This window comes from Apus apus, chromosome 23, assembly GCF_020740795.1.
Source record: "Apus apus isolate bApuApu2 chromosome 23, bApuApu2.pri.cur, whole genome shotgun sequence".
Taxonomy (NCBI): Eukaryota; Metazoa; Chordata; class Aves; order Apodiformes; family Apodidae; genus Apus; species Apus apus.
This window is the reverse complement of record NC_067304.1, coordinates 1,353,642-1,491,108: the sequence shown is the minus strand read 5'-3', so window position 1 is coordinate 1,491,108 and position 137,467 is coordinate 1,353,642. Positions and strand designations below refer to the sequence as shown.

At 56.1% G+C, this 137,467-nt stretch overlaps 6 protein-coding genes across 15 annotated transcripts in view; 3 read left to right on the top strand and 3 right to left on the bottom strand.

Moving 5' to 3' along the window:
- Nucleotides 1–11,898, bottom strand: part of ADORA1 (adenosine A1 receptor) — a 25,470-nt gene extending 13,572 nt beyond the window's left edge. Inside the window, exons 1-2 of one of the 2 annotated variants that reach the window (XM_051639275.1) lie at nt 11,809–11,898; nt 11,006–11,391 (exon numbers count right to left, since the gene is read on the bottom strand). In XM_051639275.1, coding sequence (XP_051495235.1) covers nt 11,006–11,346 — 341 coding nt within the window. In that variant the 5' untranslated portion in view covers nt 11,347–11,391; nt 11,809–11,898. Of the gene's footprint in view, nt 1–11,005; nt 11,392–11,586; nt 11,607–11,808 lie in introns of those variants that run through there. The other variant, XM_051639274.1, reaches the window with a different exon arrangement.
- A 14,725-nt stretch (nt 11,899–26,623) lies between these two features.
- Nucleotides 26,624–31,989, top strand: MYOG (myogenin). Its single transcript, XM_051639289.1, has 3 exons — nt 26,624–27,619; nt 30,584–30,665; nt 31,404–31,989. Exons 1-3 carry the CDS (start codon nt 27,047–27,049, stop codon nt 31,517–31,519), a joined length of 771 nt encoding a protein of 256 aa, XP_051495249.1. The 5' UTR covers nt 26,624–27,046; the 3' UTR covers nt 31,520–31,989.
- A 646-nt stretch (nt 31,990–32,635) lies between these two features.
- Nucleotides 32,636–94,095, bottom strand: PPFIA4 (PTPRF interacting protein alpha 4). 3 transcript variants are annotated; one of them, XM_051639149.1, is made up of 31 exons: nt 94,057–94,095; nt 67,350–68,154; nt 58,314–58,415; nt 58,034–58,198; nt 57,378–57,452; nt 55,634–55,726; nt 54,974–55,195; nt 54,383–54,529; nt 54,135–54,269; nt 53,426–53,509; nt 52,416–52,547; nt 50,905–50,967; nt 48,770–48,861; nt 46,485–46,626; nt 46,034–46,239; nt 45,376–45,616; nt 45,117–45,152; nt 44,401–44,534; nt 44,069–44,232; nt 43,384–43,477; nt 43,085–43,166; nt 42,408–42,608; nt 41,374–41,436; nt 39,874–39,900; nt 38,680–38,855; nt 37,728–37,825; nt 36,893–37,068; nt 36,600–36,668; nt 35,218–35,395; nt 34,301–34,392; nt 32,636–33,826 (listed from the first exon to the last, which is right to left on the bottom strand). In XM_051639149.1, exons 2-30 carry the CDS (start codon nt 67,584–67,586, stop codon nt 34,334–34,336), a joined length of 3,693 nt encoding a protein of 1,230 aa, XP_051495109.1. In that variant the 5' UTR covers nt 67,587–68,154; nt 94,057–94,095; the 3' UTR covers nt 32,636–33,826; nt 34,301–34,333. The 3 variants fall into 3 exon arrangements, with proteins under 3 accessions (XP_051495109.1, XP_051495108.1, XP_051495110.1); XM_051639148.1 differs by having other exon boundaries at nt 32,636–34,392; XM_051639150.1 differs by having other exon boundaries at nt 32,636–34,392; nt 46,034–46,227.
- An 8,884-nt stretch (nt 94,096–102,979) lies between these two features.
- TMEM183A (transmembrane protein 183A) lies at nt 102,980–118,080 on the top strand. The gene is made up of 8 exons (XM_051639259.1): nt 102,980–103,129; nt 103,910–103,999; nt 107,947–108,102; nt 110,596–110,755; nt 112,042–112,222; nt 115,525–115,605; nt 116,260–116,415; nt 117,777–118,080. Exons 1-8 carry the CDS (start codon nt 103,036–103,038, stop codon nt 117,960–117,962), a joined length of 1,104 nt encoding a protein of 367 aa, XP_051495219.1. The 5' UTR covers nt 102,980–103,035; the 3' UTR covers nt 117,963–118,080.
- A 246-nt stretch (nt 118,081–118,326) lies between these two features.
- LOC127393780 (alpha-1,6-mannosyl-glycoprotein 4-beta-N-acetylglucosaminyltransferase-like) lies at nt 118,327–129,941 on the top strand. 5 transcript variants are annotated; one of them, XM_051639226.1, is made up of 5 exons: nt 118,327–119,213; nt 122,218–122,271; nt 126,061–126,183; nt 126,444–126,591; nt 127,907–129,941. In XM_051639226.1, the coding sequence occupies exons 3-5, from the start codon at nt 126,076–126,078 to the stop codon at nt 129,049–129,051; spliced, it is 1,401 nt and encodes a 466-aa protein (XP_051495186.1). In that variant the 5' UTR covers nt 118,327–119,213; nt 122,218–122,271; nt 126,061–126,075; the 3' UTR covers nt 129,052–129,941. The 5 variants fall into 5 exon arrangements, with proteins under 5 accessions (XP_051495186.1, XP_051495185.1, XP_051495187.1 ...); XM_051639225.1 differs by having other exon boundaries at nt 122,218–122,367; XM_051639227.1 differs by lacking the exons at nt 118,327–119,213; nt 122,218–122,271 and adding an exon at nt 123,213–123,260.
- A 375-nt stretch (nt 129,942–130,316) lies between these two features.
- On the bottom strand, nt 130,317–136,972 carry TMEM9 (transmembrane protein 9). Of its 3 annotated transcripts, none has more exons than XM_051639287.1 (6): nt 136,941–136,972; nt 133,976–134,077; nt 133,379–133,470; nt 132,806–132,914; nt 132,189–132,320; nt 130,317–131,509 (listed from the first exon to the last, which is right to left on the bottom strand). In XM_051639287.1, exons 1-6 carry the CDS (start codon nt 136,962–136,964, stop codon nt 131,372–131,374), a joined length of 597 nt encoding a protein of 198 aa, XP_051495247.1. In that variant the 5' UTR covers nt 136,965–136,972; the 3' UTR covers nt 130,317–131,371. The 3 variants fall into 3 exon arrangements, with proteins under 3 accessions (XP_051495247.1, XP_051495248.1, XP_051495246.1); XM_051639288.1 differs by lacking the exon at nt 136,941–136,972 and adding an exon at nt 136,547–136,580; XM_051639286.1 differs by lacking the exon at nt 136,941–136,972 and having other exon boundaries at nt 133,976–134,816.
- Between the last annotated feature and the right edge of the window lie 495 nt (nt 136,973–137,467).

Genomic DNA, 137,467 nt, shown 5'->3' with positions numbered 1-137,467 from the left:
TCCAACCTGCCCTTCAACACTGCCAGGGATGGGGCAGCCACAGCTTCCCTGGGCAACCTGGGCCAGGCTCTCACCACCCTCACCTGACTGTCCAGCTGCCCTCTGGTTGGGAAGGGATGTCTGTGCCCAGCAGCAGGCTGGGTGCTGGTGGAGCAGGGGGTGCTCAGCTCATTGCTATTCTGCAGGACACCCCGCTGGCTGTGGGGCTTTTTTGTGGCCTCCTTGGAGAGCATCAATTGCTCCTTCTTGTGCCTGGGGATCCCACACAAGAGCCAAGCACCTGGCAGCTGGGCAGCCATCCTGCCAGAGGAGACAGGGCCCTGCCAGGAGTCTGGGCAGCCTCTGGGACAGCTGGGTTCCCATTTCATGGGCTTGAAAAGCTCAGGGGATGAGATATGTCCAAAAAGCAACAGCTTCTCCCAGACTCTCAGCAACCTGCATGCTGGGCTCTCAGCTCCTGGGTCCATCCATAGGCTCCCAGAATCCCACACTGGTTTGAGTTCGAAGGGACCTTAAAGATGATCCAGTCCCAACCCCCTGCCTGGGCAGGGACACCTCCCACCAGCCCAGGCTGCTCCAAGCCCCATCCAACCTGCCCTTGATCCCTGCTGATCCAATGGGACCGCTTTGAAAAATCATTCATTTATCTCCAGGATAAACCCACATTGTTTGTATCAGCTCAGCTGTCCTGGCTTCATGTCCCCGGGCTCTGAGATGCTGCTGTTCTCCCCGGGGGGACAAACCTCTCAATGTGCCCCCATCCCTGCGTTGTCTCCTCCATTCTCCATGTCCCACCTTCTGCAGGGACCACAACCCTCTGGATTCACAGGGACCACAACCCTCACACCTGGGCTTCCCTCACCCCCTGTGGGCAGGATCCCGCAGGGTTTTCCCTGCTCCTTCCTCCAGCCAGAGCTTTTCTTCCAGCCCGTTGGTTTCCTTCCCTGCCTCAGTGACTCCCGTGTGTGTCACAAAGAGCCTCATCTCCGGGTCGTTTCCCCAGGCGCCTCCTCCCTGTGGTTTCAACCTTTTCTTCCATCCTTCTCTGTGTCTCAAAGACCTTCAGCCCCCGCTGCCTCCGAGCCGGAACACGGACCTGCTGATCCACTGGTTTTCTGAGTTTCACTCCCCTCTTGACTCCTTCTGTCTCACCAAACCTGGTCTCCAGGCCAAGGCTGGAGCTGCAATCCTTTGGGATGAGTCACTCTTCCCGCTGTCAGGCTGATTTCCACCACAGCCACTTGAATTGAGCGTCTCCCCGTGTCCCTGAGCCCCTGCCCAGCCCTGTCTGGTCTGCCTGAAGGGCCAGGGACCAGCAGGACCGGGTGGCTGCTGTGTCCCCTCAGAGCATGTCCCCTTGGCCAAGAGTCCCTCCTGTTTGGGTACAAGGTGCTTAGAGATTTCAGGAGATCTTGTTGGGTCTGGTCTCACTGACTGCAACCTGCAGCTGTATGTTTGGGGGCCCCTCCAGATCAGAGGTTGTCCCAGCTGTCTCCATCCATGCTCACTGACAAATCACAGGATCTGAGGGGTTGGAAGGGGCCTGGAAAGACCACCCAGTCCAACCCCCCTGCCAGAGCAGGGTCACCCAGAGCACTCACACAGGAACGTGTCCAGGGGGGTTTGAATGTCTCCAGAGAAGGGGACTCCACAGCCTCTCTGGGCAGCCTGTCCCAGGGCTCTGTCACTCTCACAGTGAAGTTTTTTCTGATGTTTACGTGGAACCTCCTGTGTTCCAGTTTGCACCCACTGCCCCTTGTCCTGTCACTGGACATCACTGAACAAAGCCTGGCTCTGTCCTCCTGACACTGCCCTTAATGTATTTGCAGACATTGATGAGGTCCCCTTTCTGGTCAACAAAGTCAAGCTGGCACTTTTAAGACACAGTTAAGCTCATCCTACTACCACGAATGGACTTGGAAAACCCTGCTGTGATGCACCCTGGAGTGTAACCACATGGCCCTTACCTGACCAGAGCAAGACAGGACACCACGTGCATGTGCCAAGGGCTGGGCAGCGACGTGGAGCCCAGCCTGCAGCTCCAGAGCTGGCTGCATGGCACAGCAGTGCCCAAGCCCACCCCCAAACCCAGCCCTGACCCTGTGAGTCACCTGTGTCTGCTTTATCACCTGCTGTGCCTGGCATGGAGCTGAGGTGGGAACTGTTCCTGTGAAACCCGGGTGACGACAACCCCTCCCAGTGATGGAGTCAGTGAGATGGCAGAGCTGCTGGGAGCGGGTCCTGACTCGTTCCTGACACGCTGCCTGCAGGGCTGGGCTGGGCTGGTGGGAGCAGGCAGGGCTGGAGAGGACAAGGTAGGGCTGGTGGGAGCAGGCAGGGCTGGAGAAGACATGGCAGGGCTGGAGAGGACAAGGTAGGGCTGGTGGGAGCAGGCAGGGCTGGGGAAGACATGGCAGGGCTGGAGAGGACAAGGTAGGGCTGGTGGGAGCAGGCAGGGTTGGAGAAGACATGGCAGGGCTGGAGAGGACAAGGTAGGGCTGGTGGGAGCAGGCAGAGCAGCACCTTGCTGGAGTCCATCCACCCATCTCCACCTGGTTTGATAGCTGTTTTCCCTGCAGGGTGAACTCATGGGCAGGAGGGCACCATCACCACAGATGTGTCTCAGCCCCTTTGGGTCTCTCAGTGGATGGAGATGCTGTCACTGTTAATCAGGACTAGTTGCTGCCAAGAGGGACTTTTGGCACTCTTGAATCCCAGAGTCTGCAGATCAGGGACTTACAGCCCAGGAGGACCATTTCACCTCCAGTTTGATGGAGTTACTCTTGCATGGATCACCATGGCATGGGCTGGGGTCATGAGGAGCCCAGCCAGGAGTCCTGGGCACAGCCCTGACATGAGACCAGCTGATGACTACACAGAAGGGTCACATTGTCCCAGTGTATCTCAGCCTCTGTCCCTGACTGGTGGGGTCACCCTGAGCGAGCCAGGGTGATGCTCTGTGCCTCAGTTTCCTTGTCTGCAAACCTACTATTGCCCTTACTGGGAACGTGCCTTCAAATTTACTGGTCAAGGGTGGTTGCTTTAACCTGAAATGGGGCAAAAAAAAAATCCCAAGGAAAATATTCAGGAGTGTGACTTTGGGGTGTATGGGGTGAACAGCAGCAGGAAGGTGCTGGGTTTGGCCCGTGACCCTGCAGTGCACTGCAGGCAGATGTCACCTCTGCCAGGGGACAGGTGTGGGCTGGCAGCTAATGGGGTGATGGTGAAATGAGGCCCTGGGCAGATCACCAACACGGGGACCATGTCCTGCCCACTCAGGGACACAGGAGAAGGGCTGGGATGAGACGGGTGCTGCTGCCCAGAGATCCCACCCAGGGTCTCTGCAGACTGTGCATCTCCCCTTGTCCTTTTCATCCAGAAAACTTGGGAATAACTCCAAACATCAGCAGGTCTGGAACATCCCTGCACAGGAGTCACCTCTTTGCCCCCATCCCTCTGTTCTACCAGAGCCCCCCACGGGCAGCCCCAGCTGCGCCCCGAGGAGGGGAACACCCGCCAACCACAGCTTTCCCTGAGCTCCTGGCAGCTGGGGACACTGAGAGATGGATGTGATGATCTTAGAGGTCTTTTCCAACCTGAATAATTCCACCACCCTGCTTACGTAGCAGCGCCTGTAGCTTTTCTGAGTGACCTGATTCTGCATCTGCCGGCGAAGGTCTCGTGGCACCGCGGCAGGACCCGCGCCCGGAGCAGCCCTCCTGCCTGCCAGTCACCTCTGCAGCTCTCACAGCCACGCTGAAAACCAGCTCACCTGGGTGTTTAACCAGCACCTCAAAACTACTACAACCCGCTGGTAAATCCCTTCCTTCTTTCCAAGGAGCTGAGTGTTTTGGGGATGCTGGAATGAGGTTCCCGGTGCTGGCACAGCCCGTCCGAGCGCCCGGGTCTGGTCGGGAGGGAATTTCCTGCAAGGTGCTGGAACTGCAGCTTGGAGCAGCCCAAAGTCTCCAGCAAACCTCCCTGGACTGTGAGTTCTGCCTTTTATTCTCCATCCTTGGTTCAGATTTGCCTGTTCCTGAGGAATGAAGGGCTCCATAGGTCACTCTTGTTTGCTAAAAACACCCCGGCGAGGGGCAGCAGGGGGAGGAACAAAAGAGGTGGCTGCAAAGACCTGCCAGGCCCCAAAACCCTGCCAGTTGGGGAAAAATGGGAGCAGTTTCCTTAGAAACACACTCTGCTTTTTCAGGGGCAGGCTCTGTAAGGACAGATGGCACCTTTTCATCAACTAATGGAAGCTGAAGGAAACCTGGAGGACCTCCTGGGTGTGAGAGCCCCTGCAGCTCCCCGGGCTCCTGCTCTCAGTGCTGAGTCACCTGGATGATTTTGAAAGGTTTTCTCCCAATTTAAAAATCAGCCTTTGGAGAACCAGCCTTTGGTTTGTCCTCTCACCCTGCTGGGCAGGATGGCTCACCACTGCCCTTGTTTATCTTCTGCTGTTTTGGCCAGGCTGGCATGAGACATCTCCAGTCACCTTTGCCTCCCCGGGGACACATGGAAACCATCACCTGGCCACAGGTTGCCCTCAGATGGGGCCTGAATTGCCTTTTCTCAATTTCATTCCCTTGTTCTGGGTTAAAACTCTCGTGCCACCCTGAAAAACTGCTTCTGAGGTTTGATGCCTCTGCAGGGGAACAGCTGCCAAAGGTAGTGGGGCCACCATCCAACCCAGGCTGGTCCTAAACCTCTCCATCTCCATCCTGGACGTCTCTGCTGGGTCTCAGAGATCAAGGGTCTGTGAAGGTTTCCTGGCACTTTTTGTTGGAAGCTCTTGGGAGATTTCCCATGGGCCCTTAGGTGCTTTGGTGCCTGGAAGTTTGGGCCAAAGCAGGATCTCATCCCCAGGTTCTCCTCATGCCCTGTCCTATGGCAGTGGGGTGCCCATCACTCTCCTGCCAAGACTCTCCATGAAGCCTTGGTGGAGGAAGGCCTGCAAAACCATCTCGGCCGTGTTCCCTGCTCCACAACCCAGCTGGCCAAGGATGATGAGACTTACTCAGCTTCCCTGTAACCCAGACCCAGCTGGCCCCACGCCTGGGGCTCTTGGCAGGCCTGGGGAGAAGGGGAAAGAGCACTGCAATCCTGGCAAGAGCCTGAAAAACTGTGGAGTCAAGGGGAGAAAGCTTCTCCTTGCCACCACTGGGTCCATCCAAGAGCTTGCAGGCTACCTCCAAGCCCTCCTCACCTCCTGGCTTGCAGGGTTTGCAGTCCAGGGCTGAGGGATGATCCTTCCTTCCCTGTGAGGGTGGTGAGAGCCTGGCCCAGGTTGCCCAGGGAAGCTGTGGCTGCCCCATCCCTGGCAGTGTTGAAGGGCAGGTTGGATGGGGCTTGGAGCAGCCTGGGCTGGTGGGAGGTGTCCCTGCCCATGCAGGGGGTTGGAACTGGATGAGCTTTGAGGTCTCTTCCAACCCAAACCATCCCATGATTCTGATTCAAGCCATCTTTGAACTGTTTTATCTCCTAAGGCTCAGGACAGGTTCACTTCTGGGCCATCAGAGAACACCAGTGCTGTCCCAGAGCCACCCACAGACCCTGCTTTACCCTGGGCTCTGCCCCTGCTGCACCCCAGTCTCCTGCCTACCCCATTTTCTAGAAATTCCCAGCTGGTTTGGTCTCATTTCCATGGCTCTGCAGCCTCACTTGTGTGTTCAAAACCTTCAGCAACACGAAATGCATCTCATCCTGGCGGGATGTTCCTCGAGGTGCCACAGGGTGGGAAGGGCAGGGCTGGGGAGGGACACGCCAGTGTTGGGGCCCAGGGGTGGAGATTCCTACCCTGGGCTGAGTGACCCTGTGTCTAAGGGCTTCTTCTACCAGCAGATTTCTCCAGTTGTTTTGAAGGAAAGAGCTGGTGGTCCAAGGGAACAGACAAGGTGAGGACCCCTGAGGACACAGGCAGACAGGGCTGGGCTGCAGCCACGTGTCCGGGGGGGCCCTGGCTCTGCATGTCCCAGGGACACCGGATCCTTCTGCCACGGCCCTCTCCAAAAAAGCCCAACACAGCATCTCAGAGCAGAGCTGGGGACCCTCAGACTCCTCCTGGGATCAGAGGCTGGTGCCAAAAATCCCTCCCCCCAAACATCCCTCCCCTCAAACATCCCTCCCCCCCAAACATCCCTCCTCCCAAACATCCCTCCTCCCCAAACATCCCTCCCCCCAAACATCCCTCCCCCCAAACATCCCTCCCCCCCCCAACATCCCTCCTCCCCAAACATCCCTCCCCCCAAACATCCCTCCCCCCAAACATCCCTCCTCCCCAAACATCCCTCCCCCCCCAAACATCCCTCCCCCCAAAACATCCCTCCCCCCAACCATCCCTCCAGCATCCTGTGCCACAGGGACCCCGAGGGGCCGGTTCCTGCCGGACGCCCCCCCCGGCTGCTCCCTCTGCTTCCCCTTCCCTTCTCCCTTTGAACTCCTTTCATCTTCCCCGAGCACGACAGCCCGGGGGAAGTTTGGGCTGGGCTGGGGGACCCCGCTGGGCCCAGCTGGGGTGGGGGGTGACAGGACAGGGGTCCTGCCTTGCCCCCCGGCTGGGGAGGAAGGATGCGAGAGGGGAGATGGGGGCTCTTCCACCAGCATGAAGGCAGCCAGACCTATTTGTGGTGGTTTCCAGCTGTTCTGAGCAGTTCCTGTTGAAGCTGGGGAGTGTGGTGTCCTCTGCTCCAGCCTGCTCAACCTCTTGTATCCCTCCACGGGCAAGAATAGGCCCCTGGGAGGAGGCACATCCCAGCAGCCAGGAGGGATGCTCCCCAGTGCTTTGGAGCAGAGGGTCTGGGTTTGGTGGGATATCTGTGGTCGGGTCCCCCAACCATGCTGGGTGTGCACTGGGTTTACCCCCAAGAGCAGGAGGAAGGAGGTACCAGCTCAGAGACATGCAGGACCCTTCTCCATCCCCCAAATCCATCTCTCCCTCACTTGAGTGACCCATGGTCCTCCATGTTTCTGTGTCCATGGGAAACACAGCCAAGGGAGCAAGGAGGAGACCTGAGATGGAGAACCAGATGCCACTTGGGCATCTCCCACTGCCATCCCCAGACACATCACAAATGTCTCAGGGCACCATTTGCTCAAGACATGCTGCCAGCAAACACCCACCCCCAGGACAGCAAAGCCCCTAATCCCCCCCCAGGGCTCTCTCTCCAGCTGGTGCTTGGGCAGTGGATGGATCCACATGTTTGCTGGAAGAAGGAGCAAACGTGGAGGTTTTTTCCCCCACTGGGTTTCTTCCCCAGGGGTGCCTTTGCTTCTCCTTCAGACAACTCTTTCCAGCCAACAGTTCTGTTGTCCACTCCCCACACTTGGCCAGTATGTGACAGGGATGTGGAAATGTCTTATGGAAACAGGCTGAGAGAGCTGAGGTTGAGAGCCAAGAGAAAAGAAGGCTCCAGGGAGACCTTGGAGCACCTTCCAGTGCCTGAAGGGGCTCCAGGAAAGCTGGGGAGGGACTTGGGACAAGGGCAGGGAGGGGTGGGATGAGGGGGATGGATGAAAAGTGGGAGAAGGAGCTTGAGGTTGGAGATGAGGAGGAAATTCTTTGGTGTGAGGGGGGTGAGACCCTGGCCCAGGTTGCCCAGGGAAGCTGTGGCTGCCCCATCCCTGGCAGTGTTGAAGGGCAGGTTGGATGGGGCTTGGAGCAGCCTGGGCTGGTGGGAGGTGTCCCTGCCCGTGCAGGGGGTTGGGACTGGATGATCGTCCAACCCAAATCATTCCTTGATTCTATGAAACCCTTGCACACCCCTCCATGGAGCCCCACACACAACTGGAGACCTACTGGGGACTCCCCGAGCAGAGACAGACTCTGTGGGTGGGTGGCACAAGGACAGAGCAGGGATGCAGGGAGCCTGTCTCCTTGCTGCTCCCAGTCCCTCTCAGCTGCTTCTATGGAATGCAGTTCCCTTCCCCACTCTCCCCTCTCCCAGGGATGCCTGAGAGAGGATGGGGGGGGTGGGATGTGGGGATCCCTGTGCGTGACAGCCCCCAGGACCCCCTCAGTCACAGGGGGCCACGTGTGGGTCACGCTGCTGAGCAGCCACCCCGTGCCAGGCTTATCTGGGACTTGCTCTGGCACAGGAGCAGGCTGTGCAGGCACAGTGCCTGCTGACCCTGCCCCTCTGTGCCTGCTGCCAGAGGGAATGTCCCTGCTCCATGTCTTGTCTGCTGCAGGGACATGGCCAGGGAATCACATAGAATCCCAGACCAGTTTGTGTTGGGAAGTACCTTAAAGATCATCCAGTCCCACCCCCCTGCATGGGCAGGGACACCTCCCACCAGCCCAGGTTGCTCCAAGCCCCATCCAACCTGCCCTTCAACACTGCCAGGGATGGGGCAGCCACAGCTTCCCTGGGCAACCTGGGCCAGGCTCTCACCACCCTCACACCAAAGAATTCCCTCCTCATGTCCAACCTCAATCACCCTCTCCCAGTTTTCATCCATCCCCCTCATCCCATCCCTCCCTGCCCTTGTCCCAAGCCCCTCCCCAGCTTTCCTGGAGCCCCTTCAGGCCCTGGAAGGTGCTCTAAGGTCTCCCTGGAGCCTTCTCTTCTCCAGGCTCAACACCCCAACTCTCCCAGCCTGTCTGATCCCCACGTCCCATTGCTCCCCATCTGCCTGCAGATCTCTGTGGCATTGTCAGCACTGCCCAGGACCAGTTGTCATTGTTGCCTGTGGATCTCTGGGGACACGAGCAGCTCTCCCTGAGGTCTGCCAGGCAGGAGTGGCCACATGTGTCTTGCTGGGGACCCAAGTCCTGCCGAAGCGTTGATGACTCTCTGCACCCAGCCCCAACTTGCTCAGTGGTTGGGTCAGTGTCACAGTGAAGAACAACACCACAAAGCCACAATTTGAGCTTTCAGTGCTGTAAACATGTTCTTAGTATAAATATTTAGCATCTAGCAATTAGTCGGGAGCAACTTGAGGCATTTCAGACTCAAAGAACACTCCTTAGTGGCGTTTTCTGTCCTATTTGCAAACTCCAATGTGCTTTGGCCACTGCTGTGTTTAAGGCACCAAAAAACCACATCAAATCTTATTTAACAACTGCTGGGAATTGCTGGGGAAAGAAGGAAAAATCCAGGGATAAGTGAATGGGAGAGCTGGCAAAGCTGAACCCTTCTTGTTGAGGCTGAGAAGCTTCTCAGTGTGAATGTAGGCTACAAAAAGTCAGAGGAAAATCTCATGACACTGAATGATGAGGCAAGAAACAGGCTGACAAGATTTCGGGTGGATATTGAGTGAGAAAAACCCACCCAGGATGGGAGGCTCTAACTTAATACTGCTCCTAGGAGAGGTCCTGGGCTCAGAGAAGAAATGACTCTGAAAGGCTCTATTTGATGTTCAGAAGAAGCAAGGGAAGGTAAAAAATAAGACTGAAGTTGTTAGGAGAATGACAGCCACGAGCTCGGCAGCGTTGCTATGTATATCTGCAGTCCTCCCACACCTGAAGCCATCCCCACGGAGCCAGGGATGCAGGAGGACCAAAAAAAATAACAACCCCACGAGCAACAACAGGGTGAAAATCCCTTCAGTTACACTGAGGGGCTGGGAGAGCAGGATTTTTCAGGCTGGGAAAATCGCCTTTCGGGAGGAAGTTGGGAACAGTCTGTGAAATTCTGGGTGGTGGGTGGTGTGGGAAGGGATGGTGGGTTTATCCTGTGCTTCCCCTCTGCCTGATGCTCCTTCACTGAGCAGCTTGGGCTGGACACAGCTGGGGGAAATTCCCCAAAGCAACAAATCTCTGGCCTGATCCAGGGGGTTTGGGGACACAGGTCACTCTGGAGCAGTCAGTTGATCCTGACACAGGTGCCTCCTGTCCCTGTCTCTGTGTCCAGGAAGAGGATTCCTTTCCCAGGAAGGGTCCTACACCCACTGGGGTCTGGACAGCAGCTAACACAAGGGGGTGGGGTCCCTTTTGGGGGAGAACTTTGTGCTGACGAAGGGTCGTGGATCTCTCCAGCAAAGGGGCTGGAGCCAGTGTCTGAACTACAAAGGGATCAATGGGGTGACACGAGCTGTGTGGGTGCTCAGCTGTCCTGGGCTGGGCTGAGCAGTAGGATCCTTCCTGGAGCAGATGTGCCCAGCAAGGTTGTCTCTTAAGCCTGGGTATGTCCTTGAACAGAGCCAGGGGGACTGGTGAGAGCAACTGTGCAGTGAGGGGCTGATCCTGGACACACAGGCTGCACTCGAGTGACACTCACAGTGGGTGTCACATCCCCTCCAGCTCCACTGACACCCCCAAGTCCCACTGAGGCTGCCTCCCCCCAGCCCCAGGGGTTGCAGCACCACAACAGCAGGGCAGGAACCAGCCACGAGGTGGTTAAGCATCTCCTCCTGGAGCAGCAGAGTTCACACAAAGTGCATCCCCCCATTTATGCCCCACGGTATTTGCTGTGGGCTTGGCTCTGAGAGCAGACACAGAGGATGAAAAGAGGAAAGACAGAGAGAGGACTCATCTGTGTGGCAGCCTCATGGCCAGATCCTGGCGGAGCCTGCCCCACGAGACATGCTGGGCTGTCACCTCTGGTCTCTCAAAACCCCACATGTGTCCATGAGCAAGCAGGTTAGAATCCCCGGGCTCCTGGGCTCCCCATGGCAAGGGAAATCTGGGCTGAAGACAAATCCGGCCCCTTCCCAGTCCCTGGAGCACGCTGACGGGGACGGGGGTGTGTGGAGGGGTGGTTTCTCCCATGTGTGGTGGGACACGCTTTGTCCCAGCCACAGGGACCCCCAGGAGGGGTGTGCTGACCTGCTTGCCAGCTGCCACAATGCAAACTCTGCCTGCACAGCCAGCACTCCCCTGAACCCCTAAATAAAGCTGCCAGAGGCTCAGGGAACCCGTCAGCCCAGCCTGCCCTGATCGCTGCCACGGTCGGATATGTCGGAGCTGGCAGCCTGGAGGAAGACCTTGCTCCCAGTGCTTCTCCAAGAGTTTGGAGCACCCTCACTCCCTTCTGACCCCCCCAGCAGCCACCACGGAGCCCTCTCCTACCTGACAGGGATCTTCACCCGCAGATACCGGTCCACAGCGATGGCCAGGAGTGCCAGGATGGAGCTCTCGGTGAGGATGAGGACGGGACAGGCCACCATGAGGCAGCTGTAAAACTCGGTTTGGGGTCCAATGTTGATGATGATGGCCAGGGGGATGACCAGGGCCCCCACGGCCACATCGGCCACGGCCAGCGAGACGATGAAGCAGAAAGTGGCGTCTCGCAGCGCCTGGTTCATCTTCACAGCCCAGATGACCAGGATATTCCCTGGCACAGACACCAAGGCGATGAGGACCTCGATGGAGATGTAGGCAGCCTGGAAGGCTGACACGGGGTGTGCCATGATGCTCAGGTCCCCTCCCGGCTCACGCTGGGGTCCCTCGGTCACCTGCACAGGCAGAGGGAGATGATCAGCAACTGGCATCGTTATCTGCGCTGCCAGCCGGGATGGAGCCTGTGCGGGGGGGTGGGAAAAAACCCCACAATCCCTCTCCTGGCTGCGCCGTCCCCTGGGGCTCCGGCCCCCCCCCCCCTCTCCCTCCCAGCGGACCTCATCCCTCACCCACCTCCATCCCGCACCCACCTCCATCCCGCCCCCGGAGCTGCGGGACCAGCGGGAGCCGCGGGCCAGCCCCGGGGAGAGCGGCGGAGCCCCCTCGGTCCTCGGGGCCGCCCCGGGGCCGTCTGCGGGAGCCCCGCGGGGCCGGTGCAGCCGGAGCCGGTTCCCCCCCCCCGCTCCCTCCCCCGGTTTCCTGCCGCCGACCTCGCCCCGCGCCCCGGGACCAACCTCCCGTCCCCGCCGCACCTTGTCCTGCAAGCCGAGGGCTTGGTTTTGGGGTGTCCTCACCCCAAAATAAGCAAACCTCTTCACCGGCAGGGTAAGGCGGGGGGCATCCTTTTTTTTGGGGGGGTGGGGGGGGGGGCCGGGCTGGCCGCGGCCAGCGGGACTGGGCTCGGGGCTGCTCCGGGCTCGGTTCCCGGTGCCCGGCACCGTTGGGTTCCCGCAGGCTCTGGCAGTTCCCGAGCGGAGCTGGAGCATCACATGGTGCAGCCCTGCAGCCGTTTAAAGAGCGACTGACCCCGTTTGGGGCTCGTCGGGCCCGGGAGAAACCGGGGAGGGAAATGTAGGGTGGGGGGTGACAGGGTCGGGAGAGCCAGCAGAGCCCGTGCCAGCCCCGAAGCTCCCGACACGGGTCAGGTCCCGGTTTTAGCAGCAAAGCCGGGTTTTGGAGGCGGAGGGTGAGCGGAGGGTGCGGGGAGGGGAGGCAGAGGCCGGGGGGGGCGAGGACCCAGCGCATCCCCCGGGCACGGAGCTGCCACGGCTCCGGGATCAGCCCCACGGCTCCAGGTTCAGCCCCACGGCTCCGGGATCAGCCCCACGGCTCCGGGATCAGCCCCACGGCTCCGGGTTCGGCCCCACGGCTCCGGGATCAGCCCCACGGCTCCGGGATCAGCCCCACGGCTCCAGGTTCAGCCCCACGGCTCCGGGATCAGCCCCACGGCTCCGGGATCAGCCCCACGGCTCCGGGTTCGGCCCCACGGCTCCGGGTTCGGCCCCAGGACCGAGCCGGGACCCTAAGACAGACCCTAATCACCCCAAAGACCGGGGGGGGGCGGCTCTCCCGGGCATGGGCTGACAAGGTGTCCCCCCCCAATCACTTCTGGGGGGCAACCTCGAAGAACCCTTTGTCCTCTGAGTGGCACCCTTGGGTGCTGGGGAGGGGCTGCAGCCCGTGCTGGGGAGGGGGAGGCACAGGGCTGGCAGTGTCCCCTGCGCAGGGGACAGAGCTGCGGGGACAGGCAGGGGGGTCGGGGTCTTTCCTCCCCCCAGAGAGGGCAGGTGGGGAAACGGTGGCTCCAGAGCGGTGGGGCTGGACCAGATGCTATTTAAGGACCTGGGAGAAGTTTGGGGGGAAATGGACACCCCAAAATTTCCCCCCTGGGTTGGGTAGCACAGAGGCAGTAATGGGTCTGGGGGCTTGGTATGACTGGTGGAGCTGACCCAGACAAGCCCTCCAGGGCCCCCCAGGTACCCACAAGTCTCACCCTGCATAAGTCGCCCCCCAGGAGTGGGGCTGGCTTATCCAAGTGCTCCAGGGACCTTGAGCAGCACAACCTCAGATCTGGTGTAAGGGGACTCTCCCAAACCCCGTCTACACCTCTCTCCATCCTTTCTTTCTCTCTCCTCTGGTGAGACTTGGAGCTGGTGTTGTCCTCTCCTGCTCTGCCCTGCCTCTTAGAGAGCTGTCCCAGCACCTGGATCTGCCCTTGGGGCTGACCCTCAACCTTCTCCTCCATTGAAGCCTGCACATCCCAAGATAGGGATGGAAAAACCCAAGATGGGGATGAAAACAGCTGTGGGACCATCACAAACCCAGTGCTGGACTCCTCCATCAGCTGGTGGCCCATGGGCTTCCTTCCAAATCTGCAACCTGCAGGCCAGTTGGGAACTGTGGCAAGGTGCCACCCCCGGGCACTGGGCTGTGCCAGCAACAGGGCCAGGAGAGCTGATTTGGGTTTGGATGATGTTTGATCTCTACAGTGAGAAAAATCCAGCGAGGAGAGCAGGCTCATGTAAACACCAGGCTATTTATGGGAGGCTTGGCTGGAGCATCTCACACACCCTCTACCTCGGGAAGGAAGCTGGTACCCCACTACGAGGCTGAAGCCCTGGAGCCAGCAGCAACGTGTGGAGTGGGGAAGCTCAAGACAGGACCCTGGGAGCAGAAGGGCCATCCCCAGGTAGCCCCCAAACCCCTCACCCACCCTCTTCCCAGGGCAAGTGTCTTTGCAATCAACCTCTGGCTGGGAGCAGAGCAGGAAAAGAGGCAGGTTCCTCACAGGAGAGCAATGCGGAAGCAAAGGCAGACAGGTCCTGGCTTAATTGTATGCAAATCTCCCAACGACAGCAATTAACAAACCATTCCCTTTCCTTAATGGATTTGCAGTTTGTTCCCCACTCCTTGGACTTAATTTTAGCAGCACCCCTGAAAAAAAACAAGCCCCAAGTGATGCCAAAACCGAGCTGTCCAGCTGGGAGTCTGCCAAAGGGGGGGGGAACTTCTCAACCAGCCCAAGGAAATTGTCCCAGGGCTTTGGCAAAGGCTGCAAAGGTGGTTGTTGGTCGTTATAGGTGGTTGGCCAGAGGCTCTTCCTGATGGATTTGGCATCATCTTCTCGCCCTCCTGGACACCAGGCTAGGCTTGTGCTGGGTGAGTGTTGGGGATTCCTTAAAAACCCATGACAGGGGCTTTTCTGGTGAACATCAGACACCCAGCAGCTCATTTGGGTCTTCCAGGCTGGTGCTTGGAAGGAGAAAATGGCCTGAGTGGTGCCATGGGTCCTGGTGATCCCAAAGGAGTGTTGGATGATGCTGCTACTGACAATTCCCCACTGCCACCTCTGATGCACTGGGAGGGATGGGATGAAGAAGGACAAAGAGGGTCACAGTGTGGCTTCAATATTCCAGCAGCAGCTTTTCCACCCTGCCAGCTCCCGTGGGATGGGGACAGGAGCAGATCTTGGCCACGGCAGGAGGGAGTGGTTGGTGCCAGCGTGAGGCACCGCAGGGCTCGGCGTGTCAGGGCTGGCTGAGCTGTTGGGACCAAACCCCAACTGAATCCCTCCAAGGCTTGGAGCAGCCAAGGAATTCTTTCCAAGGAGACAAGTCAGGGCCTGGGCAACTCATTTCCACCCATCTTGCTTACTCCTTTCTTTGGGGGGTTGAGCTTTCTCCCTTCTGCCTCAGTTTACCTACATGAAGAGCAGCTCCCTGCTGCCCTCCTGGGTGCTCGGGGCAGAAGCTGAGGGTTTCTTCACCTCTTTGTGGGGACCATCTGGTCATGGAAAGGGGCCTTTTAATTAGGAAAGTTAATTAGGAGTGTGGCTGCTGCCAGCAGCCCAGGGCTGTGTGCTTGGAGGGCTGATGTCTCTGCAAGATATTAATTAGGATGAATGACCTCCCCAGTGCCATGGTCCCGTGGGTCTGGAAAAGGTGACACGAGGTGAAAAAAGAAGGAGCAAACAAAGGGGAAAGCACCTCCAAAAAAACCCCTCAAACAAAACAGGAGCTCTTCCAAGGGTGTCTCCACTGTGCTGAGCTGTGCTGGAGTGTTGCTCACCCCACAGCACCAGCCCTGGGGTCACCACCCCATGTGTGCCAGGTGACACCGAGCCCTGGGTGGACTTCACTCGGGATACAGGGCAGCTCCAAGGCTTGTCAGAGGGTCACAGAGTGGTGGGGTGACCTCTGGAGGTCATGTAGTCTAACCCCCCTGCTAGAGCAGGTTCACCTACAGCAGATCCCACAGGAACACATCCAGGTGGGTTTGGGATGTTTCCAAAGGAGACTCCAGTACCTCCCTGGGCAGCCTGTCCCAGGGCTCTGCCACCCTCACAGTCAACAAGTTCCTCCTCATGTTCAGCTGGAACCTCCTGTGCTCCAGTTTGTGCCCATTGCCCCTTGTCCTGTCACTGGGCACTGCTGGGAAGAGTCTGGCCCCATCCTGCTGACACCCCTGGAGATATCGGTGAGGGTTGATGAGATCCCCCCTCAGTCTCCTCCTCTCCAGCTGAACAGCCCCAGCTCTCCCAGCCTTTCCTCACAGGCAGGTGCTCCAGTCCCCTCAGCACTTGGTGGCCCTGCCCTGGACCCTCTCCAGTAGCTCCTTGTCCTTCAGGGACTGGGGAGCCCAGAAACACTTGTGCCCAGTTTCTCTCCCATTTAATGGGATACACAGCCCTTGGGAAACCTGCTCTTTGCAGGATGGTGCTTCCCCCTCTGGGCTTCGCAGCAGCAAATGACACAGCACAGAATAAAAATTGCCCGGGAGAGAACTGAAACCAGCCAACCCTGGAGGGTGGATGGAGGAACAGCTGCTTCCCTGTGGACTGAGCCTCTCCACCCAGCACGTCTCAGCCTCACAGCCCAGAGCAGGTTTTCACACGGGTCGGCAGCCCTGCCCGTGCCCCAAGAGGGAAGCTGAGGCTGGTTGTTGTGGCCACTCAGTGAGGAGGAGGAGGACACACCCCAGCTCCCCTCCACCCTGGGTAGGTGCCACCTTCATGGCCCCGTGGGCTCCCCTACGCCCAGCAAAGGGGTCGAGCCCAGCTGGGTGCCCTGCCAGATGCCAGCCAGATGTTGCTGCAGGCAGCTGGGTGGAAGCCAAGCTGGATGCCTTGGCACAGCAGGATGCTAATGGGCTTTTGCTCTTCCCTGGCGAGGAGGAACTGCTGAGACATCACTTGGTGGAAGAGCAAACCCATCCCAAGCCCTGCGAGCTGCTGGCCCTTGGCGTGGCAGCGGGGTTGAGCAGAGGCCTTGGGGACCCCAGCGGGGGGGGGGCGAGCTCTGCCCCAACCCAGCCCCTTTTTCTCCTCACTCCTGCCTCTTCCTCCCCATGCTCTGGGTTTATTTTTTAATCCCTAGGGAGCCCCAGGAGTGTTACGGAGCCAGGCTGCTGGCCAAGAGCTGCTCCTGCCCACTGCTCCCAGCAGGCTCGGCAGCACGGGAGGGGGGGAAACCTCCCCACTGCTGGGAGCCACTTCAGAGGAGGGTTCAAACCCTTTGTCCCCCCAGACCTGTGGCCACCCCTTAAGCAAACCCAGCACTTGTTTAGGTGCTTTTGATTGGAGGCAGCCCGTGGAAAGGCAGGATGGTGCTTGCTCCTTCCAGCAGGCCCTGAGCCCTGTCCGTGGGGAGGGAGGCTGGCGGGGTGGGTGCTCTGCAGCTTGCAGCAGTGATGACAGATCTTTCTGGGGCAAAGACTCGTGTGAAACAGCAACTTCCAGGAAAGGGGAGGGGTTGGGGGAGGGAAAGGAAGGGGGAGAGGAAAATATAAAAGGGAAAAATGCAGCTGCTGCAAGTCTTGGTTTGCTACGAGAGATAAAAGAGGGGAATCTCCTCTCTTGATGGAGCTCCAAGATGGTATAATGAGTTGCTCATTAATTTTTGGGGAGAGGATGAAGAGTTGAACAGGTGCTGAGCCTGGAGGACCCCAAGGTGAGCCCCAGCCCTAGGGTTGTGGTGGCCTCAGGGCATGGGCTCCCCTGTGTACCCCAAAGGGATGTGGGAAGAGAGGATTTGGGGTGAAGGAGAAGATGGGGTGAAGGAGAAGATGGGGTGAAGGAGTGACAGCAACAGAGGGAAGTGGCTGCGGATGGGCTGGGCTGGCTCGGTGCCTCCTGGGAAAGGATGGAGAGGTGCCCCACCACCTGGGGAGTGAAGGAAAGCCGCGTCCCCACAGCTGCTGCTCCAGCAGTTTGAATTTCTTGCTTTTGCAACATGTACTGTGCTTCTACTTTAAAATTCTCCCCTGTTAGCTTCCAGCTGTCACTGCATCCCTCTCGGCTGGCTGGGCAGCTCGAGGTGTTGGGAACAGGATTTATTTCCCTCCTCAGACACAGGCTGAAACCACATTACCACTCTCCAACACAAAAGCTTTTCCTTCATCTGCCTCCTGCCCCCTCCAAGCCCTGTGCTCTCCTGCTGTCCAGATTATTTTCTTCCATCGGATCTAAGCTGAAAAGTTTTATTTCCAGAAATTAAGTCAGGACAGAAATTCACCAGGCAGGTCCTCTCTGTTGTAGGAAAAGCTGGTTAAACCTTTCCTACGTACCTGAACCTACAGATTCCTATCGAAGACATGAACAATTCCTGATCAGCAGAGGTGATCCATCTCCTGCCCTGTTCCCCTTCTCCTCTCCCAGCTGGGATCCTTTCCCCTTGGCCCCCAGAGCAGCACAAACATGACCCGAACCGTCGGAGCGCCGGCAAAAACAACCTCGGAGCCCCGGTCCCTGGGGGATGGTTTCTGCAGGATAGTGACTCTGCCGTGGAGACATGTGACATTTTACATTGCACAGAGCAAGGTTCCCACAGCTGGCTGCCTTCCTCGGGGACACACAGCCAGAAGTCCTCTGCCACCAGCTCAGAGCATGTCGGCGTCGAAGGACACGGAGGCTGCTCCTCCTGCTGCTCCTCCCTCCTTCCCCCCATCTTGCTCCCATGGGTGGGGAGGATTTGGGGTGCAAGGGCCATCTTGGTGGGTTGAATTTGTGCCCTGGAGGGGGGAGATGATTTACCACAGTGATGCCCTGTGGACCTGCTGGCACTGGGAGGTGCCACGTGGCTTGGAGGTGATGGAGAAGGGGGGACTGACCAGCAGAGGTTCAGTGTTGCAGAAGGCAGCAGGATGGCTGCAGATTTTGGGGTGCTGAGAGCCCCTAGATGCTCACTGACCTCTAGGAGGAAGAAGGTGGGACAGATGGGGGGGAGAAGGGGCAAGTGGGGAATACAGACCTTGCCTTGGTTGGAAAGGGTGTGAGGAGGGATGATCTGGGAGAGCAGCAGGCTGAGGACAGAGGCCTCAGGCGGGCATGGGGAAGGCAGCTGGGTGAGTAACCCCCAAATTCCACCCCTTTCCTATGGGAGCAGCCCTTTCCCAGAAAAATCCCTGGCTGGAGCAGTGTTTGCCTTCTGTGTCTGTGTCCTCCAGAGTGGGGTTGGGAGAGGGGAAGGAAGGTCCTCCTGTGTCCAAATCTCTTGCGTTTTCCTGCAGGAATGAAAGAAGGTGAAACCCTGGCTCATGCCTGCTCAGCCTTCCCAAAATATCCCAGGGTCCAGGAGCTGGGATGCTGCCCCTCCACATATCCCCTGGGTCTGAAGGGGGGGCCAGGACCACTGAAGAGGCACCAGGAAAGAGAAAACCAGGCACAACCCTGGGTGCACCCGAGGGTCCTCTCCTGGGGACAAGGGACCTGCCCAGCCCCAGGGGCAACTGAGACTCCCAGTTTCAACTCCCCAGGTAACTGCTCTTGGAAAGGCAGAGCCCAAGGTGGGTGCTGGTGGCTGAGGGGTTTGTCTCCCCCCAGCCATTTCACACCCCCAGAAGTGTATTAATCTGTGGGGCCAAAGGGACCAGATGTGACACTGACACGGGGCAGGAGCAGCCCGTGAGGGGCACAGGACCCTGCTCTTGCAGGAGGAAGGGGCGGGGGGGGTGGGGGGGATGGATCTCAAAGCACGTTCCTGATGGGATGGCAGCGGCGCTGCTCTCCAGGAGAGACTTCAGGGCAAGCGTGGCTACTAGAGCTGAGAGCAAATATCCCTTCCCCAGGACGAGTTCACCTCCAGCCAAGAACAAAAACGCAAAGGAAAAGGTTTCCGGGAAGTCCCCCCACTTCCCCGGGGCCTCCTCTCCTTGGATTGGGATATTTTGGGCCAAAAGATGAACGAGGAGACTGGGAGGGGGCAGGAACTGGAGGAAGCCAAACCCTGGGAGCTATTTTCATCCCGCGGGCAGGAAAAACACCTGCTGCGGTCATTACGCCGCGGGAAAAAACAAACCTCGAGGTTTTCCCCCCGGGGAGGGGGTGGGAGATGAATAGCTGGGCTCATCCCTGACCGGGATCGGTGCTGGATACCAGGGGTCACCCCGAGGGTTTCCAGGTCCCGATCCCCCCCTCTCAGTCCCCAGGGAAAGGGCTGGGTCTGCGGCGTGGATCCTGCCCAGGGAGGCGGGGGGGGGGGGGTTCTTCCTACCACCCACCTCCCCCCCAAAAAAAAAAATTAAAACGGGGGTTCAGAGGGGTCTGAGCTGCTCTAGGCTCTGATTTGGGGTGTGCAGCCCTAAACCTGGGCTGGGCATGTGGATAAGCGGGGTGCTGGTGCCCTCTCCTGTCGGCAGCAGCGACTGGAGGGACCGCTGGTCCCTGCGGCCCGTCTGGCCCCCGAGCCCCGGGGGGCCCTGGGGTGACCCTGCCAAGGAGTTAGGGGGGGGTCTATCCTCGGTCACAAGCTCAGAGCTCCGAAAATGTGCATTTCAAGGCATTTTTCCCCAGAGGCAGCCGGGGTTGCAGTTGCTCACTGCTTGAGAGAGGCTGGAAGGAGCTCGACCCTCTGCCAGGGGGAGGAGCCCCCTCAAAACTGCATCTAACCCGTTTCTGTTCCCCAAACCAAACCCCACCGAGCCTTTTTCACCCCTCCAACTCCTCCTCATCCTTCCCGCTCTCACCTCCCCGCGCTGCGGAGCAGCTCCGTGGGGTGGGAGCATCCCCCTCGGGGGGTGATCTGGGACCATCCCGGGGTTCAGCTCCGCCTGCCCGGCCCCGGGTCTGGCTGCTGAGGGGTCGCGATTGCCCCCCAGCCGCTGGGCCGGTCCCCCCAGCACTTGCCGGAGCGAGCGACAGCTGAGCAGGCCGGGGGGGCTGGAGACACGGCCCCCCCAGCGGGGCTGGACACCCTGGTCGGGGCAAAACCAGCCCGGGGGGAGGCGGGGAAGGGGGCACCGGGTCTGGAACTTCATGGGGTGGGCTGAGCTGGCAGCCTCCCCCCGCATCCCGGCCATGGGAATTTGCAGGGTGAGTCCCCTCCGGAAGGGCTGGGTGCCCCTCCCTGGGGACCGGCTTGCCCGGCATCGCTGCGGGCATGTCCCGGGGAGGGGCTGGTGTCCCGTCTCCCCTTGAGCATCCCACCCCAAAACCCACGAAATCCCCCCACGCCCTCTCCCCGGGTTACCGCGGGGTGCCCTACGTGTGGGGGCGGGAGGGGTCACCCCTCCTGGCTGTCCCATGGGGTGGGGAGGGACAGAAAAATGCCAGAATCACCAGTTGATGTCCTGAAAGCCCCACAGCAGCCTTCCCGAATCCTTTTCCCCCCTATTCACTGGACCCTGGTCCGGGTTGGGCCATGGAGGCTGGATGAATCCTAGCGGGAATGTCCCCGCCATGGGGACAAGAGGGTGGTCATCCCCCCCAGAAGATCTGGATTGCAACCACCCAGGTCTCTCCCGGCTCCTCCCACGGTCCCGCCTGGCTCCCGGCCTCCCATCCCAGGGCTGTCCCCTGGACAGGGACACTGCTGTCCCCAGGTCCCGTCCCCGGGCCTGGTGCCATCCCCCTGGCCCAGACAGCTGTCCCCCTCGGGGGGGTCAAATAGCCACCATATGTCGCTGCTGAATCCCTTGCATTCATGGATCTCCCTCCAAACACCCACCTGTCCTCCAGCTCCCCCCCCCGAGCCAGACTCCCCCACCCTGGGGAAAACAACCCCTTGTTGACAACCAAAGTCTCCCCCCGGGTCCCCTCGTGACACGTGTGGGGTTAGCCTGGCCAGTGCCACCATTCAGGGGATGGAGGAGCCACCTCTCATGTGCTGGGGATGTCCCTGGCACAGGGGGACTCTGGGTGGGAGAAGCCACAGCGGGGTTTGTTAGGAGGGGTCCTGCTGGGTGAATCCCTCCTCCAGCTGCAGTGTGGGGCTGGGAAGGGTCATGGAGCAGGGGAGTCCATGGCAGGGCAGGACTTGAGGAGGTTTCCTGCTGGCAGTGGGGCAGAACACGGCTCGTGGGCAAGCAGGGGGGTCAGAGCACCTGATATGGTCCCTGAACTGGAAGCCAGCAAACTGGTGTGTTGGGGCACTGGTTTGGCTTCCAGACTGGGATCCTGGCAACTGGTGGGTCAGGGCACACAGAATGGTTCCTGGAATGGGATCCAACAGGCTGTGGATCAGGGCACCCACTAATATTTCCAGGCTGGAATCCAGTGAATGAGTGGGTTGGGTCACCCAATATTGTCCCCAGCCTGGGATTCCGTGGACTGGGGGCTGCTTGCTCACCAGCCCCTCTCTGTTTATATCCATCCCCACCCATCCCAGATCAAAACCTGAACAATAATAAACAAAAAAACCTATTCTTCAGACAGACTTCAGGCTGCTCCAAGGAGCGCGGGGGCAAACCCTCCTCTAGACATGCAGACCAAGCCCCCCATGCCAGGCTGTGTCCTCAGCAGGGACTGGGGATGGATGAATCATAGAACCACAGAATCATTCAGGTTGGAAGGGACCTTCAAGATCATCAAGTTCCAACCCCCCTGCCACGAGCAGGGAACCCAACCACTGGACCACGTTGCACAAAACCTCACCCAACCTGGCCTTAAAAACCTCCAGGGATGGGGCATCAACAACCTCCCTGGGCAACCCATCCCAGTTCCTCACCACCCTTAGAGTGAAGAATTTCTTCCTAATATCTCACCTCAATCTCCCCTCTCTCAGTTTAAAACCATCACCCCTTGTCCTATCACTGTCTTCTCTGATGAAATGATGGGTGAGGAAGGGGCTGTGGCTGGACCCTCCCGTCACTGCTCCCACTCCAGCTGGGGACAGGCATCAGGACACTGTCCCCTGTCACTCCCCATGAGCTGGACCTGAAGCTAACCCCAGGGGAGGTGGCTGCGTGAGGGACTGGCTGCAGGGAGGGGGGTGAAGGGACAGGCTCTGCCCTGGCCCCATGGTGGCCCAGCAGCTGTCGCCGTCCCAAATCTCCGGCGAGGAGGAACGTCGGAAATCCCGGGTGTCGGAGGAGAGCTCTGCTCTGCATTCCTGGGCCGGGAGTGGGGAGAGGGCCAAGCATCTCCCCGCCGCCTGCAGCTGCTCCCAAATATGTTACAACTTGTCACAGGGGCAGGAAGGGACGTCGGCAAGCCTGGAAAGTGAGAGGGGACACGGGGCTGGGGAGAGGACGGGTGGTGGGTCCCATTGGAAGTGGTGTTTTGGGGGGGGGATCCCTTTGTTGTGCTGAAATCCCAGAGGGATGATCTCCTGGGCAGGTTCTGGCCACCTCTGGCACCTCCTTCCCCATCTGCAGGACGGTGCCTGCACTCCAGGGGTGGAAGATGCTGCCCCCCCCCCCCCATCTCACTTTGCCAGCCCCTAAAATCTGCTCCTTTTTTTTGTCTTTTTTGATGGAACGAGCCAGCTGGCACCTTCCCACCATCACGGCTCCACTGTGGGACCAGGCAGCTCTGTGTACCCAGCAGGGACATGCCCTGGGGTGCAACCTGCACCGAGCTGCAACATCCTTACGTGCTTCCCAGTGTCAGAATGAGGAGCAGCAGGTACAAGTTGGAACATGGGAAGTTCCATTTTAATACGAGGAAAAACTTCTTTACAGTCGGGGTGGCAGAGCCCTGGGACAGGCTGCCCAGGGAGGTTGTGGAGTCTCCTCCTCTGGAGATATTCATACCCCCCCTGGTTGCAGCCCTGAGTAAAGTGCTCCGGGTGACCCTACTTCAGGAGGAAAGTTGGACCAGCTGATCTTGAGTTTCCTTCCAAACTCCAGCGATTCTGTGATTCTCAAACCCAGCAAACCAAGACCACCAACCACGGAGGTAAAGATCCGGGGCAGCCCCGGGGGTCTCTCCGTGCTCCCGTGCCCGGGGTCTGGCCACCGCCTGGGGAAGCAGGAGCAAGGCCAGACCCTCCTGGCTGGGATTTTCTCAATGGGTGGGTATTTTTAGCTGGGGCCCCGTGGCCGCCCGGCCCCGCTGCCCGTGCCGGGGTGACCGTCCCCACGAGGCCCCGGCCAGCCAGGGAAGGTCACCCTGTGACAGATGGCAGCACGTTCTGCCCGGGGCTGGCACAGGGTCCCCTTTGTGTGCCTCCAGCCGCCACCATCCATCACGGCTAACCTGACAGCCGGCAGCACAGCCCTAATCCCCCGCCGGCTCCACCGTACCCAGGGAGCAGCCTGGGGCCGCCGTGGGCACCCATGGGACCCGGGAAAAGCCACCCCACTGGTCTGTGCCCCCGCAGCCATTCTGCACGGGGTGCTCAGGGGTGCACAGGAGCCCCCTGCTAGCCCAGACTCCAGCAGCCCTTGGTGATGGCTGCTTGCCTGGTGGTGGTTGTTATCCCTGATTTCACACCCAGTGGGGTGAGCTTGCTGGAACCATGGACCCCAGACCCCCCCTGTGTCCCCCTGCAGTGTCCAGGATTAGGGTCATCTTTGGCAAAGCAGGTCTGGTGGAGGAGCTGAGCCAGGGACAGTGGGTTCCTGTACCCATGGCAGAGTGGACAGCCAGGACGGGACCCCTCAGAAGAACAAGGGCTGCCACTCCAGCATGGGGTCCCTCCTCCCCAGTCCCCATCTAAGTCTCCTTTCTTCCCTGTCTCCACAGGCTGCGTCCTGCCTCTGCTGCCTGCTTAGCTATGAGGACACTGTGGAGTGAGTCCAGAGGAGGCCACAGAGATGATGGGAGGGCTGGAGCAGCTCTGCTCTGGAGCCAAGCTGGGAGAGTTGGGGTGTTCAGCCTGGAGAAGAGAAGGCTCCAGGGAGACCTTAGAGCACCTTCCAGTGCCTGAAGGGGCTCCAGGAAAGCTGGGGAGGGGCTTGGGACAAGGGCAGGGAGGGATGGGATGAGGGGGATGGATGAAAAGTGGAAGAGGGAGCTTGAGGTTGGACATGAGGAGGAAACTCTTTGGTGTGAGGGTGGTGAGAGCCTGGCCCAGGTTGCCCAGGGAAGCTGTGGCTGCCCCAGCCCTGGCAGTGTTGAAGGGCAGGTTGGATGGGGCTTGGAGCAGCCTGGGCTGGTGGGAGGTGTCCCTGCCCATGCAGGGGGTTGGAACTGGATGATCTTGAAGGTCCCTTCCAACCCAAACCATGCCATGATTCTATCAGATGACATGGTGTCTTTGGTGGCCCAGTGGGACTGGCTGCAACAATGTCCCTCCCTGCTCCTCTCCTGGCTGGGAAACGGCCCCCACAGCAGCCGGCGCCTGCTCCCTGGTGCTGCCCTGCTTTTATGAAGTGCTAAATGCTTGACCCCATCTTGCACGGGTCCAGCATACGCCTCGTGGAGCCAGTTATGTCACCTCCAGGTTCCTCATCCTCTGCTCTCCTGCAATTAAGAAAAAAGCACATTCATGTGGTAGAGCAGCAGTTGTCCTGCAGGCATCCTCACCCAGGGACCTGGTGGAAGCTCAAGGGGCTCATGGGGTCATGTCCACCAGCAAGTGCTACTGGTAAAGGTCCCCACAAGCAAGTTAAACTGCTTGACATGGTGATGTGAAGCTGCTGTACAGCCCTTGGACTCGGGTCATCCCCTTGGAACAGCCTCATGTCTGCCATGGGCTCCTCTGCACCCTCCCAGGGACAAATCCTGCTCCTTCTGAAGGGCTTCAGTGATTTCACCTTTCACAGGAGGAAGGTGGCAACCCAAGTTCTTTCTTTTTTGAGGGTTTTGGGGGTTTGGCTCAGCCTGGGGAGCAGAAGGGCTGTGCCAAGGGTATAGCTCAAGGCTGTGAGTCCTAGTTTCCTTACTGCAGACTTTTATAGATGCTAAATCCACTGTGGGGACAGCAAATCCCCAGGGCTGAGACCCCAGCAGAGCTGAAATCAAGAGGAGGAGGTGTCCTAGGGCTCCTGGCCCCGAAGAAATCACTACAAAGAGAGAAGAGCATCGTGGTGGGTTCCAAAAGTGCTTGAAATCAACCCAAAACCAGCCGGGGTGTTAGCAACGGGTGCAGGGAATGTGCTGTGGTGCAGCCTCTCTGGGGAGGGAGGATTTGGGGTAGGAAAATCCCGGCAGGGTTGGCCCTGCTCTTTGCTGACATTCTTTCCACTGACCAATCCCTCGGCTGGAATCCGTCCCGGAGCAGGAATGAGGAGATGGGAGATGGTTTCTGACAGTCCTGATGGAAAAAAAAAAAAAGGAAATAATAATCCCTTCTGAATTAAAGACAAAGCTGGAGAGATGAGGCTGAGTGGTTGGAGTCAGTGGGGAAGGGCTGGGGATGGGTTCAAACTTGCCCACACTGCTGCTCATGCACAGTCCATGATTGTGCCTCAGTTTCCCCATTGAGAAGGTGGGAGCAAAGCTGGGAGAGGATTGGGGCAGGATGGAGTAGTGGCTTTGGGTATGCACAGCTACAGAGGCTGGAGAGCAGCTGGGAGCAGCCTGAGCTGGGGCAGCAGGATCCAGCCCAGCTCAGCACGTGTGCCAGGGCACGGGGACCCAGGGGAAAAGGGCTCCTTGGGTTTAGAGCATGGGAGAAGGCACAAAAATGGATTTTGTGCCAAAAAATGCTGCTCTGGGAGGAAGGGACTTGGCCAGGCACCTTCAGGAAGCCTGTGGTGGAGGAAAGGCCAAGCCTGGTGTGGTTCTGCCTGCTTCTGCCTGCTCTGTTCCTGTGGGATGGGCAGGAGGGACGGGCAGCAGAGCGCAGGGATGGGTGCTGTGCCCCCAGGGGTGCCCATGGGGACAGGGCTGGGCACGAGGTGCTCCCTGCATCAGGATGCCCCTCCTGGGGCTGTGTTCCTCCTCTTCTCCATGGCTACCGCAGAGGCAGGATCAGGCTGTTACACCCTGACAGGCATCATCAGGATGAGGCCATGGGAGATACAGGGGGAGAGCAGGAGCATGCGGGGCAGAGCCGGGTGGGGAGATGGGAGAGACCAGGTCACTGGGAGCATTGGAGTTGTTCAGCCTGGAGAGGAGAAGGCTCCAGGGAGACCTTAGAGCACCTTGAAGTGCCTGAAGGGGCTCCAGGAAAGCTGGGGAGGGGCTTGGGACAAGGGCAGGGAGGGATGGGATGAGGGGGATGGATGAAAAGTGGAAGAGGGAGCTTGAGGTTGGACATGAGGAGGAAATTCTTGGCTGTGAAGGTGGTGAGACCCTGGCCCAGGTTGCCCAGGGAAGCTGTGGCTGCCCCATCCCTGGCAGTGTTGAAGGGCAGGTTGGATGGGGCTTGGAGCAACCTGGGCTGGTGGGAGGTGTCCCTGCCCATCCAGAAGTGTGGATCTAGATGATCTTGAAGGTCCCTTCCAACCCAAACCAGTCTGGGATTCTGTGATGCTGTGCTGGTGTCAGCTCCAGCCGCAGGGAAGGCTTGGATCCAGGCTGCCCTGGGAGTGAGGGGGACAACCATGAAGGGACAAGCGAGCCCTGGCTGGGCAGGTTGGCCACGAGGCCACCATGGGTTCCCCCCAACCCGGCTGTAACTGAAGGGACCAGATGAGGCAGGAATGCCCTGGAGGAGCTGGCAGCCACCCACCACCCCTGGTGGCACCCCTGGGCTCAAACAAAGCCCTTGTTTTCGGGGCAGCCAAGTCCCCTCCCCAAACCCCCCCAGCACGGCCACGCTCCAGGGCAGCGTAATCCCGGCGGGGAGAGCACATGGAATCAGATGGAAAAGTTTTGATGTGAGGCAGCAGCTTAGGGTGGTCTCAGGTTTCCTTTAGGTTTGCTATATTTATCTCCGTGATTTAATGCCAGCGCCGGGGTTTAAATGGCACCAAACAGTTGGCGTTGGGGAGAGGGAGCAGCCGTCCCTGAGCCTCACACACGTCCCCGAGCTGCCCATGGAGCTCTTTGAGACCAACCCTTATTTTTTCCCGGACCAGAGGTTTTACGATGGAGAAAATTTCCTGGGTTCCCGCTTGCAGGGCTACGAGCCGGCGGCGTTTCCCAAGAGACCCGAGGTGGCCCTGTGTCCTGAGGGCAGGGTGGCTTTGGAGGAGAAGGACTCAGCCCTGGTTGAGCACTGTCCCGGGCAGTGCCTGCCCTGGGCCTGCAAGGTTTGCAAGAGGAAGACGGTGTCCATGGACCGGCGGCGGGCGGCCACGCTGCGGGAGAAGAGGAGGTTGAAGAAGGTGAACGAGGCCTTCGAGGCGCTGAAGCGCAGCACCCTGCTGAACCCCAACCAGAGGCTGCCCAAGGTGGAGATCCTGCGCAGCGCCATCCAGTACATCGAGCGCCTGCAGAGCCTGCTCAGCTCCCTCAACCAGCAGGAGCGGGAGCAGCGGGACCTGCGCTTCCGTCCCGCCGCGCCCCAGCCCGCCGTGAGTGACGCTGGGTGGCCCCAAAACTGGGCTGGGGAACAGGGAGGTGGGGGAGGCCCCGTGGAGGGGACGGTTTATGGGTGGACGGTTGGACTTGATGATCTTGGAGGTCTTTTCCAACCTTAATGATTCTGGGATTCTATGATTTATGGGGGTGACACTTTGTAGGGGTGATGTCCTATGGGGGTGACACCCTATGGGGGTGATGGTCTATGGGGGGTGTATTTTATGGGGGCTGGTGTCCCTTGGGGGTGATTCTCTATAGGCGTGACACCCTAGGGGGGTGAAATCCCATTGGGGTGATGCTCAATGGAGGGTGACACTTTATAGGGTTGATGCTTATGGGGGGGTGATGCTTTGTGGGTGTGATGTCCTGTGGAGGTGACTCACTATGGGCATGACACTCTAGGGGAGTGATGCTCTACGGGGTTGACACTCTATGGGGGTGATGCCCTGTGGGGGTGATGCTCTGGGGGGTGACACTCTATGGGGGTGATGCTCTGTGGGGGTGATCCCAGGCAGAGGCATCACAGGCAGCTCTGAGGTGGTGGTTCCTGCCAGTGGGAACGGGTCCCTCAGCCCCAGCCGTGGGCTGGTAGATGTGTCCTGCAGAAAGGCTCAGGGCAGCAATGAGCCCAGCTGGGCTCTCAGAGCCTGGATGAAGGGGCCACTTTTAGCCTTTCCCTATGGATACACCTTTATTTACACATGGATGCAGTGGGGGCTGCACAATCCAGTGCTGGACGCTGCATTGAGCACAGAACGTGCTCTTGGGCTTCAGAGGGAGAATAAAGGCAAAAGCAAGGTTAAAAAAATCCATAAAACTAAAAATAATTTAACATAGCAAGATAAAATGGAATGAAAGAAATTACACAAAATAGAAAATTAAATTACCCCCCCTCCCCTTCCCACCCACAAACTCACACCCTACTGAGCTCGCTCTACAAAGTGACACAACCCGCAGCCTCCAGCCCCCTGGGGGGGTCCCCACCTGCTGCTTTCCACAACACCCCACAGGTATCCATGCTCCTGGGAGCAAACTCTGCAGTCCCTCCCCCCTCCCTGCCCCCCATCCCACTGTTGGTGCCACCACACAGCAGGACAGGGGGACTTTTCTGGCAGCAGGAGCAGCACGGTGCACCCAGGCAGGGGACAGGGCAGGGGACAAGGGGGCCACCTCCTGTTTCTAGGGCACACGGATGCTGGCAGCAGGGGTGTCTTGCCACAGAGCAGAGGTGCTGCCAACCAGATTCGGGGGGTTTAACCAGGTTTTGGGGGAGATACTTTGCTCTCTGCTTTCTGTGAGGATGTCTGGGCATGCACGTCCCTGGAGCTCTGGGCTGTGGCTGTCAAAGTGTTCAGATAATTATAGCTGCAGGGCAAGGTGTGGGGAGAGGTGGTACAGATTATATAGATATAGGTTATATAGTTAGATGCACATATACATCTTTTTATATATATTTTATATATATATATTTACAAGGCCTTGGGACAAGGGGGGATGGTTTCAGACTGGAAGAGGGAGATGGACGTTGGAGATGAGGAGGAAATTCTTTGCTGTGAGGGTGGTGAGAGCCTGGAACAGGTTGCCCAGGGAAGCTGTGGCTGCCCCATCCCTGGCAGTGTTGAAGGGCAGGTTGGATGGGGCTTGGAGCAGCCTGGGCTGGTGGGAGGTGTCCCTGCCCATGCAGGGGGTTGGATCTAGATGATCTTTGAGGTCCCTTCCAACTCAAACCATTCCATGATTCCATGATTCTCTATTGGTATTGATGATACAGATTAAATAGATAGATGTGGATGTAGAAGTAGATCTAGATTGTGTGGATGTGGATGTGGATAAGGATATGGATATAGAAAGACTTTAAAATAGGCACAGAAAAGTGAGTTTAACTGAAATCCATTTCCTTTCAGCCTAAGAGATTTAAGGACCAGATACTCAGGTGACCCAACACTTAGAGCTGAAGAAAGGACTCAAAAAGCTTTTTGGTTCCAGCCTACACAGACTTGGGACTTCCTATAGTTAACCTGATGTAACCACTTGAGTTTGATTGGAGGCGACTTGTTGGCTGCCCCTGCAAACGTGCCCGAAACCATGCAGAGCTGTTCCCATGTCACTGCTGCTCTGAGCCATCCCTTTTCCCAGGCATAGCCAGTGGTCCACGTATTGACTGCAAACCCCAATATTTTTTAGGGAAAAAAAATCATATCTGCAAGAATTTCTGACTGTAGTGGGAATTAAATCCAAGTGTTAATTAATTAGGCTGTGCTGCTGCAAACTTGTAGACCCAACATGGCATTTCTAGGCTGCTACAAAAGGTTGGGTCCTTGGGTCTGTTGCTGTAAATAATATTTTGGGTTCAACCTGGGCCAACATCTACTTCTAGCTGAAGACACACACACACACACACGCTAAGTCAGATCTTTGCTGAGTAACGCTCTCATTTTTCAGGCTGTCAGCTCTTTTCTCTGAAATAGTCATTCAGCCCCAAATCCACACATCAAACTGCCAAGAGATCTTCCCCAGAAATCCCCTTGGGATGGCCTGAGGGGTTCCAGCCCATGTGTCAGTTTGTATGAGCCTGATCAGGTGATTTTCAGTGAAAAATCTGTTTTGGCCAAGGACATGAGTCCATCTCTAGCCTTTTCTTATAGGTGAAAAGACATTTTTTACCTGCAGTAGGCAGATTGTCCTGTTTCTCCTGTGTCCAGAACTCAAAAAAAGGGGTTTTTTCAGCCTTTATTGGTAACTAAGTGTCTTGGCCCCAAAGGATCCTGGAGACCCTGAACTCTGTTGGCTCCTCTGGCTGATTTGCAGGTGGGGAGGGATGTGCCCACCTCAGCAAGGACATTGTGCTGCTGTGATGGGGCACCCAAGGGGGATTTTGGGGTGCCTGGTGGGGTTTGGCTGGGGGGGAGAGAGTTGGAGGAGGTGAGACCCAGGATGGGCATCTTGGCTCCTTGCAGGTGACCAGTGAGTGTGGGTCTGGCAGCTCATCCTGCAGCCCCGAGTGGAGCAGCCAGCTGGAGTTTGGCACCAATCCCACGGGTAAGCTCTTCCCCACCTCACCCCAGGGTTCTGCAGCCTTGTTGGGCTTTGGGGGGGACAGCAGAGGGGGACACCAGAGCCCTGGGGCAGAGCGTCACTGAGCCAACCCCCTCCCCAAGCAGGAGATCCTTGGAGCAGAGGACAAAAGGAGCCTTGTCCTCTCTGCCCCCCTGCTGATGCAGAGCTGAGCTTCCCCAGGCTTGTAAATCCTCCCACACCGCCTTGGCTGGATGCTCAGCGGGTTCAGGCTTCTCCCACTGCCTGATTGCCTGGAGGCACCTGCTCCTGGAGCTGAGAAGCTGGATTGCAACAACCCAGAGCCCTGGCAGCTTGGTCCCCATCAAGGGTTCATCTGTCACCATCCCTTGGGTGGCTTTGCTCACTCTGGTGCTGAGCATGGCTGTCCTGGGCTCCTCTCCCTCCCCACACCCCCTCTGCAGCTGCTGATTTTCTTCCAGTATTGCAGTAATTCCCCCTGCCCTTCCCCAAATCCACCTGTTTTGCTCCCCAGAAGGCAGAAACTTCATTCTCATTTTCCAACGAGGAATAAAACCTAAGCAGTGTCCAAAAGCTTCACTTCCCTGTTGCCCTCTCCAGGGGAAAGTCTCACCCGATCCCCCAGGGTGGAATCTGGGAGCTGGTCACTCTGCCCACGGGGGGGATTGTGAGGAGCCAGGAGCCATCCCCAGCACATAGTCATTGTCCCCAGCAGTGTCATTGTCCCCTTGCTCTCCTCAGATCACCTCCTGGCTGATGAGGCAGCCGAGGACCGCAACCTCCACTCGCTCTCCTCCATCGTGGAGAGCATCGCCGTGGAGGACGTGACGTTCCCGGAGCAGCGGGTTCAAAACTGAGCTGGCACAAACCCCGGCGGCTCCTGGAGCTGCTCACGGGGTGGGAATAAGATGCTGGAAGGGCCCAGCCACTGGAAATTATATTTACCCCTCCAGTGTCATGGACTGCACTGCTGAAATCACTCCCCTCCTGTCCCCCTCCTGGCCAAACCTCCCGCCCAGCCAGCTGAGAGGCACGGGGAGCGGCGGGACGTGGGCAGCGGTTCCTGGTGCCAGGCTCTGCTTCCCTCCCTGCCCGGGATGGTTGGTTTCTTTGGGGCCAACATGTGTGCTGGGTTGGCTTGCTGATTTTATTTTTTCCAAGACGCTCTTTGACCAAGGTCTCTCTCTGGCTGGTGTCCCGTGGGTGCTGAGCCCTGCGGGCGCTGCCCGCGCCGGCTCTTCTACTGAGCGCTGTGTGGAGCTGCCATCTGGGGTGGTTTTTTTTAATTATTATTTTTGCTAACTTATTTGGATTTTTTTTTTAATAAAGGCATTCTTGTTTGAACGGCTTGGAGCTTCCTTTACTGCTTTACTACTTCTTTTCCTGTGCCCCTCTTCCTAGGTAGCCCCTAATTCCGACATTGAGGTCTGGGGAGACCTCATAGTGGCCTTCAAGTGGCTGAAGGGGACCTACAAGAAAGCTGGGGAGGGACTTTGGACAAGGGCAGGGAGGGATGGGATGAGGGGAATGACTTTAAACTGGAAGAGGGGAGATTTAAGTTAGACATGAGGAGGAAATTCTTCACTATAAGGGTGATGAGACACTGGAACAGGCTGCCCAGGGAAGCTGTGGCTGCCCCATCCCTGGCAGTGTTGAAGGGCAGGTTGGATGGGGCTTGGAGCAACCTGGGCTGGTGGGAGGTGTCCCTGCCCATGGCAGGGTGTTTGGATGATCTTTAAAGTCCCTTCCAACCAAAGCCATTCTATGATTCTCTGATTTCTCCATATCAGAAAATCCAGCTGGACCTCAGCATGGTCGCTCAGTGGTGGGAACTGGATGCCCCACACTTCAATTTAGCCCTGCAGAGACCCGTGAGGTTCAGCTCTGTACCCCAAAAACTCTTGGGGGAGCTACAGATTCATGATATTTTTCATCTGGGCTCTTGAAAGAAAGCTCAAGCCAGCACTTGTTTTAAAATCCTGTTTATTGGAACACACATACATCCTTTCCTGACCCGATCCAGGGTTTGGAGTCCATGCAGTACCAATAATATGACAAAAGAAACAGGGCATCGATATAAAGGGCTCACTGACTCTTCAAATTAAAAAAATATTTAATACTGTATTAGGCAAATAATACACCGAAAAGACATTGTGACTGTATAGCCTCTCAGATATTGCACTTCCAGACAGCACATGATAAGTATAAGGTCATTCCAGCCATCAATAAATATTACATCAGAAACAGGGGCCACACAAGGCAAATGTGGCATGAGGAGACGAAGAGATCCTACCCTACGGGGGAGATGGGAAGAGTTAAGAGCCTCCTGGATTAATCCCTGCCCGTAGCCTGGAGGCAGGAGGGGAGAGCATCTCCTCAGCACCCAGAGGGGGTGGGATGGGCACTTCCCGGGGCGGTGGGTGCCCCTGTCGTGTCTCCCCAGGCACCCAAGGAGGGTCCCCTCTCCTGTGGGTGCTGGTCCTGATGGGGCAGCCCAGCCCTTGTCCACGCAGCCTGTTGTGGCCGTGCCTTGCAGGCACAGCCTCCCTGCTCCGTGGTGTCTGGCAGCACCCCAAAATGCAGCACCCTGACCGCCCACCCCTTGGCACACAGTCACCCCCCTTGCCCCCCCAAAACGGCCGGTCCCTGCTCCAGCCCCTGCAGTGCCCAACTCTGGCACTGGCCCCGGGGGGGCAGCTCCTTGCCCGGCCACCCTGGTGTGAGGATTCTCACGAGCCTGAATCTTCCTTGGCTTCAAGTCCCGTGGGCAGCACCATCCCTGGCAGCCGGGGCTCGGGCGGGTCAGTGCAGCAGCCCCATGGCCTGTTGGCAACGTGAACCAGGCAGGAGGAAGGGTTCCAAACATCGTGGCCCATTTTTGGGGTGTCTCTGCCACCCCGCCAGATTGTACCACACTTGGGCCAGCGGTGGAGGGGTCACCCAGCCAGCGTGTTCACAGCCCAGCCAGCATGGGGAGAGGTGGGGGGACAAGCCACAGGGAGCTGGGGGAAGCAGTGGGGTGCACAAGCAGAAGGGAGAACATCCTTTTCGGTCCCCAGCAGCGAGGCTGCAGTGTCTGTTGGTTTGGGCTGAGGAACAGGCGTGGGCCGGGCTCTGGTCCTGCAAGGCAGCCAGCACGTGGCCACATGGAGAGTGGTGATGTGCTGAGGAACGAAGTGGGAAAGGCCCCGTGAGGCCAGCAGGTCACCTCCACCCCTGCACCTACAGGCCAACAAACCCAGATGGAGTCATAGTGAATCCTCCTGGCACAGGAGAACCATGCCCCAGGGTACAGCAGGACTGCAGGAGCCTCTCTGAAGTGCTTGGCTATCATTCCCTCATCCCAGCGGGATCTAGGATGGGATCCCCAGTGGAGCTGTCTGCCCAGGGACTGGACAAACCATACATGGTTGGGATGCTGAGCATCCCTTCTGCATCATGGCAAAGTCCTGTGAGCCTCAGGCAGCAGCGGGCTGTTCACCCACCACCGAGGTCCCCATGGTCCTCCACGGCAAGGCAAACCTTGGTGAAGGCAGATACCCTGCCTGGGTGATGCTGAGCAGAGGATTCTGTGCTCTCCTCGTGCTCTCCTCTCAGCCACCATCCAGCTCTAAGGCCTTGGTCCTCCTCGCACTTACCCAGGGAGGGGCTGGTTCCTGTCAGGCTGACCCTCAGCAGGAGTATGTCCGGACCGTGGAGGTTTCCAGCCTTGGTGACCCAGAGGCACCAACTAGAAGTGAGTCAAAGAGCAGAGCCTGCAGTCAGTGACTGCTCCAATTAGTCCTGGGCTCCCCACCAAAACATCTATAGGCAGCATCTGGGCACTGAAGCCACATGAAGATGAGGGTTAAAGGAAGAGGCACGTCTGGCCAGCTCTGCACCAGATCTCCAGCACTGGGGATGTGGCAGGTGGCTTGGGACAGAGGGACTAGGATGCTTGATCCAGGGGACAAACAAAGGTGACCTGGCTGGAGCTTGTGCCTCTGTACAGCTTTGGAAGGGACCAAGATGTCTTGTAGAAAGGAGTTGTGTGGTGGTGGGGCAGAGCTTGGGACATGTGTGCCCAGTTAAAACACAGGATAGCCAGGTCAACCATGTCCAAGCAGGTCCCTGCCAGCCCCAGGACTTCTCAGCAGCACTCGGGCTGAATTGAGCTGGTTAATCCAGTCCCTTTGGGGAAGGTTTCCAAACGTCAGGATGGTCCAGACTGGCCCAGATGGGGCTGCTGCTTCCTGACAGCCCCAGAGCCACCCAACAGGCTCTGACCTGGATGCCAAGCCCAGGGTGAGTGACACAAAATTCCAATCCACACCCCAGTCCAGCCCTCTCCCTCCTCCTGGTGGTTCAAAAAAAGAAATCTCACCCCAAAGCAGAGCCTGAAATGACCTTCCTGAAAAAAAACAACCCATTTCCAGCAAACAAACAGCTCAAGGCTCCCCAAGATTCAGCATCGCAGGCGACCAGCGAGGCTCCCTCCCTCCCCTCTCCCGGTGGCACATCCTTCCCCATGTTCACCATGAGGTTTGAGCAGGGGTAGGAAAAGGGGGTGACCCACCTTCCGGGGGCATTTTCTTGGCAGGGGCAGATGGAGGGGGCAGGGGCACCAGGCTGGTGACACGGAAGCCGGCGGGCAGGGTCTCGGCTGAGCCGCTGAGCAGGTTGATGCTGTGAACGTCGCGGGGGCGGAAGCGCTTCCGCCAGGACGGGGTGCGACGGAAGGTCTTGTCATCACCCTGTGAGGGGAGAGCAGGTTATGGACCTGCCATCATCCTTACGGAGTCGTCAGGCTTGGAAGGGACCTCTGGAAATCATCTAGTCCAACCCCCTGCTAGAGCAGGATCCCCTAGAGCAGGTCCCACAGGAACACATCCAGGTGTGTCTGGAATGTCTCCAGGGATGGAGGCTCCAGGATGGAGGCTCCACCACCTCCCTGAGCAGCCTGTCCCAGGGCTCTGTCACACACTAAATAAGTTTTTCCTCATGTTTAGCTTGGCCCTTCTGTGCTCCAGTTTGTGCCCATTGCCCCTTGTCCTGTCCATGGGCACCACTGAAAAGAGACTGATCCCATCCTGCTGACACCCCCTGTAGATATTGATAAGGGTTGATGAGATCCCACCTCAGCCTCCTCCTCTCCAGGCTGAAGAGCCCCAGCTCTCAGGTCAGCAGGACCTTCTGCCCTGTGAGGTACCAGCACTGCTGCCACCTAACAGGTGGGCCTGTACATGGAAACCAACTCATACCATGCAGAAGTGTGTGATCAAATTGGACCAAGGTCATAGAGGACCTCTCCAGGATCCCATGACATAGACTTTGTCCTTCCCAGCTTATCTATCTCTTCTCTCCAGCCTTCCTGCAAAGATGCCTTGAAGACATCAACACACAAGCCCTAGGAAAGACTCCAAGGGTTAGATCTAGTCTTGGCGAGATAACAGCATCTGGAAGGGCACACCTCTCTGTGCTCTGAAGAGCCCTGACTGGCTCTGCCATCACACCTCATGGAGAAGACCCATCCAGAGGAGGGATCTAGATGAATCACCAGCTTCTGTGACGCAAGATTTCCAGTTTTCTGGCTGCTTAACGGGGCATCTCTCACCCACCAGCTTTATCCACCACAGACGTGTCATGCCCAGAACATCCATGACTCCAAAAGGTCAAGTAAGGCAGGTGAACCCACTCGGAATTGAGCCTACTGAGCATGAGGCTAGAAACGATGCACAAGACTCTTCCTCACCTGCCTCCACAGCCTGGAAGCACCTTTCTGAGAGCTTTGACTAATAGTTTTAGCTTATTCCACTGATCCTGCTCACATGACTGCTCTGGACAGTCTGTGACACACTGTTTGACACCCCTGGACAAGGAGGCAGAGAGCAGATTCTGTTTCTCCCCCAAGAACAGGAGCTCAGCATGATCTGGACATGGGAGAGGTCTGGTACTCACATCGTCCAACCTCCGATCTGTGCCCAGGGCCAGCAGGTTGTTGAACTCCCTCTCCAGCACTTGTCGAGCCTGCAGTTCACAACAAATCAGCATTCCCCATAGATGGAAACAGTTTCCAGCCCAAACTCCCCTCTCAGAAAAACCCCAAGAACGACAGTGAAGAAGCCCAGGTGCCACCTGAGCGCTCTGCTCTGACAGGCAGAGCTGAGTTGGTGGCACTGGAGGAGTCACAGCACTGCCGTGTCCCACGCTGGCCACCCTCCTCCAAAGTCCCCCAGGGATGCTGCTCTCACCTGTGTGTTCTGTGTGGGGATTTGCAGGACCAGGGCCAGGCTGTTGTGGTCGAAGTTCTCATCGAGGGCCAGCAGGGCCCCGTGCACCCCGCTCTCCACCAGGTTGTTCGCGTACTCGCGGAGCCCGATGGACTGGATCCAGTGAATGACCTGGTCGTTGGTCCACACTAGGACGTCTGTAAGAGAGGGGTTGTCTCAGGGCCAGCTCAGACCACACTTTTGGTTGTGTGGGGACCTGATGATGTCCTGAAGCCCTTTGGCATTTCCCCAGGCTGATCCTGGGACTCTCCTTCTGGCTTCAGCAGCAGTATCAGATGCTCAGCTGCCAGGACCAGCTCACTGAGATTTACCAAACTAAATGATGAAATAACAGGCAGGAAATAACTGTGAAAATTAATCCTCAGCACCCACGGCTGCTGGTGTAATTAGGGGCATTATCAATAATGAGATGTAAGCAGCTGCCAGATGTGCTGGGAATCTCAGGGCAGCCAAGGAGGACAGGGAGGCTGAGCAAGCTGAGGGTTGTCCTGAGCATCTGAAATGGGCAGGAGAAGATGCTCTGATGCTTGGACTGGACCTTTTCTGTCTTGACAACCTTTCTCCCTGCTCGTGTCTGGCTGGGATAGGCTGCACAAAGGCACTTGGAGAAACCTGTTGGGGAAACAACACAGGGAGGTCCCCCCTGGAGCACAGAACCATGGACGTGGCTGCTCAGAAAGAAGGATTTTCCCCAGGTAAAGGTTGTGTTAAAAATAAGGGCCAGAGACCATCGCTGGGCATCTCCTGGGAGGTTTCTCATGTTTTCCAGAGCTGGGTTGTGTCAGTGGCTGCTGACCTTTGATTTCATGTTGGGTCTCTTCTCGCCTCCTCTCGAGCTCTTTGCGGTCGTAGTTGAGCCTCTTCAGGCACATGATGCCATACTGCAGGCTGGTGCTGCAAGGACATGAGACCCTTAAATCCCAGACTGGTCTGGGTTGGAAGGGACCTTAATGATCATCAGAGTTCCAAGCCCCTGCCATGGGTAGGGACACCTCCCACCAGACCAGCTTGCTCACAACACCCAGCCCTCAGGAGGTCTCTGCATGGTGGGGCAGGTGGCTTGGAGGGACCTGCTTCCCTGCTTGCTGTCCATGTGCCCAAAGGATGCTTTGGATCATGATTGGGTCAGGACAGACACAGCCTAAAGGAAAGATCTCATCTGGAAAAAGAGGAATGTCCCTCCTTTCCATGGGAATTCCCCACTCCATCAGTTTTGCCCTATTCTACCTGCCTGAGATCCAAATAACACTGCTCAGTGGCTGGAGAGGGAAGGGAGAACCAGCCTGTGGAGGCTGGTCCAGGCTGAAGGGTTCATCTCCAGAGCAGGGAGGGTCCTGCCAGGCCCATGGACACAGTCCTGTGGGTTGGGGAGGATGGTGATACCCCATGACAGGGCTGGACGTGGGCACTTGAGCCTTCTGCAGGTTGGGCTGCTGACAGATGACTGCTCTGCCTGCCAGTGGGGTACACATTGTCCCCCCAGGTGGGACAAGCCTTTATCTTACCCATGGCTTGCTCCACAGCCTGGAGAAGGCTTGGTCCTCTGCAATTTTGCTACAAGGGCCGTGATGAAGGAAGAACATTTGCCCATATGAGCTGCCCAAGACCAGGTGGTTGAGTTTAGCCTAGAAGAGCCATCCTCCAGCAGCAGGGCTGGCCAAGACAGGGCAGCACCCCTCAGATTGTTCCATCCTCTGCTCCACGTGCAGACACTGCACCCCAGGGACCTCCTGAAGGAGAAGACTCACCGGTGGAAGCTGTCCACCATCTTCAAGTGCACTCTGAGATCTTTCTTGGTGAGGTGGTCCAGCATCCGTGCGTCAACAAGACACTCCATGAAGTAGCTGCGATACTGAGGGAGACCCAGGCTGGGCAACCACTCGTTCCCAATCCACTCATGGTTCATGTCCCCATAGGCCAGTGTCTGTGGAGAAGCATATAGAGAAGCTAAGAAGAAACCAGGGCTTGGTGGAGCTGTAGACTCCTAGAAAACCAGTGAGAGTTCAGTGCCGCAGCCCGGGGGTCACTGTGAGGACCAAACCTGGGCCAGAGGAGTTTAAACCTGGTTTGTATTGAAGGAGCTGGAGGGAAAAGTCCCATTGGCCAAGGTCTTTGTCCTACTGCTGTCCCCCAAGGAGACAAGGCAGTACCTAAAAAGCTTAAGGGATAGTTGGACTTTATGACCAGCTTCTTCTGGAAGAAGCACGTTCACAAAAGCTGAAACAACCAAGAACCAGGTTTCAGTGCCTTCCCAAATGAATTTTGAAGAAGCTTAGAAAGCCCCACAAGATCCACTTGATGACTTCAAAATGAAAAAGAGGTCAGTTTTGAGGAGAAAATAATCCATCCACTTTCACTGCAAGCTGCTTCTGGGGCTGAAAATGAAATAAAATCCACCAGAAGAAAAGTAAAATGATAAAGCCAGAAGAGCTGGATCCAAGCAGGATTCTTTCCTCCCACCTTTCCAGTTCATGGAGATGGTCTGTACCCTGAACTTGGGGCTAAAAAAAAGAGGTGAAAAGTAAATGTGCAGCTCAAAACCTGCCTCCCATGCAGGGTGGCTGGTCACACCAACGTTGGGTTTTCAACACAGCATCTGTGTCTTGCAGAGGAGATTCCAGAAAATGTCACTCTGCCTGAATCAGAGAAGGATGCTGCTTGATGCAAGGTCCCAGGAGGACCACCCCATGTTCAGGAGATAGCTGAGAGGAGCAACCACAGGATGCAGGCCCAGACTCCAAACAGGACTTGGTGCATCCTGATGTCTAATGGGAGGTGTCCATGCAGGGGGTTGGATCTACATGATCTTTAAGGTCCCTCCAACCCCAGCCATTCCATGATGGTGATGATGATGATCCCCCAGGTGCTCTGTGATGTCCAGCTCTCCCTCCCATAACCACCCCATGTACTGCCAGTGGAAAAGGGTGCCATGTGGACCTCACCTGTGCCCAGCTGCCTTCCTCTGTGTCCTAAGTGTGACACACGCAGCATGTCAATAGAAAGGACAGGTAAAGTCAGTAACTGGTGGCCCTTCCCCATGAAGTGTTTGCCAGGTGTGCTGGCCATGGAACCCAGCAGAGTGTCACCCAGCAGGGAGGAGGGTCAGTCTCAGGGAGCTCAGCCTTGTCAACAGGGTGGTGGGGACACCCCAACCCTCCTGGGCATGGGTTTCACCCCATCTCTTAGACAAGATTAAAGGGGTAATGGATTAAAACTGGAAGGGGGGAGATTGAGGTTGGACATGAGGAGGAAATTCTTCACCACGAGGGTGGTGAGACACTGGGACAGGTTGCCCAGGGAAGCTGTGGCTGCCCCATCCCTGGCAGTGTTGAAGGGCAGGTTGGATGGGGCTTGGAGCAACCTGGGCTGGTGGGAGGTGTCCCTGCCCATGCAGGGGGGTTGGAACCTAGTGATCATTAGGGTCCCTTCCAACCCAAACCATTCCATGATTCTGTGATTCTATGAAGATGGAGCTTTTCTCATGGGCCTTGGGCTGGAGATGGCACAGACACAGGCTCATACATCTTTCCTGGGAAATAGGGGTAGATTCTTGGCTCTCACAAAGCCAGATGGATGCAGAGAGAGACCTCAGCTCAGGGCTCACAACCCCTTGAGGAGCTGCCCAACCCCACCTGCTGATTTTTGATCTATTTCCTGCCTTGTCAGCCTGTGTTGGTTTTGCTCAACCTCACAAAACCTGCTGAGGGAAAGTGTCCCTGTGGTAACTCTGAGCTCTCCAGCCCCCAAAGGCACCCACCAGTTCCAGGTGCCCATTATGGGTCTGTGCTACCCAACCAGCAGACACAAACTTCAATAAAATGCCTAATTCACACGACAAATCTGAAGTGCTGCCCCTGCTGTGAGACATGGACATGAGGTCATTAAGTTAAAGAGAGGGGAGCATGGCTACAGCTCTTCAAAGCACCCAGAGCTTCTGGGAGCATGGCCACATCCTTCTGAGGGACCCCAGGCTATCAGCCAGAGCTTCTGGGAGCATGGCCACATCCCTCTGAGGGTCCCCAAGCTATCAGACAGCGGCAGGGACAGGCAGTGGGGACATTATTTGGGTGTGCTAAGGTCAACTAAGGTTGGATGATAACTTATTTGGGTGTAGGATGAACAACATGGCACTCAGCCTCATGCACCCAACTTGAGATGACTCTTGGTTTTGTCTTTCCCCTGACAACTGGCAGACAAACTGCTCTGGAAACCCAAGAAAACCCACAGGGACTTGACTGAGGAAAACGCATCTGTTGGTTTTTAAGCCAGTTTTAGAAACTGTTGGGATATTCAAGGTTGAAAGATGGTTTCTGAACAGGTGCTGGCCAAGAGCTGTGATCTGAGAGGCAGCAGAGGTCCCCTTGCCCCCAGGGGTGACCCCCACCCAGAGCTCAGCCCGCCGGCCCCGGCGCCGCGCGGCAGCAGCGGGACCTCAGCCTCACCGTCCTGGTGGAAGTTGCCATGTTCTCCATCTCCTCATGGGTGACCCAGACATTTCCAGAGGACTGCAGGGAAAGAAACAGAGTGGTCAGGGTCACCACAGAGCTGGGGCCTCAGTTCACAACCGTGGTTGGAAACAAGCCCAGCTGGGGCTGATGGGGGATCAGCCCACCCTCGTGCTTGGCGCCGCACAGGGGAGATCTCGCAGTGTCCTTGCAGCTGAGGCTGGTGGCACCCCACTACCCATGGTAGACACATGGGGACCCTTGGATGACCACGCAGCCATGGAGAGCACAGCAAGGCTGCCTTTATACTTTGGTGTTATGTTCATGGAGCCTGCAGGCTTGTCTGTGACAGCAGTGACCCCAGCTGTGGCCATCTGAGGGGGACACAGCACGCCTGGGGCTCTTCCTTCTGCTGGCTGCATTTCTGCAGATGAGTCTTGGCATTACTGGGGCACCATTAACACCTCGAGGGGTTTGGAGACCAGGACAAGACACGATCCCCCCACCCACTCCATGTTCTACTCAGGGCAAGGCTGGGATCTGCAGTTGCTCTGACTTGCCTCAGGAATTTCACACTGTCCCAGGAAAAGGCTTAGGCTGCAGTGAGGGAGCAAATGGTTGTGCAGAACTGAGCTGGCCCTGTCACCATGTGCTGTCTGGGTGGGATTTCATCTTCTCCAGGGCACAGCCCCTGAGCTTTGCCCTTTGCAGGCTGCTCAGCAGGGTCAGCCTCTTGCTGACAACCTCTGAGCATGAGGACAAGAGCATCTGCTGGTGCCTCAAGCCAGGAAGCGCTTCACACTTGATGGCTGTAAACTATCTTTGCGTCTGAGGACAAGTGCCTGGTGGTTTGACTGGTCCACGAAGGAACATCAGCCCCTCCATGGCCACGCTGTAACCCTGGGACTCCCTGACGGCCCATGGAGCACCGCGGGCCCAGAGAGCCAAGGGAAGGAGGGAAACAAGAGCGCTGTCCTGCCCCACGGGGGGTCTGCTGGGGGGGAGGAGGGTCTGCGGCAGGGAGAACTTACTGTCCGTGAGGTGGGCGGTGCTGAGGGGCTCGTGAGGGAGACCATCTCCTGGATGGCCAGACGCAGCTTCAGGCGATGCAGGGCGTTGCTGATGCCGATCTCCCTCTGGATCTCCGTGTCCGACAAGGCCGACATGATGGCTCCGCTCTTCACGTTGGCCCGGCAAGCGGCCACGTACCAGGCTGGCATCCCCACCCAGAGCTGCCAAAACAGGGCACAGCCAGTGACCGCTCTGCTGACCTGCCCTCACTTCCTCTGGTGGGATCAAGGCCACCCTGGCGAAGCTCAGTGTCATGGCTGGGTATTCACATGGAGTTCCTTCTTGGTTGGTACCCTGCAGAAGGGCTGTGGGCAGCCCAGCACCACCGTGTCAGGGCAGAGGGAACCAGGACCCAAGTGCTCTGGAGCTGCAGGGAGCCCACAACCAGTGGCCCCAACATCCCCAAGCCAGCAGGGGTGCTCCTGCTCCTTTCAACTCAAAGCTAAGGCATGGGCTTGAGAAAACCCCAAACCACAACTCCCCAGAATGCCTGAGGAATCTGGGGATCTGCTCTGCTCCCCTAGGTTTTGCAACCACCAACCATGACCAAGCATGGTGGGACTGGGGGCTGCAGGGGACCCCACCACAGACCAGCTGTTGATGCATGGGGACAATGCATGGATATGCTCCACCTCACCTCCAGCCAGGAGACAACAGTGGGGCCATCCCAGTGAGCAAAGGGCAATCCTTTCCTTCTAGCCTCTTCCAAGAGTTCGTGCCTGGAGGGAACAGAAGCAGGAGAGTGATTTATTGGAAGGTTGTGGGGAAGGGAAGACATGATGGCACTAAGAACCACCTGGTAGCAAAGCAATAAAGCAAGAGGGCTCCAGAGAGGGTGAAGAGAAGTCTTTCCAGCAATTGCCAGTCCCATGCCACGGCTTCTCAGCCAATAAGCAGGACATTTTCTTGCTGGGGCAGTGAAGGAAATTCACTCACTTCTTCCGTAGGCGTCGATCCTTCTCAGCCTGAGCACCCAGCTTGCCAAGTCCCAGAGGGTCCTGCAGGCCCACCTCCACATCAGTCAGCACCACTGTTGGGCAAGCAAGACATCCTTCAGGTCAGACTGACATCCCCAGGGTCAACATGACAAGCCCCAGGGTCAGTGTGGTCACTGCCACAGTCCCCATGCCAGGGTGCTGGGGATGCACTGTGCAGCACAGGAGGTGACAGTCCAACCCACCCCCACAGCTCCCCTCCATCCCTGGGAATCCCAAGGGGATCCCCACCTGCCATCCCTCCCATTTCAAGATGCTCAACATTGAAGTTCTAAAGGATTTCGGAGTGGAAAAGCAGCTCCCACCCAAGGGCTGTGCAAAATCAAGATCCCATGGGGTGGGGAAGCAGATCTGGGGACATTAAAGATAAGTCACAGGGATGGGGGTCACTATCTTTGCTGCATTAACGCTCACACCAGGAAGGACCATAGGGCAGAAAGCACCAGGACCCAACAGCCCTGGAGCTGCCGGGAACCCACAGCTGGTGGCCCAAACATCCCCAAACCAGGGATGTCCTTCCCTGCTCCTCCACCTGTCACCCCAACAGCACCCCAAAGCCAGGAGGGGTGCGAGGTGCCCCGGAGGACACCCGCCCGGCGCGGAGGGGAACGGGGCTGCTCACAGACCCTGCCCCGTGGCCCCTTCTCTGCTCAGCTGGATCAAGCGACCCTTCTCTTTTTTCCCGAACAAGCGCCCGATGGAGGATTTGATCCCCTTCCTCTTGGAGCCCTTGTGCAGGGAGTCCTGGCTGCTGGTGCTGCTGGGGTTGCTGGCCTGCTCCTCCAGCGAGCTGGGGATGGAGGAGGGAGAGGAACAGCAAAGCCTTTAGGTTATTCCTGAGCAGAGCACAAACCTTGGCAAACCCCAGCCCATCCCCACAAGCCCACGCTTGCCCCAGGTTGATCCTCAAACCAACAGAATGGGCACTGGTGTGAGATCCAAAAGGTGCTCCACATACCTTTTCCCATCCTCCTGGCTTAGTGCAGGGTGGCCCAGCTTCTCCAGACGCAACGTCCTGGGTGAGGATGGGGGGGAAGTCTCACATTTGATGGTGGTTTTATCCTCTCGGCTTTCATCCCGAGCTGCAGGCGACTGAACAAGCAGAGAAGCCGTGAGGTTGGGAGGCCAGAGCCCACCTCCATCCTTGCCCTGCTGCCTGCCTCTCTCTTGCTCCATGGAGACGTGGCCAAAAGAGCCACTCTGGGGCTTTGCCACACTCCAGGGTTGGCCTGAACTAGAGCTCTGGCAATGGCTCGAGATGCCCAAGGAGATGGGGAGGATGCAGCCGTAGGGCCAAGAACCTGGGAACAAGGAGCAGAGAGGATGCAGCTCCACGGTCCAGGTTAGGGTGTGGGGACAGAAGCTGCTGGCCCTCAGCAGAGGGCTCTGGGGAGCACAGATGGGAATGTCCCAAAAACACCCTGTTGCCAGCAGGGACACAATGTTTGAGGACCCAGTGGCTTTCTGGACCTCCCCATGTCCTTCCAGCCCCCCCAGGCTGTCAGCTGACACATCTCCAAACACTTTACGGGATCCCCACGGTCCTCCTGCCGAATCCCTGGGATCCCCAGCTCCATCCCGCGCCTGCTGCACCCTGACCTGGTGTGGACAAAGCCAGGAGCAGGCTGGAAAGGGGGCTTGGACAAAAAAACCAACGGGATGGGAGCCACTCACTAGCAGTTTCCTCCGGTGCTTCCTCAAGTCGCTGGGCTGATTGCAAGGGGGAAAGCGAGAGAGACACAGAAAGGGGGGCAGTTAATGGAGAACTCCCCCACAGAGCAGTCCCGGGGCCAGGCGTGCCAGCCTGGGAGACACCATCCATGGGCACCCCCGTTCCACACCACCCTCCAGAGGCTGGAGCATGGCTCCCACCCCAGGCAGCCACGAGCAACCCTTGTCCAGCCCCCCAGGTCCACCCTGTGTCCCTCCTCACCAACGTCATGATCCCCATGCGGTCGAGGTCCTGGGCAGCACTGCGGGAGGACAGCTTGGGGGTGGAGCGGCCGCTGAGCGGCGGGGACGAGCTGGCCAGGGACAGGGCTGTCAGCGAGGTGGGGATGGAAGCCCTCTTGCAGAGCTGGGTAAGGTTGAGGCCCTCCATGCTGCCGCTCGTCACGCGGGTCTCCAGCTCCTCCGCCCGCAGCTCCGTTGACTCCTTCTCCTCTTGGATCATCCTGAGGGGAACAGAGGGGCTCAGGGCTTGAGGCTCCCCACCCTTCTGGGGAGTCATCTCACACCTCCCAGCTGAGGGATTGCCCTACCATGGGGAAATGCTCCTCAGGTGCTGTGACTCAAGCCCCTGATCTCCAGGAATGGCAGCAAGATCCATCAGGATCCACATAAATCACAACTGATTTCCTTTAATATTAGTGGAGGGCTTTTTTAGATCTGATCATCCTTTCTGTGAGCCAGCACTGGTGCAGGTGTGAGACAGGGAGCTGCATGAAAGAAGGACCGAGTTTCCCAGATGAAGCTGGACCAAGACCTCAATTTTAAGGGCCTGAGAGCCTCCTCCCACCTCCTGGAAGCTTGTTTCCCCCCTGGAGCTGTTTCAGAGCAAGGCAGTGGTGGGTTCTGGCTATAGTTGCTACCTGATCTCCTCGTTAATGGCATCCAGCTGCTCCTGGAGCATCATGGCCAACGTCTGGGCATCTGAGTGTCCACCAGGAGAGAGCACATCCATGGAGCTGAAGAGAGTCTCATGGTCATCCTCGTCCACGTCTGAGATGTCGGGGTCGCTGTCGAAGGCGTGAGGCCCCGTGGCCAGGACACTGCCTGCCTGGGCCTGCTCCCAGTCCTGGGGGAATAAGGTTCACTGGTCCTACACAGCATACCCACGTCCCCAAAACCCAAACTGGAGACCTCCATTCCACAGCCACACTCCAACACCATCCCAGGGGGGAAACCCTTCCTACCATGTTGCCGCCACCCACGCACCAGGTGAATGAAACGGCTCCGTGTCCTCAGACACGGGGACCACACGCAAGGCAGGAGGAGACCCCAACCCCATCCCTGACCCCGCGCGGCTGTGAAGATGATCACCTTGGCTGGCTCCTCTCTCCGGGCAGCAAATCTTCCCTTCTGTGCCCGAGGCAGCCCCGGGGCTGCCCCAAAGGGCTCGGCAGGAGCGTGGACCACAGCGCTCAGAGGGAAGCGCAGGTCGGTGGCACTACCCATGTGGGACCTGGGGAGAAAGAGCCTTGGTGGGGACATTTCTCCATACAAGGATGTCCTCTCCTTGCAGCCCCAGCTAGCTGGGCAGAAGAGGAGGGTGAGCCCAGCCCTATGATGCCTGCCTGCTCTGCATGAAATGATGCACAACCAGGCTCCAGAAAAAGATGCCTCATTCCCACTGCTCCTGGAGATGTGTTCCCAGACTGTAGGAAGCTCTGGACCCTACCCTGCTACTACCTCAGTCCCCACTGGGGCATCCAACCAGTTCTGGCCAAAGCCACCCTGTGCAGTGAGTCTGGGAAGCCTTGGGCTGAAGAGTCCCCTCCTGTTCTCCCCTCTGGAGAACAGTTTCCACCTCCCAAGAGGTACAGCATGTCTTTTGTCTGTCTTCTCCATCCCCAAGGTACAGAACAAGGGCCAGCCAGGGAGCTTTTCTCCTTCTTTTTATATTTTCTTCCTAATTTTCACCAAAAAAACCCTCATAAACCCTAATGAATAAAACCCCATTTGAAACAGATCTTCCAGATGTGGGGATATGAGCATGGCTTGGGATCTCCCAACAGAAACTGGCTAGGACTTCATCCTCCTCCTCCCTGCTCGGGAGCAGGTCCCCACGCCAGGCAGAGCAACGTGGTGGCTGGACCTGAAGCCACTTCTTGCCACCCGTGGCACTCGTGTATCTCCACATTGCCTGGTTGCTCCTCCTCACTCTGAAGACCCAACCATGCAGCTGAGCAAAGCTCTTTCCCAGCCCAGGGCATCATTACCCTCTCCTTGTGTTGCCACAGGAGGCACGAGGGTTTCGTAAGATGACAAGAGCTGTTGTCCAGGGCTGAGCAGTGGTTTTCCACCATGGTGGGTCTGGTTTCCAGTGCAGATACAGATCTGAGCTCCTCAGCCCAGGATTCCACTGAGCACAGATGAAACCACCAACACAAGCAGCTTGGCTTGGCATCAGCTCAGAGTTTGCAGATGAAGGAAGGCACAGCCCAAGTTTCAAGAGGATTTAAGCTCAGGAGCCACTGACAAGCAGTTCCAGAGCTAAACACAGATAAAGGAGCCTCAGACAGGAACTGACATTTCAGTGAGGGGATTATTCTGGCCTCTGTAACTCAAACTTTCTGCTGAGTTTTCCTCCAAGAAATGAAAAAAAACACAAGAAATATTGTCCATCCCATTCTCACAGGCCCATAAAAGAGGTCCCACAGAGGTCCCATAAAAGAGGTCTCACATGTGCTCCAGACACTCCTGTGTCCTTCATCCTCACAAGCTCTTCCTCACTCTCCCTGTTCCTCCTCTCCATGACAGACTTGGGACCTCCAGGCCCTCCCCTCTCTGCCACAGCTGCTGATAGGTTTGAACCTGGTTCCACCAGCTCCTTTCCATCTTTTCCAGCCCTCCTGAGAGCTGAATTTTCCCTGCTGGTGGCCACTCTCATTGATCCCTCACTGCCTCTAACCCACATGACAAGTGCTCAGGAGAGGACGAGGTCTCCCAGGTGGCCACAGCATGGCAGTGGGGTGCAAATCGTGGTGGCACCCTCCTTTCTCACCCCCTGCTTTCTTGCAGTGGTGCTGGGTGCCCTGGTCAGTGCTGGAGGCTGAGACCCAATGGACCCACCTCTCCTCCTGGTGCTCTGGGCTGGGACCTGCCCATCTCCCAGCTGACTTCATATGAAAGGGTGTGGGAAGACCATTGTACAGCACAGAGGAAAAATGGGGGGTTCATTCTCCTTTGCCTGCAACAACTCCCAAGAGGTTCCTCCTTCTCCACCAGCCCATTCCCTGCACACCACAGGGGTGTTTGGTGAGCATCCAGCTTTCACAGAAAATTAAGCCCTAAGCCCTGTGTGCAGGAAAAGAAATGATGCCCAGTGATGCTTCACCCTTAGAAAAGCAAATTTGTGGCCATTCAGTCAGGCTGGGCTTTTCTCAACTGTCTGTCCCACCCCAGGACAAATCCATGGTGGGGCCAGCACAGCTGGAGCTGCCCCTGCAGTGATGAACCACCCTGCAGCCCAGCACCGAGGCTTGTGAAACCAAAGATTCCATCAGCATTTTGGGCTCCTAAAAGCAAAAAGCCCCCAAAGCCATGGGTGCAGGAGGCAAGCGGGGTGCTCAGGGGCTGGGGGGCTTTGGCTGGGAGGCCCTTACCTTGTGTGCACAGTCTCCACAAACGTCCCACTCCTGGTTTTGAGCTGGTCGACCTCCAGCCTCAGTTTGTCGATCTCGTCAGACAACCGCCGCTGTGCAGGGTGAGACAAGAGACGGGCAGGGGTTGGTTTCACCCTGAGGAGCAGCCAGGTTTGGGGTGATCCACTTCCTTAGCTATTTCCAGGTCTATATTCCCTTTAAAAATCCCCATTCCAGGTTTAAGGCACCTTGGACACGTGGATAAAGAAACAGCTCATGCAGGCAACGGTGGGTGAGGGTGCTGGGGCGACGGCGAGGGAGGGACAGGCTGGACAGATGGACACACGTGTGCTCAGAGCGATGCTGGTTGGAGAGATGAAGGAAACTCAGCCCCACCAGGATGCTCTGGTTTTGCTCCAGGCTGCACATAAGTGTTGGCCTGGGCAAAGGACCAGCAGGGAGGGACCCACCAGCCAAACCTGCTGCTGGCCCCGTCCCTCCTGCCACCAGCCCCATCCTCATCAGGAACCTGCACCAAGGGGCCGTGCTGTCCTGGGGGGAGGCTGTGTGTGGACAGGGAGGCAGGAGAGATGTGATCCTCCAGGCATGGCAGGACCCAGTCCCACGGGCAAAGAGGCTGAACAAGGGTGGGCAACTTGCAGGCAGCATCATGCCAGTCTCTGAGTTTCACCTCTGCCCATGGCTGGGAAGCACAAGCAGTGCTGGCTGATCTCTGCTGCAGGCAGGGAGCATCCAGGAGGGAAAACACCCTGGGAAAGGGGGGAAGCAGTCCCCCAACCCCCCCAGGCATGCATGAGACATGGGACATGTCCCCAAGGCTCCAGTTGTGTCAAAAAACTGCAACCCTCCAGCTTTCCAGCACAGGCCAAGGTGGACTCATGTTGCAGAACCTACATAGATGGTTTATCTGAGAACAGGGGAGGTGTGAACACCTACAGGGCCTTCTGCAAGCTGGGCATGGAGCAGATCTTCCCTCCAGTTGGAGTAAGAGGGTAGAGAAAGGGACATGGCTGTTAGAGCAGCAGCACTGTCCCTCTCAGCCAGGCTGCTCCAAGGAGCACGGGGGCAAACCCTCCTCTAGACATGCAGACCAAGCTCCCCTGGACAGGCTGTGTCCTCAGCAGGGACTGGGGATGGATGAATCATAGAACCACAGAATCATTCAGGTTGGAGGGACCTTAAAGATCACCAAGTTCCAACCCCCCTGCCATGAGCAGGGAACCCAACCACTAGACCAGGTTGCACAAAATCTCATCCAACCTGGCCTTAAAAACCTCCAGGGATGGGGCATCAACAACCTCCCTGGGCAACCCATCCCAGTTCCTCACCACCCTTAGAGTGAAGAATTTCTTCCCAATATCTCACCTCAATCTCCCCTCTCTCAGTTTAAAACCATCACCCCTTGTCTTATCACTGCCCTCTCTGATGAAAAGCCCCTCCCCAGCTTTCCTGGAGCCCCTTCAGGCACTGGAAGGTGCTCTAAGGTCTCCCTGGAGTCTTCTCTTCTCCAGGCTGAACACCCCAACTCTCCCAGCCTGTCTCCAGAGCAGAGCTGCTCCAGCTCTTGGATCATCTTGGTGGCCCTTCTCTGGACCCTCTCCAACAGGTCCATATCTTTCTTGTGCTGAGGGCACCAGAACTGGCCCCAGTTCTCCAGGTGGGGTCTGACCAGAGCAGACCAGAGGGGCAGAATCACCTCCCTGGCCCTGGTGGCCACACTTCTTTGGATGCAGCCCAGGATGGGTTGGCTCTCTGGGCTGTGAGCACACACTGGTGGCTCATGTCCAGCTTCTTATCAACTACCACCCCCAAGTCCTTCTCCTCAGGGCTGCTCACAATCCATTCTCCCCCCAGCCTGGATTGGTGCCTGGGGTTGCACCAACAATGAGCATGAGAGAAACATGGAGACGGGACTGAACATGCCTAGTAGGGAACCAAACTGGGGGGCTCTGGGGAGGTGGGTGGCAGCTTCCATCCAGCCACTGTGGGGCAGTTTGTGGCCTCCTGCTGCTGGGTGCTTTGGGATCCCAGCTCCTCCAAAACTTGGGGACTTTAGGAGGTGCCACTGCCACCAGCCGGAGATCAGGAGCAAGGAAGCACAGTCACTAGGGCAGGCTCCCTGCAGCAGCATTTACCTTGTCGTGCTGGTGCTCCTCTATCTGCTTTTGGGTATTTTCCAGCTCTTGTAACAATGTGTTCTTTGCAAAACGAAATAAAAGAAAAGGGAACAAAAACAGGAAAGAAAAAGAGAGCCCGTTTAGGAAACGGCCGTGTGGCCTCCTGGGAACGGCCAGCCTGGGATTGCTGGGTGGATGGGGGGATGGACACCTGGCAGGGGATGGCTCCCTGATCATTTCCTCACCTCTAGCTGCCCAGGAGCAGGTCTTCTCTGCAAACCTCCTGCTCCTCAAGCAGAGCTGCCAGTTCCTGTCCCACACTGGAGCCAGGGCATGGCCATGGAGGGCAGGTGGCAGTTGGAGATTTGGTGGACAGGGCTTGAACATTAGGAAATGTGCCCGAGAGATCAACTCCTCAAGCACCTGGATCAAGGGCAAAAATCCCCTACATCTAAGCTAGGGAATAGGCAGGAGGAAAAGTAAATGCATTTGCAATTGTCTGATCTAGGGGGTTTTTTTGGGAGGTGCTGGCAGCCAAACAGCATCACGTTTGCCCACAGAAGAGCTGGAGAAACTCTCTGGTTGAGGCAGGGCCAGCAGCAGGCTGGGGAGCGTCAGTGTCCCCTCACAAGGTGCCACCACTCTGACCCCTGATCCTTCCTGGGGTGGGAAGTTGGACTCAGCCCCCTGTGTTGGGTCCTGCTTTTTACCCAGAGCCACTCAGGCATCTGCTGAACGATGGGACACACTGGCACAACCAGGTCTGGCTGGGGACAGCAGATGCAGAGCAGCAGGGAGACAGACCTTGTCCTGCAGGGATCAGCTGGGGGTGCAACCCCTCTGTGCTGTGACTTGCCAAGGGAAACCTGGTCCCTGCAGGAGCCCAAACAGAGGTGGGCAATCAAGGGCTGACCTCCCACTGGCATTGCCAAGTTCATCTGTGCTCTGAGCCACTTGCTTTCCCAGCTAATTGCATTCACGCTGGGCCAGCAGTTCCAGCTGGTTCCTCAAGGGAGAGCCCAGTTGCCCAGGAGGGCTGGGAGCTGGGAGGCTGCTCATGGACTCTGCTCTGGTTGGGAGAAGGCAGACTGGTCCAGGCATGGGAAACAGGAAGGTTTGGAGACAGCACATGGAGGGGATGGGCAGGTGGGAGGGATGAACACTGCATTTTCTCCCACAAAATGCAGTAGGTTTTGCTCCAACAGCCGGACACAGGCTGAGGCTGCAGCGGGTGAGACACAGGGAAGTGAGGGAGCAGAGCAGGACAAATCCTGCTGCTGCCAGAGGTGACAGGTGGTGGGGAGGGGGTCTGAGTGGGCAGGGGCTGACCAGAGGTGAAGGTGGGATGCAGAGCACCTGCCCTGCACTCCCACCAGCCCCAGCATCCTGCATGTCAGCAGTTCTGCATCCTTGCATAGGTACCTCCCAACCCCGGTGCTGTGGCCGGCCCAGGCTCCATGCTGGAGGGTCTGTGGACCCCTCCACCTCCCGCCAGCCCCCCAGGGGACCCTCTGCCCCCCAGCCACTACCTTCTCCTCGAGGGCTGCCATCCTCTCCTTGAGGTGCAGCTGCAGCCGCTCGTTGGACTCGCTCAGCAGCCGGTCCACAGTGTCCGAGAGCCTCTTGTTGTGCTCCTCGTTCATCTTCTCCCGCTGCCGAGCCTGCAGGAGCCACCAGACACCTCAGAGCCAGGGTCTGCTGCTCCTGCCACGAGGGGCTCACTGCCCTCCTGCCATCCTGTGCCTGCTGCTGGTGTCACAGCTGGTCCCCTGGGACCAGCTTTTGGGGATAAATCCGCCCCTCCCAGCACAGACTGGACCCTCCACTGGTCTCTGCCACTTTCCAGCCAGGGGTCATCAGGAGAGAGGACAGGATCCAAGAGCTCCTGCCTGTCCCTGTGCAAGTTCCAGCAACAGCCACACTGGGGGCACATTCCAGATCCCAACAAATGCAGATCCCCTGGGTTTGCAAAGGTCCATCCGAATCTCTGCCCTAGGCCAAAACAACCAGGGGCCTCCCCAAGGGCACACATTGTAATGTCACCTGAGAAACGGGCACCACAACCTCCTGCATGGACAGCCCAGCCTCTGGCTAAGGAGCAGAGCAGGGATTGTGCATCCTGTGATGCACCAGCTTGGCCTACCTGTCTTTTCTGGGGGCAGCACCCATAGGTCTTGCCCTACTGCTGATTCAGGCTGGGTGGAAAAGCAGCTGGATCCTCCACCCCTGAATTTGGGGTCCCAGCTTGGCCCATGGGGTGATGCTGGGAGAGAAATAGATGGGCCCACTCACAGCAAGACTGGGATGACTGGGAGAGAGGGAAATCACAGCAGAGAATGTGGTGAGCTCCTGAGTGGCTCTAGTTTGAGAGATCCTGGATGGGAAAGGATTAACCCGGCTCCTCTGCCCAGCCTCCTCCAGGGCCAGCAGCAAACCAGCCCTCTGTGGTGTGCTCAGCCACCCAGCCACCATGGCACGGGCAGCCAAGGCTGGACCAGGACCCACAAGGACCCCCTGGTCCAGGCTGAGCTGCACTTACCCTGGCCAGCTCCTGGTTCTTCTCCTCCAGCTGAGTCTCCAGCTGCCGGAGGTGCTCCTCGATGCTCCCGTGCCTCTCTTCTGCCTGGGAAAAGCAGAGCAGCCCTCTCGGGTGATGCTCCCTAACACCAGGCAGACCCTCCTGCATCCCTCCCTCCACCCCTGTATCCACATCCTTCCCTGGGATGTGTTGCTCCCTCCCACTGCCTGCATCTCCCCTGTGGGTCACTGCTGAGAGCCCAAAACCAGCCATGCTAGCAAGGTGATGGGAGACAGAGGTGCCCTGTGGGTGACTTGGCACCCATTCCAGCACCCGGGAAGGGCAGGACTGGCTGCATCCACACCTCCCTCCAGACCTGTACCCTCCCAGATCCAGCCTGGGCCCTTCCTCTTCCTCCTCATCCCCGAGTAATCCCAGCACAAGCTGAAGGTCATCCACACAGACAGGGTCATCTCTGCCTTGAAGGAAGGAGCCGAGGGACAGGAGCAAAGCTCCCGTGTGCAGGACATACTGGAAGCTCTAAAACCCCTGGCTTGGCCCTGCAGCCACGGGGAGGCAGAGGACAGCAAAGCTCAGAGCTGGGAGTGAGAGCGGGCGCTTTGGGCTCCACCAGTGGCTGGGACAGCAGGCAGGGATGCCTGCCCCTTGCTCAGGGGAATTTCCTCTGTCTCCTGCACCCCGTCCTGCCCCGGGCACCCCGGGCCCTTGCCTTGGTGAGCGCCGCGATGCGCTGCGCCAGCTCCGCCTCCACCTCGGGCAGCGTCTCCGCCTTCCGCATCGTCTGCTGCAGCTTCTGCTCCGCCAGCTCCAGCAGCTCCTGCAGGTGCCGGGCTTTCTCCTCGCACTGCGGGACACAGCAGGGTGGGTGCCCGGCCCACTCAGTCCCATCCCCGGCACCCACTTCTCCCTCCCAAGTCGCCAAAGTGGTGCAGAGCCCGCGGGCTCCAGCCCTGGTACCTGGCGGTGCAGGGACTCCTTGTTGGCCAACTCGTTTTCCAGCTTGTCGTTGAGGTCATGGATGGAGGTGGCTTCTCGCTGGGCTGCCAGGTAGCGCTTCTCCAGCGTGGTGATCCTCTCCTCCATGTCCTCTTTCTGAGCCAGGGCCTGGGGAAGCGATGGGGCTGTCACATCCTGATCTGTGATCACCGATTTGGGAATAACTGGGCCACCCAGCTCCCGTGAGCCTGGGCCACCCCAGAGTCCAAGCATGCAATGAAAACCCTGCTTCACATAGGGATGAAGGACAGCAGAGCAGGAGAACAATGAAAGGGGAGTCAAGCAATAACAGAACATCATGGACACAGCTCTTCACTCCAGGTCCGCAGCACACCTGGCGATCTTGGTGGCTGCTTATAACCTCAGGGGGGTCCTGCTGATGGACTTGGGGACAACCTCCCAAAGGCAGCAGCCTCATTTTGGGAAACACAGGCCTTCAGCCTGCGTACAACAGGGGTTACCATCCCTTCACAGGCCCAGAGCTTGTGGAAGCTGCTGTGAAGGTCTCTGCAGCTGCAACAGGCTTGGCAGTGTGAGGTGGCAATGTCTAACCTCTCGAAGGTCCCTCTGGTACTTGCTGCTCATCTCCTCCGACTTGATCAGATCTTTCCTGGCGGTGCCCAGATCCTCCTCCAGCTCGGCGACGCTGGCAGCCAACGCAGAGATGCGCTCCTTGGCCTGGACCACTTCGAAGTTCTGCTTCTCCAGGAGCTCCTGCAGCTCTACCACCCTCCCTGCCTCATCATCTGGGTGGACGGAGCCGTTGGAGAGTCTCTGCAAGGCAGCAGAGAGGGAGGCGGGTGCCAGGCTGGCCCAAGGCACGGCTGCCATTGCCTGTGGCTCCTCACTGGGGGCATGTGGCCCTGCAGGGACCCAGTGAGGTGGTGGGGAGTGGAAACATGGGGCTCTGGACCCCCTGCCAAGTCTCTGCGAGCCGGGGACGTGGCATCTCACAGGAATGGTGGAATAGGGATGGCCAAGGGCTTCCCAGAGCATCTCTGGGCTGCAGAGCCCCCAGGAATATCTGAGTGGGAGCACAAATTCCCCTCTGCTTGCAAATGGCCTGAATCTGCCAGGAAGGGCATTTCCTAGGGGGTTGGACCCAGGGGAAAGGGAAAAAAGGTTTCATTTCTCCAGAGCTAGTGATGGGGGGGCCAGAGAAACGATGGCCTTGGTGAGCATGGTCAGAGCAGGAGCTTCTGGGGCTCTCACCTTCCAGGGAAGCTTCTGCGTCGGCTCCTTGGGCTCCCGCTCATCCCGCTCACCCGCTGGGGCCTCCCGGGCCCCCTGCTGCAGAGCTGCCACCTGAGGGACAACTGGGATTAACTCAGGAGGGAAAGGGGGTGAGAGAAGCTGCTCTGGCCCTGGAGCATCCAGGTCTGCAACCAGCCTCCTGCTGGCTTCCTCCACTGTCATATTCAGCTGGTGCCTGGGGCTGGGGGGTAGCTGGGGGGGAACTGGGAGTAACTGGGGGGACAGGGTGGAGAGGGGAAGGCAGAGAGGCTGTGAAGGCTCAGCACTGGTGGAGGATGAAGCCATGTCTTGGCTGGACACAGTGGTGCTTGCTACAGGCATGCAAAGAGCCTGAGCCCTCAGGGACCTGAGCTCTACATCCCAGGACTCCCCCCCAACACATTTCACAGAATCCCAAAATCCCAGCATGGTGGGGGTGGGAAGTGACCTCTGAAGATGTTCTAGTCCAACCCCTCTGCCAGAGCAGGATCACCCAGAGCAGGCTGCACAGGATGGTGTCCAGGTGGATTTGGAATGCCTGCCGAGATGGAGACTCCACCACCTCTCTGGGCAGCCTGTCCCAGGGCTCTGCCACCCTCCAAGTCAAGAAGTTCCTCCTCATATTTAGATGGAACTTCCCATGTTCAAGTTTGTGCCCGTTACCTCTTGTCCTGTCACTGGGCACCACCAAAAAGAGACCGGCCCCATCTTGACACCCACCCTGGGAGTATTGATAAGCATTGATAAGATCCCCCACAGTCTTCTCTTCTGCAGACTAAAAAGACCCAAATCCCTCAGCCTTTCGTCATAAGAAAGATGCTTCAGTCCCTTCATCATCTTTGTAGCCCTTTGCTGTCCACCCTCCAGCAGCTCTCTGTCCTTGAACCAGGGAGCTCAGAACTGGACACAGTTCTGCAGATGGGGCCTCACCATGGCAGAGTAGAGGGTGAGGAGAACCTCCCTCGACCTGCTGGCCACACTAATTTCCAGCCAGCCAGATTGCAAACCTGGTGCAGATGTTGCCAGCATGGGATAAACACCAGCATCACACCCTGCTCTGCTGGGGGAGGATGGGGAGAGGTCCCTGGATGGTGACCAAAGGCCAGACACTGCCTCCTTGCTGAGCCTGAGATGCACCCTGGGGAGTGGGAAGAGGAGCAAAATTGGGCAAGGCAGAAGCTACAGGGATGGCTCTTGCCTTTCAGCAGTGGTGGCTGGGCACAAACTTCAGGAAGGAAAACAGAGTTAATAACCCTCCCAGATGCCAAGGGTTGGACGCTGGGGACAGCGAGGTCCCCGTGCCAGCGCCTGAGCCAGGGAGGAGATGGAGGATGCAAGATGAGGTGCTGAGAGCAGCCAAGTTTGGGTCTCTGCGGAGACAGGGGAAACCCCAAGTCACTCTCAGCCCCCTGAAATGATTCAATCTCAGGTTGGTTTTGTCAGTGAAGTGAACACCAAACAGCAAAACAACAGAGGAAGCCCTGCCCAGTGAGACAAATTTTTAGACTATTTCCCAGGTTTAACCTTAAACACAGACCAGCCTTCAGCAAAGGAGCAATTTCAGAACAAAAGCCTTATATGAAAAATGCACAAGTGTCGTTTCTCTGATCTTGCACAAGAATTGGAGCCAAATTCAACATGAATTCACAAAGGTAGATGGAGCAGCCCCAGCCCAGTAGGACCCCCCAGCAAGGGCCCAGGATGGGCTGCCAGTTCCTCTCACCTGCCGATGAGCATCCACCAGCTGCTCCTCCAAGGTTGCCACTCGTTCCAAAGCTGCTCGCAAGCGTTCCCTGACCTGCAGCCACGTAAGGGAATGGGAGAAGTCATTAATTGGCCATGATGAAGGTGCTGAGGGTCTAGGCAAGCTCCCTGCCCCCTCTGTCTGGCTGACAGCTCAGGTGGATTCACAGCCGAGGCACAAGCTCAGGGATGCTCCAGCCCATCACTTGGAAGAGCAAAAGCATGTTGGAGAGGAACTAATCAAACTAATTCTTGCAGGACACCCATGGCCAGGGCAGCCTGAAGATGTCTTTTAGCAGAGCAAGGAGCTGCTCAAGGTAAATGAAAGAGCAGGACCAAGATGAGTCATAATGCAAAGACTGAACCAGCACTCACCACCACCTCATGGTGACCTGAGGAAGCAAGAGCCCTGTCCCCAGCTGCCCTAGACCCACAGCATCCACTCAGCAGCCCCACCAGCTCCTAAAAGGAGGGTGCTGCAGCTTTTGGAGACCCAAACCCTTCCTCCTGAGGGACCCTTGTGTCACCACCCAACTTAACAACAAAAAATGGCATCCAGTGGGAGGGAGGAGAGCTGGGAGAAGGTGAGCTCTGAGCGGGGGGTGCTCATGGAGCGAGCCAGGAGAGAGGTCTTACCTTTTCATCTAGTGCCTTGTGATGCTCAAAGAGTGACTTGAGAGCCTTGAGCACCTCGACCTCACTGGAAACCCCAGATGGTGACTGGGCCTGACGCTTGACCACGGTCATCCTGAGGGACCGCTCGTGCCTTGACACCAGGCATTCCAGGTGCTCCAGCAGGAGCTGCAAGAAGGGAACCGTGAGGCTCTCACCCCCCGGGGGCTGGCAGTGCCAGGCAGCTTGCCATGGCCCCCGCTTCTGGGGACAGGAGGCCAGGCAGCAGGGTGTCCGTGCTCACCCGGGTGTTGTTGCGCTCAGCTTTCAGCTCTGAGATCTCCTCTTCCCTCTCCAGCAGCTGCTCCCGGCACGCGCTGAGCTCCCGCGTCAGCGTCGCAAACTCCTGCGGGAATCAGGGCAGGGCTGTGAGCAGGGGCAGTGGGACAGGGACAGAGCCAGCATCTCTCTAGGAGAAAGGGACCTGGGGGTCCTGGTGGGCAGGAGAATGACCATGACCAACAATGTGCCCTTGTGGCCAAGAAGGCCAATGGATCCTGCGGCGGGTTAGAAAGGGGGTGGTTAGTAGGTCAAGGGAGGTTCTCCTCCCCCTCTGTTCTGCCCTGGTGAGGCCACAGCTGGAATGTTGTGTCCAGTTCTGGGCCCCTCAGTTCCAGAAGGACAGGGAACTGCTGGAAAGAGTCCAGGGCAGAGCCACAGAGATGCTGAAGGGAGTGGAACATCTCCCTGATAAGGAAAGGCTGAGGGAGCTGGGTCTCTTGAGCTTGGAGGAGACTGAGGGGAGACCTCATCAGGGTTTATAGATATGTTAAGGGTGAGTGTCAGGAGGACAGAGCCAGGCTTTGTTCAGTGATGTCCAGTGACAGGACAAGGGGCAGTGGGTGCAAACTGGAGCAAAGGAGGTTCCACATAAACATCAGGAAGAACTTCTTTCCTGTGAGGGTGGCAGAGCCCTGGGCCAGGCTGCCCAGAGAGGCTGTGGAGTCTCCTTCTCTGGAGACATTCAAACCCACCTGGACACGTTCCTGTGTGATGTGCTCTGGGTGACCCTGCTCTGGCAGGGGGGTTGGACTGGGTGGTCTTTCCAGGTCCCTTCCAACCCCTAAGATCCTGTGATTCTGTGTTCACTGCTGGGACTTCCCATTGAACCCAATCAGTGAGAGAAGGGGACACCAAGAGGAACCACAGAATAATTCTGGTTGGAAAAGATCTTTGAGATCATCAAGTCCAACCACAACCCAACTCTACCAACCATTAACCTAACTTTACCAAGCCCAAGCTAAACCCTGTTCCCAAGCACCACATCTACATGTCTCTTAAACACCTCTGGGACTGGAGACTCAACCCCCTCCCTGGGCAGCCTGTCCCAGTGCTTAATTATTCTTTTAGTGAAGATATTTTTTCTAATGTCTAAACTAAACCTCCCCTGGTGCAACTTGAGGCCATTTCCTCTTGTTCTGTCACTTGTTCCTTAGGAGAAGAGATGGACACCCCTCCTCTCCAACCTCCTCTCAGGCAGCTGCAGAGCCAGCAGGTCTCCCCTCAGCCTCCTTTGCTCCAGGCTGAACACCCCCAGTTCCTTCAGATGCTCCTCACAGGGCTTCTGCTCCAGACCCTTCCAAAGCTTTGTTGCCCTTCTCTGGACACCCTCCAGCCCCTCATTGTCCTTCTTGTAGTGAGGGTCCCCAAACTGACCACTGTACTTGAGATGCAGCCTCACCTGGCTTCCCTAAGTGCCTTGGACAAGGAGGAATGCAACATTCCCATACTTATCCATTTGGTTTGATGTCCAGCTACACACAAAACTGCTCTACAGCTCCAGAGGTGCCCAATGGCATTTAAAGCATCTCAGTCAAGGCCACCAGCACCCTGCCATCCCCACTGCCCCCTTGATGCAACCCAGCAGAGCACCCACCTTGGAACAACCCATCAGCCTAAAACCACAGCCCCAAACCAGCCCCTGCAGTGGCCTCAGGACATGGCATCACCCACAATCTCCTTCCAAAGCCAAGAGCAAGATCTGTCCCAGTCCAGCACGTGGAACTTCATGGAGCTTTTCACAGGGCAACCCCCAAGCCTCAAATCCCAGTTGAGGGATCCCAGCAGGATATATGGCAGGTACCACCAGCCTTGCTCCAGTCACAGCAAGGGAGAGCCATGCACAGAGGTCCTTTGGGATATGGTGGCTCCTCAGAGCAGCCACACTCATCACTGTGTTGGAAGAGAAAGGAAACACTGAAATTCCCAGGAGGCAGGAGAGTTCATTTTACCTTACAAAATGAAAACCAAGCACCTGGGTCAGCCCAGGAACACTCTCCCATTGCTCCCAGTTGCTCTTTCAGTCACCAAGAGGTGCCAGGACTAAGTGACATTTTGCATCTGAGATTTTTGGGGATGAAAAATGCAAATGTGGAAATGCTTCATGAATTTACAGGTTTGACAGTGTTGGTGAGAAGAACTTCAAAAGGAAAAGGGTTTCAGAAGAAGCTGAGAAGGATTTGATTGAGCATTAACAAAGCAAATTTTGTCTGGGGGCTGAGAGTCACTTTTCAGCATGAAATTCTCTTTCATTTTAATTTTCAACTTACACAAATAAAGGAACTTGAAAACACTGAGGTTTAGGTTGAATCAAATGCTCTGCTCAGCTCAATGTGTAACCTCTTGCAACAGCTGATGTCCCTCCACCAAATCAAGAGCTTTTCAACATCTGTTTGTCCCAGCTGGATTTCCCCTCTCCCTTCCCACCTAAACCTGGTGTGATTTTCAGCCTGGGCTTGATGGGGACAGTGGTGTCACTGGTGATGTTAAGACCCCACAATGGGACAGGACCTGGCCATGCTGCAGTGTGGAGGAAGCAAAAGAGCAAGAGCAGTGGCCAAAGTCAGTCAGTGTCCCCACAAACAGCTGCTTTTCTGCCCATCACCACCCCTCAGGGCTGCTGCTGCCCCACACCCTCACCCCAGCATCACCCCAGGGCCTGAGTCCTTCTGCTTCTTTCCAGCTCCACTCCTGCCCCATCGCTGCCTCAGGGGCCACTCCAGCCCTGGGCTCATCCCTGTCCCCATCCTTTGTCCCTCAAATCAGTCACAGAAGCCCAGACCTTTTCACCAGCCCCTGCCATGCACGGGCACCATCCCCCACTTGCTCTGGGACCATCCCACAGTTGCTCCTGGGCCATCCCCAGAGCACAGCCCCCCCACTGCAGAGCTGCTCCCCAGGAGATCCCCGTGCCAGCCTTTCCCAGAGCTGTGCCCCCCAGCAGGCAGGGATGAAGGCCCAGCCCAGCCCACACACCTGTGCCTGTGCCCTGCTGGGTTATGCAAGCTCTGAGCACAAGAACCAGCAGCTCCTGAGCAGCACCAGGGGTTCTTTGGGGCTGGGAACACACCGAGAGCTGGAACCACAGCCAGAGGAGCTGGGTGAGGTGCCCACGCAGGGCTGGCTTCTTCAGATGTAAAGAGATGTCTGTCCCTCACTCCCTGGATATGCTGGGATGGGCACCAAGGCTTAAGGAGCTGAGGGAAGCATCCTCACAGCCGTGGTGGCCCCAGGAGGATCTTTCAGCAGCCCCAGATGTAACTGCAGGTGACACAAGGGCTGTGGACTCACTGCCAGCACTGGGGCCAGGATCTTGTGGATCCAAAGCCCCCAGAACTGTCAAGGGCAGAAACCCCTTGCTCTGCCCCATGGCTGGCAGGGGAATTAGGGGCTGTGGACCTGGATGTTCTCCATGCTGGGGTGAAGGGGGCTACGTGCAGTGTGTGATGGCCAGGACAAGGCACAGGAGGCAGCAAGGGGAGAGGACACCACCTGAGGATGGACCCACCAGTGCTCAGCCCTCCTCACCCTGTGCTGCCTGCAGGACCTGCCAGGCTGGCTGAGCTGTAGGGATTGTGCCCAGAGTCAGGCTCAGGCATCAGGAAAGGCAGGGGATTAAAGGAGAAAATCCACTGGAGAGAGGCAGGTAGCCCCAGCCCCATGCAGTCCTCAGGTCAGCAGGTGGTGGCTCCACTCAAAGCCCCCGTCCAACCCTACCTCCTCAGTGCTCCTCCCTGAGCCCTCCATCCCAGTGGGAGCAGCTCTGCATCCCAGCCAGGCTGCCAGGCCTGGGGCATCCCAGGGCAAATAAAAAGAGACGACAATAACTGTCCTTCCTTGGGGAAAGGCTGCAAAAAGGAACATTGACCACCAAAAATAGCAGCAGCCCTGCAGTGAGATGGGATGGCAGCAAAGGGTGAGCTGAGTCCACAGGGCTGGGGGCACTTGCAAGCCTGGCTTTGATGGCTTGCAAATAAAATTTTTAAACCCCCACAAAACAGGAATAAATGACTCCAGCACCTGCCTGTAGTTACCTCCACTAGTCCCAGCTGTGCCAGACACCTGCCCTAGCAGGGCCACCTCACCACCTCACTTCTGGGCCAGCAGCAGGTACCAGGTGAGTCTGGGGACCACAAGGAAAAGCTGCCCCAGCTCCCACGTGCAGTGTCACAGTGGGAAGAGCAGCTTCCACCCCCATCCACAGGTAAGCCACTGCCCTGTGTCCCAGCAAAGTGGTGATAAAGAGGATTTGGGTGATTTTCCTCTGCCCTGGCCACAGTCAGGAGTTCCAGGAGATACGGAGGCACCTGCCTCCAGCTCAGATAAGCTCTTCAACTAAGCAGGGACACCTATAAATGGATTAGAAAGGGAAGGAGAGGTGCCTGATCTTTAATCAAAGGGTGGATGATGAGATGCAGCCCTGGGAGCCTGGTGGGAAGGCCAGCAGCCCAGGAAGTGGTTAATTTGGATTAAAACCAAACCAGGCTCAGCTCCAAGTAAAAGAGAGCAGGGTGGATGGATGCTGTCATTCCCATCAGAGCAGGGAGGGAGACCCACAGCACCACACGAGTTACTGAAACAAGATGTTGATGCTCAGGGTTGGGATATTCAACACAGAATCATAGAATGGTTTGGGTTGGAAGGGACCTTAAAGAACATCTAGTTCCACCCCCCTGCATGGGCAGGGACACCTCCCACCAGCCCAGACTGCTCCAAGCCCCATCCAACCTGCCCTTCAACACTGCCAGGGATGGGGCAGCCACAGCTTCCCTGGGCAACCTGGGCCAGGCTCTCACCACCCTCACAGCAGAGAATTTCCTCCTCATGTCCAACCTCAATCTCCCTCTTCCACTTTTCATCCATTCCCCCTTGTCCTGTCACTACAAGCCCTTGTAAAAAGTCTCTCCCCAGCTTTCTTCTAGGGTCTTTTTGGGGTTTTTTTGGGTCTTTTGCCTTGGCTGCATCAATAGGGAAGAGCACAGGGAGGCCAGAAACTACACAGAGATGGCTGGAAAAGCACGGAGAGGTTTAGGAAGCTCAGAGGGAGAAAAGGCTCATAGCATGGCAAAGCAGAAGTCCTCAGCCCAGAGTCACCTCCTGCCTTTCCCTGTGCCATCTGCAGCACAGACAAGGATGCAGTGAGATGGCACCAAAGAGAGCAAAATTCCCCCATTTGTGGCAGGATTGCAGCTGCTGCTCCAAAGTCCCTGAGCCCTGGGAACAAACTGGCTCCAGATGTAGGATTAATGGCATTTTAAAGCCCCTAATTGGAGTGATTGCTCCTGATGGGCTGGGTGTGGGAAGGAGGGTGAGCTGGGATGGGGGGTGATGTGGGATGGAGGGTGAGGTGGGATGGAGGGTGAGGTGGGAAGGGTGCCCACACCAGGAAATCAGTGCTGCTGACTGGACAAGAGAGGGCTGGATCCTGTCTATCTGTGCTGGGAGCTGGCAGACTCATTGCCTCAGTTACTCTGATGTAAGTCAAGAGAAAGCCCTAAGTCCCAGTTGAAGGGATAAACACGACCCAGCAGTGTGTAGCATGGGATTATGAAGATTAATTCCTGCTGGGTAAACCCAGGGCTTCAATCATCACCCGTGCCCAGTGCCGGGCAGGGTGGTGGCACATCCTGGACCTCTTGGCCACAGCACCGTGACTCTGCAGGGACCATCCATGGGGAATTGGTGCCCTCTCCTCACACGCAGTCACAGTGTGAATTTCCACCCAGGAATCCAGGATCTCAGCAACCTGGTCTTGCAGGAGGGTGTCCAGCTGCAAGGGTTCAATGTTGAGCCACCAGATCCCTCCATCCTCCCCTAAAATCTTGAGACACTAAAGGCTGCACCCAGTGGGTGTTTTCCCCTGGCTTGGAGCCACTGGAGTTCCTATTTTCACACTGATTTTTGCCAGTGTTAATTATAGATATATTTTTAAGTTAAATGGGAGGGATTTGGGATGATCATTAGATGCCAGAACCCTTCCCAGATGCTGGGGGACCTCCAGGGAGTTCAGGGAGTCTGAGGGAGCCTAGCCAGCCCAAAAAGCCCAGCTCTCAGCTCCCCAGGCAGCCCCAAGGTACAGCAGAGCAGGGCCTGGAAGGGAGAACTGCAGGAGATTTCCATGGCCATCAGTAGCCTCCAGCACAGCAGCTCCTATGAAATCTGTGAGCCTGTTCTCCTGGGGACAGGGACTGCTGCCAAATCCCTAAGGCCTGGCAGGGCAGGTAGAAGTGCCATCCCACACCTCCAGGAACATATCTAGATACACCTGGAGCCCTGCAGGTGACATCCCCAGGTGGCACATACACCCAGGAGAGCAGAGGGGGAGCAGAGCCGAGTGGCCAGGTAGGAGGGAGCTGGCAGCCATGGCAGGGCTCTGGGGCTGCTGAGAGCCCCCCAGACCCTGGCCAGGGCTTGGTCCTCAGCCTCAAACCCCCTGCACAAGCAGAGAGGGCAGAGGGATTGGAGCCAAGAGCTTTCAGCCTGATTAAGTCGCGTTCAGAGATTCCATATGAATAAATAAATCATGTAAGAAGCATTAAGGCAGCTTAGTTTCCCTGGGAAATGGTCCTGGGGTTCTGCCTTTTGGGGGCTGAGGGATGCCCCCATGGATTTAGGGGAAGGGACGGCTTGGCCATGTGGCAGCAAAGGGGAACAGGAGCCACAGGCAGGAGCATCCCTGGAGCATCCCTGCCTGCCCCACACAGGGGTTTCCCCAGGACACAGCCCTTCCCTGCCTGCCCCATCGATGGTGTCTCTGGCACTTTGGATCCCATGATCCAGCTGCCACTCTGCCCTGACAAGATGCAGGGTGCCACGTCCCCAGCCACCACCCACCCCTTCCTCCCCAGGCAGCACATCCTTGCCACAGCCAGGGCTTGGGGAAGGGCTCTCCACCTTGTGGTGGCCTCTGATGAGCCCGGGTGCCCAACCCTGCCCCCCAAAAAAAAGGTTTTCTTCAAGCAATCCAGCTTCAATCCCATCCCAGCGAGGTCTGACGTGTTGCGATAAGTTCCTGGGTGAAATGACTCACAGACAAGGAAGAAGAGGACAGCCAGGCCCCTGGAAAGCCCCCACACAGCACCCCGGGGGAGACAGACCCACGCCCCACTTACCTGGTACATGCACATGCTGGGATTAATCCCATTGGGCAGGTGAGCACCTTCGGCTTCGCTCCCCACCTTCATCCCGAGCCCTCATCTCCCCCAGGCACAGGGACCCCCGCCCGCCCGGGGCAGGCAGGGCTGGCAGGGGGGGGCAGGGAAGCTCCCCATCTGCCACCCCCCCGCTCACATTCCTGGCCGAGGAGCAGCAGGCAGAGGCACCCGGGGGCCGGTGGGCACTGCGGGTCCCTGCGCACTGACCCAGTTCCCTGCCAGCCCCGCGGGTTCGGGCGCAGGGACTAAATCCGCGCGGTGCCTTAATCCGCGGCGGGGCGGGCAGGGGGAGCCCGGGGTGACCTGGCTTGCTCTCTCCATCACGCTGGCTGAGGAGCAGAGGGGACACCAGCCCCCGGCAGGCGGGAGGTGCTGGCCCTGCCTGCAGCCAACGTCCCAGCCCATCTCTGAGGACAGGGAGCGACTCACCCGTGAGGACCCCGGCACCAGGGCAGCACTGTTGGGCTCTTTGCTGGCAGCAGCCTGGGGAGAGCCAGGACAGCCCAGCTCCGTGCATGGAGACATGGGCTGCCTTCCTCCAGAGCTGCCTTCTCCCACCCAGAGTGGAGAAGGGATACTTGAGAGCTGCCAAGCCACCAGCCCGAGCTCCATCCCGGTTTCTGTCACCGGTTTTGATCCATTAGTCACTTCCCATCTCCCAAGGGTGCCCCAAACCCAAGCACCCGGGCAAGGGGTATCTGAGGTCTCAGCACTAGCACAGTCAGAACAGATAGAGATGCTGGAAGACTGGTTGCTGGACTCCTCCCCACGTCACACCCACAACAGAGTGGTGCAAAAGTTCCCCAGATCCTGCTTCCCCAGGTCTGGGCCCTGGGACACTCTGTGCTGTCCCCCAACACCCCACAGGGAAGGTGGGCAGCTCAGATCCATCCTGCACAGCCCTACGAAGCTGATCCACCTCATCCTCTTCCTACCTGAGCATCTTCGTTTGTGGGGGCCAAGCTCAAGTCCAGGGCTCTGGAGGACCCAGAGTGGGTTCTATAGGTGGAGGAGCCCTGAGCAGAACAACCCCAGAAACCCCAGCAGAACAGCCCCAGAAACCCCAGAAGAGCCACAGCAAGCCCTGATTTCCCCACGCCCTGGGCTGCTCACTGAGCACACCCCTCCAGCTGCTTCCCTGCCCATCTGCTCCAGCTCAGGGAACAACTGGCCCATTGCAATGTCCCAGTCCCTGCTCTGCACCCAGCTCTGCCTCCACTGTCCCCTCTCAGGACCAAGCTCACGACAAAGAAAGTCCCATCACCCCCCCAGGTAATGGGGCTGATGGAAAGGAGCCCTCTTGGTGAGGAAAGGGGCAGGGAATGGAGGTTTCCTTCCAGCAGTGGGGAAGGGACATGGTTAATGTCCCCCATCCTGGGACTCATGAAACCCAGGACTGCTCAACATCCCGAGGAGCTGGCTGGAGGCAACAAGCCAGCTCCCTACCCAACACATGCCATCTGCTCCCCAAGCACTGTGCAGTGCCCATGGGTGAGCACAGGCTCTGCCTCTGCCATCCCATCACCCTGGGGTGTCCTCAGGGACATTTTGCTTACTCTCCATACCTGCTCCCCTGTGGAACAGCAGGGATTACTGTCCCACACCTTCCCGCATGGACTCACAGACCAACAGGGGTTACAGTGGCGACGAGGAGATGTCTGAGCTGGTTGTGGCTCAGCCTGGGAGAACCTACAGGTTTTCCTAGTGGCACAAGGTGCACCACACCTGGCAGCATCCCTGTGGTCACACGGGGCCAGCCACCCTAAAGGCATCAGCTGGACATCACATCCCATCACCCTCGCATGGCTCAGTGAAGGCTCCTGCTCATCCCAGGGCCAGATCCTTACCTGGGGAAGGGCTGAGTTGAGCTGCCTCTGGAGCTGGTCACGCTCCCGTAGGGTCTCCTGCAGGCGGCTCTGGGTGACAGACAGTGTCTCTCGAGTCTCCCGTAGGGTGTCCAGCAGCTTGTCCCTCTCATCCAGCATGTTCACCATCAGCTGCTCGAAGTCAGCGTCCGCCTCGGAGCCCTGTGGGGGACCCAGGGGGTCCCCCTCGCTGATGGTGGGCATCACCTCACACATCATGGCGGGCGTGATGGGTGGGCAGAGGTCCTGGAAGTGGCCGCTGGGGTGGGCAGTGGGTGCTGTTGAGCTGCAGGGCCCTGATCACATCACTATGGGCTCCTGCAGGTCAGGGGAGCCGGCGTGGGAGGGAGCAATGGGGTGGTGAAGGTGGAGGGATCCCCCATCCTTTCTTCATAGGTGCTAAACAGAAGCTGGCATCCCTCTAATGTGGATGGAGAGATGTCCTTGGCACTGAAAAGGCCCCCACAGTCTTCAGGCCTCCCACACGGCTGCTTGTCACTGCCAGGGTCCCTTGTGTCACTTCTCTAGTACCTTTTGGAGGGGTCAGAGCATCAACGAGCCATGGGATGTTCAGAGGGGCACAAAGTGACCCTTGAGGACTTGTCCCAACGGGGAGCCCAAGCTGACAGCAGCACAGGGAGGGTCTGGGGGATATTTGGGCTGCCCGGGCATCCTGAGGAGTCTGGTGAGGCTGAGCTGTCCTCCCTGAGGTGGGTGAGATGGTCACTGCTGGGCTGGGAACTTGTCTCTGTTTGGTGTCACAGCTCTTCAAACACACAGCGGTGACCTATGGGAGAGAGGACAGAGATCAGATCCCTCCTGCTTCCCCCAAAATGCCCAGGGCACCTTCCCAGCACCCCTGTCAAAGCTTGAGGGACTGCAAGAAGTGGACTCAGCACCCGTGGGAATGGGCTGTGTTGCACCACCCTGCACCCAGTGTGGTACCAAGCTGCAGGAACAGCATCCCCAGGTCCCAAAATCCTGCAATAGTCTTTGGGTTCACATCCATAGGATTCACACATCCTGGGCCAGGATCCCATCCCCTCCATGGAGCTCCTGGCTGTCCAGGCATCGCATGGCCCAAGTGTCCTCCAGCCTCTGAAACTCTCAATTTGCAGAAAAGGAGGCTCAAACCTCAGTTTGGCCCAAACCTGGCATGAAGCCACAGCAACAAATGAGTTGAATGGTCAGAGAAACGCTCATGTCCCCTCTCCCTGTGGCACCAACAGGGACAGATATGGTGGGACTGGCCATTCAGAGTTCACTGGGCTTCAGCACATCTGCTGTCAGCCAGACCTCAACCAGGGGATGGAAGCAGCAGCATCCCTGAATTACTGCCCAAATACAAGCAGAGTGCTCGGCCGGTGTCAGGGATGAGAGGCTGGAGGGCTGAGGCAGAGCTGCCAGTTCGGGCTGCAAGGGGGATTGTTGCTGGATTAAAGCATGGCTGGACCCAGGCACTTGGCCCCAGGGGAAATGCTGGTACCTGCAGCTTCTCCTCCAGTTCCATGGCCCAAAACCATCAGGGTGAGAGGTTGGGATGTCCCACCCCAGCCCCAGGGAAATGCCAGATGGGGATCAGTACTGACACAACCCTCTGGGTGAGCTGCAGCCTCCTGCAGCCAGACCAGGGCCCCAGCAGCAAGGGTGGCTGTGCTGCTGTCACCCCAGCTGTGCTGCTGTCACCCCAGCTGCCCCGGGGACCTGCCCACCCCGCAGCACCAGCTCTGCCAGGCTTTGCCTGCAAGGGAATAAAGCAAGGCAGGATCTGAACCGAGCAGCAAGGCAGGACGTGTGGCAAGCTCAGGGTGAGGGCTGCTGGTCTGACACAGGTTGTGGGCCAGTCCTCAGTGGTGGAACCTTGACAAGACATTCACCACTTGAGAACGGGTCTGAATATCCTTGAATCTCCTCCCTTTCAAACCAACATGGACAAAAAGGACCTGCCTGCAGCCATGGGCCAGGTCATCCCGTTCTGGCCCTTGGGACTGGATCAAAAGCTGGTGTCTCAACCCGCAGGGCCCTTCAAAGGCAGCGTGTGCAAGGAGGTGCTTTTGTGCACACCCAGACACACAGACATGCTGCCAGGGCTGGGGAAACCATAGCTCTGTTCTTGGGCTGACATTGGCTCATCAGCTGATGGGAAATTTGACACAAAAAAACCCCTCTAAAAATAGAGAAACTCTGGCAAAAGCACCAGCCCCTCCATGTGCATCCAGCACGTTGTCCTGGAAGTGGCTCCTGCATGCTGGAACATGAGACAGGGCGTCCTGCAGGTGTCTGTGCCACCTCCTGCCCCTTGCACAGATTTAAGTTGTGTTCCTCAAGTGGGATAAAACCTATTATGGGCATGTAACACTGTCCTGAACCTCTGAGGCTTGTTCGTGCTCCTTCCTGACCAATGGGACCTGGATGATGAGGAAGCCCCATCCCTGGCAGTGTTGAAGGGCAGGCTGGATGGGGCTTGGAGCAACCTGGGCTGGTGGGAGGTGTCCCTGCCCATGCAGGGGGTTGGATCTAGATGATCTTGAAGGTCCCTTCCAAACCAAACCATTCCATGATTCTATGATAACTGTGGCTGACATCCCATCCTGCAGCATCCCTGGAAAAAGGAGGCTGGTGGAGGAAAAGGCACAGAGGAGGGACCACTCCAGCCCCCTCTTCTCCTTGGACTGAGCTGGACATAAGCCCTATTCCCATAATTAAGCAGGTAAAGTGTTTTCCAGCCGTCCTTCCATCCCACAATCAGCAGCCCTAGTGGTACCCACATGAGCATGGTCACCCTGCCAGCCCTTCTGGAGGGTGGATGCCCCAGGCTCTAGGGAGACTCAGGGGCAAGAAGAGCAGAAATCAGCCTTACCCAGGGTTGAGCCCCATCACTTTGGGTGCAAAACCCAAACGAGGTGATTTTAACACCTCACCTTGCTGCTGGGCCTCTGTTTGTGGGGTGAGCATGGAGGAAGCACTGCCACACCATGGAAAGCCAGATGGCCCCACGAGCACAACGTGAAGGGCAAAATCAACCACGTGGCCACGTCCCCACCTTGGCAGCTGGCAAGGAACTGGATGAAGTAGAAGGTGAATTAAGAGCCATCGATCAAGGCGTGGAGGAAAGAGCCCTGCAGGGACTCAGGGAGAGGAAATGTTGCAAGGAATGACCAAGACATAAATGTGATGGGAGTGATGATGGGATGGAAATGCATCCCAGCTGCAACGGGGAGACTTGCTGCACACGCCAGTCCCAGTGGGGCTGTGGTGGCTTCCCACACCCCATGGAGGGAATCCCAGGAGCTGGTCCCAGTGCAGGAGAAGGCACAGATTTACCCCGGGATCATTTTCTTTTTGTTTCCCCCATGGTTGAGCCCCTGCACAGGTGGCTGGGGTGCTCTGGATAAGCCCACGTGCTACTTTGCTTCTCTGCAACCTGCTCCTTTACACAGTTCTGTCCTGTTACATCTGCCATGGTTGGGAAGGGAGGCTGGAGGTGACAAGCACAGCCCAACCCCTCAGCCTGAGGAGGGTGAAACAGGATCACAGGTGGTGAAGTAGAGGGAAGGTGTGGCTGCCCCATCCCTGGAAGTGTTGAAGGGCAGGTTGGATGGAGCTTGGAGCAACCTGGGCTGGTGGGAGGTGTCCCTGCCCATGCAGGGGGTGAAACTAGATCATCTTCTAGGTCCCTTCAAACCCAAACCATCCCATGATTCTATGAATGCATGCAGGGAGATGTGTGCAGGAAGCTGCTGCCTAGGGTTAGCTCCCCTTGACTGGAGCAACCCCTGAGTTCTGTTCCAACCCAAACCTTGGGATTTTCTCCATTCTCCAAAAGCAATGGAAACCCACCCATTCCCACACAGCTCCTCCCCTGGGAGCCCAGCTGGATGTTGCACACAGAAGACCTTGTAGAATGAAGCCCAGTGTCTCTTAGGCAGACCCACATACCCAGTGGGTCACTTTTAAGGACCTTGGGGATGTCCATGTGGATGACAGCCCAAACATCACACACTTTGCCAGTGACTTCAGCAGCAGCAAGGGCAGAGCTAGAGCTGCCCCTCGGCGCTGGGTGTGGGAGGGGGCTGAGCTTCCCTGCAATTAGCAGCAAAAAGCTGCCTGTGAATCTTAACCTTTCAACTGTTATCTGGTAAAACTAGATAAATGCTACTGCCTGGGTTTAGAGGGCCTTAAGTGATGGGATAATCATTGGGTAGAGGAGTGGAGATGTGAGGAGACAGCTGGTGAGCTGAGAAAACAGACACTGTGCAGCTCTAGTCCTTTGCTGGGTATTTTTAGCCCTGCGGGGCTGCCAGGCACAGACTTGCTGGAAGCAGGTTTGTTGCCAGTGAAAACGTGCTTCCTTTACTCTCCCTTCCCCCCGAAAATGATGCTTCCCTCACTTTTTGGGGTGGAAAACAGCACAGTCACGTGCTGCCTGCTTGGAGAGGCTGGTTGGCGACGACGGTGCCCGGACACGGAGCAGCTGATGGGAAGCAGAGGGGGGTTTTGCCCTTGAGCTGATGATTTGTTCAGCACAACGTTGTAGAGATTCCAGCTGCCTGTGGGCTGCTCAGTCCCAGGGAGCTCCCTGGCTTCCCCTTTTCCCACCAGAGCAAGAAGCACACCCAGCATTTACCCACGCACAAAACTGCCTGTGCACCAAGGCACAGACAGGCTGCTGGTTCTTCTCTGAGCAGCTTCACTCTCATCTCAGCCCTGACGACAAGAAAAACAAACCTCCGTGGCTCTGTCAGCAAGATCATCACCCCAGCAGGCAGCTGGCAAAGAGGGTTGAACGTGCACCTCGGAGGCAACAAGCTCCTGGAGATTGATCATCCCATAAAAATGTCAGTTTGATCTTCTCTGCTTCTGGAAAACCCTCGTCAGGCGCCCAACGGCCTCGGGAGAAGGGGCGGTTGGGGGGCCCGAGCCCCCCCAGCACCCACTGCTGACAGCTCATAGGAGCCAGGTTGGCTTCTCCTCTGCTGGTCCAGCTGGGGACTGGTCCCAGTGTCCCCTACTGACCCTTTCCCAGCCAGACTTGGGAGGAAGGAGGAGGGTGATGCCTTTTTGCTGCTGGTTTTCCCTGGCAGCACTTCTTGTTTCATCTTCTCCTTGTGATGTTGAGTTAGTGGTGACATGGACTGGCTACAAAACTGTACCCTGACATTTCCAGCAAGCCTGTCCCAATCACTGTTCCCATAGAAGTCCTTCCCACCCTTGTTGAAGTCAGACAACACTTTGGAGCAGCCAGAAGTGCTGAGCTACCTATTCCTCCGATCTGCCCTGGGGAAGGTAAGTCCTGGCCCACCAAGCTGTGGGACAGCTTGTGGATGGCAGAGCAGGAACATCCTCAACATCTCCATCAACATCTCCATCAACCCACGGAGCCCAACTTCTGACTTACCCTCTGTGGGAGATGTGGGAATTAGAGGCTGAGACAATGGAGATTATTCCTGCACACAAGAGGACAATGAAGTGCCCTGGCTCACCAGGGGCAACTGATGTTTTAAGCACAGAGCCTAGAGATGGAAACCTTCACCTGCTGCAGATCTTGGAGGTGGGCTGGAAGGGACCTTAAAGATCATCAGGATCCAACCCCCTGCATGGGCAGGGACACCTCCCACCAGCCCAGGCTGCTCCAAGCCCCATCCAACCTGCCCTTCAACACTGCCAGGGATGGGGCAGCCACAGCTTCCCTGGGCAACCTGGGCCAGGCTCTCACCACCCTCACAGCAAAGAATTCCCTCCTCATGTCCAACCTCAATCTCCCTCTCCCAGTTTTAATCCATTCCCCCTTGTTCTCTCACTACAAGCCCTTGTCCAAAGCCCCTTCCCCACCACCCTGTAGGCCCCATGTGTTCCAGGAGCTCCTTGCATCCCTCTCTCCAGCCCCACAGACCCCAGGGGCCCCTCTCCATCCTTCCTTTCCTCACTCCATCCCCACCCTTGGGCACAGGATGTCTATATGCTCCACAGGTTTCTTAGTTCAACAAGCCTAGACCTGAGCAGCAAAGCCTGTAAGCTCACACCACCCTGGCTTCTCCATCCTGGGCAATCCACAGGGCAAAAAAAGCTGCATTTCAATAAGGCAAGTTACCAGCAGATACAGCCTCATCCCAGCATCTCTCCTGAGTCCTTATATTTACTTCAGGGATGTGGCCTCTGGGCAACTCCAGTCCCCTGAGAAGGACAAGGAAGATCCAACTTACTGTGGGGCACATATGGTGATGGCACCTCCACATTCCCTCACACAGCCCTGCAGATGGCAGGGTCCCACACAGATGGTACCTGGCTGCTGCCAGAGACAGCCCGTGGCCAGGACACCTGGGGACAATCAGGGAAATGAGGCATTCTGGCTAGAAACAAGGTGCCAATTTTTAGCAGCAAAGGATCAGATTCACCTACTAAAGGGTGAGGTGGGTTCGCAGGGGGAGAGTCCCTGCTCTGGAGATCTGGGCTATGGATGTGACCCAGCCCAGGGGAAAGATGTAGTGGTGCCTCCTCTCCCATCCAGACCTGGGGAGTCACCCTGAGTCCCCACACCTGCAGGAACGTGTCCCTCGCTCTCCAGGGGACAAAGCCCAACTTCTCCCTTGCTGAAGACGTGACCCTGGTTGGACAGGATGTTTGGGCAGCACTTCCAGGTTTTGGAGTCTGTCTCAGAGGTGGCAGAGAAGTAGTGAGTGCTCCTAAAGCAGGGGAGAGAGGACCCTGCAAGCAACACAAGACAGCTCCTCCCAGTATCTTACCTTAATGGGCACATTTCTGCCCTGCTCCAAAACCAGAAATTGGTTCCCATCCTCAGCCCTTCCTCGCTCCAAGCCACGAAACCAGAGGAGAAACTGGGGATGAAAAATGTCCAGATCTGGCTGTTTCTTTGCAAGCAGAAGTAAGTGTTAGTATTCAACCGATATTTATAGTTCCCAGTGGGAGGGGAGGCATTACACACAACTTCCAGTGGGTATTTTCAGAAAGCCACCTGCTCCTCACCATTGTGCAGAACCACAATTGTTCTGCAACAAAAAGCTCGTCAGACGTGGAGCTGAAATCTCTGCCAGTTCCCCCGGCACCCAGAGGGGGTGCACAGTGTGAACACCCCTCCCAGGGCTTGGCACCCAAACTCAGTCACCTACACAGGTGACTGCACCATTTACAGGCCCCTGTTACCCCTCGGAGAGTTTTCTATTGGTCATATTATGGTTCCTGACTCAGTTTCTCTGTTTCCAAACCGGGCTCCATGTCCTCAGCTGGCCCCAGAGGAAGGTGTGATGCTGGTTTATTGTGAGGGAGAAGCTGGCACGGGCAGGGGCTGCTGGGGCAGAGACACAGCAAGACACAAACCTCCTGCTTTGCACTTTGGGGTGAGATGACAGACTGGAATGAGCCTTGGAGGGGCTCCAAATGGGATGATCCCTCTGACGAGTGGGATCCCAAAGCCCGGCCAAGAGGCTCAGCAAGCTCAGACTCACCTCCAAACTTCATCACTGGGTTTGCAACAGCCAAGAGCTCAACCGAGGGGAGAGAAGATGACAGGTCTGAAGTTGCTGCTAAATCCATGAGGATCCCAGTGTGGCTCATGTGGGACCCCAGCCAGCATGCTGGGGAGGCAAGGGAATATTACCACTGCAATAAGCCCATGAGCTGGATTTCACTCTGATGCAGACCTGCCCCAGCAGGCAGAATCACAGCATGGCCAGGGTTGGAAGGGACCTCTGGAGATCACCTGGTCCAACCCCCCTGACAGAGCAGGATCCCCTAGAGCAGATCCCACAGGAACACATCCTGGTAGGCTTTGAATGTCTCCAGGGATGGAGACTCCACATCCTCCTTGGGCAGCAGAAGGGGTTACCCCAAACCCTTACAAACACAAATCAAATCCCCCAAATTCTGCCACCTCCATCCCCCTCCAGTCACCTGCACCAGTAACATTTTGCAGGGGATTTCCCCAACAACCCAGCAAGACCCTCACGGGACGGGCAAGGCTGGAGAAACATGGATCCCTGCAACGGGTGAGCAGGTGGGAAACCACTTTGTGCTGCCTGGGAGGGAGGAGAAGGATGAGCCTGAGGCAGGACACCAAGCTCACATCCCTCTTCCAGGATGTGGTCTGCACTCAGATCCATCCACAGGGACCAGGAGGGGTATTAACTGCAACCCACCTGATGTGAAAAGCCACAACTGGTTACAACCATTTCCTTTTGCAATGGCTGGGCCACTCACCAGCCCTGTGTGTACATGTGTCTTTTTTTTCTATAACTTTGCAACCAGACCCTAAACCCTTTGCTCTGTTAGGACAAAGCCTTTGACTTCTGCTTCATTCAAGGTTAAACAAGCAGCAGAGGGACATGCAAAGGCCACGGCTCTTCTAGAAGCAGCGTGTCATAGAGTCATAGGATCCTGGGATGGTTTGGGTTGGAAGGGACCTTAAAGATCATCTAGTTCCAACCCCCTGCATGGGCAGGGGCACCTTCTGCTGGATCAGGTTGCTCAAGGCCCCATCCAATCTGCCCTTGAAGGCCACCAGGGAGGGGGCATCCACAAGGGGAACCTGCCCCTGGGTGAACCTGCAAGTGAAAGGGAGCACTGGGATCCCAGCAATCCAGCTGGTTTCCAGCCAAAGGTGGATGCAGAGTCCTTGGAGAGGCAACAAGGCACATGGCAGCAGCCTTCAACCACGGGGAGAAACCCATGTGCTTGTCACAGAGGCAGCATCACTGCAGAAGTCCCCTCACCTTTGGGAAAGTGAGGCTTGTCCCTCAGTTTCCCCACAAGCAGGGCATAACTTCAGTCATCACTGAGACTCGGAGGGATAGCTGGTGATTTTCCATGATTTCACTGGAGGTTTTGCCACGGGTACATCCCTCCCACCCCTGTGACACTTTTGATGAGGAGTTATTTCAACAGGGAGCCTGACGCCCTGGCACAGGGGGGGCCTCCTCCTCGCTGCCAAACCAGCTCCTGCCCTGCTTTAGTCACACACCACCAGCACTTGGGGGTGCTAATTTATTCAGCGACGAGGGAAGAGTCACCAGCACAAGAGGGAGCTGCTGGAATCTGTGCCACAGGGGCACCCAGGCCCCCTGAAAAGATGCTGAGATGCCTCCTCACCCACCAGACCCCAGCACCCACACTACAGCAGGCAGCTCTGTGCCCGGCCCGGGGGACACAGGAGCTGCTGCTGGGAAAGACTCACAGGATCATAAATCATGGGATGGTTTGGGCTGGGAGGGACCCTAAGGAATATCTAGTTCCAACCCCCTGCATGGGCAGGGACACCTCCCACCAGCCCAGGTTGCTCCAAGCCCCATCCAACCTGCCCTTCAACACTGCCAGGGATGGGGCAGCCACAGCTTCCCTGGGCAACCTGGGCCAGGCTCTCACCACCCTCACACCAAAGAATTCCCTCCTCATCTCCAACCTCAATCTCCCTCTCCCACTTTTCATCCATCCCCCTCATCCCATCCCTCCCTGCCCTTGTCCCAAGCCCCTCCCCAGCTTTCCTGGAGCCCCTTCAGGCACTGGAAGGTGCTCTAAGGTCTCCCTGGAGCCTTCTCTTCTCCAGGCTGAACACCCCAACTCTCCCAGCCTGGCTCCAGAGCAGAGCTGCTCCAGATCCCTTTGCTGATGGAGCAGCTAATCACTGAACAGCTTCCCCAGCTGCAGACATGCCCTGGTAGGGAGTGGGATGCCAGCGTGCTTCTTGGCTTCACAAAGTCATGTCTCAAGGATGACCCAGCACCAGGACAGCTCTGCAACACCCATGGGGAAAACCCCAGCCATCCCTCATGCACCTCCACCCATACTGGGACGTGTGGATGGGATCTCAGAGCTATGGTTTCTCAGCTGCATGTAGGGTAAGGCAGGATCACAGGGTTAAATCCCTGCTTGGTTGAAAGCCACCCTTCCTCCCAAGCATCCTCATGCCAGGGATAACCACAACCTTCCCTGGCCAAGCCGTGGTCCTTTGGCACCTTGGCTGTCCCCCCGTGTGGCTTGGGGGTGTGGATGAAGCTGGCAGAGCAGCACAGAAGGCAGGACTGGTCCCAGTAAGGAGCAGGCAGAGATGCAGACCAGCTGCAGCACAATCCCCATCCTCCCCAGGCTGGAAGAACCCACTGCCAGGGTGCCCGTGGATCACCCCTGGTCTCTCATCCCTGAGGTTCACCTCAAGTGACAGGACTTGGCAGAAGCAGCCACATGGGAACATCTGAGGACAGTGACACTTCAAGGCAGGTGGGGACGAGGCACAGACACTACAGATCTGTCTGCTCCTCCAACCATACATCGAGCAAGTCCACATCTTCACCCACACTCATCCTTACACAAAACCAACCCCCAGCTGAAGCCCACCCAGCCCCCAGCCCCCAGCCAGGGCAGCAGGGCAGAGCCAAGTGCCACCGTGGCCACCCAGCACTGCAGGAAGGCTTCTTTTTAAGCCTTGTTCCTTGCAAGAAGGAGTTTTTGGTGGTGCCTCTGCCCCTGCACGTCCCTAAGCACCAGGAAGCAGAGGACTGTGTTCCCAGATCACTGTGCCAGGGAGGTGGAGGTGCTGAAGATGCTGTGCTTTGAGAACTGAATTGAGAAGGAATATCCAAGTGGCTTTCCTTTAGGAGAATGATGGAATTAGCTCAACCCTTATTAGCCACCAGAGAAACCACAGAGAGCGCCTCAGAAATCCCCTGCCATGGAAAAAGCTTTGTCTGAAGCTCGTTCCTCCTAAATATAGTCCATCAGGAAGACAGAAGGGATACAGAAGTTCAGTTGCCTCCAGAGATCCCAAGTACTGGAGAAGATCAGGAAGAATAAATCAAGCTTTTCATGAATGTCACAAGCTGTGTCAGACCCAGCAGGGAGTTTCCAGCTCCTTCCCTCTTCAAATGTCAGCTCGGTGGAGCTGAGCCAACGCCGTGACCTTTGTGTCCTTGCCAGCAGAACCCAGAGCACCCTGGGCACCCTCCGTGCCTGGCACCCTCGGGAGATGCTGCCCTTGTCCCCACTGTGCTTCCCACAAGGTCCCACAGCCACGTCCAGCTCACCCAAGAAGACTTCAAAGGTGGTTCCCACAACCACGTCACCATCAAGCCTGGCCTGTGCTTCCATCCATCAGCCCCTCAGGGTGTCCAAGACTTATCCACCCCTGTTACACCCACCGGCACAAAGCCCTGGACATGCCAGCACTTCCAGGAGCTCCTGCACCCACTGAGCTGTGCCAAGTGACCGTACGGCCAAGCTCTGGCACCAGGGATGATCCCCTGAACCAGGAAATCAGGATTTAGCTGATCCATCACCTGCAGCTCAGCAGGCTTTGAAAGAAATGAAATGTCAGGAAGGGCCCTGGTGCAGGGACACGGCCGTGGTGGTTTCCATCCTGCTCCTTCCCTCTCAGCCATGCTCCTGTGGGCACTCAAAAACATGGTGGCCAGGAAACCTTCAAATCCCTGCAGGGGGGATGAAGGGAAGGGGATGACCTGAGGTCCTGGCATCACCTCTGCTGCCTGAGGTGACAATTCATGCATTAAAGCTCACAAGCTGACAGGACACACAGGGTTGGAGTCCCTCTCCACACACAACTCCAGCACAGCAGCTGAGCCAACATTTTCTAGAAGGTCTAGTGACCATTTTGGCAGACAGCTGTACCTTTCTGGCTTCTTTATGACATGATTTTGGACTCTGGACGTTCTACAGAGCCCTGTTCCTGCAGATGTCAGACGAAGCAGAACCCAGCTCCACCAGCACTGATTCAGGGATGGCTCAGCCCATCCCTGAGATCCACCACGTCACGGTGCCAGTGCTGAGGTGCTGCAATGCTGCAGTTCCTCCAGGGCAACATTAGGGAAGGAGCATGTGTGAGGGGTTGGTGGGATGCTCACCCAAGCAGAAGTGGCTCCCTGGCTGGCCTCCCATGCCATGGCCTCCTCCCACCTCCCCAAGCTCAGATGTTCCTGCAGCCACCTGAGGTGACCTTTCCCAGCTGTGCTCACACTGAGTGATGCTCAGGACGTGCCCACCTGACAGACACAGCTCCCTGACCTTGTCTCCACTGGGTAGATGCACCAGTTTATCTCAACCAACGTTGGAAGGGGCCTGGTTTGCACAGCTCCAAGCCCTTCCCTGCCCAAACACAGCGATTCAAGGCCAGCTCCTCAGAAGCTGTGCCTGCTGCTGGGTTCCACCTTCCTGCCACCCACATTAGGACCTTCAGTCTACACAGACACAGCAGCAACATCTCCCTGATGCAGAAATCCACCCAGTGCAGGAGCTCAGAAGGGTTGAATTTATCCTGGAGCCAGCATCCTGAAAACAGGAGGTGGGAATTGTCCTTTGTACAGGGCTTGGCCCTGCTGAGGAATGTGGTGGACTTGGGTCTTGACTCACCCCAGGCAAAGCATCATGGCACCTTTGGGATGCACAATGACACCCGCCCTAAAGATCTGCCATAGTCATGGCATAGCATGAAGTGCTGCCCAAAGACCTTTTCTCCCCTCCAACACCACAACCACACCTGCTGATCACCACGTTTCAGCCTGGCAGAGCCACCTCCACCTATTTGGACCTACCTCAGGTCCAAAGAGAGGTTTTGTGAGCTGTGTCGCCCATAAGGACTCAGGGCATTGCTGGATATGAGCAAAACCTCTCCCTCGGTGCTTCCACCCCAGATATGGATTCAATCTGAACAAGACTCACCTCTTCTTACAGCCAAAACCACCTTCCTCCCAGACACTGGGTCCTTGTGGCACTTTGGTAGGTCCAAATCCTTCCATATATGGAGGAGACAGAGATATGAGCCCACCTTGCTCCTAGATCTCAAGGGATTTCCAGAGAGCATTGGCCAAGCCCAAGGTCTGAAAGAAGATAAGGACTACATCTTCTAGAGACATGGAAGAATCTAGTTCCTGAGGCCCAAGAACCAAATACCCTCCCAGACTGGGGCTCAAAATCTCCTCTGACCTTTGTGAAGCATATGGCCATCCTCTAGCTGCATCTGGTCTGGGGAACACAGGACAGGACAAGACAAGAGGGTTTCTGGGTCAGTCTTGGTCTCATGAGGCAGAAGAGATGGGTTTTCTGGTGGGACTGATGTTCTGAAAAGCAATTACACATTAAGACATCCCCAACAGACTATGCTGTGCTCTGGCCTAGAGCCCAAGTCATCTTGGGTTTGGATTTTAATTAGCCCTGTTTTGGTATCTGTTCTTTACCTTCCTCCAGATAATGATTTAATTATTACAGGCATGTCTTCAAATTAGCAGCTTCCTCAGTGGATTATTCATCTGGGATCTCCTCAATTACAGAGCCCATCTTACAGCCATCAGAAGAGAGGCTGGAGAGAACAAAGGAAAACCAAAACCCTTCCTGGAAAGAGAAACCATGAAAGCACCCAGCTCCTGAGCAGGGGTCACTGCCAAGCCCTTCTCCTGCCTTCATCCATATCTCACAGTTGGTTAAGAAACCTAGCTCCAAAACCCACCCCAAACATCTCCATCATGCAGGACCATCAAGGCTGGTCTTGTCTTCCCACCACCAAACCTTCTCACCCATTAGACCACAAGTAGGTGGAGAAGCCAAGCAAGGTGAGAGGGATGCACCATGAGCTGGGACAGAGCTGCTGCTGTGCATCCCCCCTGAAGGGATCAGATGTCTGGGGATCCCCTAGGAGAAGGCAGCCCATGGTAAGGGCCCTGCTCATTGCCAGGCTGCAAATGCCCCTGTGCTCTCTGCAGGGTTGGTGCCAACCAGCAGGGCCCTCACGTTGGGAAGGACCACAAGGGAGAGGAGAAGGCAGGTGCCTGGTGGGACCAGGGAGAGAACGAGGCACAGCTCCTGATGACAAGCCCCATCTCCTCTGGCAGCAGGACTAGGCAGAGGTCACACTGATGGTCAACAAGGCTCCAGGCCTGAGGAACAAAGGGTGAAAAGAGAACAGCAGAACAGGTTGCTTAAAAGAAATGCCAGATGAACATGCAAAGAGAAGGGGACAGCTCAGTGAGGGTAAAACCTTCAGAGTGCAGCTCCACCACAAGACTTGGTGCCACCCACAGAAAAGCTAAGTCCTCAGCTGAACTGAAAGAGGAGGGGTAATGGGTACAAGTTACTCCTGGGGAGGTCCCAGCTGGACATCCAAAGACAATTTTTCACTATGAGAACAGTTGGACATTGGAATATTCTCCCTTCGGGAAGTGGTGAATTCCCCAACACTGGACACTTTCAAGACTCAGCTGACAGGGTGCTGGGACATCTCATCTCATCTAAACCATGCTCCTACCTAGAAAGGTTGGACCAGATGATCCTTGAGGTCCCTTCCAACCTGCCATTCTATGATTCTATGATAAAGAGCCAAGCAGACAGGTTGCTCCCCCACTGCCAGACCTGGGCAGAGCATCTCCATGCTGCAGGGCTTCAGCAAACCCTCCTCTCCAGCCTGGCACCATCCCTCCCCCCAGGACAGGCTGGAAAAGCAGGGGACACGCTCATGAGGTTCCCCACTCCTTGCTGCAAAGGGCAATGAGTTCCAAGGCCACACAAAGAAGCACTTTGGTCCTTTTCAAAGATGCCCTTGAACCACCGACTGCACATGGTGCTTCTCTCTGCTCCCCCCCCCCAAGATTTCCCTCACCAGCTGTGCCACAATTCCCACGCTCCTACCAGGGAAGCAGATTTTGCAGCAGCCACTGGGAAAGCTCCACTGCCTCTCCCTGCTGCAGCACAGACACCAGCAGAAAGTCCCTGCTGGCTTCTCTGTCCCTGCACTTCACACTCCACCAGAGAATCATTGAATCATTAAGGTTGGAAGGGACCTTAAAGATCATCTAGTTCCAACCCGCCTGCCACGAGCAGGGAACCCTGCTCCTGGAGATTAGCTCCAACCAGCTGCAGCTCCTGCTGCTGCAGAAGAGCCCTCGAGCACAGCCACGAGTGGTCCTGAGGCTGCAAACACAGCCCAGGCCTCCCAGACTGACCCCCCGTCGTGAGGTCACAGCTGCTCCTCTTCTCTGCTTCCCTTCCTGAGCACTTGGAGAGCAACTGGGCAGCAAAACCAGCCAGGGGATACAGCCTGCTGTAGAATCATAGAATCACAGACTGGTTCAAGTTGGAAGTGACCTCAAAGATCATTCCAGTCCCAACCCCCTGCATGGGCAGGGACACCTCCCACCAGCCCAGGCTGCTCCAAGCCCCATCCAACCTGCCCTTCAACACTGCCAGGGATGGGGCAGCCACAGCTTCCCTGGGCAACCTGGGCCAGGCTCTCACCATCTCCACAGGGAAGAGTTTCTTCCTAAGATTTAATCTAAATCTCTCTTCTTTCAGTTTAAAACCATTCCCCCTTGTCCTCTCACTACAAGCCCTTGTAAAAAGTCCCTCCCCAGGTTTCCTGGCGCCCCTTCAGGCACTGGAAGGCTGCTATGAGGTCCCCCCAGAGCCTTCTCCAGGCTGACCAGCCCCAATTCCCTCAGCCTGTCCTCTTAAGAGAGGTGCTCCAGCTCTTGGATCATTTTTGATATCCCAGATAATGGGCTTGGGGACACAGCCCCAGTGCCCTTCACACTCCCAGTGGGATCCACAGCCTGTTCCCTGGGCAAAGAGCCCCAGCCCACTGCCCCACCACTGCCCCTTTGCCCTGTGTCCCACCAGGGTATCACCTTCCCATGTTCTCCCCACCATTGATCATCAGCCCCTGACTGTTTTGAGCTCTCCACCCCATCAGGTTTGCTAAGAGAGACCAACACATTGGAGAGCAAGTAGGGAGGGGAGAAAAGGCCATGATGACACAAGCCCTGCAGCTTCATTTCCTGAGGAAACCAGGCTGAAGAAGGTAGGAGTGGAAGTGACACATGAGAGGGAAGGATTTTCATCAACCCAATCAAACCTCCTGGAATATGATAACAGACACCTCCCCTCTGGCCCAGGACAAAGAAAGGCTTCCTAGTTATGAAGAAGAAGCAAACTGGAGTAGAAAGCAAATGACTCAAAAATGGCTGAAATGTCAGATATTATTAAAAAGCTTCTACCTAGAGAGGAATAATGAGTGGTGAAAACAGGGCTACCACGGGGGAAGCTGGAAAACAAGCAGGACGGGGAGCAAGCACCTGAGAACAGCTCTGCTAGTCTCCAAAAGCCACCCCGGTGGCTACAGTGGTGGGCTGACTTCTAGAGGTGTGCCTGGGTGAGCTGTGAGAAACCTGGGGTGACCTGTGAGAAATCTGGGGTGCTGAGAGGCCGTGCTGGCAAGGAGGGTGACAGCAGCTGCTGGAGATGGCAGCCCCAGGACAGCCTCACCCCACCACAGACCAGTGAGTCCCCCAGGTGAAATGCCTACAATCTTTTGAAGCCCCCTTTCCAGAGGCCTCATCCTGCTCTCCTGCCACCCCTGGAGCATTTTGCCACTGCCCCACGTCACCAGGTCCCAGGAGAGGAGCACGGATGCTGCCTCACCTTCTGAGGGCACCTGCAGGGCACCTGCAGGCTGGGCACCCAGCTGCCAGAACCCTGAGGGGAAAAGCAAAGGGAGCAGGATGTCCCACATCCCTGTGAGGGGACACCCCAGTGTCTGAGCCCTCCCCAGGGACCAGCTCAGCCCAGAGCTGGAGCATCTGCAGCCAGGGCAGGCAGTGTGACCTCACGTGGCCCTGACTTCCTCAGGCTGTGCCAGTGTCCCAGAGCCCTGCAGGCTCCCTGGCTCCCACTGCAGGGCAGGGTCAGGCCCAGCTCAGCCTGGCAGGACCAGCTGCAGTCTCACTGCTCCTGCTCTTCCAGCACCAACACAAAACCCCTGCCCAGCAGCAGAGGATCCAGCCCTCCCTGCCCAACCTGCCTCCTGCTCTGTCTCTCTCGAGCAGCATCGGGAGGAGTTCTGTGGGCAGGAGGGACTCAGCCCCCCTGCAGCAGCCTCCCCTCCTGGCATCTGTCTCCTCTGCTTCCCCAGCCTCCCGTGAGCTGCATTTGCAGAGAAGATCCTGCCAGCCCCCCAGCAGGTGCCCAGCTCCGGGGGGTTTGTTTTGGCTCTGCAGGAACACACACAGCAGGGCCAGAGCTGCTCTGGATCTGACAAGATTCCCGTTTTGGAAAACAAGGAGCAGTGAGAGGCAAACCCACACGTCTCCCTTCTGGAACAAGGTCAAGGCTGGGAGGTGGGAGCTGTGGCTGAGCAGGGCCTGGACCCTTCTGAACCCAGACCAGCATCTTCATAGGAAGATCCAGAGCCAATAAAGCCATCCCAGCTGCCACCATCACCTCCTTAGCAGCATCCTCCCACCACCACCAGTTTGGACCAGCTCTCCCAGCCAGCCCACTCTGGTTACTGGTGTTATTAACACCTGTCCTGTGCCCACGGACTCCTCACAGGTTTACAAAAGCTTTGACACCACCAAGTGCACTTGGCAGCTGCTCCAGAGCAGGTTGGAATCAATCTAAGCCAATGGGGATGGAGAGGGACAAAAGGAGACCACAAAGGTCCCAGCTGCCCCAGATGCTGGTTAACCTGGGTGCTCATCAGCATCTCTGGATCATTCAGGGCTCAGCCCAGCAAAATCTCACACTTCTGGCAGAACAGGCTCAGGCCAAACCTCCAGCTCACCAGCAACCACCTGGGAGCTGACCCACATTTGCTTTCCTTGTGTGCACACCTGCACTGAAGGGAAGAGGGAAAAAAGCTCCAGGTGGAGGTGACAGCATGGGGACATCCTTCTGCTTCCTTCTTCACAGATTTCTGGCATTTCAAGGTACACACCAGGTCAGCCCATGTGGAGCCAAGAAGGAGAAAGTCCAGGCACTGAGTGATGGAGGACCTGCCACATCTTGGGCTGACAGACCAGGGTGGCTCTTCCTGATGGGTCACTACACTTGTCCCCAGGCCAGGGCAGCAGCAGCACCTTCCTGGTTGGAATCCCTCCCACTTGCACAGGAGACAAGGGAACAAAGGGGCCAATGTCTGCAAGCTCTGCAGGGCTGGTGGCTGCTTCCCTCATCTCTTCAGCCTCCAAAATAGACTTTTTCTATTATTTATTTATTTTGCCCACAACTGGGGGAATTATCAACACTTGCATCCATGGCTTGACCCTATTGCAGCAGGACACCCCACCAGATGTGTGTGCCTCCATCTCACCCACTGCTCCAGGCTGCATCTCCCCCTCTGCTCTTGTGAGACCCCACCTGAAGAACTGTGTCCAGTTCTGGAGCCCCCAGCACAAGAAGGACATGGAGCTGTTGTAGCAAGTCAGAGGAGGCCACAGAGATGATCAGAGGGTTGGTATGGAGACAGGCCAAGAGAGTTGGGGTTGTTTAGCCTGGAGAAGAGAAGGCTCTGGGGACACCTCACAGACTGAAGGGGCTCCAGGAAAGCTGGGGAGGGGCTTGGGACAAGGGAAGGGAGTGAGAGGACGAGGGGGGATGCATTAAAACTGGAAGAGGGAGATTGAGGTTGGACATGAGGAGGAAATTCTTTGCTGTGAGACCCTGGCCCAGGTTGCCCAGGGAAGCTGTGGCTGCCCCATCCCTGGCAGTGTTGAAGGGCAGGTTGGATGGGGCTTGGAGCAACCTGGGCTGGTGGGAGGTGTCCCTGCCCATGCAGGGGGTTGAGACTGGATGATCTTGAAGGTCCCTTCCAACCTTCACCATCCTATGATTCACAGCTCAGAAACAAACTCCCCCAGCAGTGTAAGGTTCTGTTGCGTGGAGATGGAGAGAGGAAAATCCAAATACCTTCAGTCCTAAAGAAATACATCTCCTTGGAGCATCACTCATGTTTTATAGCCTCAGCACCTCCCAGCTATGCTCAGCTTCAGTTTGCACATCAACTGCAGCCAGCACTGCTCCAAAAATCCCCCAGGCAGTGCCTCCAAGCCAGTTTGCTGCTTCAGCCTGAAACCACAGCCTGTGGCATTAGCCCTGGGCTTCATTCACAGACCAACTGATGAGCTCTCCCTGCCCTGCCAGCAAACCAGGAAGGTCAAGAGGCTGAAATCTGCTGGAGAAAAGCCTGCTTGCTCCTGAGTTACACACTGGTCTGCTCAGAGCCCTGTGTGAACTCAAAACACCAGCATGCTCTCTGCATTCACCCATGAAAGAGAGACCCAGCTGCTCCAAGCACAGCACTCAGTCCCCTTCCCTATATCCCAGGTCTCAAAGCCAGATGTAAATCATCTATTTACTGCAAAAAGGACAGAATAGGCCCGTGGGACACACACAGGGGGGTTAACAGGGATGAGGTGCAGTTCACTGAATTTTCAACAGCTCCCAAAGTAGCTGTTTGGACACTAGAGCAGCCTTGTGGGTGACACTGGCCTGGGGGGCCCTGTCACCTGCACTGTGCCCTCCACATGGACCACTTGGGGGCTTGGAGGACACCCGTGATGGGCTGGATGTTGGAACTGTCTATCTCATGCCCTGTCCTGAGATGGGAACAGCCCTCTCTGGGCACTGCCAGCACACCTGGCCAGCCCTTCCCTGGGAAGGTCACCAGCAACAGTGGCACTTTCTTTGGTGGCCAAGGAAGGTCCATCTCTTTGATGAAAGAACGAGTTGGGGGGGAGGGTTAGTTTGGTGCCACATCAGGGATGAGTTTCCCCTCCAGGATCCTGCCTCCCTGGATGCTGTTGCACCCCTGGTGAACACACCAATGAAGGTTCCTTTACCCCAGAGATGGACACAGCCCCAGCACTACTTAAAGCCCAGATCTCAAGAGGAGAATTTCCCCCTTTGGAGCGTAACAAGGTCCTGCCCTGAGCCGTGCAGCAATCTTTCCATAAAAAATGGTGGCTGTACAATAGCCAAGTCATTAGAGAATTAAAGCACTGGTATTTTTAGGCAGCAGGAGTACGTGTGGGAGAGATCTCCAAGTGCAGGCTGATGGCATTTGCTGCAGGGCAGTGAGAATGAGATTTATTGACGACGTGTGATCTGAAAGCGACACCAGCACTCAGGAAAAGCCAGGCAGTGATCAGCAATCCTGGGGCTTATTACAGCTTCATTTTAAGAGACAACCTTTCTTTATATACATGGAAACACAAAGGCCAGGCAGGACAAAGGCCATCCCTGCTCGCAGAGATGCTCTGATTGCTACCTTCAAAACCACAAAAGTCTTGTAACTAAATTAACTAGCAGCAGATGATCAAAAAGAGGGGGAAATGCTCTTTTAATATGGCAGCACCAAAGTGTTGGCAATTATCAAGTGATTATGATCCTGGTGTGATGCTGGGGAGGAGGAAAGAGAATCTTCTCTCTCCATCAGGCTTTAGATGCTCCCTGGGTGGCACATCCAGATATCAGGCGCAAAGCAAAACCTTTCTGGATCTGGGCTGGGAGGAAAGACAGCTGGAGTCACAAGAGATGAGCCTTCTGGCTGCAATTAAACACTTAATGGGTTAAAATTAATTAAGCTGTGTTATTCTGCACATGACTGGAGAGCCCAAGCCCCTGGAAGGGTTCAGGGAGGTGTCTCTCCAAGGGATGCTGGCAGGTACTTTAGAGACCCTGCTCCATCCCCTGTGTCCTAACAGAGCTCACAGGCACCTGCCTCCAGGTGCTGCAACACAGCTGAGGGGTGAGCACAGCAACTCTCAGCAGGCAGATGGGAATCCCCAGGATTTCCACCCATCCACTCTCCAGCACAGCCACATTTTCCAAGAGAACAAGCCAAGGTTTGGTTTGCTCAGCACCTCCACGGGTCCTTCAGGGGCTTGGGTTGGCAGCTCCCCTGCCCTCACAAAGCCTCCTGTGATCCTCCCCAGCCTGCCTTAGCCCAAATTCCAGCTCACTTCTGCCATGCAGACTCGGCCCTGCCTCCTCACTGCAGGAAACAGGATCAAGTCTCCTTCCACCCATTCATCCATGGTCAGACATTGCCACTGCTGACACCCCCAGCCCCACAGTGACCATGAGGGGGGCACAGGGAGGGGATCCCTGCTGCAAGCAGACATGCAGCTGGCAGCAACACCATCCTCAGATGCGTGGGAAACACATCACTGGCATAATGGGATGGCAAAGGCACCAGCAGCAGCCTGTCCTAGTGATGTGCACCCTCCTGACCCACAGCAGCCTTGGCCATAACACCAGAAAGCCCCACGGGAACAATCTCTCACACAGACACAGCAGGAAAGCAGGATCTGGCCGTGCTGCCCCCAGGCTTCATTCCTACCACCCCTTCCCGAGAGCAGAGAGCTCAGCCTAGCAGCATGCCAGGGAAAGCAAACACAGGGAGAGGATACTCAGCATCCCAGTGCTTCCCCAGCCGTGGAATGATGCTGTGCCCAAACCAGCCCTGCCCTCCCCCACGTGGGTCTCGCCCAGGGAGACCCACAGGTTTGCTCTGTGCTTCCCTGGAGCAGGGATTTCAAAGCACGGTGCTTCCACAGAATCATGGGATCATTTTGGTTGGAAAAGACCTTTGAGATCATCAAGTCCAACCATAACCTGACTCTATCAAGCATTAAACCCAACTCTACCAAGTCCAGTGCTTAATCCATCCTCCCAATCACCACATCTGCACATCTTCTAAACACCTCCAGGGATGGGGACTCAACCACCTCCCTGAGCAGACTATCCTAGTGAAGAATTTTTTTCTAATACACAATCTAAATTAATCTAATTTAATATCTAACTTAATTCCACCACCCCAGGGACAAGGGGCTCAGGTCTGACCCCTAGGACCAAAGGCAGGAGGGTGCAGAGTCTGTATCCCCTGGCTGTGGTGCTCCAGCCAGATTTGAGTTCCCCAGGTAGGTTCACAGGATGAAAACCATGAAGGGGCTTTATGAGAACTTGCTCCCCCCAACGAGAACATCATCTCACAACCTCACCCCGAGAAATCACACAAGGTACTTGCAGGTTATGTGGGACACTTTGGGATCAGAATAACTTCCTCTCCTGGCTGATCAGTGTATGAATAAATCAGCTACAGCCAAAAATAACCTCTGGACCTTTTTTGACTCCTTCCTGCAAAACAGTCGGGGGGGGGGGGCTGATGCTAGAAAGAGGCCAAGATCTAGTTAGTACAGCTGCCAGGCACTGAATTACAGGGCAGATTAACTGGATTATTGAGGCTGTAAACTTTGCACAAGTCCATCTTTCCACTCACTGTCTGCAGCTCCTGGCACCAGGAATTCCTGCATGGGGAACAGTAGTAGGCACCACCACCAAGTCCATTTATCATGATTAAGAGCTTGAGATCAGGTTTATGACACTTGTGTCAATGCCACAGCAAAGCTATAAACACCCTTCCCGATTCTGGAAGCCAGAAGGGCCAGGCTTTGCCAGGAGAGGATCCATCTGAGGCTCCATCTCTCACTAATGAGACTCCTGGAGAGGCACGTGTTGGGGCAGCAGCGTGGCCAAACACCCCCCTCTGCCCAGGCTCTGATGAGCAGCCCAGCTTGAGCCTTGAACCATTTTTCACCACTTCTGCTCCAGACGGGCCCAAGCACAGCCCTGTCCCCCCCATGCTGCAGTTGTTTCATGTGCTGTTTTCACCTGGAAGTCCCAGACCCACAGCAGCACGATTCCATCAGCTGCCCAGCAGCCAGTGCCAGCCAGGGAGCTAAAACCCATCTGTAATTATGGAGAAAATTAATTTCTACCAAGAAAGGGTAAAAACGAGAACTTTCAATCAGTGCAGCTAACGGATGGGCAGCAATTTTGGGGCAGGGGTTCCCTTCCCCTGCTGTGCCATCCTGCTCAGGGGATGGATCCTCTCCCCTCCAGGAGGCTGGATGGAGAGTCCAGGCAGGAAGAGCATCCTTCCCTGCTGCACATCCCTGCGGCACAGTGCTTGCTATTTAAAGAAATCAGCCTCACGCTGTCAACATCTCACCTCCCCGTGGAGGAGCTGGGTCCCTGCTCCAGCCTCTCCTGGCCTGGTGTCTGGAGCTGCCCACCCGGAGGCTGCAGAGAAGCATCACGCAGCAAAAAAAAAAAAACCCTGGGAACTGCCCCCTCCTGGAAATCGGTCGCAAGGGACAGGAGGATGAGGGAAACGAGCTCTGATCTGCCACTTGTTTTCCTCCTTTTTCTTTGTTTTTGGATGCCAGGGAAGGAGCCGCCCATCCGGCACCTCCTCGTGCTTGCTAAGGGAAGCGTGGCAGAAACTGAAAACCAGGGGCTGAAGGAAAAAATAAAGCTGCATTTCCAGCTAAATTCCAGCCTTGTCAGTCCTGCAGGATTACAGCGCTGGAGACAGCAGCCCATGAGCTGATTTGAAGCACCAAGGTGGAGATTCAGCAAAGGAAGGGCAACTAGGAGGACACAGGGCCAGTGTCCTCCTCCTGGACAGTGACTTTTGACTGTGTCTTGTGGAGAAGGTTGGGCACCCAGCTCCAAGACCCCTCCAGCTGCAGGATGGAAACCACTGCACAGGGGCCAAGGGGCAGGCAGGGCTGCTCCTTGCACAGCTTTGCACAAAAAGAGAGAGAGAGATGAACACCCGCTTCATTCCTCTGGGCATCCTCACCGTGCAAATTAAACAGAGGGCTTTACCCTGTCCCCACAAGGATTTTAATCTGCTTGACCACAGCACAGACAGAAGGAAAATCCAATTATATCAGCACAACTTCTTTTAGCCAAGAGCCTTGAATCATTTTTCACCACTTCTGCTCCAGATGGGCCCAAACGCAGACCTGTCCCCCCGTGCTGCAGTTGTTCCATGTGGTATTTTCCCTTCCTCCCTCCCAAATGCCACCTCATGTGAGCACACCCACACGTGCACCCACCTCCAAGCTTTTTGGCATTGTTTGCTTGCAGAGGAGCCCTTTAAGCATCAGAAACTCCCAACCACATCCCTCAGGAGCCTGGCCAGGGCTTGGACCCACCTGCGGAGCTCACACCACAGCCCTGACCCTCAGCCAGGTCTGACACCCCCACACTTGGCACTTGGCATTCCATGGAAAGCATCTGGAAAGTGAGGGGTTCTTATTGCATTTAACACCTCTCTGGGAAGAAAAGCTGGGCAATGTGATCTAACATCCTTCCAGCTCCAGTTAATAGCCCAGAGACCTCCCAGATCACTTTTGGGAGCCATCTGGGAAACCTCAGGCTCACCAAAGAATTCTTTAGGAGGAAATCAATTGTAAAATCAAGTTTCAAGGTTTGCTAAAGAATTCAGCATCTTTCTGCTTCACTGGAAAATGTGAAATGGCACCGCCCAGAGAGTGGCCAGACACCCACACCAGAGCTGCTCCCTGTCCCCCAAGAGTGGAGGCCTCCAGAAGAAGCATTTCCAGTTGGGTCCCAGTTTGGGTTCAGCACACTCTGAGGCTTCAAGGCTGCCTCCCCCAGCTTTGGTGAGAATTCCCACCTCCAACACACTGTCAGGCTCTTTCCCAGCACTGACTCACGGCCACCATCTCCCCACCCAGCACACCACGACCCCATCACCCACCCAGCTCCCACTCAACTCAGCCCCCTCCTCCTCACACCACCCTCCTCATCCCTGTCCTTGCCCCACTGCACCCCAGCAGGAGCTGCCTGAAAGGGTGAGGCTTGCAAAAAGGGGCCCTCAAAAGATACAGACAAGGAGGTTTTCAGGGTGGTTTTCACTTCCAGCACCTTCTGAGACAATTGAGACAGGCAGGAACTCAATTTTCCAGCATGTTCAATCTCCCAGCATCTGTGCCTCAGCTGCTGGTGAGCACTGAGGCTGGACTGAGCCCCTGGTACAGAACAAGACCTGCTCACCCTCACCACGGAGGCAGGGAGCTGCCTGGAGACAGAGGAGTCATTTAATTGCACATCTGCCAAGCCACAGCTGAGCTGACCACCCCAGAAAGCCAGATCCATCCATCAGTCCCACCACTGGTGTCTCAGGAACCTGTCGGTTTGGGCACTCTCTGCTACCCTCCAGCTGTTGATATAGGTGCTGGAATACCTCTAGTTTGTCTCCTGGAAAAGAGCTGCAGGAGGAGCAAGCACTGAAGCTGGAAAGTCATCCAGGCACCTGAGCACCTCTGGGTATCAGGGGAATGGCACCTGTGCTGGTGGCTCCCTGACAAATCTCCAGGGAAGTTCCCAGAATCAGTACCAAGAAGCACCATCCTGAGACACAGGGAGAAACACATCGTGGCATCACCAAAAGCACAGATACTTGAGACTCCCAGACCACCTGAACTATGAAGACACCAACTTTCCATCTCCTCTAAAGCCTGGACAGCACCACAACCAAGAAGCTCCTGAACCACCCAGGCATGTTCATCCAGGTACCAAACTCCAGCTCTCACTTGAGAAGTGTCGTGGTGGTGTCAAACCCACCAGGAGAACCTCATTCCAGCACACAAGCAGATGGTGGCCAACGAGCTTAAATGAATACTTTGCCAACACTGACTTGGCCAAAACCAGGATGTCCCCAGAAGGTTTTGCACAGCTTTAACAAAACCCGGCTTCCTAAGCCAATTGTTGATATAATTATGCCATTTAGGGGATAAACAAGCCCTTGAAGGCTGGTGTTATTCAGGAGAAAAATCACAGTGTCTGGAAGCAGCTTGCCACTGCCAGGACAAGAGGGCTCCAGATGACTGAGGATGGGAACCAGTGTGAGCACTGCTTGAGCTGGCCAAGCTGGCCAGATGCTCACTGGGCTGGCCCAGCCCCAGGCATGGTGGGCATCCACCCAATGCCAACAGCCCCATGCCCACCATGCCTGGGGCTACACCAGCTCGGTGGGTGTTTACCTGGTGGGAAGCTCCAGGCTGAACCAGCCCCACCAGCATCTGCCTGGAGGGCAACCCCATGAAACAAGCCTAGAACTCGGTGCCAGGCAGATGCTGGTGGGGCTGATACTGCCCAGAGCTCTGGATACTCGCAGGGCAGATGCTTGAGGGGATGGAGACAGCCCTGAGGGAGGAGACAGCCCTGGGAAATCAGAGGAGCAGGAGAAGGCCAGGGTAGGACCAGTCTCAGCAGCATGCCTGCCCTCCCCCTCAGCACACGGTAGAAGCAAGGGGGTGCAGTGAAAAGGGACAGCTTGGACTCATACTGGGGGGCTACCAGGGGCAGAGAGCAGCTGAAAATTAAGGACCCCCCCTGCCCAATCCTGGAATATAGGAGGCACTGTCACCCCATACCAGCAGCGTCCTGGGGGGTGGATGTGCCAACCCCTGCACCCCTCCTGCCTGCACACCCAGCAGGGATGGGGCAGCACATCTGCCTGGGGGCACTGGAGTGGGGGGCTGAGCCCCCCCCCTTGGCTCAGATGCTCAGCGCGGGGTCAGCAAGACCCCTCCCATGACCCAGCTCGGGGGTAAGGACGCCATCCCCCCCAGCCCAGCCACAACCCAAAGGAAACGGGGGAGCTCAGCACATCCCCCGGCTCAGACACCCCCTGGGGGGGGGGAACGGGGCGGGAGACAAAGCACGCCCGGGCTCAGGCACCCCCTCCCGGGCGGGCACAGCATCCCCGGGGGAACACAGCATCCCTGGGGGGACACAGCATCCCCGGGGGGCACGGCAGGGCAGGGCACCCACCGGGGGGGTGGGATGGGGAGCGCAGCCCCAGAGCGGGGAGCGGAGCATCCCCGGGGGCGAGGAGAGGGGAGCAAAAGGCGTAGAGCCCTCCCCGAGAGCAGCCCCGTGGGGGCCAGAAAGGAGGCAGAGCAGCCCGTGCCCGGCCCGGCGGGGGGCTGGGAGGGCCGAGCACCCCCCGCAGGCCCCGCAGCACCCCGGGCCGCCCCGCAGGACCCGCAGCATCCCGCAGCATCCCGGCCCCGCCCGCACTCACCGCCCGCCGAACCCGCTGGAAGCCGCCGCCGCCGCCTCGCGCCGCCCGCCCCGCCCCGCCCACTGCGTCACCGCCCGGCCACGCCCACGCGGCCACACCCCATCTGGCCACGCCCACCCGACCACGCCCCATCTGGCCCCGCCCCACGGGAGGGGGTTGGGGGGGGGGGGCTGTGGGTGAACGGCAGCATCTCTGGGGCAGGAGCCCCCCTGGGGGGGCAGGAACTTCCTTGGGGGGCAAGACTGGCCCCTGGGGGGGGGGGGCAGGAACAACCCGGGGGGGGCAGGAAGGTCAAAGGGGGGGCAGGAATCCCCTTGGAAGGCAGAAAACTCCAAAGGGGGGGGCAGAAAACACCAAAGGGGGGGGCAGAAAACACCAAAGGGGGGGCAGGAATCACTCTTGGGGGGCAGAAAACTTCGAAGGGGGAGCAGGAATCACTCTTGGGGGGCAGGAACTTCCTTGGGGGGCAAGACTGGCCCCTGGGGCGGGGGGGCAGGAACAACCCGGGGGGGGCAGGAAAGTCAAAGGGGGGGCAGGAATCCCCTGGGGGGGGCAGAAAACTCCAAAGGAGGGGGGGGGGGGCAGGAATCACTCTTGGGGGGCAGAAAACACCAAAGGGGGGGCAGGAATCACTCTGGGGAGGCAGAAAACTCCAAAGGGGGGGCAGGAATCACTCTTGGGGAGCAGAAAACACCAAAGGGGGGGCAGGAATTCCTGTTGGGAGGCAGGAAGCAGCCTGGGGGGAAAGAACCTCCCTGAGGGGGTGCAGGAACCCCCTGTAGGGGGGGCAGAAAACTCCCCTGGGGTCAGGACTCCCCCCGGGGCCTCGCCCAGCCCCAGGGGCAGGAGCAGTGTCCCTGTGCCCCCACGCTGGGTGGGCAGCCCCACGTCCTGCCCCATCCCCCTCCTCGCTCAGCTGAGGGGGGAGCGGGGTTGCCCCCATTGACCTGCGCAGGGCTGGTCACCCCAATCTCCCTTCCCGAGGAGAACCCCAAGCACCCCTGTTAAAAATTACTCGTTAAATTGACTGAGTAATATTCAGGGTTTTATTGATTCATAGCAAGTAGAAAGCGAGCAAAAGCAGCGCTGGGTGACAGGGGAGTCTGCGCTCCACCACTGCCACACGCTTAAAACAAATCACTAGTCTTTTATACTCTTCTTCTTCCGTATTCTTGCACTTCTGCTTTCCTTTAGTGTTGTACTCTGCATTTTCTTCCTCCTGGTAATCCCATATATGGTATGGTTTATATAACATTTTGCTTAATACATACTTATTGGCGGCAAAGCATACATTGTGCAACGCTTATAACAGTTTACTTAGTATATATTTAACAGCGGCAAAGCATACATTGTGCAAAGCTTGACAGTTTCGCATGGGTGTTTCTCTGTTAGTACTTCCCTTTTTCTAACCACAGTATAGGTTGCTTAGTATATATTTAACAGCGGCAAAGCATACATTGTGCAAAGCTTGGCAGTTCCGCATGGGTGTTTCTCTGTTAGTACTTCCCTTTTTCTAACCACAGTATAGGGGTGTTACAAAACTTTTAGTTTATTGATAGTTTAATACACATTATCTGTTTCTAACAATTCCCCCCTTTTTCTTTTTATCCTATGTTATTAAACTATCTCGTCTGCTTCTACAAATCTTTCACAAGCTTCACATCTCCTATCACATCCACAAGGTTGTTTACAATTACATTCGAGATATACATCTTTATAAGTACCACAGGTACAATATGCTTCTGGTAGTTTTTGTGGCACTTGTTGATATTCAGTTCTAGAAGTCAAAATCATTAATTTCGTAATATCAAATCTTTCTTTTACAAATTGTAACACATATTTTATAATACATGGTCCAAATATTAATCCTAATAAAACTAGTATCAATGGTCCAGCCAGAGCAGACAAAAGAGTAGTTAGCCATGGTTTTGCACTAAACCAATTTTCATACCATGTTGTACCGGTCTCTAGATCTTTTTTTACGTTGGTCTAGTCTTTTTCGAAGTTCTGCCATTGAATCTTGGACTACTCCAGTATAATCTATGAATGTGCAACATTCTTCTTGGAGGGCTACACACAATCCTCCTTCCTTGAGGAATAACAGATCTAAACCTCTTCTATTTTGTAAGGCCACTTCAGAAAGAGACTTGACCGAGGTTGACAATTGATTAATTGATTGTTCTATTCTAATTAGATCTTCATTTACTGCTATTTGTAATGCCTGCATTTGTTCACTCTTAATAATTGAGGCTATACCCGTTCCAGCTCCCACACCTCCTGCAATTAGCAAAGTAGCTAAGGAAATTGCAGTAATTGGCTCTCTTTTTTGTCTACTGAGGCCTTTCTCAAAATGATGCATAACATCTTCCATTGAATGGTACATTAAACGTGAAATGATTATTACCTGAACACAAAATTGAGATACATTAAACACTTGCAATGATATACACGGTGTCACCCCAATATCTGAGCACACCCATTTTGCTCCTGTAGCCGGTATTGCCCACTTGTAGGTTTCATTTCTCTTTTGCTTTATTCTTGTCTTATGAATCGTACTATTACAAAATTCTTTATATTGCTCTGGGACAGTACCAATACATTGTCCTCTTCCTGTTACATGCTGTAATGTCATTCCCTTGGTGTCCTGCTTGTCCTCACTCCAAGGACATTCTGAGGGATTTGTTCCGTTTGACCATTTAATTTTATCTGATTGTCCTACTGCTTCATAGTAAGGTGGTCTAACATTAAAACATAACCAACATTCTTTAGTTAAATTTGGCTTGGTGTTGTTCAATGCTAAATAAGACGCTTGCATTATTTCCCACAAGGGGTCTTGAAAGTTTTTATGTGGTGTTATCACTATTTCTGACCTATTTTGTGGATCAGTGTGGTTTCTTAATTCCATAATGGTTGATGAGGGTTTCCATGTACACTGTTAAAGTATAACGTCAATATGACTAGGGTAAGTCCAAAAGAGCGGAGGCCTGGCCAATTATTTGCTACATTACCACTCCTTTCGGGGCGCTTGGTGTGATCCCATCTTAAATTCTGTTCTCCACATTTTTGTACTCCTCTGTCTCGCCCGTCGACTCGGTTGCTTCGAGCCACGGGGATTATCATCTTCTCGACAGCAGGTGTATTCTTCAGGAGAATATTCGGGGATCGTACCATTCCCTTCAAAAATATCACAAAAGAAGTGGATACTTTTCCTTTTACTTAAAAATGGCCATAAATCCCCACTACTTTTGACACCCTTTCTATAAACATATATGATTGGTTCTTATACATGGAAACAAATTCCTCTTCCACATTTAACAATTTTTTTCACAAATAATATACAATTAACGATATCACTAATGCTATTATGATTCCTAAAATACACTATACATAAAAAGGTAAGTTCTCAAACCAAGTCCAAATCATTCAGAGCTTATCACTTTAGTATCAGTTTGGTTTCTCCTGGAGGGCTGATGACCTTCCACTGAGGTGGGGACACAGGTCCTTTTATTCGGCTTGCATGAGTCCAACCACGCTCCGTTGTTCTTACAACAGTTTTTGTGGTAAGCAAAACAAGAAAAGGTCCTTCCCATTTAGGTTTTAAAGTCTCTTCTTTCCATATCCGGATTAGGATCCAATCCCCAGGTTTTATATTATGTATTTTCAAGTCCAATGGAGGTCTTTATACTATCAACCCTCTCTTCCATAATTCTTCCCTATGTTTTGACAATTGTGAAATATATACTTCTAAGGTTTGGTCTTGTACCAAAACATTTTCTTGTGGTTTTTCAATATTATAGGGCATACCATATACCATTTCATACACAAAAATTCCCAAATCAGATCTAGGTCTAGTTCTCAAAATTAATAATGCCATAGGTAAGCATCTTAACCAAGATAATTTTGTTTCAATCATCAATTTGGTTAACACTGTTTTAATTTCCCCATTCAGTCTCTCGACTCTCCCTGAGCTCTGTGGATGCCATGGCGTATGGTAGTCCCATCTTATTCCTAAACATTCCGATAATTCTTTTATAATTTTTGAGGTAAAATGTGGCCCGCGATCTGAGTCTATAACTTCAATCACACCATATCGAGGTATTATGTGTTCGAGCAGGGGCTGCCCACGAAGCACAGCGGGAGCAGCTCGAGGGCTTCCCTGCCCCAGCCCCTGCCCCCAGCCCCTGCCCCTGCCCCAGCCCCAGCCCCCTGCCCCAGCCCCAGCCTCTGCCCCACCCCCTGCTCCCAGCCCCAGCCCCTGCTCCAGCCCCAGCCCCTGCTCCAGCCCCTGCCCCAGCCCCCAGCCCCTGCCCCAGCCCCTGCCCCCTGCACCTGCCCCTGCCCCAGCCCCAGCCCCTGCCCCAGCCCCTGCCCCTGCCCCAGCCCCCTGCTCCCAGCCCCAGCCCCCTGCCCCCAGCCCCTGCCCCCTGCCGCAGCCCCCTGTCCCCAGCCCCCTGCCCCTGCACCTGCCCCTGCCCCAGCCCCCTGCCCCAGCCCCTGCTCCAGCCCCTGCCCCAGCCCCCAGCCCCTGCCCCAGCCCCTGCCCCCTGCACCTGCCCCAGCCCCAGCCCCCTGCCCCAGCCCCCTGCTCCCAGCCCCTGCCCCTGCCCCAGCCCCTGCCCCCTGCCGCAGCCCCCTGTCCCCAGCCCCCTGCCCCTGCACCTGCCCCTGCCCCAGCCCCCTGCCCCTGCCCCCTGCACCTGCACCTGCCCCTGCCCCCTGCCCCAGCCCCCAGCCCCTGCCCCAGCCCCCTGCCCCTACCCAGCCCTGCCCCCTGCACCTGCCCCTGCCCCAGCCCCCTATCCCTGCCCCCAGCCCCAGCCCCCTGCCCCCTGCACCTGCCCCTGCCCCAGCCCTGCCCCCAGCCCCTGCCCCCTGCACCTGCCCCTGCCCCCTGCCCCCTGCACCTGCCCCTGCCCCAGCCCTGCCCCCTGCCCCCTGCACCTGCCCCTGCCCCAGCCCTGCCCCCAGCCCCCTGCACCTGCCCCACCCCCTGCCCGCCACGGGTGGGCTCGTTAGCAGAGAAGCCATTAATCTGTGGCCCCTGAACCCCGGAGATGTTGCTCCTCCCCTTGCTCAGCCCCAGCCCCCCCAGCCGGGCCATCCCCCCCGCCCTGCTCAGCCGGGCACCAGGGCACGAGCGGCTCCAGCTCCCTCAGCAGGGCCAGGGCTCGTCCCCCAGTGTTCCCACTGGGAAACTCTGGGGAGGTCTCAGGTAAATGCCCCCGACCCCCCGGAGGAGCGGGCGTGGGTCTGGGCGCTGAGCAGGCTCAGCAGCAGGTGCCTTCATGTGGCCCTTTTCACCTCCTGGTAAAATTTCACCTCTTCTCCACACGCCAGGGGTCTCCAAGCCCAGGGAACCTCTCCATTTAAAAATAATTCAGTTCTCAACTAACAACGACGAACAGCAGGAGTCCAAGGAAAACGTTTTCTAGCTGCCAAAGAGGTGGGGAAAGGCATCAGTGCCAGGATCTGGTTGTGTGAACCACTGTTCCCCTTCAGTTTTAAAAACAGATGAATTTGAAATAACATTCCTGTCAAGGAACGGCCTCTCCTGGCTGGGACAATCCAAACTCCTCTCAACCACCAGATAAGTTCTTTGCTGATATAAACTGCTCTTAATGTATTTTAAGAAATGCTGAGGTAAAGAAATATGGCCAGGAATGTCAGGTATCTGCACTGTTAGCTCCTGGCCAGGGCTGGAAGCAGAAGAGACGTGGATTTCTCTGAGCTTCGTGTGTTCCCTTCCTCCAGCAGCTGCAGGAGCTGAAGCCACATCCCTGAAGGCCTCCCCAGAGCCGGATCATCTCCTAGAAAAGAAGTGCAGGTGGAAGGTGCAGCACCCTGGGGGCTGCTTGGCGGAGGGAGGGTGGGACAGGGCTGTGCTCTTCTACCGTGGTGTGAAACCCAGAGGAGGGGAGCAGGACCCCCACCAGTCTCCCAGTTTGGACACCCCCAGGACTGGCTGGGACTCTTGGTAAGAGCTGGGACCCTTGTGTCAGCGTGGCACAAACATCCAGGGGGGCACAAGCCCCCCAGATCACTGCCAGGCTCCGGGCTGCTGCTCCTCTTTTCTCTTCATGGAGCCTCTTTGAGCCCCGGGGGGTGGGCAGGAGGGGGCATCACCCCTTGCACAAGCACCCAGCACCCGATTTCGCCCTAGAAGGAGCAGTAAACACAGGCGGCCAGTGACACCCGTCACTGCACCAGCAGCAGAGGTGTCACCCACCATGGGGCTGCACAGGGGGCACTGGGGGCCGGGGGGGGGGGGCTGTGCTCCCAGTCTCAGGTGGGTGGTGGGTTGCAGGGTGATGGGGGGGCTCAGGTGGGTCACCTGGGGGGGGTGGGGGGTAGATATCCAGGGTGGGGGGCACGGCTGGATCTTGGGGAGCATCAGGAGGGGGATCACACAGACTTTGGCACCGGGGAAGTGCTCAGGGGGCTGTGGGTGCAAGAGAGTTCTTACTGGGGGGGGTAAAATGGCCTCGCAGCCTCTCATTACTGGGAAGACTGGGGGTGATAACAGACCATCATTTCAGAGGTATTTGGTACTGGAAGGGCAGCCCCTCGTTACTGGGAGGACTGGGAGGTGGTGCAAGCACCTCAGACGTCCCTGTTACTGGGAGGACTGAGGATGGGGGGACAGAAATTGCCTCAGAGGCCCTCATTACTGGGAGGACTGGGGGTCAACTGGCTCAGAGGTCCCTGCTCCTGGGGGGACAGGGGGCAGTTACCTTAGAGACCCTCATCACAGGAAGGACAACGGGGGGAAACCCCTCAAGTGCCCTCGTTACTGTGGGGGGACAAGTACCTCAGAGACCCTCACTATGGGGGGGATCCTCCCTACTGGGAGAACTGGTGGGGCCATTCCCCCCCTGCCCCACACAGGGGCTGTTCTTACTGGGATTATAGGATCATCCTGGTCGAAAGGGACCTTGAGGATCATCAAGCCCGACCATAACCTGAATCCCCCTGCCATAACCTGATGTTTCCCATCTTCATGGATGGTTTGGATGAGGGGACAGCCTGCATCCTCAGTCACTCTGCAGGTGACACTGAGTTGGGTGGGAGTGTCGATCTGCTGGAGGGCAGGAGGTTCTGCAGAACCTGGGCAGCCTGGATGGATGGGCCAAGGACAGTGGCAGGAGTTTCAACAAGGCCACACGTTGGGTCCTGCCCTTGGGCCACAACAACCCCCGGCAGCTCTACAGGCTTGTGGAGGAGTGTCTGGAGCTGCCCAGCAGAGGGACCTGGGGCTGCTGATGAACCAGGGGGCTGTACATGAGCCAGTGTGTGCCCAGGTGGCCAAGAAGGCCACCACCACCCTGGCCTGCAGCAGGAACAGTGTGACCAGCAGCACCAGGGAGGTGATCCTGCCCCTCTGCTCAGCCTTGGTGGGGCTGCACCTCGAGTTCTGGGGGCAGGTTTGGGCACCGCAGGATAGGAAGGACATGGAGGTGCTGGAGAGGAGGCAGAGAAGGGCAACGAGGCTGATGAGGGTCTGGAGAACAGGTCTGATGAGGAGAGGCTGAGGGAGCTGGGGCTGCTCAGCCTGGAGAGGAGGCTGAGGGGAGAGCCCATTGCTGGCTCTCACTGCCTGAGAGGAGGCTGTGGTGAGGTGGCTGCTGGGCTCCTCTCCCGGGCACCAGCGACAGGACAGGAGGGAAGGGGCTCAAGTGGCTGGAGGGAGGTTCGGGCTGGACGTGAGGGAACATTTCCCCACAGAAAGGGACTGGAACAGGCCGCCCGGGAGGCGGCACCGCGGGCAGGCGAGGCGCCGAGGGGGACGGTGCAGGGCTGGGCCTGAGCTGGGAGGGCTTTTCCCACCCATCGTTCCATGGTCCCGTCGTTCCATGATCCCATCATTCCATGGTCCCATCATTCCATGGTCCCATCATTCCATGGTCCCATGTTCCACGATCCCATCGTTCCACGTTCCACGATCCCATCGTTCCACGATCCCATCATTCCATGATCCCATCATTCCATGATCCCGTCATCCCATGATCCCATCACTCCATGATCCCATCATTCCGTGATCCCATCGTTCCATGATCCCGTCATCCCATGATCCCATCGTTCCATGATCCCATCGTCCCATGATCCCATCGTCCCATGATCCCATCATTCCATGATCCCATCGTTCCCTGGTCCCATCATTCCATGATCCCAACATTCCCTGGTCCCAACATCCCACGATCCCATCGTCCCATGATCCCATCATTCCATGATCCCATCGTTCCCTGGTCCCATCATTCCATGATCCCAACATTCCCTGGTCCCATCGTTCCCTGGTCCCATCGTCCCATGATCCCAACATTCCACGATCCCAACATTCCCTGGTCCCAACATCCCACGATCCCAACATTCCCTGGTCCCAACATCCCACGATCCCATCGTCCCATGATCCCAACATTCCATGATCCCATCGTTCCCTGGTCCCATCATTCCATGATCCCGTCATCCCATGATCCCATCGTCCCATGATCCCATCATTCCCTGGTCCCATCATCCCACGATCCCATCATTCCATGATCCCGTCATTCCATGATCCCGTCATTCCATGATCCCATCGTCCCATGATCCCATCACTCCATGGTCCCAACATCCCACGATCCCATCGTTCCCTGGTCCCATCGTCCCATGATCCCAACATTCCACGATCCCAACATTCCCTGGTCCCAACATCCCACGATCCCATCGTCCCATGATCCCATCATTCCACGATCCCATCATTCCATGATCCCATCATTCCATGATCCCATCATTCCACGATCCCATCATTCCATGATCCCATCATTCCATGGTCCCATCATCCCACGATCCCATCATCCCACGATCCCATCATCCCAACACCTGGAGGGGGGGGGGGGTGTCACCCCGGGCCGTGACGTCACAGCGGCGCCGGTGTCGCGCGCGGGTGACGCGCGGCGCGGGCGCGGGGCGGGCCCCGCCTGCTCCCGGTGCCGGCCCGGGCCGGACATGGCCCCGCGCGGCCGCCCCGCCGCCGCCATGCCCCGCAGGGCCGCCCGCAAGCGCCTCAAGTTCCGCGCCGACGACGTGTGCTCCGAGCGCGGTGAGGAGCGGGGTGGCTGGGGGGGGGAGCGGTGCTGGGCCCGGAGCGGTGCTGGGCCCGGAGCGGGGCCTGAGGGGAGCGGGGCCTGAGGGGAGCGGGGCCTCTGGGCAGCCGGGGGAGCCGGCGGCGGGTCGGGGTCCAAGAGCAGCGGGGTCAGACCGCGCCGTGAGCGGCGGCCGAGGGGCCAGGGGAGCCAGGCCAGGGCTGAGGGGAGCGGGGTCCGGCCCTGCCGGGGGAAGCCGGCCTGGGCTGGAGAAGAGAGGCCGGGCCCGGATCGGGGCCTGGAGGAGGACGTGGCCTCGCCCGAGGTGTTGAGGAACCTGGGCTTGGCCGCGGTGAGAGGAGCTGGGGAGGGGAGCAGGGCCCGCCCGGGCTTGTGGGTGGGGTGAGCTTCCTCCAGGTGGAGGTGGGAGATCTGGCCTGGGGGAAGGAGCCGTCCTGGTCTGCAGAGGAGGGGGCTGGGCCGGGCCGGGAGGATCAGCCAGGCTTGAGTTAGGCGAGAGGGGGTAATGGGGTTTGGTGTTGGTGGAGGCAGAGAGAGACCTGGGCAGGAGGGTGGGTCCCTCGGCCTGGCAGATGGATGGGTTGGGTTACAGGTCTGGCCGGGGCTTCTGGCCCCCTCTGCTCAGCAGGGGCTCCTTTTCCTGCTTCTGCACCTCCTGCTCAAGCCTGTGTTCCCGTGTGGATCGTCTCCTCGAGGGATGGTGGCTCTTAGCCCATCAATCCCCTCCCTTGTAATCCCTAATCCTGCTGACACCCTTTCTCCTGGCTCTCCTGCAGTGACGGTGGCAGATTATGCTAACTCAGACCCGGCTGTGGTGAAATCTGGACGGGTGAAAAAAGCTGTAGCCAATGCAGTTCAGCAGGAAGGTGAGTCTACCTCGTGGAGCCAGCCTTCCCCAGGCTGCTCCCCTCTGCTGCTGGCCTCTGCATGCTGTGGGAAACTCCCCCTCCATGACCTGGGAAAGTCTGCTTTGTTTGGTGCCTGAAAATGAGTCTGTTCCTCTGCAGAGCTGGGTGCTCAGGATCTTAAGAGGTTTTGCAGAAAGCCTGTTGGGAATCCAGTAAGAATTGCTGAGTCTTTGTTAGTGCCTGAAAGGGCTCTTTCTATTAACTAATGGGTGTTATCTCCTGCTTGAAACAGAAAATAACATGGTAGGAGACTTTATTACTTAAATAAAGCTGTAGCCAGCATTATTATCAGGTGAAGTTCATTGGAGTGGGAATAAGGTTGTGATAGTTCTGACAAATGTGTTCCCCTCACCCCATGCTGCAAGGTCTTTTAAGGCTGCTGCTTTTCCATGGTGAACTGTGTAAACAAGCAATTTCCTGGAAAGGTGTTGCAATATTTAGTTATCTACTTCCTTCTTGGTGTTTAGCTGCTGGCAGCAGCCAGAGTAACACACCCTGTTTGCTGGAGAAATGTTAATGTTTAGACCTCAGCTCTCTAATGTAGCTGGTCACACATCTTGAAGGTGAATGTTACATTGACAGGGATGGCTGAACCCTTCTGTGACCAGTTCTGGGGTCCCCAACACAGGAGGGACATGGAGCTCCTGGAGAGAGTCCAGAGGAGCCACAAAGATGATCCCAGGGCTGGAGCAGCTCTGCTCTGGAGCCAGGCTGGGAGAGTTGGGGTGTTCAGCCTGGAGAAGAGAAGGCTCCAGGGAGACCTTAGAGCAGCTTCCAGTGCCTGAAGGGGCTCCAGGAAAGCTGGGGAGGGGCTTGGGACAAGGGCAGGGAGGGATGGGATGAAGGTGATGGATGAAAACTGGGAGAGGGAGCTTGAGGTGAGATATGAGGAGGAAATTCTTTGCTGTGAGGGTGGTGAGAGCCTGGCCCAGGTTGCCCAGGGAAGCTGTGGCTGCCCCATCCCTGGCAGTGTTGAAGGGCAGGTTGGATGGGGCTTGGAGCAGCCTGGGCTGGTGGGAGGTGTCCCTGCCCATGCAGGGGGGTGGAACTAGATGTTCTTTAAGGTCCCTTCCCACCCAAACCATTCCATGATTCATACAGGAAAACTCATTACGTTGCTGAAATCTCACGTTTAAAGGAAACATGTTCTTTACGTGAGTGTCTGTCACAGGGAAGCTGTTTGAGGTGGTGGTGCTGGTGGGTATCCTTTGAAGCTGCTGCTTCTCGAGGCTTTCAGATCAGGGCACCTCCCTCTTTTGTTGCCTCCTTGGGAACAGGGTGGGGGTCTCCCCATTCCCCCTCCTGTTCACCCTCTGTCCTCCCTCTTTGGGGCACTCCTACCAAGTACTGCACTTCAGCACCCAACCTGCCCCTCTCTGTCTTCTCTTTCTCCCTGCCCAGCCCTGATGCATCCAGCATCACCTGCTTGGGCTTTAACCCTTCCTAAACCCCCCTCTGATGGCTCCAGGGCACAGCAGCTCCCTGCCTCCCACTCCTCTGTTCCCTGCAGTGCAGGCATCTCAGGATGTCCTCAGGATCTCTCTGGAGCCCCTTCCTGTGCTACAGCCTTATCTGGTACAGTCATGATGTGTGGTGCAGCCTTATCTGGTGCCCTGGGGACAGCAGGCAGCTGGGAGGGGACAGCAGCCTCTGCTCCCAGAGCTTCAGCCTTTGGCCTCATTAACCTCTTGTCTCTTGGCTCCAAGTGAACACCAGGCCACGTGTGTCTGACCAAGCAGGGAGCTTCACAGGGAGGAATTTTTCTGAGCTCTTTTCCTCCCCATCGTAACCCCAGGGATGGGGTGGGGGCCAGGACTGTGAGAGGAAGAGGAGGTGCCTCTGCAGGACTGCAGTGAGGTGTGATTCAGTGTCAGTGGACTTGGGCTGTCAACTCAGATGATGATCTTGCCTTCATAGTGTGGTGGTTTCCTTTTCTGAACCTCTGTCTGAGGCTTTTGTCAATTTTGTCCAATTGCTTAGGTTGCATTTGATGTCATAACTTGCTGCCATTCCTGTTGTCATCTGTTTATCTTCTTTTTGCTTGTAAGAGGAGAGGGCAGTATGATTTAAAGGAGGTGGTTCAATCCCTCTACTCCGCTCTGGTGAGACTCCACCTGGAGAACTGTGTCCAGTTCTGGACCCTCAACAAGGAGGACATGGAGCTTCTGGAGAGAGTCCAGAGAAGGCCACGGAGATGATGGGAGGGCTGGAGCAGCTCTGCTCTGGAGACAGGCTGGGAGAGTTGAGGTGTTCAGCCTGGAGAAGAGAAGGCTCCAGGGAGACCTTAGAGCACCTTCCAGTGCCTGAAGGGGCTCCAGGAAAGCTGGGGAGGGGCTTGGGACAAGGGCAGGGAGGGATGGGATGAGAGGGATGGATTAAAATTGGAAGGGCAGGTTGGATGGGGCTTGGAGCAGCCTGGGCTGGTGGGAGGTGTCCCTGCCCGTTCAGGGGGTTGGATCTAGATGATCTTGAAGGTCCCTTCCAACCCAACCCGTTCTGTGATGGTTCTGTGGTTTGCCAGGGACAGGTACCACTGTCACCAACACACACAGTTCTCACACCAAACTGCAAAGTGAGGTAGAACTGGTTCAGCAAAGCACTGAAAGTATCTCCAGTCAGTGGGTACAGTCAGGCTATACCTTATGTCTCTTTTCCTCCTCTGCATTACCATTTCAGAAGCTTTTTCTGTGGTTAGAAACAAGAACTTCTCTCACCTGAATTTATTTATGGTCAGTTCCTGATCTTTTTTTTATTGTTGGTTTTTTTTTCTGCTATGCTGTCCTTGTAATTCCAGTGCCACGTCTTGCTCTCCCTCTCCAGTGGCCCTGGTGACCATAACTGTGATGTATAGAACGTTCCTGGCCTTCAGTTCCTGTGTAACCTACTCTAGATGATCCTGCCCTGACACAGGGGTTAGACCAGATGATCATTCAGGGTCCCTTCCAACCCCAAACATTCTGTGATTCAGTTCATGCTGGGTTAGAAAAGCTGGGGCAGTGGAAGCCCCCTCTGACATGGTGAGGTGCCTCTTGGTAGGAGTCCTTTTCTTCACCCAGTGCATTAAATGGTTGAAATTCATCTTTCTTGAATGGATTTTCCAGACTATTTGCAAAGTGTTTGTTGTGCTGGTCTGAGTCTGGCAGTGCCTCACACAGGGCTGCACCTTTCCTCTTCACATCTGTCATTACTGCCTCACATGTGTATTTTTCTGCCCTAATGAGCCCTCAGTTTTAAAAATACTATTTCAAGTTTTAATACTACATCAGGTTTTTATTCTATACCAAGTGTTAAAATACTGTTCCCTAACAGGGATGTGTGCCCTAGAGGCAGTAAAAAAACCCAAAGGAAACTCAATTTGCTGTTTTCCTTGTTAGGCCAGAGTCTTTCCCTTCACTGAACTCCAGGATAAGCTCTCCTGTGTGCTTGGCACTGAGTTTTATTGCTGATGGATTGTGTGTCACCAGCCCCAGGATCTGTCCATCCTGCTGAGGAGGGTGTGGATCTTCTCTGTGTTCACAGAACAATTACAGAGGAGGTGCTGGCTCTGTGCAGGTGGTCAGGGAAGGAGGCTCTGGTATGCAGGGGAACCAGTTAGCACTGGAGAAAAAGAGCCTGTTGTTTTATTCAGAACTGCCAACAGCTTCCACTAAACCAGTGGCATCATCTGCATAATGTGCTGGTGATCATCCTCATTGTTCATTCTTTAAAGCACCGAGCTGAATAATTATGTTTCCAATTCACTCACCACTAATCTTTCCCTGACAAGGCAATCCTCAGCCTGGGATTTGCTTGTGTCACTCCATGCAGTTGGTGTGTCCTTTCTTCTCCACTGCAGTCCTTCCTGAAGTTAGAGCACCTTTTCCTCTCATCTGGTCTGCTTACTGTCTTGTTGCTTCTTTTTCTAGTCAAATCCCTCTGTGGTTTGGAAGCCTCTTGTGTTCCTGCTGAGGAAGTTCTCTCTGTGTCAGGAGAATCTTGTGACAGCAGCGATGAAATGGACACAAAGGAAAGCATCAATGGGAGAACCACGTCCAGAAAAAAGAAGAGCAAAAGGCACAAAGGTGTGTGGTCTCTGAGGGGGCTTCTTCTGCATCCGCTACTTCCTTATCCTGGGGCTCTTCTGGGCATTTTGTAACTTGTATGTGCACAAAGAAATGCCAAGGATGAAATCCTTTTTAAACCTGCAGAGGATCCCAGAGGTGGTGTCCTTTCACAAGGCAGAGCTTTGGGAATGGAAGCCTGAGGGCTCCTTCTTTTCAGTAAACTTTTCTCAGCCTTAGAAAACTGCTCTAAAATGCCACACAAAGAGTTGGTGAAACTTTGCCACTGAACACATAATTACTTCATTGGACACATGTTGGTGAAAGCAGGGTTTGCTTTGGGGAAACAGTGCTGCTGTGTCTATGATGTCTTGGTTGACAAAATCCATGCTCTGCCTTCAGGATGTTTCCAAGTCTGTGGTTTGTTACAAATGAGCTGAGATCTCTTTTTCTAGCAAGGAAGAGAATTTGGCCCTAGTGGCATCATAGTAACTTAATTCCAGGGAGCTGTATCCTGCAGCAGTTACACTTTGTGCAACTCTCCTGGAAGAAATTTGCAATAAAGTTATAAACTGTTTTGCTGCACTGAGGAATCCTGCAGGGGTTTGTACTTAACAGGTTATTTTCAGGTTGAGAAACCGATTTTAACTTGGTTTCTTGAACTTGACTTTATTAATACTCAACTTTTAAGTATTAAAATATTGAACATTATTGATACTGATACTTACTTGTTTAAGACATGAACTTCCACTACAGACAATAGATGCATAGTGCTCCTCTGGGGTAGAAGTTTAATCTCATTTATTAAGATGTGTTTGGGAATTCTGGGAAAATAAGAGTATCTGAATGGCTAGAGTTATGGGAGTTGGGAGGCTGGGAAGGCAGTATTCTGTTCTACCACCTTGGCTTATTTCTGCTAAGTGTTGAGGGAAGAAGAAATGGGAATAGACCAATGGTGGTTCTGGCTGTGGTCTGCAGTTCAGGACTCTGAGGGCTTCTGGAGTCAGCTGGAAGAGCAGAGTGGATGTTACAGCCTGCAGTGGGTGTGCTGCCATCAGTCCATAGTGCTGTAGGAAAGTGCTGACATCCAGAGCTTTCCTTGGCACTAGCCATGGCAATTATCACATGAGGGTAAAGTGCTGCCCCTTGTGCTGTCTTGGCATTAGATCTGGCACCCTCAAGTTCTCAAACACCTCCCTGGTGCCACATGTTCACAAACTTCCCAGTAGTTTTTTCTGTTAGGACTGTGTACGAGTTGCACATTTTCTTTTCTCAGTGTTCCCAACTCTCAGGATTCAGCTATTCATGTTCTTTAAAGGAATTTTTTTTCTCCTAAAGTTGGAGCAGTATCTATTGAAAAACGTGTGGTGGGAACTTCAAATCGCTTCAGGAGTGAAAGGAGTTTCTGAACCTTCAGTTCTGGTTGAGCAGTTCTGACACCTCTGGGAGGAAGAACAGGCCTTTCTGTTCATCTGAACAGCTTTATGAGTCTTCCATCCAAAGAAGCTTTAATGAAATTCCACATTTAAGAAAAGCAGCTGACTATCTAGCTGCAGAAGAGAATTGCTTGCCCTCTCTAGCAGAGCTCCTCCAAAAATGCCCTGACTTTTTAAACAAAGAATTGACAAGGTTGGCAGTGTCTGAATGTTCAGGAATTTGTATGGTAAAGCATTTTTTTTTTAATTAAAAATGCATGAGCTTGACCCTCCTTTACATGAAGTGTTTGCCTTCTGATTTTTATTTCTCCACTTCCATGTTTCATTTGAGCTGTTAAGGGGTCAAGCATTGAAACAGGATCTGGAAAAGCTGTGGGGTTCCCATCCTTGGATACAGTCAGAACTTGACTGGACAGGATGCTGAACAAAATGACCTAATTCAACCTGTTTTGAACTGGGCTGTTTGGACTGGAGACCTCCAGAGAGACCCCCTCCAGCCTGAGTTATTCCTTGGAACTACCACTTGGTATAGAGTGCACAGGGATAAAAGGAGGGCATTTATCCTCAGAAAGTTGGGAAGGAACTTTTGGCAAGGGCAGGGGGTGATGGGACAAGGGGGAATGGATGAAAACTGGAAGAGGGAGATTGAGGTTGGAGATGAGGAGGAAATTCTTTGCTGTGAGGGTGGTGAGACCCTGGCCCAGGTTGCCCAGGGAAGCTGTGGCTGCCCCATCCCTGGCAGTGTTGAAGGGCAGGTTGGATGGGGCTTGGAGCAACCTGGGCTGGTGGGAGGTGTCCCTGCCCATGCAGGGGGTTGGATCTAGATGATCTTTAAGGCCCCTTCCCACCCAAACCACTCCATGATCCAGCCAAGGATTGGGCTGTGTGGGCAGGCAGGTGCCTGCTGAAAACCAGTGACAGGGATAACAAAGTTGTACCAACTTGGGCTAGTTTGGCTCACTGTGTATATACACATTTCAGCTGCTTACCCTGTGCTACCAGCAGTAAAACACACCCCTCTAGCTGTGACTTGCCAGAGGGGTGATTTCATGCTCTAACATTCCTGCCTTGCATTTAGACAACCCCGAGGGGGGAGGAGGAGAGGAGTACCCCATCGACATCTGGCTGCTCTTGGCTTCCTACATTCGCCCTGAAGACATTGTCCGGTTTTCTTTGATTTGCAAGAAAGCCTGGACTGTTACTTGCACTGCTGCCTTTTGGACCAGGCTCTACAGAAGGTGAGACTCCAGAGCATTGTTAAACTCTTTGTAGGAGGTTTCAACAGTGACCAGCTCTGTAAATAAGGGAATCATTCCCTGTGGGTCCTGTCATGTTTGTGTATTGACATGGTGATGTGGGCGTCATTTGGCAAGGGGTTGGGATATCCTGCATGTGCTTTGGGGCTGGAAGTGGAGCTGTGTGGGGGACTCCTGGGTGTTCTGTATAAAATCTCAAAGCATTGTGTGGTTTCTGCTTGCCATGGCCTGCACACTCCTCTTTGTAACCCTGTGCTTGGTGTGTAGGGCACTCAAAGTACTTAGGTAAGGTCAGTGCCGTTACCTTAGTGAGAGAGGCAAACACCCTGCCTCAGGCTTTGATCATGGCCACCTCCCTGTAATTGGAGTGGCCTGAGAGAAATGAAGGCATTTTGGAGCTGCCTCAGCAGCAGAAGTAAGTTATAAATAAGAGCAACAAAGAGATGGTTACAACTTCAAACAAACCCTGTTGTCCACGTGCATGTCGCTTGGACTTGCCTTCAGGGCAGAATGTTTAATTTACATTTCTTGTAAATACAATACTTGCCCAGGAGGTGGAAGCAGGAGTACAGAGCAAATAGCAGCCATGGTCATCCTCACCCCTGTTTGTTAGTTCCCAAGTGAAGGCTCCTGGTCAAGTATTGACCCTGGAGCTCAAGCATTCAGACTTCTCAGGCAGTTGTCTGCAAGCACACAGTCATAGAATCATAGGATCATGGAATGGTTTGAGTTGGAAGGGACCTTAAAGATCAGCTAGTTCCATCCACCCTGCCATGGGCAGGGACACTTCCCACTAGACCAGTTTGCTCCAAGCCCCATCCAACCTGCCCTTCAACACTGCCAGGGATGGGGCAGCCACAGCTTCCCTGGGCAACCTGTTCCAGGGTCTCACCACCCTCAGACTCCTAATGTCCAACCTAAATGTCTCCTCTTCCAGTTGTAATCTATTCCCCCTCGTCCTATCATTCCATGTCCTTGTCCCAGGTCCCTCCCCATCTTTCCTGGAGCCCCTTCAGGGACTGGAAGGCCACTGTGAGGTCTCCCCTCAGCCTTCCCTTACTGGAGACCTTCAGCATGATGTGCTTACATGTCAAGTCTCTGAGGCCGCCCCGTGGTTTCATGTACAACAAGCACTCCGAGTTGACCAGAGGTCCTCTGATCCATCAGACATCCAGTTTTCTCTCAACATTAATCTCTTCATAACTCCCTTCTGCCTGTCCCTGGTATTTCTGACCCTCCAGCATGTGTCTATGTCCTTGGCCTTTCAGGCACTACAGTCTGGATGCCTACCTGCCCCTGCGCCTGCGGCCCGAGTCCATGGAGAAGCTGCACTGTCTCCGTGCCTGCGTCATCCGGTCGCTGTACCACATGTACGAGCCCTTCGCCTCCCGGGTCTCCAGGAACCCAGCTATTCCAGACAGTACTCCTAGCACTTTAAAAAATTCCAGAGTAAGTGGAATCACTGAGGAAGCTGGCTGAGTCTGAGATGTTGCTCCTTCTGGCTTCTTGGTTCTTTTTCTAGAAGAAACATAGATGATGCTCAGGTGGTCACCAGTGAAGCCTGGGGGTAGGGGGATTGGTCACTCTGAGTAGTGATTTTTTAAAAACTGCTGGTTACTTGTATCTCTATAGTTGCTGCTGCAGAGGATTCTGGTTACTCTTCTGGGTAACTTCTGCCTAAGTCCTACCTGAACATCTGTGTAATCAGCAAAAAGGCACTTTCTTCACTGAATGTCAGCACTGCCAGGGGTGTTTGCTGCTCTCTCCTCTGTTGCAGATTAATTGCTGGAAGGAGGTTGCAGTAGGATCAGCCTTTGTATCTTCTGCTTTATTCTGGCACTGTCTGCCAGAATACATGCTCTCTCTGTAGCAGGGATTAGGAGAAATCAGAGGTGACACTGATAGCCCCTGGAAGGGACTGGTGTCACCCTGCCTTCCTGTAGGTGCTCCATTGTCCTTGGTGTTGGGCCGGGGAGGGCAGTGAGGTTGTGAGCATGGCAAACCTGCAGAGCAAGTGTCTGCTTGGGGACTGGGGCTGCACTTGTGTTGGGCTGCAAAGGGCTTGTCTCTGGTCTGGGCAGGCAATTCCCTTTGCTGTCTCAGCTTGGAGCACTTGCATATCCATTCCTCTTTCATTGCTGTTGACCATTAACTCTGAAATGCCTCCGTGTCCCTCGTTTGGTTGTGATTTGCAGTGGCTGATTCTCTGTGAGCAGCTTAAGCAACAGTGTGAATTCTCCACCCTCCAAATCCGATGTCAAAAACCTGTGGATTCAGGTTTTTGGAGCCAAACTGAAGTGGCTTTGGTTCAACAGTTGTACTTTTCCATGCAAATTAGAGCAACCTCACCTACCTGTACGTGGCATTCCTCCTTTCTTCCTTCCTCTCCCTGGGTTGATACTGGAAAACTGTATCATGCACTTAGGGAGCATCCAGCAGTACCATAAGCAGGTGGTGCTGCAGAGCAAGAGCAGAGCACACAGCTCTGTGTAGTCTTCTCTCTGCATCCAGAGCTCTTCCTTCTCTTCCTGAATCCCCAGTTTGAATATAATCTTTCTTAAAACTCAAAAGCAAAACATTTTCAGGCAATTCCAACTTAGTTCTTCTGAGGCTGACTCCCTACCACCACTCAGATCTGTAAGGGCTGGGAGCCCTGAGGTGTTGCTGGCAGGGTTGGCATTTGGGAAGCATTCATGTTGACATCATAACGGCTTTGGTGCCCACTGCTGGTGCTGCTACTGTACTAACAGTCTGAGAAGAGGTTTTGAAAAAGGAAATTAAACGGTGAGGAGGCTTTTGTAGAACAGTAGAGGTTTGACCTAACCCCTTGGAGCATAAAAGAGCCATCCTGAGTCTGGTTTTGCTGTACTACAGCATCACAAGACCCTGAGCTCTGCCTGTGTCTCTGTCACTGAAGTGCCTGGACACAGAGGGTGTGGAGGAGGAGCTGAGGTGTCCTCCTCAAGTTCCTGCTTTCCTGGGCTTTGGTTTCACCTTCACGGGTCGTTGACACTAACGGCAGATGCCTGCGTAAACTGCATGTGGCAAGAGGAGAGCCCAGCCCGGGTGTTACTGAATCCAGCTTTTCCTCTTTAATTTCCTTTTTTCTTTCCCTAGCCTAGCTTGTGTGGGACTGGAGCCGTTATGGTGTCAGCAGAGGTGTTTGCCCTTTAAAGACACCCCGTTCTTTTGGGCGGAGCGGGAGGCCGCACGGCGCGTCTGAAGGGCAGGACGGCTGAGCCGAGGACGGATCCTCTGCCCCTTAGGAGGTACTGACCTTTTGTGCTTCACTACTTGCCGTCACCCCACGAGCTGCTAGGCCAGGCTGGCTCTGGAGGTGAACTACAAATGCCACGAGTTAAACTCAGCAGCATCTGCTGCTCACCTGAGTTGAAAAAAAGATCTGGAGAACGTTTTTATCAGGAAAAATTGAAGGCCACTCCTCCCAGGTGGAGGGTACTTGACAAGTGGTTCTGAGCTTGACTCCTCACAGCTTTGTTGTTCATCTGGTGAAGACTGTTGAGGTAAAGGTCCTTTAAGGACTTTTGTTTATGGACATGGTTCAGAGTTGGAGTAAAGGGTCTCATCCATAGTCTCTAATTATGCCCCCGTGATGGAGGTGGGCTCTGGCTTTGATTCAGTTGAGGACACCCTATCCTGGAGTGCAATGAAATGTGTGCTTCACCCTGCAACCCCGTCAGGCCTTCTCTAGGGTAGGAGAGACTGTTTGGATCACAAAGAGGTGTCTCTACCTGTACTATTCTTTCTTTTCCTGCTGACACTGTTAAAAGATAAGACCAGCTGTGGTGGGCTGGCATCCGTGGTGTGGAAACACTTCCAGGGATGGATGGGCTTACTTACCAGGATCTTTCCTTGGCCATTGAAGGCTGGTTGCTTCTACTCACTGGGACTCAGGGAATTTCCCTCCTGCTTAGTTTAACCCAGGAGTTCTGCTGAGATTCCTGCTCTCGGAGGAGTGCTGCATACTGGGATGGATCCTGTGGCCCAGGCAGTGATCAACTGGAGAGCTCCTGGTGTGTGTGTGCATGGCAGAGCAGTGCTGGTTACCTCTGTTGTGGTTTGAGGACCTTTTCTCATTTTCTTTAACAAGGGACAGGAGGTTGGTCAGACTCTGCTGTCCTGGCAGTGTTGGGTTTGCTCTGAGGTATGTTGGTCGGTGCTTTGTGTGGTCAAGACCTTCTTTTGACACCTCAGTGGTTTAGGAGCTGTCTCACCTGTCACCTCACAGCTGATGTTCTGGCCTTTGTGTTTCCCTCTGGGTTCTCTCCTTCTTGATCCTTATTCTGTGTTCAGTTGTTCCTCACTTTTTAGTCCTGTTTGGAGTCCAGTTCATTGGGAGTTCTTGGTGGAGGGTGGGGGGGAATGGGTGCTTTGTTACTGCTCATCTCCTGCCTTAGGAAAGGGACACATTAAGCAATGGGATTGTTCTCTTCAGCACATCAGTGGCTGCCTGTTTTGTCACCTGGTTGCGTGATGGTTGGACTCGTTGATCTTAAAGGTCTTTTCCAACCAGAATGATTCTGTGAGGAGTTTGACTGCCTTGAAACTGAGAGACCTAAACTGCTGAGTGTGTTCTTTGAACATGATTAATTTGAATAAATGGCTCCTAACTGCTCCCGTGTAATTGTGTTGGTAATTGGAAGCCTTTATGCTGTTCTAAAACTTATTTCAAGTGGTGCCTCCAAGGGTTTCATAGTTTTATGTTTCTTTTTCTTTTTTTTCCACCTCAGTGTCTGCTTTTCTGGTGCAAAAAGATTGAAGGGAACAGACAAGAAGCAATGTGGGAGTTCAACTTCAAGTTCAAAAAGCAGGTATGAAAGAAGAGCCAGAATGGCTGTGACTTTCTTTTGAAGCAGTAATGACTTTTCTGAGTGGGAGAAAGGAAGGTACCAACTTTCTATGCATTCAGACAATACATGGAAACTCTTGACTCCCCTGGTAAACTAAAGTACTGAAACTACACTGAATTTTTGGGCTGGATTACCAAGACATTTAGAATCCTACTTTTTGATTTCCTTGTTTGGTGTCCTTTCTTTTCTGTAAGATGTGGCTCATTTGTTACCCCAAATAATCTAATCTTTGGGTCATTGCCTCTGATTGCTACCAAGAAACAGACTGTTTGATTTCAGTGGTCAAAATACAGATCAAAATCTGAAACTTGATGTTTTGCCATTGGAAAGATTTCCCAGGGAAGTGAAGAAAGCCAACACAGGCACTGAGAACCTCCTGTAATGGGTCTCAGGAGAAGAAAATTGTTTCAGGCAACCTTGGGAATGCTGCAGCTTTCCCCTCTAAATTGTCCTGCAAATTGCCTGTCCTGAGTGATGGCTTTTGATGTTGATGTCATGCTCTGCCTAAATGGGTGGGAATGTCCTGAGAACCTGCCAGTCAGCATCACTGAGAAGCTGCCAAGCTCCCATCCCAGGTTCCTGCTTAGCTAAATAAGTGTCTCTCTCTCTTTCAAGTCTCCCAGATTCAAAAGCAAGTGTTGCAGAGGTCTTCAGCCACCCATCCAGTATGAAGAAGTCCACACGAATCCGGATCAGGATTGCTGTCTGCTGCAGATCACCACCTTCAACTTCATATTTGTGCCAATAGTCATGGGCATGACATTTACCTTGGTAAGTGTTGGAGAAAGCTGCCAGGTCAGCCTTGCACATGCAGTTTGTGTAGGAGATGGAGAGGACACTGTTTGGTAGTGTGTGAATCACACTGCTGCATCAGCAGACCAGTTCTGGGAATCCTAAGGTTCCTGAGGAAAAGCTGAGGATCTCCTCAGCTTAGCTTCTGTGTTTCCATCATAGAATCCCAGACTGGTTTGGGTTTGAAGGGACCTTAAAGGTCATCTAGATCCAACCCCCTGCATGGGCAGGGACACCTCCCACCAGCCCAGACTGCTCCAAGCCCCATCCAACCTGCCCTTCAACACTGCCAGGGATGGGGCAGCCACAGCTTCCCTGGGCAACCTGGGCCAGTGTCTCACACTAAAGAATTTCCTCCTGATGTCCAACCTAAATGTCCCCTCTTCCAGTTTTAATCCCTTCCCCCTTGTTCTCTCACTCCATGCCCTGGTAAAAAGTCCTCTTCCCCATTTGGTGCAGCAAATACAGCTGATTTAGATGAACCTGCAAGGAGCTGTGACTGTGCAGTATTGAGGCAGATGTCCAGCAGGGTACAAGAGGTGGGGATGCAGAAGAGGAGGTCTTCCTTACTCCAGAAAGTGTCTCCTAACCTTACACCAGTAAAATCTGAGAGCAAAAACTTCTGTGGGCAAACTCTTTCAATGTACATATGGTCTCTGACTGCTGGGAGAAGGAGCAGCTGTGGAACCAAGCTCCCCAGGCTGATCAGAGAGCAGCACAGCAGGTGTGCTCAGGCAGGAGCAGTGGTAAAATGTGGGGCTGCACCTGTGGCTCTACTGGTAAGTCAGGGCTTCAGAAGTGGCTGCTGCCCACCTGAGGGTCAGGCTGGCCTCACTGAAGAGTAGGGCACTGACATCCAGATTTCCTCTGACAGCCAGTTGCTTTCATGTCCACACCTGGCACTGTTGTGACAGGACAAGGGGCACAAACTGGAGCACAGGAGGTTTAACCTAAATGTAAGAAAATGGTGTGAGGGTGGCAGAGCCCTGGGACAGGCTGCCCAGGGAGGTGCTGGAGTCTCCTCTGGAGACATTCCAGACCCACCTGGATGTTTTCCTGTGGGATCTGCTCTAGGGGATCTTGCTCTAGCAGGGGGTTGGACTAGATGATCCCCAGAGGTCCCTTCCAACCCCATCACTGTGTGATTTGAAGCTGCCAACCCAAGCGACCTGCCCTCAGTCCCAGTTTCACTCTAGCTCCGCCAGCACCCGAAATACCTGAGACTTGTGCAATTCAGAAGAACTAATACATGAATCTAAAAGCGAGCTGCTAAGAGCTCTTGTTCATCCATCACGTTGGTCTCCTGAAGCACCTCTTGGCCTCTCTCTCTCTCCCTGCAGTTCACCATCAACGTGAGCACAGACATGAGGCACCACCGCGTGCGCCTGGTGTTCCAGGACGCCCCCGTGCGCAGCGGCAGGAAACCCCGGCTGGAGCAGGGGGTGCAGGTGGTGCTGGACCCCGTGCACAGTGTGAGGCTCCTGGACTGGTGGCACCCACAGTACCCCTTCTCTCCTAAGGCTTAGTGCCCTCCTGAGTCTACAGCAGCTGGCGGGTGACTGGATCCGGCAGGCTGAAGAGAATTCCTAGGAACCAGGAAATCTTATTTTTATTTCTTAAATAAATTCTGCAGTCTCCTTGCAAGTGGTTGAAGCTACTGAGCTAGTCTGTATGTATATAACTTCTGGTCAGTGATGGGCAGAGCTGAGTGTAAAGCAGAAACTATTTGTAAACACACTTTTATGTAAAATTCACATTTTATGATTTGGAAGGAGCTCCCTGGAACTGTTCATTTAAAAACCTTTTGGTGCTAATGAAAGTGGTCCCGTTTTCTGTTGTTTGGGAAGAAGGAGGAAGTTTTGCTTGGAGCTTTAATCTGACCAGGAACAATTTACAAACAAAATCCATGTTTGCTTTAGTGCAGCACGAACACAGTGTGGTGTTTCAGTGCCTGAGAGGCAGCAGGCAAAGCAGCAGTGATCAACAGCAGTGCTGATTCACAGCCCAACAGATCTGAATTTTAAGGAAAGATAAAAGCAGGAGCGATCAAACAAAGGGATTCTTTCAAAGAGGAGTTGGAAGGCAAATGTCTTTCTTGAATGTAAATATTCTTCCAAGTTCTCACGCTGATGTTTTCTCTTTGAAAAGAAGATCTAAACCTTTAAAACCAGAAGGTGCTGTTCAGAGAAGTTAAACAGGGAGGGAGAGGAGATGGAGGGGATGCACTAAAATAACTGAAGTGATGAAGGATGTGACTCTGTCTTCTCTAAGAGCAGTGGAGGAGTGTTTGCTCTGGAAAGCTTGGAAGCAATCAGTGATCTGGCTTTTGCCTCAAGAAATTCATTTCTGTGAGGAAGAGGCAGCCCTGAAACTTTGTGTCTCTGGGCTGACTGAGAAGGGAGAGGGGCACAGAGACTGGGCCTGCCAAGAGCACAGTGTGTTGTGTCCAGAGGGAGTTTTGCTGCCTGTCAGTGATGAGCCACTCAGTCCTGCTTCGTCTCAAGCAGGAGTTGCTGATCATTGCTTTTCCATTTGTAACGTGTAGTGAAGCTTCTGGAAGGAGAGAGGGACTTCTGCCTTCTTGGTATGAATTTAGCATGGCCTGCCAGGAGCTCCTTGCTCGTGCCTCTGCCACTAAATCACCACCCAGGACATCTGTCCCCTACTCGGATCTGCACTAGAGCCTGTGATGTTGACTTCAAACAAAAGCATTTGGGAAAACTCCTGCTTCACAGGTCCCTTTTTCTCTGCTGCTGCACACGTGTTGATGCCAACAGGTAAGCTGGGAAACCAGATTAGTAAAAGCAGAGATGAAGGGCAAGAAAAATGTGCTGCAAGTGTGATAATGAAGCTGGGTCCTGTGACAGGAGCCTGGTCTGAGCTGTGGCTGCCTTGGTGGTGCAGAGAGCAGGGCCAACAGGTTCCTGCTGGGAGTCACAATCTGGTGGTGGGATTAAACATTGCTGAACATGGAGATGAGTCTGCAGAGGTCCTGTGGTGGAGGTTTTCCACTGGAGTTCAGGAAGTGAAATCTGGTCTGGTGGCAGGTGCCTGTTGTGTGGGTCAGGAGCTCCATCTCGGCTGGCCTGTGCTCCCCTGGGAGGCGTGGGTTCCATCCTGTGCAGGACCTGATCCTGGCAGGAGCTTCCAGGCCTTTCCTGCTGCCTACCCTGACAGCTCCTCCCTGACAGCTGCTCCGTGTGCCTGGTGGTGGCTTCTTGTGCTGTGCCCAGGGTGGGGACACAGGGTGGGAGCAGAGCTGGTCAGCTCTCAGCTCAGGGCTGGCTGGCAGGGGGCTGGGGTGGGCTGGGCTCTGCCTGAACCCCTGCCCAGAGCTGCCCCAGCTGGGGAAGGGAACCCTGGGCTTTGCTCTTCCTTCTGTGAAGAAATTCAGAACAAGTCCTAGGGCTGCATGTTTCTGACAGCTGTGAGAGCAGGAACCTGGCCTGTCCAGGATGTGCTTCATGTTCTGGGGCAGGGGTGCTCCAGCAGCACCCACAGCCTCCAGAGGGCGAGTGGCTCTCAGTGGCTCAGCCTGTCACTGCCCTGGGAAGCTGCTCCTCTGCTGTGGCCCGAGCAGGTGGCTCAGGCTGTCACAGCAGGATCAGTTGATGGGATGTTTCCTGCTGGCAGCAGACTTGCAGTGTGAAATAGGGATGTTTAAATATGGACAGATGTCCCTAACCCAAAAAGGTGCCCCTCCCATGCCAACCTTTTCCAAGGCTGAAATGTATAAAACATAGAAGAAACATTTTCAGACTTTTCCCTTGGAAGCAGCAAACCTGGCACTGCTGGTGGCACAGCCATGTGGGTCAGCAGGGCTGGCAGGACCAGGGACCTGGTGTGGTCCATGGAGGGAGGCCAGCAAGGTGGCAGGGATGCTGCAAAGCCTGGGCTCCTCTTGCCCACGTTGGAATGGTTTGGGTTGGAAGAGTCCTTAAAGATCATCTAGATCCAACCTCCTTGCACAGGCAGGGACACCTCCCACCAGCCCAGGCTGCTCCAAGCCCCATCCAACCTGCCCTTCAACACTGCCAGGGATGGGGCAGCCACAGCTTCCCTGGGCAACCTGGGCCAGGGTCTCACCACCCTCACAGCAAAGAATTTCCTCCTCCTGTCCAACCTCAAGCTCCCTCTTGCTGAAAAAAAATAGCCTTTTCTGTGTTTTCCAGAGGTGGGATGTGGTGATGCCACAACACAACGGGTCTCTACTGTCCTTGCCAGGGCTCTGGGTAGGAGACCCTGGCAGTTTGGTGCCAGATAATCACCCTCTCCTGTAGGATGTGACTCGAAAGGATGGTGTGGAAGGGGAGCCCCAGGTCAGCAGCAGGAGCCCAGGTGCTCTCCCTGCTGCTTGGGGCCCTGTTTTCCCTCCAGGCTCCTGAATAATAGAAGGGCTGTAAGTGGATCCTGCCCAGCTCTCAGGTTTCCCCAGGGAAAAGGGGGAGGCTTGGCCACCCCCCCACCTCACCCTGCCCCTCTCCTGCTGGGATCAGGTGTTGGGAGCTGAGGTGAGGCAAGGTGAGGAGTGGAGGGATCCCCTTGTCCCTGTCCCACCCCGGTGATTTGCTCTGGCCCCAACTGGGAGGACTGGTCCTCCCCCCTCCAGAGGCTGGGTCTGTGCTCATGCAGCCTTGTGCCCCTCTAAAAACAACCTTTGCACCCTGGGCTTCTCTCTCTACTCCAGTTTATTCCAAGAACAAGCAAAAATAGAGTATTTCAGTTGAAAGGGACAAAAATGGGCCTTTTAGCCCCATTTAAACCACCTCATTATTCCCCAGGGAAAATCTTATTTATTATTACTGTTACTATCATGCAGTGAGCAGAAAGCATGAGCACCAGGTCTGGGGCCAGAGGGAGGTTTGTGAGCAGCTCTGGGGACCAGGACCCTAGGTTGTGCCTGGGTGCTGAGGCTGTGCCATGGCCCTTGCAGGGGGACACAGGTGGGGGGTCCCTTTTCCAGCACCCCAACCAGGATCTGGGATTTTCCCCATAGCACAAGGAGAGGATGGGCTGGGCTGGGCTGGCTCAGGCTGTGCTTGCCAGACCTGCTTGGAGGGCAGGAGGACCCAGGACCACATCATGGTGGACACTGGGGGTTGTGTCCTGGATTCTTTTCCTACTCCAGACAGGCTCATGGATGTGCTGGGAGAGGCTCAAATCCTGCCCTAGCTTTGCACACCAAGGTGGCACTTGGGGACCAAAGAGGGGTTGTGGTGGCCCAGCCACACCCCCCAGCAGTGCTCTGTGTTCCCCCCAAGGAACCTGTCACACCCAGGAGCCGTGGGGGCCTCAGGGTGCTGTGGCCCCCACACCCTCCCCTTCCTTCCTGTCAGGGCAGGAAGGACCAAGCCCCAGTTCCTTCCTGTGCAGGGATGGGGATCAAGGGGCGTCTGTGATGAGAAAAGCCCTCCCCATCCTGCAGCTGCTGATGATTGTTTGGACACCCCACGGGAGCCACCCAGCCCCACAGCCCTTCCCAGTGTGACTGAGCAGCAAATCTCTGCTGGTCACATTGTCCCCGCTCCCTCAGCCCTCCTGGTGTCTTGCAGCCCCTGCCCAGCTGCAAACACCAACTGTCCCTGCTCCCATGCCAGCAGGACCTCCCCCCAGCACCCTGTGGGGACAGAGCCACTGGCATCCTGTGATGGGAATTTCAGGATTTAAAAATCAAACGGTGTGGGAGAAGTGAAAGCTGGTAGATCTGGGTACCTGCTGACGTGTCTTCCTCTCCTTCCCAGCACCATAGTCCATTTCCTGCTCTGCCTTCTCTCTCCACAGCCCAATTTGTTCTCACAGGTGTGACCAAGGGCAGTGGTTCCATCTGCACCTCCGGTGAGCAGCAGGGAATAGAAGGTGTTGTGGGGGATTTGTAGAAGAAGGAGCCTGGGAAGAGACGTTGGGATCTTTGTGAAGGTAGGAGAGGTCCAGGTCAGTGAGGAGAGGAGTGAAATGGGACCCACGCCTTGGTGCAGATAAGTGGGGAGGATGGGATGGAAGGGAGGAGTCTTGGGGTGAGCTGCCATGCTGGGAGGAGGTGAGGAGTGCCTGGTCTGAGCTGGGTGCAGGTGAAGCTGTTGGGTGCCTCGTGGGGGCTCCGGGGCTGTGCTCCTGCTGGGGCTGGAGGAGGGAAGTGACGGGAGAGAAATGAGGCTTGGAGGGTGGAGAAGCTGGAACAAACTGGGCCGTACTGGGCCAAGGGAAAGGTCCTACATGACTCACATAGGCTCACAGGGGGGGAAGAAGCTTTGTCCCCAGCCAGGGCTGTGTCACCCAACACTCCAGTGAGGAACTGGGGGGTGCAGGGGTGCTGTGGTGCCATGAGGGGGGGGTTCATCCAGGTGGGGATCCTGGCAGCTCTGCCCTGGCTTGGGGTGCTGGGGGGGGGGCTGGTTCTGGCAGCCCTGGAGGTTTCTGCCATCTCAGCAAAAGGGCTGGAAAATAAAGGGGGGCAAAAAAGCTGGGCCGGTTCCGTGTCCCCAGGCTCCCGGCCCAGCGCGGGGCCGGTTTGCACCCTGGTGCCACCGACGTGGCGGGGTTTGCGGGGGCATCTGGGTCGCTGGGGCCTGGGTAGAGCCCTCGGAGGGGCTGCCCCTGCCCGCGGGGGGCGGCCGGAGCCAGCGCGGGATGCGCCGGGAGCCCCGCACCCCGGCCCAGCCGGGAGCCCCGCGGGTTCGCTGCGAGGGCAGGAGAGCCCGGCGGACGCTCCTCCTCTGCGGGAGGCAGGCGAGGGCTCGGGGTGGGGCTTTGCCGAGCGAGAAAGCAGAGTCCAGCGAGCCCTGGGGAGGCTGCCGCGCCGAGCGCCCGCCGGGCTGCGCGGAGCCGTGAGTCGCTGCCGCCCCGTCGGGAGCGGAGCTGGGCACGGGGCAGCCCCGCGGCCACGGCCCGGGCTGCGCGGGCGAGGGGTGGCCTGGGCCGGGGTCTTCCCGGGGACCCGGAGGGACGAGGGCGGGGGGACGGGCTGTCAGGGCGCTGGATCGGGTGTCCCCTTGTCAAACTGCCCGCGGGGACCCTGCGGTGCTGCGGGGCTGTGGGACACGTGGTTTGGCCTAAAGCTTTGGCTCCCAGAGCCCAAATCTACCAAAACGCAGCTTTTCTCCTCCTTCCTCCCTGCGGGGTGACCCTGGGAGCAAAGACCCCCCACAGAGCGTGGGGCTGGGTCCCAGGCTGGTGCCCAGGAGGTCCCCATCCCACCCAGCCGTGATGTGCCCATCGGGGACGTGGTGCTGCCACGAGGTGCCACCTCCTCCACTTGATCAAGGGGTGGCTGCTGGGGCTGGGTCCCACCCTGTCCCTCTCCATCCCGGGGACCCCCCTGGGAGGGGGTGACGGGCACTGACCCGCGCCGCGGGAAACCTGGAGCTTACCCCGCTGGGTGAGGTGCGGCCTTTCTCAGTGCCTCAGTTTCCCCTGGCATGGACAGGCATGGCTGGCGGGGGGGATGCTGAGCCCTGGTTGTTCCGCTTTCCCCGAGCACAGCCCCACTCTCCCCAGAGCCAGAGGAAGCAGCTGCAGCCGCCTGCACACGGGGAGCATCCGGCCCTTCCTCGCAGCCCTCACGGGACCGTGGCCGAGTATTTACTCCTTCTCCTTCCCCTCCACTGCTGGACTGAGTCACGGCTGCTGCGTCACGCAGCCCGTTTGGGAGTTTCCTAACCAAGTGGAGGAGTTCATCTGGCTCTGGGTGAACAGCTCTGGGCAGGCAGCTGCACCACGGGGGGTGGCTTTTGAGGACATCCCCGGCAGGGGGCTGAGCTGTGGGGCAGCAGCAGGGACAGGGATGCTCCATGAAGGCACCTGGAGCAGGAGCCAGGAGGATGCTGCATCCCTGTGAGGTGCCCACAGTGGCAAGGCCCTTGGTTGTGCCCATCTGCCTGGGCTGCTTTGTTTCTCCAGGGAGGCAAAAAATCAGAAGCCCAATTAGGGGGCTAATTATGGAGCAGCATTTGGTACCTTCTGTTCTGTTAAGCCTGCAGTGCCAGAGGGGCCAGGTGTGTGTGACCCCCAGTTCCCCACAGGCTCTCTGCTCCCAATCCATGGGAGCTGGGGCTGATCAGCACCTTGTTTTCCACCCAGGAAGGGCAGCTGGCAGCCAGATGCTCTCCTGGCAGCCAGAAGAACCTTTGGCCACCCACAGCATAACTAGTGCCAGCCTGTGGCCAGGTGGCAGGCCTGGCTGTTGCTGGCTCACCCTGCGGCCTTGGTGCTGCACCACAACAGGTCATGGAGGTCCAGGCTTGGAGATCCACCTCCAGGGTGGCTTTGGGGCATGATGTCCCCGTGGCCTGGGCTGGGTCCCCAAAGCTGTTCCCCTCTAATCCAGTAAGCTGCCAGTGTCCCCACTGGGGGAAGGAAAGGCTGGGGTACTTTGGGCTGGCTCTTGGCAGTGGCAGCCCCAGTTCTCCTCACTCCCTGTTGTGTCCAGGAACTTGTTGCCTCCCCAAGTGGTTTGAAGACCCAGCGATAACCAGAGCTCGGCCACCGCTGGGCCAGAGCTCAGGGCGGGTGGCTCCTCTGCTGTCCCTGGCCCAGACAGGTCTTGGGGAGGTTACAGCTCAGGCCAGCCCTCCCTGGGGGCAGCAGCACACTCTGGGTTAATTGCTTATCTCTGAATAACGAGCCCTGCACGGTCAGGTCAGTGCCAAGGACAGCGCTGGCTGCTGCACCCACACCGGCCTGGTGAGATGCTAACAACCCCCAAAAGGTCTTCTGAGCAGGAAAACAGGGTTTCTCCTTAAAATAATCAGCACACACTCGAGGGCAGCAGCAGTATGGGGACTCTGGGTGGACTGGGAGCATCTGCTGCCAAGTGGCAGGCGATGGATGCAGTGGTGTGTCCACAGAGAGGTCCTGGTGGAGCCCAGCAGGAGGGCTGGCAGCTTTCTCCCTGCTTTACCCCACGGCTCGGGGGGGCTTTCCCTCCAGCTCTGCATTCAAAGGTGCTTTGACCCAAAGCTGTGACCAGTTGGATGGGGCTGGCTGGGCACTCGCTGTATTTGTAATGGAAAAACCCCAGGCAAACACTGGAGGCCTTGAGGCTCCCGCCACGCCCCGGCTGCAAGGCAAAGTATCTCAAGGGCAGCATGAATTCCTTGAAGGTGACACTCTCCCTCCTCGAGGACAGCTCTTGTGACCTACAAAGCACAGGAGGTGGCTGGGGCAGGGTGAGTGGCTGCCTGGAGACAGGGAGCACCAGGGGAGCTGCTCCATCCTTGTGATGCTGGAAGAGCAGCCGGGGGAGACTTGGGCATTTCCCAGGGCTTGGTGACTGTCCTGGGGTGCCACCTTGACCCAAAAGCCTTCCCTGAGGTGTCACCTGCATTTCTCCTGCCTGCAGCTCCAGGGTTGCTGTGCAGGGTGTTGCAAGGCAGGGCTGGGGGTGGGTTTGGTACCTGGTGGATCTTTTTTTCCTGGCTGGGTTGGGGTGTCCTGCCCTGCCTGTCCAAAGGGGATGGTGTTCGGTGCCTCCTGACGTCCTGTGGCCACCCGGGGGGAGCAGCCCTGGGTGCTCTGGGCAGAGGGGTTAGCTCCAGGAGTGCATCCATGTGCTGCCCACCCCCCTGTCCAGGGGCTGCTGGGTTTCCCAGAGCTGTGCCCTGTCCTGACCTGCCCCTTCCTCCCCAGTCTGCGGCCGCTGCCATGCGATGCTCCCTCAGGCGCTCCCTCACGGCTGCGCTCGCAGCCTCCTTCCTCCTCCTCCTCCTCCTCCTCCATGGGGGCACTCGGCAGGAACAGGATCCCCTGGAGGTGAGTCTCCCACCAGTGATGTCCCACTGGAGGAGCTGCTGGAGCTCCCTCCATCCCCACCTGCCCCACGTCAACCCCAGCTCAACCCCTTCCCTGCCCCATATCACCCTCAAGCCCCAGCTCTGCCTTCTCCTCTCCCTGGGGTTGACCTGAGCACCTTTGATCCAGGAGCTGGGAGGGCATGACAGGGTCCCTCTTCCTTGCTCACATGTCCATGGTCCTCTTGGGATCTGACCCAGCTCCCTGTGGCTCCCATCCAGGTGGAGCTTGGCGGCTTGGCCCCAGGCACAGTCCTGCAGATGCTGCAGCCAGAAGGAGCCCTGCGCATCCTAAGGGACACAGATGACCTCTCTGCACTCCACAACATCTCCTACAACCTCCTCGCTGGCTCCCTGTCACCCCACAAAAGTGAGTGGCTCTGGGACCCCAGACTGGGCAGGGCTGTGGCTTAGATGGATGGCTGGAGGAAGGTCAGCATGCTCCAAGTGTCATCCATGCCTCTGCTGCACCTCAGGACTGGGGTGACCACAGACATTCTGGGTTTCCCAGATCTCTGTGGAGTGGGTGACTGAGATCCCATCTCCCTGGGATAGAGTTTCCTGCTCTCCAGTGAGGAAGGTGGAGATGGTGGGGCTGGCTAGACCACCTGGACAATGGCATGGTGTGAGAGATGCAGGTCAAGTTCTTGGAGAGAAGCACAAAAAGCAATTCACAGAATCATATCATAAAATCACGGAGTGGTTTGAGTTGGAAGGGACCTTAAAGATCAGCTAGATCCAACCCCCTGCATGGGCAGGGACACCTCCCACCAGCCCAGGTTGCTCCAAGCCCCATCCAACCTGCCCTTCAACACTGCCAGGGATGGGGCAGCCACAGCTTCCCTGGGCAACTTGGGCCAGGCTCTCACCACCCTCACACCAAAGAATTTCTTCCTAATGTCTCATCTTAATCTCCCCTCTCCCAGTTTTCATCCATCCCCCTCATCCCATCCCTCCCTGCCCTTGTCCCAAGCCCCTCCCCAGCTTTCCTGGAGCCCCTCCAGGCACTGGAAGGTGCTCTAAGGTCTCCCTGGAGCCTTTTCTTCTCCAGGCTGAACACCCCAACTCTCCCAGCCTGGCTCCAGAGCAGAGCTGCTCCAGCCCTTGAATCATCTCTGTGGCTCCTCTGGACTCACTCACATGTAAAAACCATGGGAAGGAGCTTAGGAAGCCCCACAGGAATCTGTGCTGAAACCAGAGGCCCAGTACACACATGCTGCTGGGCACACCAGGGCCAGAAGCTGCAGCAAAGCTCAACAAATGCTACCCCAGCTGGGCTGTGGGGAGGGCAGAGGATGCCTTGTCCCGGTGTGGTTACATCTCCATGAGGTTTGGAGTATGTAGGGGCTTCCAGGATGTGCAGCCATGCCCTGAGACCAGCCCGGCCCCACAGACTGTCTCTGCACTGTTCCTTCCCCAGGTGGGCTTGGTTTAAGGTGCTTTCCCCAAATATTTCTTGACTTCTCATCCTTTCCTCTCCTCGTCATTTGGTCCAGTTTTGGGCACCCCCTGGGACGCTGGGGGCTTCAGCTTCAGAAGGCACCTGCCAGCCTTGGAGGCAACCGTGCAGGTTGGCCGTGGAAAACTTCTTGGAGCCCCTTCCTTGTGGCTTCCAGGGAGAAACCTCATTATGGTGCCTGCCAGGTCCCCCCTCAGCCTGCTGACACCTTCCCTTTGCCTTGCAGAGTTCTTGACGGTGGGATTGGCATCGGTGCGGCGGCCGCGTGGCTACTACCTCCCTGCCACACTCCAGTCCCTCTTCCAGCAGTCCACGGAGGAGGAGCTGCAGGAGATGGTGGTGGTGGTGCACCTGGCTGATGCAGACCCAGGGTGGAACACGCGTGTGGCCCTGGACATTGCCCGCAAGTTTGCTCACCACATCCTCCTGGGCCGGCTGCTGCTCATTCATGCTCCCCAAGAGTTCTACCCCACCCTGAAGGGCCTCAAGAGAAACTTCAATGACCCGGAGGAGCGGGTGAAGTTCAGGTCCAAGCAGAACGTGGACTATGCCTTCCTCTTTGCCTTTGCTGCCAACCTCTCCTCCTACTATCTGATGATTGAGGACGACGTGTGGTGCGCCAAGTCCTTCCTGACGGCCATCCACAAGGCGCTGGCTTCCCGGGAAGGCTCCAGCTGGGCCACCCTTGAGTTCTCCAAGCTGGGCTACATTGGAAAGCTCTACCGCTCCAGTGAACTCCCACGCCTGGCTCGCTTCCTCCTCCTCTTCTACCAGGAGATGCCCTGTGACTGGCTGCTGACCCACTTCCGCCTCCTGCTCACCCAGAAGGACGTCATCCGCTTCAAGCCCTCCCTCTTCCAGCACATGGGCCTCTACTCCTCCTTCCAGGGCACCATCAACAGGCTGGAGGACGACGAGTTCCAGGCCGATGCCTTGGACCTTCCGGACAACCCACCAGCTGCCTTTTTCACCAGCATGTCCATCTTTGAGAACTACGAGCCCCTCAAGGCTTACGGCACAGCAGAGGGGTATTTCTGGGGGAAGGACCCAGCAGCTGGCAGCGTCTTCTCCATCGTCCTGCAGCAGCCAGCTCGCGTCGCCCGCGTCCGCGTGCGCACGGGCTCCCAGGAGCGCCGGGGCGACGTCCTGAGGGCGGGGGTGCTGGAGCTGGGCCGGCAGCGACGGCCCGATGGCCGGGACTGCTCTGCCTACACCACCGTGGGCACCTTTGAGCAGGGAACCCTGGAGCTGCGGGGGCTGGAGAAGGGTGTTCCCGGCCCCGTGGAGTGCCTGAGGATCCGGGTGACCCGGGACCAGAGCGAGTGGCTCATCATCCAGAGCATCGACATTTGGACGGTGGAAGGCACCTGAGCGGGGACGTGGCAGGTTGCAAAGCAGCTGGGTTTTGTACCAAGAGGTTCTTTTATTTTATTTTTTCTCACTGCCTTATTTTCTGAGAAGGAATTAAATTATTGGCTCCCTCTGGCGCTGCCTCCTGGCTCCGGAGGGGATGGCAGGAGCTGCCGTGGGGCACGGATGGGGCTGGGAATGGAGCCCACCGGGCCCTGCCTGCTCGGGGGATGCTCCAGGGAGCGACGCTGGGGTGTGGGGAGGAGCAGAGGCCTGGGAATTGCAGGCTCGGCGGCAGCAAACACCTTCCAGGGAGGATGGTGCACAGGACAGAGCTAATCAGCTAATTAACGAATCAAATAATTAGCCAGGCAGTGGTATTCTTTGCAGCTTTTCAACGCCATCCCTCCCCCATCTGAGTTCTCTCAGAGGAAGGGATGGGGGTGCTCCTCACCTTTCCAGGATCAGAGAAACGGGTCCACTCGCTGGGAACAGGACCCTACGGCTGGTGGTCGCTGGTGTCTCACTGGCCACCAGATGGACCCGTCGCACCAGCTCAGTCCCTGCACGGCAGCCACGGCTGCTCCGCTCAGGCCCCTGCCTGTGTCCAGACCCTTTACACAGATTTCCCAGGGTCATTTTGGTTGGAAAAGATCTTCAAGATCATCAAATCCAACCGTTAGCCCAGCACTGCCAAGGCCACCACTAAACCATGTCCCTCAGCACCACATTTAAATCCTTCCAGGGCTCCACCCCTGCCCTGGGCAGCCTGGGCCAGGGCCTGACAACCCTTGCCAGGAAGAAATTGTTCCCAAGATCCAATCTAAACCTCCTCTGGCACAACCTGAGGCCATTTCCTCTTGTTCTATCCCTTGTTCCTGGGGAGCAGAGACCAACCCCCCTGGCTCCAACCTCCTCTCAGGCAGCTGCAGAGCCAGCAGGTCTCCCCTCAGCCTCCTTTGCTCCAGGCTGGACACCCCCAGCTCCCTCAGCTGCTCCTCACAAGACTTGTAGTTTGTACCTTAGACAGGACTGTTCTGGTTTGCCACTGGTTTTAGCCCAGCTCTCCTGGAGCAAGAGTATCATCCTCCCAGTATAGATAGGCACAAACCAGGGCCAGGGACCCACCTGCAGTGCCAGGACAACCAAGTGCCACAACCACAGCTTGGTCTGTAGGTCTTGCATCAACTGCCTGGAGAGCAGCATCCACTGCCCAGCTCAGTGCTGGGAGCCCCTGGCCTGGTGTGATGGGATTTTTCCCTGAAAAAAAAAGCCCACACATAATAGATCTTTGTCTGCATTTAATACAGAGATGCTATACCATCAACTCCAGCATCTTCTTGGTATTCATTATCAAGTGTTCTCTGTGGGATCAATGTACACATTCTAGAATCACTCCAGTTTCCTCCAACACAGTCCAAGCACCATCAGAGCTCTCAGAGTGTTGCGAGTAGCACAAATGGCCCTTTCCAGAGCCCTGACACACAGACAAGTGTTAACAGTAAAGCTGTTGCCCCACTTCTTGGACACAAATGCCCGACTCCACTGTGAGAGCATTAAGGGTTCCCTACATGGCTACAAACAGAAAGCTTTCTCCCCAGGATGTTTGTATAAAGCAGGAAAAGGTAGACATGGAAATCAACCTTTTCCCTGTTGGTCTCTTGTGAATGTACTAATCAGTTCTGTGACACCTACACAGAAAGAAGCTGCAGTCTCAGTTATGCTGGTGTAAATCTGGACAGACGCCACTGACCAGGGTGGGAATCTGCTCAGTTTACAGCAGGGTAAGTGCAAGCAGCAGGTGACCACTGGCAGGGAACCCCTCCCTCCTCCTCCCTGTGCACATGTCTCAGCCCCACACCACCAAATTAACTGGGGTGCAAACTGGAGGAGGAGGAGAAGACTTCTCCATCCTGGAGCAGCACTGCACAGTTTATCCCACATCAGAATTATTCCATGGTTTTTCTCCCAGGAAGACTCAGCATCCAACACTCCGTACCAAGACCCCTGTCTCTGATGTGGGCTGATGGAGACTTCGGTCCCAGCACGGGGGGCAGGTGGGGGACACTGAGCACAGGAGCTCCAGTGGCCACGAGCCCACCATGAGCAGGCAGCCATGGGGCCAGCGACCAGCGCGGGTCTCAGCGGGGCAAGGGTTGAGGAGCCTCTGGGCTGAGGGGAAAGGCAAGGGGACAAAACCAGAGGAATTGATTTCTTCTGCCTGTCTCTGTGAAGACAGAGGGTGAGAGCTGTCAGTCCAACACCACAGGTGTCCTGAGGGATGACCTGGTGTGCCTGCCCTGTCCCCCGGGGCAGTGGTGCTGCTCAGCTCAGCAGAGATCTAGCTCAGCATCTTGTGGCGGTCGAAAACTGTTTTCCTCTGCTCCTGCACCTGGCGCTTCCAGCGCTGCTGGGCACCCTCCACCCGCTCCAGCACCGTGTTGGCTCTGGCGCCGGGCGGGGCCAAGGAGTGGGTGTCCTGCAAGGGAGAGAGAAGGTGAACGAGACCCCAGCACGGGGAGGCAGCCCAGCCCTGGGGGAAATGTCAACTGAAGGAGCAGCGCAAGGCCTGAGCTGTCACACAGTCAGTGTGGTCAGGGCTGGAAGATCCCTGGAGGTCATCTAGTCCAACTCCCTGCTAGAGCAGGGTCACCTACAGCAGATCCCACAGGAACACATCCAGATGGGTCTGGGATGTCTCCAGAGAAGGAGCCTCCACCACCTCCCCAGGCAACCTGTCCCAGGGCTCTGTCACCCTCACAGTCAAGAAGTTTTTCCTGATGTTTAACTTAAACCTCCTGTGCTCCAGTTTGTGCCCATTGCCCCATGCCCTCTCACTGGGCACCTCTGAGAAAAGTCTGGCCCCAGCCTGCTGACACCCCCCTTTAGAGATTTAGAAGTGGTTTTGAGATTCCTTGAAGATGTCCTGATGAAGAACCTAATTTCAGAGCTCCTCAACACCAGGCCTCCAGCTCTATCTGGAAAGCTTGCTCTTGGGAACCACCCAGTGCCCAAAAAGGAACAGTGCTGGTCCCACACTGGACCAAAGGGTGTCACACTGTTTCCCTGCCAGCCATTCTCGTTACCCTACCACCCCAACACCATCATGACCAGAGCCACCCATGTGCACCCTGCAAGCACCAGCAGCTCATCCTCACCTCGTTTTCCTCCTCATTGTGCAGGGGCTGGGTGTAAGCATCTGGCTTGCGGATCAGAGGATCCACCAGCACAAGGAAAGCCATGTAGAGCAGCAGTGCCCCCACCACGGACAAGTAAATGATGATGATCACCTGCAGGCAAGGACAGCACAGTGGAGAAGGATCAGTGGTGTAGTTGAGCAACACCACAGAGGCCAGGAAGCTCCTTCACAGCTGCCTCTGATGTTTGTTCTCTTCCCTCATTCTAATTTTGCTCAATAAAGTCTTGCACTTGGGGAAAGGCCAATGAGGTGTACATGCCACCACTGCCTAAACCATGCTGATCTGGTCCTCACTGTGCCAAGTCAGGACATGTGCTGTGTGTGAAAGGACACCAACAAGATGGATTCCCAGTCAGATGTGCTTGGCACTGTCACACATCCTCAGAAAGGAGACTGGGCTCCTCAGTGCCAGGAGCCCTCCTGACTCAGTCACGGTGCCCCAGGCTCTACCACCACGTACCAGCTGTGACAGGTTTATGTCCCCTCTCTGGGCTCTCCTCCAGGAACCCACCAGCCCAGCAGAGCCTGGCGTGGTGTGGCAGGGAGGAGCCAGCCCAGGGAGCAGCCCCGTGTTACCTTGATGGTGGTGGTGCTGCGCTCCTCGTACTTGCACTCGCAGAGCAGGCAATAGGCTTCCACGTCATTCCCGGGCACAGGCATCGGCTCCACAACGTGCAGGCAGTTGCTGCCACACAGAGAATCCAAGATCAGCAACAGGACATGGGGAAACCAGCAGGAAACCAACAGGACATGTGGAAACCAGCGCTCTCTGCAAGGGCACTGGGGTAATTTTTCTGTGTCCCAGCTTTCCCATCATGCTGATGACACTGACTTGGTTTTACAAGGTCCCTTCCCTGCTCAGCAAGTCTGAAGTTCCTGGGATAGACTGTCCAAGCACCTTTTGTAGGGATCTGGTTCAGGTGAAAGGGACTGGAGGGCACACCCTACATCTGCTGAGAGCCACGGCTTCAGGAATCATGCTTCCCAGATTCCTGAATCTCTGTTCAAAAAACACCCCTCACTTGGGTTGAACATCACCTGCTTCCTCTACAAATGCACAAGCAGGGAATTACTTCCTTAGGACCAGCTGGAAACTCTGGAGCATTGGCTTTCATGGACCAACCCCTCAGGCTTCAGCCCACAACTCACCAGTCCTTCTGTGACACATTCTTGTTGTAGATGTGCCCGCTGATGTTCCGGTACGGGGGACAGATGCACTTGCAGCGGATGTCCTCTGAGCTCTGCAGAAGCAGGAGGAGATGGCATTAGTGACTGAACATGGGAACATCTGCTGCTGCCCTCAGCACCTAGAGGAGGGAGAAGGCAAAACATTCCCCAGGAGAGAGAGGACTTCACACCACATCTCTTCATAGAATCAGGGAATGGTTTGGGATGGAAGTTCCAACCCTCCTGCCATGGGCAGGGACACCTCCCACTAGGCCAAGTTGATCAAAGTCCCATCTAACCTGCCCTTGAACACTTTTCTTTCTATGCTGCTTCTTTCACATCAATACCTCCTGCTCCAGACAGCAGGTACTTTTCAAACCCATTTTAAGATGCAGACTCCAAAGCACAACAGCAGAAGGCAGGGCAGAGGCCACTGTCACGTGCACTCACAGCTCTACACATCACAAACACCCATCTGCTCTAACATGCCTTCTTTTTGTGAACTCCTGCAGAAGAACCGTTGCTTCTCTGTTGTACCACACCATGGTTCAGTGTTTGTGTCTGAAGCTGTTCACTCACCTTGCTGGCTTGTGCTGGAGGAGAAAGGATGCAGCACAGCAGAGCCAGCAGCAGCAGGGAGCTGGCACACGGCCAGGTGCACTGGGCAGACATCATGGAAGTCTGAGGAAAGAAAAGTTTGCACCCAGGATAGAGGATCTCAGCTGAACGCAGCCAGAACAAGTTCATCTGAGCTCTCTTTTTTAGCAAACTTGCCACTGTTTTTCCCAGGAAGTAGACATTTAACCCTGAATCAAGGCTGATGCCAGTCAGAAACTCCTGGAAGCACTTCACACAGATCCCAAGAAACACTCCTATCAAAAAGCCTTCCACCATCTGCAGTCACACATTGAAGCTGCCACAGTCCCACAAAAATGTTGCTGACTTCCTTACAATTCAACTTCTGCAACTCCCCATAATCTCCTGTTACTCTTACTCTTGTGGAGCTCTGCAATGGGTATTTTGCTGCCGACAATTTTCCCCAGTAAAAGATACAGAATCAGGAAAACCACAGAGCAAGGGTGACCTCAACAAGTCCACAGTGGCCTCATTGCTGAACTGTAGAATAAATGTTAAATCATTCATCTTCTGATACTCAAAGTTTTGATTCTGAAGGGGTTGGCACATTTCCATAGAATCATAGAATGGTTTGCATTGGAAGGGACCTTAAAGCTCATCTAGATCCAACCCCCTGCATGGGCAGGGACATCTCCCACCAGCCCAGGCTGCTCCAAGCCCCATCCAACCTGCCCTTCAACACTGCCAGGGATGGGGCAGCCACAGCTTCCCTGGGCAACCTGTCCCAGGGTCTCACCACCCTCACACCAAAGAAATTCTTCCTAATGTCTCATCTTAATCTCCCCTTTCCCAGTTTTCATCCATCCACTTCATCCCATCCCTCCCTGCCCTTGTCCCAAACCCCTCCCCAGCTTTCCTGGAGCCCCTTCAGGCACTGGAAGGTGCTCTAAGGTCTCCCTGGAGCCTTCTCTTCTCCAGGCTGAACACCCCAACTCTCCCAGCCTGTCTCCAGAGCAGAGCTGCTCCAGCCCTCCCATCATCTCTGTAGCTCCTCTGGACTCCTCACAATGCCACCTTGGGGACAGCTCTGCAAAGCCACTTCAGCACAGCTTTATTCAGGAAAGGTAATTTACACCTTGATTAATCAGCTCCATCTGGCTCACATAATCCCACATCCAACTCCAGGTACTTATACTCTATGACCTAACACAATTCCATTATTATTTACATCACTGGAATATTCTATCATTCACTACATCTTATGTCAACACTCTAAACAGTAATGGAACTAAGTCTTAATCAATTTTATGGATTGTAAACACCAAGTTCCACTCTAAACCAAACACCAGCCACTTCTAACAAGCTGACCTGCCAAAATCCATCAAAATGCATTCCAGCCCTGTCAGCTTGCTGCAGGATTTCTTAACACTTTCCACCCCAGTATAGCAGAAACCCCCTCAAACAATGGTTCTTCCTTTGGAGACACCCTAACATGTTAGGGTTTTAGCTGTTGATCATGGTTAATGTCTGACTTGTCTGAGCCATAAACACACCTCCCCTACTGGAAGTGTTTTTGAACTACTCCTTGTTTGAATGTTTAACTCCATAATGAAGTGTGTACCTGGAATTTTAGTTTTAGCTTAATTCAGATCACGCAACTGAATTCAGATCACACAAACAGCTTTTAACTCTCCTTTTTAATAGAAGCAGGGGAAAACGTGATCTATTAGACCATGCTTACCAGCTAAAACATTAAAACTTGGAATGACACCTAGACAGAATCCACCCACCCTGCAGTGTGAAACACCAGGGGCCACACGCAGGACAATTTACGTGTAGCTCTTTCCAAGGCACAGTGTGTGTTCCAAGAGGCACTTGCACACATGCCTTAAAGCTGCTTGTTTTCCAGACAAGCAGCCACGCTCCCAGCACCCGTCTGCCGAAAAGCATCTGTATCCGGACCGAACCCCAGCAGAGCTCTGGGTGAGAGCAGAGGGGCCGACACCTGGTTACGGCCTCGGAGGGGGGGACCGAGGAGGGTGGCAGCCCCGGGCTGGAAACCCGCTCCCCAAGCCCGGCTGCACCCACCGCCCTGTGCCCGCCAGGCACCCCAGACACCCCAAACCTTCCACATCACCCGCAGCCCTTCCAAGGCTAAACCTGCGGCGGCTCCGAGCCGGGTCCCACCCCCCCCTCCCCGCCCCGGATCCGTGACCCAACCACCCCCCCATACTGAGCCGACCCCCGGTCCGGAGCCCCCCTCGGCGGCCCTGCCGGGGCTGGAGCCGGCGGGGGCTGGAGCCCGGCGGGGGGGCTGGAGCCCGGCGGGGGCTGGAGCCGGCGGGGGCTGGAGCCCGGCGGGGGGGCTCGGCCCTGCCGGGTCTCTTCACGCCCCCGGGAATCCAGGCCGCTCCCACCCACCGACCGACCGACCGACCGACCCAGCCCGGCGAGGCCCCTCAGGGCGCGGGCTCTGGGGGGCGGGAAGCGGCGGGGGAAGCGAAGGAGGGACCGGGAGAGGAGGAAGGGACCGGGCGCGGCCGCCGCCCTCAGGCCGCCCCCCCCCCGCCCTACCTGCGGCGCCACACCGGCCAGGGACGCTGCCCGGCCCCCGCCAGCCCCGCCCCCGACCCGAATTCCGTGCTCCCATTGGTCGCGGCGGGTGACGCCCGGTGACTGCCAGCCCCTGCGGCCAATCGGAAGGCAGGACGCCCCGGCGGGCGCTGAGGCGCGGGGCTGCAGCTCTTCCCGCCCCTCGGGGCTGCGGGCGGCCCGGCGGGAGCCCCGGCACGGCCCGGCGGGAGCTCCCGCATCCCCCGGCGGGTTCCCCCGCATCCCCCGGCGGGTTCCCCGGCACGGCCCGGTGGGGTGGCCGCCGCCTGGCCGCCCCGGCCGGGCCCCGCCTGCTGCAGGGGTCTGAGGGAGCCCCTTCCCCTTCAGCCCGGCGGGCTGGGCCTGCTGCCCTCACCCGTCGCAGCGCAGGTGTGTCCATCCCAGGCGGCTGAGGTGACCTCAATTATCTGCTTTTTTTGGCCATTGTAGACTTACACGTGACGTTGGTGATCCCCGAGGTTCCGGGGCTGCAGGTCTGCGGTCAGTCTTGTGTTAGACACCATGAGACGTTTTTGTGCTGAGTTGAGGGTTGAGCTGCTTCCCTGCTCCCTGCAGTGCTCAGGTGATTCACCTGAGCTTTGTGTGTTGCTTGGTAAGCTTAGGGTCTAATTTCCTTCCAGTTAAAAAGCTTACATTTGTGGAAGATAAAAAAAAAATAAATAGAGACCTAAACCTTTAGTTTCTTGAAGTGAAAACTGCTCCATGCAGTGGTTAAAACTGCTTGTTTTGGTGTTGGTACAATGTATGATATTGGTAGTGGAGACTATACATGCTTTAAAATGTCCCACACTGCTCCTTACACCCAGGTGTAGGAATTAATCATGAAAAAGGGACAAACCCAAGCACATTTTCTCACTCTTTAGTTACAAAGTGTGAAATCCT

Coding starts and splice junctions, on each gene's coding strand:
- MYOG (XM_051639289.1), top strand. CDS start 27,047: ATGCCAGCGCCGGGGTTTAAATGGCACCAAACAGTTGGCGTTGGGGAG. Junction 27,620..30,583: donor CCGCCGCGCCCCAGCCCGCC/GTGAGTGACGCT, acceptor GGCTCCTTGCAG/GTGACCAGTGAGTGTGGGTC. Junction 30,666..31,403: donor GTTTGGCACCAATCCCACGG/GTAAGCTCTTCC, acceptor TGCTCTCCTCAG/ATCACCTCCTGGCTGATGAG.
- PPFIA4 (XM_051639148.1), bottom strand. CDS start 67,586: ATGATGTGTGAGGTGATGCCCACCATCAGCGAGGGGGACCCCCTGGGT. Junction 48,862..50,904: donor AGGAGCACCAGCACGACAAG/GTAAATGCTGCT, acceptor CACCCTGCACAG/CGGCGGTTGTCTGACGAGAT. Junction 46,240..46,484: donor GGAGAGAGGAGCCAGCCAAG/GTGATCATCTTC, acceptor TTATTCCCCCAG/GACTGGGAGCAGGCCCAGGC.
- TMEM183A (XM_051639259.1), top strand. CDS start 103,036: ATGGCCCCGCGCGGCCGCCCCGCCGCCGCCATGCCCCGCAGGGCCGCC. Junction 110,756..112,041: donor TGGACCAGGCTCTACAGAAG/GTGAGACTCCAG, acceptor TTGGCCTTTCAG/GCACTACAGTCTGGATGCCT. Junction 115,606..116,259: donor ACTTCAAGTTCAAAAAGCAG/GTATGAAAGAAG, acceptor CTCTCTTTCAAG/TCTCCCAGATTCAAAAGCAA.
- LOC127393780 (XM_051639224.1), top strand. CDS start 125,520: ATGAATTCCTTGAAGGTGACACTCTCCCTCCTCGAGGACAGCTCTTGT. Junction 126,184..126,443: donor AGGAACAGGATCCCCTGGAG/GTGAGTCTCCCA, acceptor GCTCCCATCCAG/GTGGAGCTTGGCGGCTTGGC. Junction 126,592..127,906: donor CTCCCTGTCACCCCACAAAA/GTGAGTGGCTCT, acceptor TTTGCCTTGCAG/AGTTCTTGACGGTGGGATTG.
- TMEM9 (XM_051639286.1), bottom strand. CDS start 134,290: ATGGTGGAAGGCTTTTTGATAGGAGTGTTTCTTGGGATCTGTGTGAAG. Junction 133,471..133,975: donor CTCCAGCACAAGCCAGCAAG/GTGAGTGAACAG, acceptor CTGCTTCTGCAG/AGCTCAGAGGACATCCGCTG. Junction 132,915..133,378: donor AATGTGTCACAGAAGGACTG/GTGAGTTGTGGG, acceptor TCTGTGTGGCAG/CAACTGCCTGCACGTTGTGG.